The 139,110-nt window shown below is 35.7% G+C and overlaps 20 protein-coding genes, 1 long non-coding RNA gene, 2 other non-coding genes and 2 pseudogenes across 28 annotated transcripts; 14 read left to right on the top strand and 11 right to left on the bottom strand.

Annotated features, from left to right (window-relative positions):
- Positions 1-1,476: 1,476 nt before the first annotated feature.
- Positions 1,477-4,942, top strand: LOC125219316 (Protein kinase superfamily protein). Its single transcript, XM_048121256.2, has 8 exons — positions 1,477-1,823; positions 2,250-2,801; positions 2,892-3,173; positions 3,271-3,532; positions 3,603-3,655; positions 3,746-3,813; positions 3,888-3,977; positions 4,063-4,942. Exons 1-8 carry the CDS (start codon positions 1,739-1,741, stop codon positions 4,675-4,677), a joined length of 2,007 nt encoding a protein of 668 aa, XP_047977213.1. The 5' UTR covers positions 1,477-1,738; the 3' UTR covers positions 4,678-4,942.
- Positions 4,943-5,516: 574 nt separating this feature from the next.
- LOC125219317 (uncharacterized) lies at positions 5,517-8,050 on the bottom strand. The gene is made up of 2 exons (XM_048121259.2): positions 7,823-8,050; positions 5,517-7,409 (listed from the first exon to the last, which is right to left on the bottom strand). Exon 2 carries the CDS (start codon positions 7,357-7,359, stop codon positions 5,773-5,775), a length of 1,587 nt encoding a protein of 528 aa, XP_047977216.1. The 5' UTR covers positions 7,360-7,409; positions 7,823-8,050; the 3' UTR covers positions 5,517-5,772.
- Positions 8,051-8,524: 474 nt separating this feature from the next.
- Positions 8,525-11,106, bottom strand: ATHM3 (Thioredoxin superfamily protein). Its single transcript, XM_048121838.2, has 2 exons — positions 10,790-11,106; positions 8,525-9,138 (listed from the first exon to the last, which is right to left on the bottom strand). Exons 1-2 carry the CDS (start codon positions 10,956-10,958, stop codon positions 8,819-8,821), a joined length of 489 nt encoding a protein of 162 aa, XP_047977795.1. The 5' UTR covers positions 10,959-11,106; the 3' UTR covers positions 8,525-8,818.
- Positions 11,107-12,018: 912 nt separating this feature from the next.
- On the bottom strand, positions 12,019-12,091 carry TRNAR-UCU (transfer RNA arginine (anticodon UCU)). Its single transcript has one exon. It is a non-coding gene; the product is annotated as a tRNA-Arg (tRNA).
- A 5,455-nt stretch (positions 12,092-17,546) lies between these two features.
- LOC125190963 (uncharacterized) lies at positions 17,547-19,093 on the bottom strand (annotated as a pseudogene).
- Positions 19,094-23,680: 4,587 nt separating this feature from the next.
- Positions 23,681-25,685, top strand: LOC125199466 (replication protein A 70 kDa DNA-binding subunit D-like). The gene is made up of 9 exons (XM_089062023.1): positions 23,681-23,804; positions 23,884-23,968; positions 24,055-24,179; positions 24,256-24,340; positions 24,421-24,538; positions 24,655-24,842; positions 24,943-25,063; positions 25,147-25,371; positions 25,449-25,685. Exons 1-9 carry the CDS (start codon positions 23,681-23,683, stop codon positions 25,683-25,685), a joined length of 1,308 nt encoding a protein of 435 aa, XP_088918149.1.
- Positions 25,686-28,873: 3,188 nt separating this feature from the next.
- On the top strand, positions 28,874-30,460 carry LOC148933905 (uncharacterized). The gene is made up of 2 exons (XM_089062025.1): positions 28,874-28,917; positions 29,191-30,460. Exons 1-2 carry the CDS (start codon positions 28,874-28,876, stop codon positions 30,458-30,460), a joined length of 1,314 nt encoding a protein of 437 aa, XP_088918151.1.
- A 3,305-nt stretch (positions 30,461-33,765) lies between these two features.
- On the bottom strand, positions 33,766-38,015 carry MCCB (3-methylcrotonyl-CoA carboxylase). The gene is made up of 10 exons (XM_089063734.1): positions 37,699-38,015; positions 37,497-37,616; positions 36,668-37,102; positions 36,361-36,451; positions 36,009-36,241; positions 35,745-35,909; positions 34,934-35,008; positions 34,589-34,720; positions 34,176-34,232; positions 33,766-34,111 (listed from the first exon to the last, which is right to left on the bottom strand). Exons 1-10 carry the CDS (start codon positions 37,906-37,908, stop codon positions 33,905-33,907), a joined length of 1,725 nt encoding a protein of 574 aa, XP_088919860.1. The 5' UTR covers positions 37,909-38,015; the 3' UTR covers positions 33,766-33,904.
- Positions 38,016-38,945: 930 nt separating this feature from the next.
- Positions 38,946-42,667, bottom strand: LOC148933907 (ABSCISIC ACID-INSENSITIVE 5-like protein 7). 2 transcript variants are annotated; one of them, XM_089063762.1, is made up of 5 exons: positions 42,521-42,667; positions 40,326-41,458; positions 39,597-39,668; positions 39,478-39,507; positions 38,946-39,340 (listed from the first exon to the last, which is right to left on the bottom strand). In XM_089063762.1, exons 2-5 carry the CDS (start codon positions 41,424-41,426, stop codon positions 39,266-39,268), a joined length of 1,278 nt encoding a protein of 425 aa, XP_088919888.1. In that variant the 5' UTR covers positions 41,427-41,458; positions 42,521-42,667; the 3' UTR covers positions 38,946-39,265. The 2 variants fall into 2 exon arrangements, with proteins under 2 accessions (XP_088919888.1, XP_088919918.1); XM_089063792.1 differs by lacking the exon at positions 42,521-42,667 and adding an exon at positions 41,955-42,446.
- Positions 42,668-46,771: 4,104 nt separating this feature from the next.
- Positions 46,772-49,526, bottom strand: LOC148933908 (frataxin, mitochondrial-like). Its single transcript, XM_089063892.1, has 5 exons — positions 49,158-49,526; positions 48,799-48,871; positions 48,460-48,507; positions 48,277-48,371; positions 46,772-47,350 (listed from the first exon to the last, which is right to left on the bottom strand). The coding sequence occupies exons 1-5, from the start codon at positions 49,394-49,396 to the stop codon at positions 47,221-47,223; spliced, it is 585 nt and encodes a 194-aa protein (XP_088920018.1). The 5' UTR covers positions 49,397-49,526; the 3' UTR covers positions 46,772-47,220.
- A 163-nt stretch (positions 49,527-49,689) lies between these two features.
- On the bottom strand, positions 49,690-51,729 carry LOC148933909 (Pentatricopeptide repeat (PPR) superfamily protein). Its single transcript, XM_089063861.1, has 2 exons — positions 51,614-51,729; positions 49,690-51,427 (listed from the first exon to the last, which is right to left on the bottom strand). Exon 2 carries the CDS (start codon positions 51,413-51,415, stop codon positions 49,856-49,858), a length of 1,560 nt encoding a protein of 519 aa, XP_088919987.1. The 5' UTR covers positions 51,416-51,427; positions 51,614-51,729; the 3' UTR covers positions 49,690-49,855.
- A 5,634-nt stretch (positions 51,730-57,363) lies between these two features.
- LOC148933910 (uncharacterized) lies at positions 57,364-58,337 on the top strand. The gene is made up of 2 exons (XM_089059049.1): positions 57,364-57,855; positions 58,042-58,337. Exons 1-2 carry the CDS (start codon positions 57,480-57,482, stop codon positions 58,128-58,130), a joined length of 465 nt encoding a protein of 154 aa, XP_088915175.1. The 5' UTR covers positions 57,364-57,479; the 3' UTR covers positions 58,131-58,337.
- A 7,961-nt stretch (positions 58,338-66,298) lies between these two features.
- LOC125218958 (cold-regulated protein 27) lies at positions 66,299-71,034 on the top strand. Of its 3 annotated transcripts, none has more exons than XM_089056706.1 (5): positions 66,299-66,547; positions 68,139-68,309; positions 68,401-68,623; positions 69,681-69,765; positions 70,212-70,303. In XM_089056706.1, the coding sequence occupies exons 1-4, from the start codon at positions 66,404-66,406 to the stop codon at positions 69,728-69,730; spliced, it is 588 nt and encodes a 195-aa protein (XP_088912832.1). In that variant the 5' UTR covers positions 66,299-66,403; the 3' UTR covers positions 69,731-69,765; positions 70,212-70,303. The 3 variants fall into 3 exon arrangements, with proteins under 3 accessions (XP_088912832.1, XP_088912833.1, XP_047976741.1); XM_089056707.1 differs by having other exon boundaries at positions 69,681-69,733; positions 70,212-70,288; XM_048120784.2 differs by lacking the exon at positions 69,681-69,765 and adding an exon at positions 70,412-71,034 and having other exon boundaries at positions 66,306-66,547; positions 70,212-70,321.
- Positions 71,035-71,958: 924 nt separating this feature from the next.
- FUT11 (fucosyltransferase 11) lies at positions 71,959-75,977 on the top strand. The gene is made up of 7 exons (XM_048119191.2): positions 71,959-72,627; positions 73,020-73,180; positions 73,485-73,726; positions 74,289-74,393; positions 74,886-75,042; positions 75,239-75,466; positions 75,596-75,977. The coding sequence occupies exons 1-7, from the start codon at positions 72,214-72,216 to the stop codon at positions 75,849-75,851; spliced, it is 1,563 nt and encodes a 520-aa protein (XP_047975148.1). The 5' UTR covers positions 71,959-72,213; the 3' UTR covers positions 75,852-75,977.
- Positions 75,978-79,128: 3,151 nt separating this feature from the next.
- On the top strand, positions 79,129-81,747 carry NIR1 (nitrite reductase 1). Its single transcript, XM_048125389.2, has 4 exons — positions 79,129-79,604; positions 79,853-80,207; positions 80,359-80,647; positions 80,820-81,747. Exons 1-4 carry the CDS (start codon positions 79,217-79,219, stop codon positions 81,558-81,560), a joined length of 1,773 nt encoding a protein of 590 aa, XP_047981346.2. The 5' UTR covers positions 79,129-79,216; the 3' UTR covers positions 81,561-81,747.
- A 12,144-nt stretch (positions 81,748-93,891) lies between these two features.
- Positions 93,892-96,761, top strand: CYP707A4 (cytochrome P450, family 707, subfamily A, polypeptide 4). Its single transcript, XM_048121778.2, has 9 exons — positions 93,892-94,227; positions 94,307-94,631; positions 94,840-94,989; positions 95,079-95,327; positions 95,415-95,504; positions 95,714-95,792; positions 95,919-96,025; positions 96,197-96,315; positions 96,438-96,761. Exons 1-9 carry the CDS (start codon positions 94,019-94,021, stop codon positions 96,544-96,546), a joined length of 1,437 nt encoding a protein of 478 aa, XP_047977735.1. The 5' UTR covers positions 93,892-94,018; the 3' UTR covers positions 96,547-96,761.
- An 11,452-nt stretch (positions 96,762-108,213) lies between these two features.
- On the top strand, positions 108,214-109,133 carry LOC125223685 (ethylene-responsive transcription factor ERF109 pseudogene; annotated as a pseudogene).
- Positions 109,134-111,058: 1,925 nt separating this feature from the next.
- Positions 111,059-111,802, bottom strand: LOC125217982 (uncharacterized). The gene is made up of 3 exons (XR_016136815.1): positions 111,728-111,802; positions 111,561-111,617; positions 111,059-111,451 (listed from the first exon to the last, which is right to left on the bottom strand). It is a non-coding gene; the product is annotated as an uncharacterized LOC125217982 (long non-coding RNA).
- Positions 111,803-113,893: 2,091 nt separating this feature from the next.
- On the top strand, positions 113,894-116,915 carry LOC125221847 (Vacuolar import/degradation, Vid27-related protein). Its single transcript, XM_048124140.2, has 2 exons — positions 113,894-115,789; positions 116,393-116,915. Exons 1-2 carry the CDS (start codon positions 114,161-114,163, stop codon positions 116,675-116,677), a joined length of 1,914 nt encoding a protein of 637 aa, XP_047980097.1. The 5' UTR covers positions 113,894-114,160; the 3' UTR covers positions 116,678-116,915.
- Positions 116,916-117,099: 184 nt separating this feature from the next.
- TRNAR-CCU (transfer RNA arginine (anticodon CCU)) lies at positions 117,100-117,172 on the bottom strand. The gene has a single exon. It is a non-coding gene; the product is annotated as a tRNA-Arg (tRNA).
- A 528-nt stretch (positions 117,173-117,700) lies between these two features.
- On the top strand, positions 117,701-120,690 carry LOC125218260 (Leucine-rich repeat (LRR) family protein). The gene is made up of 9 exons (XM_048119896.2): positions 117,701-117,850; positions 118,022-118,571; positions 118,845-119,308; positions 119,374-119,509; positions 119,584-119,655; positions 120,026-120,094; positions 120,182-120,253; positions 120,339-120,410; positions 120,494-120,690. Exons 1-9 carry the CDS (start codon positions 117,778-117,780, stop codon positions 120,501-120,503), a joined length of 1,518 nt encoding a protein of 505 aa, XP_047975853.1. The 5' UTR covers positions 117,701-117,777; the 3' UTR covers positions 120,504-120,690.
- A 95-nt stretch (positions 120,691-120,785) lies between these two features.
- On the top strand, positions 120,786-123,256 carry SCO2 (protein disulfide isomerase). Of its 2 annotated transcripts, none has more exons than XM_048122733.2 (3): positions 120,786-121,266; positions 121,906-122,032; positions 122,919-123,256. In XM_048122733.2, the coding sequence occupies exons 1-3, from the start codon at positions 120,871-120,873 to the stop codon at positions 122,993-122,995; spliced, it is 600 nt and encodes a 199-aa protein (XP_047978690.2). In that variant the 5' UTR covers positions 120,786-120,870; the 3' UTR covers positions 122,996-123,256. The 2 variants fall into 2 exon arrangements, with proteins under 2 accessions (XP_047978690.2, XP_088920542.1); XM_089064416.1 differs by having other exon boundaries at positions 120,788-121,266; positions 122,922-123,256.
- A 168-nt stretch (positions 123,257-123,424) lies between these two features.
- CML30 (Calcium-binding EF-hand family protein) lies at positions 123,425-124,156 on the top strand. Its single transcript, XM_089064442.1, has one exon. The coding sequence runs from the start codon at positions 123,486-123,488 to the stop codon at positions 124,041-124,043; it is 558 nt and encodes a 185-aa protein (XP_088920568.1). The 5' UTR covers positions 123,425-123,485; the 3' UTR covers positions 124,044-124,156.
- A 209-nt stretch (positions 124,157-124,365) lies between these two features.
- On the bottom strand, positions 124,366-126,695 carry LOC125185479 (Tetratricopeptide repeat (TPR)-like superfamily protein). Its single transcript, XM_048082008.2, has one exon. It carries the CDS (start codon positions 126,633-126,635, stop codon positions 124,626-124,628), a length of 2,010 nt encoding a protein of 669 aa, XP_047937965.1. The 5' UTR covers positions 126,636-126,695; the 3' UTR covers positions 124,366-124,625.
- A 1,061-nt stretch (positions 126,696-127,756) lies between these two features.
- Positions 127,757-135,865, top strand: RAD54 (DNA repair/recombination protein). Of its 2 annotated transcripts, none has more exons than XM_048121897.2 (21): positions 127,757-127,994; positions 128,281-128,655; positions 128,979-129,065; positions 129,168-129,408; positions 129,477-129,602; positions 129,702-129,758; positions 129,835-129,921; positions 130,054-130,149; positions 130,344-130,394; positions 130,695-130,769; positions 130,877-130,963; positions 131,392-131,483; positions 131,572-131,704; positions 132,616-132,735; positions 132,999-133,112; positions 133,218-133,301; positions 133,383-133,454; positions 133,532-133,590; positions 134,140-134,314; positions 134,382-134,480; positions 135,286-135,865. In XM_048121897.2, exons 1-21 carry the CDS (start codon positions 127,810-127,812, stop codon positions 135,634-135,636), a joined length of 2,766 nt encoding a protein of 921 aa, XP_047977854.1. In that variant the 5' UTR covers positions 127,757-127,809; the 3' UTR covers positions 135,637-135,865. The 2 variants fall into 2 exon arrangements, with proteins under 2 accessions (XP_047977854.1, XP_088924278.1); XM_089068152.1 differs by having other exon boundaries at positions 131,413-131,483.
- Positions 135,866-139,110: the final 3,245 nt, after the last annotated feature.

The following is a 139,110-nucleotide window of genomic DNA, read 5'->3' on the forward strand; positions in this document are numbered from 1 at the left end:
CACAACGCTTCCCTGACTTAAATTGCTAAACCGAGCACGTTGACCGCGCTCGGTATTGCTTGCAAGTTAACTCCCCCGTTCATGGTATTGCCGAGCACCTTCAATTGTGCTTGGAATGTTGCCGAGCACAGTTTAAAGTGCTCACCATTTTTCGAGCACTATTAGATGTGCTCGCTAGTGGTGCTCAGTAACATCCTTTTTTTTGTAGTGTACCTTGAAATTACTTAACATGCTATAACTGTTGCAAGGTCATATTATCATGCTAGTTAAACTTGTATTATATCATTATTCTATCATCTTTATAGTCTTGTTTAAAAAACTGACATTCTATAACGCTTCATTGCCACTTTTTGTATGTCAAAGTGATATTTGGCATTTCTCAGAGAAGTAATTTAATTTTCTACTCCCTCCGTTCCATAGTAATAGAAACATTCCATTTTGAACACTCGTTTTGAAAAAATAATTATAAATAGTTAAAGTGGAGAAAAAGTAAAGTAAGAGAAAGAATAATGCAGAGAAGAGTCTTATCTATAATATTCTTTCCCTTATTTTACTTTCTCTCCACTTTTACTATTTATAATTATTTTTTCAAAACGAGTGCGCAAAATAAAATGTCTCTATTACTATGGAACGGAGGGAGTATTTTGTTGAGTGAATCAATCATGATATCTTGTGTGGTCTAAAAACAATCTACTCCCTCCGTCCCCGATTAAGAATCACACTTTGATCAGACACAAGTTTTAAGAAATATAAAGAAAAGTTGGTTGAAAAAGGTAGTGGAATGTGAGACCCATTTTTTTATACTGGTTTTATAATAAAATGTGAGTGAATTGAGTTAGTGGAATGTAGGACCTACTTACTAAGTATGGTAAAAATGAAGTGTGATTTTTAGTTGGGGACAGACCAAAATAGAAAAGTGTGACTCTTAACCGGGGACGGAGGGAGGAGTAGTATATAACTGCTCTAGGCCTTATATGTACATATGAATATTATTTAAAATCTCTCATTATCATTACCAAAAAAATACAAAACACAAATGGAGTAAACTACAGTGTATATTTGGGGAAAATACACTGGTTATTAATTGATAGTTACAATACATAATTGCATGAGAAGAATACAAAGTAGCAAAGGGAACACGAGAGAGCACAGTGGGGGGGAATATAACATGGTTTGGGGATAAAAGACAACAGAAAAAGCAAATTTGGTGTCCAAACAAATCTCTAAAGTTCTTATTAATTTCAATTACTCTTTGAATAAAGAAAGAGGTGCAAACACAGCCCGTGCCCTACACGGTTACAAAGGCATGTTGCACTATACCCGACGACGGATACAGGTGGGGTCGAGGCGAGGCTCAACCAACTTAGAAATAGTTGCGATAATTTCACCCTAATCCTTGGAGCCCACTTACGTGCTTAGTTTGCTATTCATAAGCTGTTGTGAGACCTCTATTTTCCGACGCCACGAGTTCTGTTTTCAGAGTTATTCATTTTATAATAAATGAATAAATAAATATTTATATTTTACTACTATCTTAATTTGTGGGGAATGAACGAATGTTAAAGAAGCAAGGAAAGCTCAGCCATGGCCCCCACCTAAAGAGGTCCTGAAATTGATACCGAGATTCGTGAAAATGAGCTAACAATGAACAGTTTGAGGAATTTAATGAAGATGAGAAACTGACGCAATGCCATTTCGCCAGCACCTTTGCTAAAATACGCCTCTCTTCCTCCATTCCATGGCGCAGTGCTGGCCGCCGCCGCTGCTTCTTCTTCTTTCTCTGCTTCTTCAATTGGGGCTTTCTCTGTCAATGGCTGCTACTGGTAACTCACTCATTACTTCTATTTCATCTAATTACTTTCTGGATTTGGGGGTTTATGGTTTATAGGTTTAAGTTGTGTTTGAATCTGCATTTCACATTTTAATTTGAGGTTTTGGATTTGAAGTGGAAAGGATTTGTGTAAATATCTTTAATTTGGTGATAGCTTTGGTTTCACTTGGAGATTTTGGGATTTAATGTGATTATTCTACAAATTTTTGAGTTTATAGGATCCAATTGAACACTAGTAACTAAGCAATGGCAATGGCAAAACTTAGCAAACCTCAGAGAAATGGATGAATTCATCATTATAGAATTGCAGCTTGACTGATAGATAGTGTTCTTTCTGCTATGGATGAACCAGAAAGAGAGAGCTCTGAATGATGTTTGGCATTTGGTAATTGGTATGTTTGTGCTTCTGTTTATGTAGATTGCCCGTTGGACTTGAGCGGGTCTAATTTCACGCGAGTCGCCTCCCTGTGCTCCAATCCGGCCGACAGAGGGAGGTGCTGTCGCTACATCAATGCCATGGTTGCTATCTCCGTCTCCCAATATGCAAACGCCACGAGCGAATTGGGGGTAGCTGCTGATATGTCAGAAAGATGTATTCACACCATATCTAAAACATTTGAGCTCTACGGGGTGACGAGCAACGCGACAGTTTTCTGTGGGTTTGGCCCGAAAATACATGTAACCTACAGGTGCCAAGGCCGTTCAACTGTCACACAGATGCTTCAGTCACCGAAGTTTGATGATGTCGCTGAGAATTGCAGGGCACCTCTCTCGGAGGATAAAGCTTGTCGGAGGTGCTTGAACTCGGGCGTTCTGTATCTTAGGAATCTATTAGGGCCTATCGATAATGTGACTTTGAGCACTTGTAGGGATGCAACTTTTGCTGCTCTTGCTAGCCAGGTTGATTATTCGTCAAGGCTCGACATTGCCAGCTGTTTCTTTGGTGTTCAAGGCCTCATCATTCCTGCAGGTAGGCTTCAACTTCTTCTTCTCTTAATTTAGCCGGCTTCTTTTGATGTGAAAACGAATAATTTGTTACAATCTTAACTGCCAATTTTAGGGTCTCCCCCTCCTGTACCTCCACCTGAGACATCTCCTCGTTCACCCGGTGCTGCTAGTCCAACTCAGCTTTCGCTGAGCGCATCTCTGAAGGGAAATCATCATATCAACCGGCTAGCGGTGGTTCTAGGCATTGGTGTAGCAGTTATAGCACTTGCTTCGATCTTGCTTGCAGTATTGGTTGTCCTGATCCGCAGGAAACATCGAGAGCTGGAGGATAGTGATGCAAACGACGATGCACCCCCAAAAGCTCTTGCTCTTTCCGCGAAAAAATTTCAGGATGGTATGTTCTTGTTTCCAGTCAAGGCTCCCCAGTTTAGGCTTATATGTATCCAATAATCCAAATCTCATTTTTCGTGTAATCTACGTACACTGTGAAGGTCCGCCAGGTACGTTCAGGAAATACAGCTACAGAGAGACAAAGAAAGCCACGAACAATTTCAACACTGTCATCGGACAAGGGGGGTTTGGAATTGTTTACAAAGCAGAGTTTCAGGGTGGTTTAGTCGCAGCAGTGAAGCGGATGAGCAAAGTGTCGGAGCAGGCGGAAGGCGACTTTTGCAGGGAGCTGGAGCTCCTTGCCCGACTGCACCATCGCCATCTTGTTGCTTTGAGAGGCTTCTGCATAGAGAGGCGCGAGAGGTATGCGCATCATGTATTTCCACATGCTTCTTAAGCTGAAAAAGGATAACCTACACTTAGTTCGTCGCAGGTTTCTGATGTATGAATTCATGGCAAATGGAAGCTTAAAGGATCATCTTCATGGTATGTTATCATACAAATATTCAAGACACATATCTATGTCGTAGACTTGAATGGACTCATTCACTAAGTGCGTGTTTGTTCGTTTTTCAGCGGAGGGTAGAACTCCCCTAAGCTGGCGGGCTAGGATTCAGATTGCCATCGACGTGGCGAATGCACTCGTAAGTCCATCAAAATTCCTCATAAGATAGATTTGAAAGTAACATTAACCCCAAAATTGATTTTCCCTTTGAAGGAGTACCTCCATTATTACTGTGATCCTCCTTTGTGCCATAGAGATGTGAAGTCCAGCAATATATTAATAGATGAGAACTTTGTGGCTAAGGTAACTATGACAAGTGAATTTCTATTTTTGATCTATAACAACATAGTTCAAGCATATTGATGGATATGCACATTGCTATCTCCAGCTTGCTGATTTCGGCCTCGCACACGCTTCGAAAAACGGCTCGATTTTCTTCGAACCCATAAACACCGACATACGAGGAACTCCGGGTTATTTGGACCCCGAGTACGTGATCAGTCGGGAGCTAACGGAGAAGAGCGATGTGTACAGTTACGGCATCGTCTTGCTAGAGCTGATCACCGGAAGACGAGCTATACAGGACAACAAGAACATCATCGAGTGGGCGCAGGTCATTTTGGACTCTGAGGGGTCGAGGATTGACGAGCTCGTTGATCCATATTTAGGCGATACTTACGACTTTGATCAGCTCCGGACGGCCATTGCCATTGTGAGATGGTGCACCCAGAGGGAGAGTAGGGCGAGGCCTTCGATTAAGCAGGTTCTGAGGCTTTTGTATGAGAGTTCGGAGCCTATGCACAGTGGGTTTGTTGAAGCTGTCGAGGACGACGAGGGTGAAGGCACGGAAAACAGGGGAAGGAAGAGCAGAGGGAAGAATGTGTTTTCCAGTGGAGACAGGAATCTTGCTTCTTCTTCGAGCACATCGAGATCATACTGCAGCCGGAGCTTCCTGCTGGAGATGGGCTCACCGCAGTCGCCTAACAATACACCGTCCATCTAAGGACGAGTAAGCATCATACACGAAACCGGGAGGAAGCTCCGTCACACGCAAGAGAATGATGTTTTATTGGGAAGCTTCATGTCTTGAAGAAGATGGTTTGAGACTTGAAGGGACAACATACATCAGCAGGAAAATGTAGTTTTGTTGGGAACATATTCTTTTTTACAAGTCTGAACTCTTAGTATTTCTTTTGCATTTATTTGTTTGTGAAAGAAGTGATTATGTTTTTGCAATCAAAATATTACAATCTCATTACTTTCTGCAACTGGGTGTCCCACCTCTGGATACAGACACAACTAAAATTACCAATATGCCACTGAGATATGAGCATGGTCTCGGAACAGAAACCCGGGCAAACAGCTCTGCATCTCGAGCACAACTAAACGCTTCCACAGCGCGTAGCAGGTTCCGTCTCTCATTTCTCTGGCACGAGACAGCAGACGTCTTAAATGAACCATAATCTAAAGACCTCACAAGACTTATGGTTGACATCTTAACAAGCAAAATCAGAGAATAATGAATAGCTTTATTTCCCTCAACACTAAACTCCTTTTAACCACACAGCATGTGTTTAGTTAACTAACAAGAGCTTTAAAGGCCAACACTAAATTTCTTGAAAAAGTAGCAAAGTTGAGTAGTAAGTGTACCCGGTGTCAATATGCCGCCACTATTCACTTGTATGCACTTCTCCGATAGCAGCCGGAGGGAAACTAGGTGTGACCCTAATAGATTAGTAATCTTGCAAGAAACAGCTTACAGTGATGATGGTATTGCTTCAAAGTAGTCAAAATCAGGAAATTGCAAAGGTTTGATCTTTATCAAGAACAAGAGAGTTTAAGTGAAGAGAATTTCTGGTCATGTATTGCAAGTCAATAATCGAAGATATACAGAAAGATCTCCAATTGGGCTGATCAGATTCAGTGTTTGAGTAGTAACCGCTCCATATAAAATACAACAATACTGCGCTACACAGAACAGGTAATGCAGACTCTGCGTTCTCCACTTCAAAAAAAACATAAAGGTAACAGAGAACAACCACTGTGATGAGGAAGAAGAGACCCCACCTAGGCCCGGCCGTGTAACAAAATGTTTCAACTATGCACCATTAGCAATCATAAATTCCCTTTTACTTACCGGATCCACCTGCACCACCACGATATCTCTCACCTTATCAAGAAGCTCTCCTAGATGGCTCACTCCAAAGTTCGTATAATCGAGTTGTCTTTTGTATCGTTGATGATATATTGTCTCAAAGCTTTGAAGAAAAATTTGACAAGAGTAGCTTACCAAGATGTCTTGAAGCTCGTATCTAAACCTTTTAAGGTTATCAATAGCCTGTGACTCATTTGTAGTCTCAAAGCTAAATTTCTCTCCTCCTCCCCTCTTACCACCGTTTTCCTCAATAGCCGTCCTTTCCTCATCTGACAACTCATCTGAAGAACAAGTTCCAGCCATTATGTTAAGGTTATCTTCCATGGACGATTTTCCTTTCTTATCCCGCCTAGCTAAAATCACTGTGGGCGTAGGACCAACTGATTCGGGCTTTGGGTTACGGAGGCAGACAGTCTTCCTCTGTCCCTTCCCCTCGACACTGATTGAACCAACCATCTTTTTCAGGAGATTTACGAGTTTAACAGCACCATATTCAGAAACATACAGAGGCCGGCCGTACATCTTCTGGTACTCTGCTGGAAGACGAGTTAAGGGCAAATAGCCACCGAACAATTCAAGTAACTTTACCAATTGTAACTTCAAACCAACGAGATCTCCCGGCTGCACCCACATCACGTCTTGTTGCTCACAATTAACAGGTGTTCCCGCTGAAGCTTCGTTAAATCCACATGGAGGACTGTGTGATCTTCCACTCATGGGATTTTGGAGCTTTACTACTGAACTACTACTATATTCAGATAGAGACTGTGACACGACTGGAACTTCTTTCGTATTACTATAACAGCCTCCTGAAGCTCCCTGATACACTATTGATTCTTCTTCATTATGGCCTTCAACACCATCATTGACCTGACATCCCTTTAGAAGCCCGGTAACTTCTGCAGTACCTACACAAGGCGGTTTCAACCCCTTGGCGGGTGGCACAAAGCCTTCCCCACGAGCAACACTAGGCCACTCCCAAACAAACCTCCCAGCATTACTCAGAGCAGACGAGACACCAACTCCAGAGGGTATAACTAGGATGACAGTGTATCCTCTCTGACCTAGAATGTGAAGAGCCGGAGCAAAATCAACATCTCCTGATATAAGCATGATGGGAGACGGTGGAGGGTTATCGAGAGCAAAAAGGAACATATCAACTAAGATAGCCTTATCAGCAGCGTCCTTTCGACCGTTTGGAACATCAATGAGCCTGACACCAGTTCTCTGGCAGCCTTCTCGTAGCCGCCTGGGGAAAGCATTGAAATCCCCATAGGCAGAAAACATAGTGACCACTCCATCAATAAGAGGATGAGCCCGCAGAGCCATCCTGATGTTACCAGCCACGTCCTCGGGCCTTACATCACTTGGCACGGGACAGTTCTCAATGTCCCAAAGGATTGCCACAGGCACGTGCAGGGAACCCCGACTCTGATGCTGAGTAGGCATGGATGGATTTGCAATCGAGTTCTTTGATTGATCGGCTCCTTGGGTTGGCGATGCCAGCAAAGACGAATTCGAGCTCGACATCAGTAATCGAATTGGCAGAATTATAGCTTCCTGATGTTAAGGGTTTGTCACTGATCAAAGGAAGAAAGAAGGAAAGAATCAAACAAAGCATATGGAAAAAAGGATTGGAACCTATAATCAACTACAAAACCCCAAGCAATAATCATACATATTCGAATAAAACACACACACACACCTCAGCAAAATTCAGAAGTTTCAAAATATACTCAAAATTCAAGCAATCAAGTAAAGAATGGGGAAATCACTGTCAAACCTAATAAGAAAAAGCAATCCTAGTGATGAAACAGAAATCAATCATGAAAAGTTCAAGAATTTCTGTTGATGAATCGATAATTAAGGAGCAAAAAAGAGAAAATTCAGGAAACAACTAAAGATCCAATCTTCCAACTAAAATCATCTCGAAACAGAAAACCACAACGAAATTCAACCGATATCAACTGAATTGTAGAGAGAGAAGACTAACCCGAAAGAAAAATCAAGCTGGATTGAGTAAAGATTGAATGCTTCCAATAAATACTACTCCGTACTAGAGTAAAAACATGGTGAGGAGTGTTTTTATATGAGAAAGAATTGGAGGATTATTGGGCAGCGACGGCGAGAGATTGGAGAAATCGGCAAAGAAAAGGTAAACCGACGTTGAATGATGTAGACGTATCTTGCAAGCCTCGCTTACTAGATTGTACCGCCTGCTCTAATTATTGTACAGTATTTTTTTCTTAGTTAATACGTACTTACATAATACACTCGAAAAATCTTCCTAATTTAAATAGAAGGAATATCAGTTAATTTATATGTAAGGTAAATAAATTTATAATTTATTTGCATTAAGTATAAATTTTACAAATATAGGTTTCTAATATGTGGTCTAACAAAAGACATTGAATATATTGAAATACTTAGCAACAAGAATATAGTAATTGATCATTTGACTCTCTAATGTCACAAACTTTTGATTTCAATTTGGGAAAAAATCAATTCATGGGAAACTCACTATGTTCATACTATTTTTTATGATCAAATTTCAAGTTTAAAGACCAAATTTCAGCAAAATTTATGATTTTAGAGAAAAAAAATGTCTTGTCACTGAGATCTTCATCTTTTATTTTGACATCAATCTACCAAATCCATATTAAAACAAAAGCCATAAAACAAGAACAGAAGAAAGTGAAAAAAGCCATCTAAAATGGATCTTCACATTCTTGAATACCAGAAACAGTTAGGTACACCAATACCTGTACATACAAAAGTGGCAAAACTAGAGAGCTTCGCTTGAAAGATCACAGACGGGTGGCGTTAACGGTCGTATGCCTCACGAACGAGTGTTTTTCTACAGTAGTAACTCTCGGCGTGCGCAGAGAAGAAGGCAATGTATTGTACCGTACAAAATTATAAGGAAATTCATTTGACAGACGAAGCATAAAATTCTCAATCTTCCTATTCTGATAGCCAATTCACAGATCTATGAAGACAGAACCCTTTCAATGGCAGCCACATAGAAATCCTTTGGCATGGTGCCAACAACAGTGTCGCGTTTCTCACCATTCTTGAACAGCAAGACCACCGGCACAGCCTTGATGTCGTAGTCTGCAGCAATTTGTGATTCAGTGTCCGCATCAAGAACAAAGCATTTCAGCCTCCCTGAGTACTCAGTGGATATCTCATCAATTACTCGATGAACCATGCGGCAGGGTCCACACCAACTCGCGTAGAACTCCACAAGCACAGGTAATTCACTGTCTATGATCAGTTTGTCCCAGGACTTTCCAGTGACAACTGCAGCTGAAAAGGGGATAACAAGCACTTAGTTGAAAGCGATAATTTATCTCTGTGCCTATATTGAGATATAAAGAGCAATATCTGTTAGTTTGCTTTCTTCATTTTCATCCCAACTTTACCACCAGTAACACAGATGCATTTTTACCATGTTAGCTTCATTTCAATTTCCATGATTCACATTGAAGTCGGCCCCATTTAGTATTAAACAGAGTAAAAAGCAAGAACAGTAAACTTACAAAGCAGACAAAGGCAATGAGAATGATGTAACACTTGGCCAGATTTCTAAGTATAGTCAGCCCTAATAAGCACTAAATCCAATCAAATCAAATCCTCTAAGAAAAGAGAGTTCATAACTGCAATGTCCAAAAGTGAAAAGATATAAAGAATCATGAATCGGATGACCATAATAAGCTCTAATTTCACCCCAAAGAAGCTATCTCCAAGCATCTCAAAAATGTCTGATCAACAACTCATCAAGGATATAACGCCACGATTGGTAGATCCGTAGATGCAGATCATAACATAATTTCAGATGACAACACAGTTGCTTATTACCTCCAAACCGGTTTAAGCAGAGATAGGACCACAATTTGGGCTTCTCCCTAATTCTTACTTTTGTATTCATTCCTTTACAATTTTACCATCCTTGGACTTATCTTAAATTTAAAAATCATGATGAAGCCAAACACAGAAGCAGAAATGCCTCATTTCGCAACACTATGACCATCATAACTCATCTTAATCATATAGTTATACTCCACAAGCTCAGAACTAAAGTCTGTAGACTCTGTACTACCTATGCGGCTACGCCTAATAATACACTCAACAAACTAAAATCGTCCCAACAGAGTGGAGGAGTTTCAGAAAAACAAAGACCACCAGCCAAGAAAAAATGAAATGCACCAACCGCAGCAAAGATCGCATACATTATACATTGAACGTTTGTGATACAAAGTTATACTAATAGATAATCAAGATTCTATGATTCCCTATTATAATTTCTCCCTATTCTTACTTTTGGTATTCCTTTACAATTCTACCATCCTTGGACTTATCTTAAATTTAATAATCATGATTAATCCAAACACAGAATCAGAAATGCTTCATTTAGAAACACTATGATCTACACTACTCATCTTAATCATAGGGTTATACAAGTCCACAACTAAGGTGACTGCACAACCTATGCGTCCACGCCTAATAATACACTCAACAAATTAAAAACATCACAACAGAAGCAAACCATTCCCACCAGCCAAGAAAAACAATGCACCAATCACAGCAAAGATCACATACATTATACACGGAACTTATGTGATACTACAAGGTTATAATAGCTAATCAAGATTCAAGACTCCATCTCAGTTTCATACTTAACAAAAAATTGCAATGTTAGTTCATTCCTTTGTAGATATATTTACTGTATAAATCAGATTCTTTCCTAGATCAGAAATTGCAACGACTAACCTAGAATCACACAATCATATAGATCAAGGCATCACATAATCAATCACAACAAATATACCATTATTAAATGCCATACTAACCACGATCAAGAATAATAATCATCAGATCAGTAACAAATGCAAATGTAAAACACATCGATTGAACTAAATTTAAGAAGAAAAAGATGATTAAAATTCGAAGAAGTTACTTCTGCTATCCCCATGGCTGGACACTCGCAGTGATTTTCGGGTCCTCTGAGCCCGAAACGAGAGCCCGGGCAGGTTCATCTGCGGCAATTGAGTCGCTGCCACAACTTGGCAGCGAGTTTGGGAGCGGGAGATCGAGAAGACGGCAGTGGAGCAACAAGAGGCGGCCATTTTTCCGATTGAAACGCGAAATCGAGTTCGAATTTGAGAAATTGATTGGAAAAAAATGAATTAGCAGAGAAGAAAGCGTAATGGCGATGGATCACTCAACAATGTTTCACGTGGGATTTTGATTTTCGGGTGGAGATGGCGACTCATATTCAACTACTTTCTGTTTTTCAGTTTAAATTATTTAATTGTTTTTGTTTACTAATTATTCTTAATTTGATATTTATTTCATTTCAGCAAAAACAAAATTCCAAAATACTCATCAAATAAGTTTTTTTTTTTTTTTTTTTTTAAAAAAAAAAAAAAACTCTTATATGAAGGAGGAAATTACAACTGATGTTAAGAGGGCTCGAACTCGGCACCTCATACGTGTCTAAGCTCCTTGCCGCTAAGACAAAGGCACCTCATCAAATAAGTTTGGATCATTGTTATCAACGCAACAGCTCACTCACACTGACAGTCTGTAACTATTAACTTAATGATTAAAATCAAAATTCGATTCGAAATTACTCTATTTTGTGATTCATAATTAGGGCTGGGGAAAAATACCAAAAAAATGATATATCGCTCGTATCGTATTGAAAAATATCGAAAAATTATCGAATTTTCGATATATCGTATTTTTCGATACGATACAATATCATATCATAAGTTTTCGATACGATACACGATACAACGTTTTCGATACGATATATCGTATCGACCCACCCATATTCATAATCATTTTATGCAACTTTATTTACGGTTGTAAGTATATTAAAAAGTCTCCATTTAACTTGTTTTCTAATTAATTTAATTTGACCAAATTAAATTCGACGATTCAATATCAAAATAATTAAATATATTTTTCGCTTAAATTTAGTATCTTTTCCAATCATATTCAAAACTGGTTTTCTCTACTTGTTTTCTCTACATATGACTGGTATATAACATACTGCTATATTTTTGTTTAACACGAAAAATAAAGATTTGGAAGATGAGGAGTACATTCATAGGTGGGGGATATTTTTCTTGGCATATGTATTATTTTCCTAATAAAAAATTAGGAATAAAAAAAGGAAAACACGCCCGGTGGGACTCGAACCCACAATCGCCTGATTAGAAGTCAGACGCCTTATCCATTAGGCCACGGGCGCTTTTGTCCTTTTTTAACTCTTTATTAAAACTTTATACTCGTAAAACGTTCAATGCTAAAGAATTAAAAACACAATAATCTAGTCACATATGAAAAAATATAAAAAAAACACGAAGATTCTATATATTTTTTTATAGTATAATTTAGTCGGTCTTTTTATTAATATTATCGATATAGTTAATTTTTAAAAATTTATTTTAATATCTTGTTTAAATCCGGCACGGTTTCGGTTCCGGAATTTTGGAACCTGAACCGAACCACGGTTCCAAAAGTGACGGGTTTGGTCCGATTTAAATTTCACGGTTCCGGTTCGGAACCGGAACCGCCGGTTACGATTCCACGGTTAATCGTTTGAACCGAAAACTTTGGGCATCTTTAGACTACACACTACAATGCCTAAACTGATAAGACTATAGAAAACTATAGTAAGTTAGTAATATTAGTATATGTTTTAAAATCATATCACCTCAGTACCATATTTTATTGGTTTCATAACAATAGACTATAGTGTATAAGATCATAAAAATACAATCAAAAGAAGCTATGAGATAAGTCTACGTTTTCTATAAATCATAACATGTCTTATATTCGAATCGAACTGTAAAATCATAAGGAGCATCTCATTATATTAAGTCTACCTTTTCTATTTTAACTTTGGAGGCGGGGAAGCTATGAGATTTGAATCTAGACGCTTCTCTGTCACTCCCTCCGTCCCACAAAGATTGTCCTATTTTTCTATTTTCGTCCGTCCCACAAAGTTTGTCTCATTTCACTTTTACTATTTTTGGTAGTGGACCTCATATTCCACTAACTCATTCCTATTCACATTTTATTATAAAACTAATACTTTAAAAGTAGGACCCACATCCCACCAACTTTTTCTAACTCACTTTTCATTATATTTCTTAAAATCTGTGTCGGGTCAAAGTGAGACTATCTTTGTGGGACGGAGGGAGTATGAGACAAGAGATTAATTTTGAAATAAAAAGCATCACTGTAACAAATGATAATTTGAAAAAAAAAAATTAAGGTGTATCTAAAAAATATCAAATAAACAGTATTAAAATTAGAAACAAATTTTTATTCACCCTTCCCAGTTCCCATACACCATCTCTATTCCTTAACAAACTCATACAAGTGTTATTCACTCATAGTCAGAAATAATAAGACGTTGAATAAATAAAATTAAACCATTGGGTGTTAAACATCCTTAGTTATCACACGTTGGAAAATCCAATAGAGCATCCGTTTGGGTAGAGGATCGGTGGTAAGAGCATCCGCAGCGGTGCTCGTCCATCACCTTGTCCGTCCGTGCCGCTGGACAGAGCTCGTCCGTCCGCCGCTGGAGCTCGTCCGTCCGTGCCAGCGGCACGGCGCTGCTCTTAGAGCATCACCATCCGTGCTCTTAGAGCACGGAAGTGGGCCCGGACCCACTTTTACTGCTTGTCCTTAGCTAAGAGCACAACACCCACATCCGTGCTCTTAGCTAAGGACAAGCTCAAGGGTCCCACCATTCTATTATTCAATTTAAATAAAAACATTTTCACAATATTAAAATGCATTAAAATATCCGAAATACTATTACAAATTACAAAATAATTAAAAATTACATAATTAAAATCCTAAAAATTAAAAATTACACAAATAAAATCCTAAAAATTAAAAATTACACTACTCGTTGCCGAATTTCGCCCAAATGTGATTGATTAGATCTTTTTGTAGCTCAGTGTTACAGACGTGCTCCGTAACGAGGCCGGTTAACTAACTTCTCGGAGGGATAAGGTGATCGAACCTTCGACGTTCTCGAAAGATGGACCACGAATTGCTGATTTTCGGACGTTCTCCGACGAACAACAACTAGGGACGAAAGATAATATTCTTGTTGCTCAAAACAAGTTTAGGAAAAGTATTTCATTGATAATTGATTCATTCCCCATACAATGATATAATCTCTCCTATTTATAATAATAAGATACTACTACCCTAACTTAATGAGCAAGAAACAAATATCTAACAAATATAGGAAAGATATGGTAAATCAAAATATAACTAAATAATTTGTAGATCCTAAACTATATGATTCGTATCAACTCCCCCACGGTTGAAATCCACCTTGTCCTCAAGGTGGGAACGACACGACGAAGAAACCCTCCGGGATCAAACGCACAGGACTGCCCTCTCTTTTTCAATATTTTCATAGTATTGCTGATTGTGGTCTTCTTCGTAACCAATTTTTCAGTCGCGACTCTAATCTCATTCTCAAATAACCCTTTCCTATCTTTCATTTTCACTTCATGGTCGTGCTTTTGACTCTCAAATGCAGGCTTGCCATCTTCAACAAGGCATAGAATCTCTATCTTCTCGATTTTTCTCTGCTTCCTCTCAGGTCTTAAATCTTTTTCTTTTGTCTCTAATCTGGATCCAAGAGCTTCAGGTCTTATCTCTTTCTCGATCAGCTTGTGAAAAGTGTTGTTGACCTCTTCTTCTCTTTTGGCCATATAGTCATTCTCTTTATCTTTCTCTGTTTGATTCCCCAAACTAGTAAATACGATCAACTTCTCCTCCCTCTTCTCTTCACAATTATGCGAATCAATTTCCCACTCATTTTTCCTTGAGCTTGAGACACCCGCTTGCAGTTGATGAGGAGAGGCGCATAATGGAGCTTTCACGGACAACGATAGCAAGGGCTGGCAAGGACTCAATGCGGCGTAGGGCGGAAGCTCAATAGTCGATGTTGTACTTGGCTGTTTTAGCGGATGATCTGACTGCAGCGGTGGCTTCTGGTCGAGCACGAGCTGCGGTCGTGTGGGGGTACGGGAGCTTGGGAACGTGGGTCGCTGGTTCTGGTTTTGGGGCTGCTGGCACAGCAGGTCTGGTGGAGTCGGCTGTGGCGGAGGTTCTGGCAGCGGGGAAGTGCGAATATCTTCAATACGGCGACCGGACGTTTGGGAGGGTGGACACCAGCAAGTCTGCCTTTTCGCATCCAGAAATTGCTGCTGATGCGATTCTGGAGAAAACCAACCCGAGTTCGGGCTTTGGCGTGCGCAATGCGGCTGTCGGAGTGGCCGTTCCTGCTCCACAAACTGATCCCTAGAGGGGAAGGCATTGCGCGGCGGCTGATAGGCATTCTGTCGGGTGGAATACCGGCGAGCAGGTAGCGGCTCATATGCGGCCCGACCGAACTGTTGCCGATAGCCCGGAGGGTCCCAGCAAGGCAGCGAATAGTACCGCAGATCTTGAGCCGGCTGTGGCTGTGGCTCCGGCAGCGGACGAGGGCAAAGCTTTCTGCGGGAATCGGAGCACGCATAGGGCTGTTGTGTATATGTTGCCTTTGACGTATGCAAGTTTGTCACACGTTGTTCGATTTTGTCGCAACGTGATTCCAACCTGGAGATAGCGGCATCAAATTGATCGAACAGATGTTCATAACGCCCCAACCCGGTGTAGTTGCATGACATGATGACTTTGAACGGCGGCGGTGAAACTCGGGCAGGTGCTATGACTGATTTTTTTTTTTTTGTTTGATATCGGTGAAAGCACCAGTTGTTACAGACGTGCTCCGTAACGAGGCCGGTTAACTAACTTCTCGGAGGGATAAGGTGATCGAACCTTCGACGTTCTCGAAAGATGGACCACGAATTGCTGATTTTCGGACGTTCTCCGACGAACAACAACTAGGGACGAAAGATAATATTCTTGTTGCTCAAAACAAGTTTAGGAAAAGTATTTCATTGATAATTGATTCATTCCCCATACAATGATATAATCTCTCCTATTTATAATAATAAGATACTACTACCCTAACTTAATGAGCAAGAAACAAATATCTAACAAATATAGGAAAGATATGGTAAATCAAAATATAACTAAATAATTTGTAGATCCTAAACTATATGATTCGTATCACTCAGTGTGGGCTCTTGTATCGCGCATTGTGTGTCTTCTTTCCATCCTCTCGTTCACCGTCGTATGCACACCTCGACGTGGGGGAGACCTTGCGGTTGAGCTTCCGGCTTCATCCTCGTCGTAAAAGTTACCCGCCATCGGTCCTTCGTCAGCTATAATCATGTTGTGCAAGATAATGCACGTGTACATGATGTCGGCGATATTCTTAACGTACCAAAGCCGAGAAGGGGACTTCACAATGTTGAATCGGCCTTGAAGGACACCAAAAGCTCTTTCGACGTCTTTCCGAGCAGACTCTTGACGCTGTGCAAAAAGAATCCGTCTCGGCTCTTGTGGATTGCTGAACGACTTCACGAAAGTCGACCACCTTGGGTAGATACCATCGGCGAGATAGTAACCCATGTGGTATGCATTTCCGTTGACGGTGAAGTCGATCGCCGGTGCTACACCATTCAAAACATCATCGAAGAGTGGTGAAGAATATAGCACGTTCAAGTCGTTGTTGGATCCGGCAACACCGAAATATGCATGCCAAATCCATAGGCGGTAGTCGGCGACCGCTTCAAGGATAAGCGTTGGGCCGCCACCTTTGTGGCCGCTTAAGTGTTGCCCCCTCCAAGCAGTCGGGCAATTCTTCCACTTCCAATGCATGCAGTCAATGCTGCCTAGCATACCGGGAAAACCGTGGACTGTTTCGTGAAGACGAAGCAACCGTTGACAATCGTCGGTGGTGGGTGCCCGAAGGAATTCCTCGCCGAAAGCAGAACGAACGCCGTCGCAAAAACTCTTGAGGCATAGGATTCCAGTTGACTCACCGACATGCAAATACTCGTCGAAGAGGTCAGCCGTTTGCCCAGTAGCAAGTTGTCGGATGGCACAAGTACACTTTTGCAACGCCGTGAGACTTTGCCGACCGGTTGCGTCTGCACCTTCTTGAAAGTATTCAACGCGGGTGGACAATGTGGTGACAATACGCATAAACAACCGTTTTGACATGCGAAAACGGCGCCGAAAGTAATCTTGTGGATACCGCGGCTGGTCGGAAAAATAGTCGGCAAAGAGCCTTTCATGGGCTCCCTCTCGATCACGAGGGATGTAGCGACGTTTTGCTCTAGTTGGTTGAGGAGGAGGGGCGTTGGCGGCGACATAGGCTTCATAGGCTACAAAAAGATCTAATCAATCACATTTGGGCGAAATTCGGCAACGAGTAGTGTAATTTTTAATTTTTAGGATTTTATTTGTGTAATTTTTAATTTTTAGGATTTTAATTATGTAATTTTTAATTATTTTGTAATTTGTAATAGTATTTCAGATATTTTAATGCATTTTAATATTGTGAAAATGTTTTTATTTAAATTGAATAATAGAATGGTGGGACCCTTGAGCTTGTCCTTAGCTAAGAGCAAGGATGTGGGTGTTGTACTCTTAGCTAAAGACAAGCAGTAAAAGTGGGTCCGGGCCCACTTCCGTGCTCTTAACTAAGAGCACGGATGGGAATGCTCTAAGATCTTCGTGACTCCGTATTTTGGCCTTCCAGTTGAGGTATAACGTGTCTAGATAAAAATATAGGACTATGACTAAAAAGGTGATAAGGCACAGAGCGATGAGTACGACAACAATAATGTCGACTGATTTATTTGTGGTATTGGGAGCAGTCAACATTGCATACAAGGCCGTCCTCAAAAACCAAATGTTTGTTGATGAGTAAGATTGTGAGCATGGATGAAATGAATGCTACGTACCATATATTTGTATATGTGTGGATGAGTATATGCGATCACAGCATGACCGGCCGTATCGTCCTGCCATATTCCACCGGGTGGGTTGATGGAGTTCTGAAATGCCATCGTTGCTATTAGGATCACCACCACCATTGTCGTGTTGCTCATCTCAAGCAAGAATTCGTCAAGTGGTGGCGGTAACAATTTTAACATGATTCTTCTCATTACTGAATACCTAGTACCTGTGCACCCAGGACTCTCATTCAAGATTTGCAGTGGGGTTTTGCCTGTGGAATTGCGTGTCCGCCTCTTTATTTTCTTGCTTTCCACCAAGTATTGTATAGTCTGATTTTTTTTTTTATAAAATTAATACCATCATCAATATTTGTACTTTGGGGGCAAGATCTATTAATATATGAATGACAAATCAAAATAATTTAAAGAGTAATGGTCAATTTTGATCATAAACATATGATCAAAATACGAATTTGTCCAAAACATTTAGCTTTTGAAAAACAAGTCCATAACAAATGAGAATATCGACGAAGTAATCCTTTTTTTACGATTCCATCAAAAGTCAATGTCAATTGCACAGTGACATGACCGTTAGTATTTTTACGAAACCATCAAAAAAGGACCACTCCGAATAGGATTCCATTTGTTATGGACCTGTTTTTCGAAAAATGAATGTTTTTGACCAAATTTGTATTTTAGTAATATGTTTAGGACCAAAATTGAGGCTGAATTAAATATGAAAAGATAATAGAGATGGAAGTGGTGATTACCTCAAGTTGATTGGACCTTATGGCCAAATGCAATATTGTCTCTTCATCCTCATCAACTGCTTCCACAAACTCATCTCCCAGCCTATCTATCAGCACCTTCAACGCCCTAAGTTGACCGTGTTTCACGCACAGGTGCAACACGGTCTCTCTGCGATGCAGCCTCTCCATAGCAAGCAAAGGCTCTCTTCAAGGAGATGTTCCATGATCTCAACATGTCCTTTCATTGCAGCAATATGAAGTGGATTCATATCATGACAGTCTCGCCACCAGCAAGCCTCGAGGGCTACTACTAACAACTTTTGGCAGATCTCGGCTTGCCCTTCTTCTACTGCAATGTGGAGAGGGGATGATTTTTGGGAGTCTGAAATCCGCGCTAGCCTCGGGTTAAGCTTAAGCACCTCTTCAACGATGGCAGTGTGTCCATGCATTGCTGCTATGTGCAAAAGATTTCTTGAACATGGAAATGGGACTTCATGAACAAGATATGGATCTTGGTGGATGAGTGTCTGGAGTGATGTTACACAAAATTGAAAACCTTTTCAATTTTGATGCAGCATCATAGAGTTCCTTTTCTACTTCTTCTCTAACCATTCTTAATTCTCCACTACTAGAAAATGGCTCTCTGTATAACTCTAGTTCCTTTCCTTCTTATTCACAAATTATCGATGTTTATATGGACTTCCAACACGCACTATCAAACAAAAGTAGTCTCTACCCAAGAGAGAGCTAGATAGAATAAACATAGAGAAAGTTTCCGCGTAGCTAATATGTACATATGATATTATCTTATGACCTCTATTAAGGATTGACTTTAGGGAAGTTTTCATGTACGAAGTACTAGTTAATATCCTACATTTCTCACACACGATGCAAGAGTAGTTTTGTTTTTATTGACATACCTGCAATAAGTCTATCATGTTTGTAGTTATATAGGATAATAGGATCTCACGTTCCACAAATTTATTCCACTCACATTTCATTTAAAATTAATACTAGTATACAACAGATTTATTCCACTATTTTTTTAACGTTTTTCTTAAAATTTCTTAAAACCCGTGTCGAAAAAAAATGAGACTTCTAATGACGACATATGAAGTAACAACCATATTATTGTATAGTACTCCCCCGGTCCCACAATAAGAGTCATATTTTGTCATTTTGGTTCATCTCACAATAAGAGTCTTATTTTGTCATTTTAGTTCGTCTCACAATAAGAGTCCTATTTCATTTTTATTATAAATGGTGAGTAGGCCTCATATTCCACCAACTTATTCCACTCATATTTAATTACTCCCTCCGTCCCATAAAAATATGTGCACTTTTCATTTTTGTCCGTCCCACGAAAATATGTGCATTCTATTTTTGGAAAGTTATATCAATTTAATAATGTAGGTCTCACTAACACTACTTTAACTACCATTCTCTTCCTCTCTCTTACTTTACCATAACATTCTCATCATCTCTCTTACTTTACTAATTTTGTCTTAATTCCCGTGGCATACTCATTGCCCATATATTTATAGGACGGAGAACTAATACATATAAGTGAGACTCATATTCCACTAATTTATCCAATCTGTTTTTCTTTATATTTCTTAAAACTCGTGTCATACTCCCTCCGTTCCATAGCAATAGAGTCATTTTGTCATTTTGGTACGTTCCATATTAATAGAGTCATTTCATTTTTTTAGTAAAAGTCAACACATTTTTCTATACATACTTTACTCTCTCTTACTTTTTTCTCTTTTCATCTCTCTACCTTTTTCATTTTTAATTTTATTCTCCCTTTACTTAACCCACCTAACACAACTTTTCTTAATCTTCGTGTCGAAAAGAAACGCCTTCATTACTATGGAACGGAGGAAGTATTAAATAAGACTCATATTGCAGGAGAGAGGGAGTATTGCATAATATTCTAGTACATGCCTTCTCGTTTCTGTATTAAACTTCTTTTAAGGGTCCGTTCAGTACACAAAATTGAAATAAAATTGGAAATAGAATTTTACAGAATTCCAATTCAATTCTAAATTCTTTGTATGATAAAATTGAACTATACTACTAATTGACATTAAGTATATATTCAGTGTGTTTAATACACGTGTGTTGCACGTCCTGATGAACTTACAGTAAATTATTTTATAACATGATAAAAACGCGGATGTTCAAAGACTGAAAAATCAGTGGCTAGTCAACTACTCCCTCCGTCCCATAAAAGATGGCACACTTTCCTTTTGAGTTTGTCCCACAAAAGATGTCACATTTCCCTTTTTGGAAAAAGTCTCTCACATGAATATAAAAATTATATTTTCTCTCTCCATTTAACACACAAAACAAAACTTCCTAAAATCCCGTGCCATTTTCAAAGTATGCCAACTTCTCTGGGACGGAGGGAGTAATCTATAAATATATAAAGTGCCAGTTTTTTTGACTGCCACCTGGCAGCATTTTGGCGGGAAAATGAGTTTCTGCAGTTTTGCTATTTTGTATTTTTCTTGGTTTTTTTTATGAATATTTTTACCATCATTTATGGTTCCAATGCTGCTGTGTTTTTAGGCTTAATTACATATTTTTAGCTTTATTTTGATTGGTTTTGTGCAATTCACTATATTTTGCTTTTTTACATCATGTATTAAACAAATAAATCCCACTTTTCTAAGATGATTGAGATTCAGTTCTTCTGTAATTTCCAAAGCTTTATTTACCTGAAAAGTATAAAAATACATTAGAATAAGTATATTCTCAAATTTTCTAATATTAACGATTGGAAACTAAACTTATTAATTTAATAGCACCTCATTAATAAATCACAGAATGTTAGTATTATATTTTTCATAAGCTCCTGTCCAAAATATACCATAATATTTTCGAATCTGACAACAATATAACCTAATTTGTTGGAATCTGTCCAAAATGTAACATACACATTAGATGCACACATAAAACATAATTAAAAGTCATGAGTGGTATATTGTTTCAAAGTCACACACAATATTGAATAGCATCTGTATATCTTCTATGGAATCATTTATTCATAATTAGATAGGCTGATTTATTCATTATCTATGTGCTATATAAATTATGTTAAGCTCAATTTCTAAAGATCATTCATTTAATGTTATTTATAATAGATATGCATTGTATTAAAATCAGGTAATTGAAGAATGTTACCTGTTTTGTTGTTCTTATCTCTCTTCCATTAAAATTCACACATCCTGCAGTAGTAATCATTTGTTGATTAAAATCTTAATATAGAACTAAAATAGGTATTACAGTCACTGTCATTAATGCACATACCAATAATTGGAAATTATTCTTCATCTTCTTCTTCTCTTAATGTATATTGCAATATGCAATCTGCAATCAAAATAAAGCTTTGGTTATATTCATTATATGTGCAAAATGTATTTATTTAAGTTAATAAATGGAATAAGTTACCTGTTTATAAGTTGTTTCTTCTTCTTCTTCTCTCTTGGTTCTCTCTGTAATCATTGCCTATGTTTTTCTCTCTCCTTCTCCTTCACAAAGCCACCTATTTGCAGAGATGAAGAGGCTTATAGGCGTGGCTCCTCTGTCTGGATCCTATTCTTATTGGTTCTAGCATTGGCTCTCTCTCTCTTCCTTCTTAGAAAGTAGGGCGGCTCCTCTCAGATTAGGGTTAATATATTTGTTTTGGTATCCCTGCAATATAGGTTCATTATTAATAGGGGAACATTAACTAATAGACATTAATTATGGCTGTCATTAGACCCAATAAATGCTCCTAATAAATAATATAGAAAGCATGAAATCCACATTTATTGAATATATGTATATACGTATATGTATATGGATATTTAGTATTTCTATAGACTAACATATATTATATTTTCAGCATTTATTGGTAATTGAAATGAAACAGGTTATTCCATTTATGTTATTACTTGATTACTTGATTACTTGAAAGGTCTCAGCTATCATTATTTCTGTTTCCCAAGTAATTTATTTTTATTATTATTTATTTGCTAAATAACATCACCAAATCACTATAAATACTCTCTTCTACCTCTCTTTAACTCATCCTGCAATAGCTCCTTCTCTATCATACAGTTCCATTGTTCTTTTGGTATGGTGTAGTTCCATTGTTTATTTCTCTCACCTATGTACATCTGAATTCTGAACTTCTGAAACTACTCAAAAAATTGTAACTTATTAAGTTCTTCTTCCTAATCTTACATGCAGTTTCTATAGTTCTTTTTGGTATTTCTTTTATTCCAACAAAACTCTTTTCTTCTATATTACTATTTCAGTTGTAGCTACTATATTGAAGTTTCTGAACTTCTTTTGTATATATTTTACCTGTGTTTTGTCTCTGTCATTTCTTTATTTCTTCTTTTCTGTTTTTTGATCACCACCTTTTTTCTGTTCATCTTCACTGTCAGCAACTTTTTATAGTTTCCTTCCTCTCTTCTTCATCCTATGCAATGTTTATGCTTAGCACCTGCAAAGAATAAGCATATGTATTAGTCTATATGTTTATGATTCTGAACTTTATCTATTTATCTTACAGTGATATATCAGTGTACACCATGGCCCCCTATGTTACCTTGCTCAAGAATCTCCATACAGCCATTACTAACTCTGTCATCAAGGTCTATTGTGTTCGTGTGTTTGGAGGTCTTCCTGATGACAATAGAGATATCAACACAGAATCTGTCTTTCATGATGCTAAGGTATGCCTGAAATTTACCATGTCTCTGTCATTTAGTAGTTTTCCTTTTCATCCTTCATGTCATTACCCTTTATCATATATGGAATATGAAATTTGGAATATGCAGTTTAGAATCTGGAATGTAATAATCATCACCTACAAAAGAATGCACAGTTAAGTTAGTTGAAGTGTTATGTTTCTGACATAAATCTAATAAGTCTAATTAAGTGTAATAATTTTAATAATTCTAATAGTAGTAATATCTATTATCTATTATATTCTTCCATTTCCATTGTCTTATATCTTTCTTATATCTAAGAGCTTATTCCTCTTATTTTCAGGGTACCTACATCCAAGCCACATTCCCAAAAATGGTTCTACAGAACCTTCAACACAAGCCTAGAGAAGGAGGGATCTATTATATCAAAAACTTCTTTGTTAGGAAAAACACACTTAGAAACAGAGCCACTAATCATCTTTTTAGACTTTTTATGAACTACAAGACTGAGATGTATGAAGTCAGAGACAATGATTTTCCACCTATGGTGTATTCATTTAAACCATTTGGGGATATATCAAACATCAATGAGATTGATGAGCAGGCACCCTTTTTTGGTATAACTCTTTGTTTATATTTATTGTTTCTGAACTTATTTTTCACTTTATTGATCATGTATTTCATTTTACTTTGCAGACATCATTGGTGTCATCACTTCCCCAGGTAGTGTAGTGAAGCAAAGTAGATACAGACTAATTGAAGTTCAAATCAGTGATGAGAAGTATGTTTTATACTTACTGCTCATTTTTTTTGTTTGCTGTTTTTTTTTTTTTCATATTGAAACTAAATTTGCTACTTTTTTGACAGCCACAACAAGATATTCTGTACAATTTGGGATGCCAATGTGGAATCTTATATGTCTCAATTGTCTAAGGCTGAAGGGACTGTTCCTATAATCATTGTACAGTTTTGTAAGCCTAATATATTCAGAGGTCTGTTTCTATCTTTTTTATCTGTAGTTTTGTAAAAGTGATGTATTGGTTTAATGTTTCCTTATTATATTTTTAGGTGAGGTTGGTGTGTCTACTCATTATCAAGCTTCCAAGGTTTTGATTAATGCTGATCTTGATGTTGTGAAGGAATTTAGGAGCAGGTACTGTTACCTAATACCCAATGCTATATTAATAGTTTGTTTAGTGATTGACTATAACAAATTTTAAATGTAATCTATAGGATAAAGCATGATGATAGATTTGTTGCACAAGGAATGGTTGATCAATCTGGAGTAAAACTTAGTAGAGAGTTTGATGATCTTGATGTGAAGTCCCTTGGTGATATTGTCTGTTTGGAGGTATTTTAATTTCCTGTTTGTAAATAGTTTTGTAGTGTCAATGCAAATCTTATTAAAGGTCAGATAGTCATTTTATATCCAGAATTTTTATTTTTGAAGTACTAAATTTGGAATAGTATATTTCTTATTTTGGTCATCAGGATGGATCATATTGGGTTTTTGGAAAAGTGGAATCAATTGAGCCTTATTTTGGTGAATGGTATTATTTAGCATGCAAGACCTGTGTTAAGAAACTTAGAGTGTTGGATGACAAGAAGTATAGATGTGACTTTTGTATTAAGAACTTTGATGTTGCTGTGAAAAGGTATTATTTATCTTCTCATTTCTAATTCTGAAGATTTTTGTTTCTTTACAGTTTATTTGAATTTTAATGAAGTTATTAAGTTCAATTCCTTCTTTCTCAGGTTTAGGTTTGTGGTGAACATTGTTGATAACCCAAGTAATGCATCACTTCTATTATGGGACAGAGAAGTGGTTCAACTTATTGGAAAAAGGGTCTGTGACATGATAGGGAGTAATATGGAGGTAATTAAAAATTAGTGACGTATCTTAAATTCATTAGTGTTATCCAAAAATATTTTACCCAGTCTTTCTTTTTTCTGTTCCAGAATTATGTTATGGAGTATCTTCCTAAGAAAATTGAGGAGCTTTTGTTGGGGAAAGAAATTTTGTTTAAGATTCAAAACTTTTACCGTAGATATCCATATACGGTTAACAAGATTTGTAATATTCCAGAAATTGTTGAGAAATATGTTCCTAAGAATATTGCTTCACAAGTTCTCAATACTGATGTCAAGCTTGCTGATTTACTCTTTGGAGCTGATATTGTTGAGGTATTTTTTTGAGAAATTAAGCTAAGCTTTGTTATTTATCTTCTTAGTCATCTGTTCTTATTATCTTATTATTTTAGGTATGTAGCAAAGAATTTGTCACTCCTGATTTCTCAATTGTTACTAAGCAAAGTGGTTATGAAAACATCGGTGAAGGAAGTGTAAAGCGATGTTTGTTAGATGAATTTGATGCAGAGGAAGTAATCTGTTTTGATAAGATCAAGAAGAAAATGAAGAAGGTGAATGTCATTGAAGATGATGATGATGATGAGGAAGCAATTAGCTACACTCAGGAGGATTTATCTGGTGCTGATTAATTGAAGACATGCTTTAAGTTCTTAACTGTTTTAAGTTAGTTGAAGTGTTTTTTGAACTTATCTGAACTTCTATTTTGGTTAGTTGGTTTAGTTGGTGGATTGTTAGTGGACTATCTTACAACTCTTATCAGTTCTGTTTTCTTTTGGTCGTTCTTTGTAATGATGGTTTATGTCTTTTTCATCACTATTGTATCTTTTTGTTGCATTCCAGTGGGGATGTAGGATAAGGCATTCTGATTTTTGTTCAATTCAAGAGAAAGATTTTGCACTCTTTCTCTTTAATCTTTATTTTTGCAATCCCATATTCTGTGTTGGTTTTTCCCTATCTCTTTTTCTGTTATATTAATAGACATCGTAAAGAAAGGGTTTTTAAAGTAAATATACAGAATTATAAAATGGTTTAGCATATTCAGACAAGGACATACTTAAATCCTAAGTATCTTAAAAATTATGCCTTCAAATTAGTAAGTTTTTTAAAGGCTCAATCAGAAATGACATACTTTCTCTTTCTAACTCAGCCTAAAGACGTCAGAAACTATTTTTCTAATATATATTCATGTTTTATGTCAGTCAAGTATAAGCCAACCTAAAACCTTATTAGAGGACAACATTAGTAACTCTTTGCAGCAAAAGGAGGCAGTCTCTGATATATCTATATACCATACTAAAAATAAGTATTATTTGAAACCAAATAATACTTCCTTTAAATCATGTAAATCTCATGAAAATTAAGAATTATAACTGCTGTAGGTTCAAATTAATAATTTATTTGTGTCAAATCTACTTAGATGGAGCCAAAATTCTTGATTTATATTTAATACTATCACATTGCATGCATCTGTTTTTACAATAGTATAGAATAAAAAAAAATTTAAACAGTATTCTCTTAAAAATATTTCTGAAACTATCTTTCACTAACATTAGTATACATAGTATTTAAATTTTCATATCATTCATATAAACAGATCTTAGCTATCAGCATGTGTTACAAATTCTGCAATATTTTTTTTAAATATTCATATCCAGAAATTTATAACACCTAAAAAGAACCATCAATCCTTTTTTTTTTTAAACTCAAAGGTCATGTTGAAATTTGTGTTGCTTTTGGAATGAACACCTTTTAAGAACACAATTTCTTTAAATATATCATTCAACTTTGAAGAGAGAAAGTTAAACAGATTTTGGTGCTATTTGTAATGAAAAAGTTGAAGAGTTCTACAATCATAAAGGGTTGCTCATCTCAGGGTGTATCATCTGATGCTTCAAGTGAGTACTATACCTCTGAGTTTCTTGCTGAACTGCCTTTTAATCCCTTTTATCTTCCTTCTTCTTGCATATTTCACTTTCTTTCAATTTCTTTCCTGTCAATGAACAATGTAAGTACTTTTTTAAGATTCCAGAAATGCATAACAGTTTAATAGGCATATAACTTTCATTTTGAAGTATAATGTTATGTAGTCTCCATTTCGCAGCAGAATAATCAAACACAAGTGCTATATCACTTCTGAATTTTATCAAAATCTTCATATTTTCAATAACTTGCTAAATTTTGAAACCTAATAGTGATATCCCTTTTTTTTCTATTTTCCGAATGAAAACTATGCTTGAATATAGTCTACTAACAACATTGCTGAATGAAATTGACAACAATCTGAAAAAAATGAACTTTGTTAGAGGTAACTTATCTTAGTCTGGTAGATTTGAACATCAATCTCGAAATATTTGTTGTCTGACTTTGCAATACTTTGGATCTATGATTTGAATCTTCGAAAGGCATCCAATCCTTCTCCGATTCTGTGAAAAAACCAATTGATAAAGTTAGAATAGACCTAATCTTCGACTATTTTGGTATATTCGCGAAATTTTGTTGGAATATACCTGTAATAGATTCCGATTTCGATCTGTGGTCTGCCGTTCTGTCGCAATTCTTGAACCGATGACGGAGGAAGACGCTTAGCAGTCGGCGAAGAAATTGTTGGCGATTTTTTTTCGTTGTCGATTTTGTAGATTTTGGGGTTGTTTTGGTAGATTTTAGTTGCAAATCTGGAGATTAGTTGTGGTATGTAGTCGATAAGGTATTGTGGTGTCCGGTCAATGCCGATTGAGAGGAGAAGACGCCGTCTTCCGCCGGAGGAGATGGTTGTGAACTAGGGTTTTCTCTAAGGCGCCGACATTTTCATTCTCGAAAATGTGTATATATATATATATATATATATATATATATATATATATAATATAAGGTATTGTTTTAATCCTTAAGTGTGTTAATTAATATTAATCTATAGTTTAGAAATCTTAATTAATTCCCCAATAATGTATTTTATATAAGAATTGGGCTTCGGTTCAAAATTATTGGGCCTAAGTTAAAAATCGTTTTGGGTTTTAATAATTTTTGTTTTTGGGTATTGTTTTCAATTTGTTGGGCCAATATAACATTTTCTAATTATTATCTAATATTTTTGTTTAATATTTATATATAAATATATATAAATATTAAATTTTATTTTATTTGATAATTTTTAATTTTTTTAGTTTATAGGTTAATTATAAAGTTTATGGTATGTATTTTTCTTATAATTTCATGTAATTAGTAATATTATGAACAATTATTTTTAAATAATGTTTGAAATTTTTTGTATAAGTATGAAATTCTATTTAATGTGTTGGGTTATTTAGGTGTGTATTATGAATATGTAATAAGTATGAATTTTTTTAATTGTGTTTGGCCATCTAACTGTGTATAAGGTGTATTTAATTTGTTTTATTTATTTCAGCCATAATATTATGTAATTTGGTTTATTATGTACAATGAAGTTTAAAGTATTAATTTTTTTTTCATTATTTAATATTTTTGTGTGGGGATTTGTTTTAAGTTAGATATTAAACATTCGCTCCAAACCAAACCAAAATCCCCATTGAATTAGAAAAATATGAACGCAATCTAATTCGATTCCACCATCTCGACTATTTCCAAGGCTTAAATATAAATAGTTTCTATTCTTTATTTTCAATAATTTTTACATATTTCCTATATATTCCTTATTTTTATTTAATTTGTTTTAAATATATTTTCTTATTTTTTGAAAATTACTTGGCCCGTGCATAGCACGGGTGGTAAAACTAGTTCAGTAAAAACAAAAAGAAATGAACTGCATTCAGAGCATTAGAGTATTCACAATGGATGGCCGATGGAAGGGCCTTCCCCATCGGCCCTCATCGCCCCATCATTGTGGTAAAGGGGCCGCTGTGCGCTCCCTCCCTCTCCCCCCCATATGGCTGATGGCCCTAGCCGTTGAGAAGGGCCTTCCGATCAACCCTCCATTGTGGAGGAAGGGCCGCCGGTCGGCCCTCTCACCTAATTTTTTATTTTTTTATTTTTTTTTATTCCATTTCTTCCACTATAAATACAACCTCTCATTCTTCACTTCTCCACACCAACATCTATATTCTCTCTATTTGAATACATTTTCTCTCTCTATTACATTTAATCAACGTCTTCCGGTAGCGATTCCGACGACGAAGTCATAAACCGAGTGGGGCGGCGCGTGCTTGCAAGGGCAGCCCAACGTCAGGAAGAAGTGAACCAAGAGGCGATTCCAAGGCCAATCCATCGCCGTCAATCGGTCGACCGTGACCACACTGAGGCTCACAACCGACTCTACGCGGATTACTTTGTCGAGGACCCACGGTGGGGCCCAGCGGTTTTCCGTCGGCGTTTCAGAATGCGGCGCGAGCTATTCCTGCGCATCGTTAACGGGTTGTCGGCGCGTTACCGGGACTTCCAACAGCGTTGGGACGCCGCCGGAAAGCCTGGATTGTCACCTCTGCAGAAGTGCAGGGCTGCAATTAGGCAGATGGCATACGGAGGATGCGCCGACATGTTCGATGAATATCTTCACGTCGCCGACATAACTGGTCGCGATTGTCTGAAGATGTTTTGTAAAGGCGTGATTGAGACTTTCGGCCCCACCTATCTGCGGAAGCCGACCACACAAGATTGTCAATTCCCGCTTGATTTGCACTGGAGGGTGCACGGCTTCCCGGGTATGTGGGGAAGTATAGATTGTATGCATTGGCAGTGGAAGAACTGTCCGACCGCTTGCAGAGGCCAATTTACGAGCGGGTTCAAGGGCACACACCCAACCATCATTCTGGAAGCCGTTGCTGATCAGCGCCTATGGATTTGGCATGCCTACTTTGGTGTGGCCGGGTCGAACAACGACCTAAATATCCAGCAGTCCTCGCCTCTGTTCAACGACCAGTGCCAAGGAATAGGCCCCTTGGTTGACTTCACCGCGAACGGCAACCAGCATCAGATGGGGTATTACTTGGCGGACGGCATATACCCAAGTTGGCCCGTTTTCGTGAAGACGATTAGTTGTCCAACTGAGGAGAAAAGGAGTTATTTTGCCCAACGGCAAGAGGCGGCGCGAAAGGATGTGGAGCAGGCTTTCGGTGTGCTCCAATCGCGTTTTGCATTGATCAAATGTCCGACGCGATTCTTCTACAAGGGTGATATCACCGATATCATCTACGCAGCTATCGTATTGCATAACATGATAGTGGAGAGTGAAGATGAAGATGTCGCCGACGTCCCCGTCGAACACATTGCAGGCTCCAGCCACGGTGTCGCTAGAGAGTCCCACCGGCAGGGTGTCCCTCACGGATACGCCGAGCGTCTTCGGGCATTTGTTGATATATGCCAAAAAGAGGCCCACAATCGTCTACAACACGATATGATTGAAGAAATTTGGGGACAGAGGGGTGGGCACTGATGCTTTATTTTTATTTTTAGTTTTATGTAAAATTTGCTTCTCGTTGTATTCTATTTTTCAATTTTGAAATACAACGAAGATTTGCGTATTAATATTTTTTGTTCTTATATATTTAATTTGATAACATATTAAATGTAGAAGCTAAAAAAATTAAATAAAATGGTGATGATGTGAAAATAAAATGGAATGGGAGGACCCTATGGGAGGGTCCTTCTATTGCAGGGAGATAGGCCCTTTGGACAAATGTTGATTTGGAATGGGAGGGCCCTGTGGGAGGGCCCTTCCATTGTGAATGCTCTTGTGCACGTAGTATTAAAATTAGGTTACGTCACAACCAATGTAAACATAACTTTGAAATTATGTTACGTCACAACCAATGTAAACTTGACTATATATGAATTCTTCTTGATTTATTTATTTATTCGACTAATATTATTGCATATATCTAAATTATGGTACTACTAAATACTCTTTGTTAAATGGTTTTGTAAACATGACAAATCACAGCTAGATGTATGTACTATAAAAAGTTCAATAGGCGGTGCTTATTCGGTTATTCGATTCAACTACGAACTGGATCAATTTTCTGTTATGTGATGTATCGAGTGTTGGAATCTATGTCCGGTCAATGAATTTTGACCAATTATAATTTCAACGAGACATTTAATTTTGTAAAATTAAATGAGATAGCGTCGATCTACATTCGGAGTAGATGACCGTGGTATATTCTTTTTCTCAAATCCGATTCCCGGTGAGTGAGAAATAAGGGATTAAAGTTGTGCAAAATTGCAAACTTAATGAGCTATGAGAGAAGTTTAGGAAATAATTAAGAGAGTTAATTATCCCACATTGGAAGTTACAACCTTATTAAACTAGTATTTAATAAGAAGGATTATTACATGGAATAATTGTAGATGGACTAAGATGGTCTTTGGGTGGTATTTGAGCTTGGTGCTTAGGCCTAGTTGCGGGCTTGGCCCAAGTCTAGTGGGTCTAGTTCTTTTTAGACCACCACCGTTTCCACGTCAGCGAGCCAAGCGGGATGCCGTTGATTCAGACACTCAGCTCTGTAACGTTTTGTGACGCTTCGTAACCGACGACCGTTACGGTCTAGCATTGATGACGGCCATTATGGCCGTTGACCCCCTGCAGTGGACCGAGCCTATAAATAGGCTAGTCATTCTAGCATTCTAAACACACAGAAACTAGAATCCACTCTGCATCATACACTCTCTCCTCCCTCTGCATTGTTCTTCTGTCGAAGCTCTGCCCTCTCCTCCATCCAGTTCGTCGGAGCTCTGTTGATAGCGGTGTTGCTTCACCAGAGACGCAGCCGTTTTATCTTTGGGGACGAAATGCCAATCCGAAGAACACTACCGGGGCGTATCTCGTCTTGCGGAAAGAAGCCTCCTCGACTCGGCTACTTCCTTTTTCAGTTTATTTGTTTCGAATCTTCTTTTGTAATTTCGATTCAGTTAGCTCTTAGTATTCCTTCTTGTAAATCCAGAAACCAACATCGAGAACCAGAGGATGAATGTTTGGTCAGATACTAGTTATGAGATTTTGTCTTAATTGGTTCTCGGTTCTAACCTGAACCGGTCGATGCTGGGAACCGTATTAAGTTTCAATTTTATTTTATAATCTATTATTCCCTTCGTTTGGACTATTAGATTATATTCCTCTTTGAATCATTCCATTAGAATTGGGTCATTTGTTTTTGCAAAATACAACAACTTTATTTCTCTTATTTTATTCTTTCACAATTCTTCTACTTTATTCCACCTACTTAACTTATTTAATGGTATTTATTTCTTAATCATCGTGTCTAAAAGAAATTATCCTAACTCTAATTTGTATTCCCCTAATTGGAAAAGTATACAAATGTCCCTTCGTTCAATAATGCCAAAAGGGCAAAAAATCAAGAAATAGTGAAAAATGACTTCCAGTGATAACACATCAAAAATTAAAAATTAGATCTGTCCAAAGATATTTTTAAAGAATAAGAATTGTGTTTAATAATACTATATAGTTTAAAGACCAAATTTGTAGCTCACTCTATTCTTAAAAGCTTGGCGTGCATGGGGCAAAGTGGCAAACATTATTTTTTTTAACCGCAATGTTTGATACTCCTTCCGTTCAGTTGTAGTAGAGGCATTTCTTTCTGACACAAGATTTAAGAAAAATTATTTTAAATGAGTTAAGTAAAATGAGAATAAAGTAGAAAGGAAAAAGTTGGAAAGATAAAGAGAGAGTAAAGTACTTTTTACCAAAAAATAATGACTCGTCTATAGTGGGACAGTCCAAAAAGTAATATGACTCAGCTACAGAGGAACGGATGGAGTATTATAATTGAGTATTTTATTTATTAAATTCTACCAAAACTTGTTCGAATTCATAAACTAATTAATACTTATACTATCATTTTTGTTAATAATTCCATTATGTAATAAAAAATTGAAATAAAAGTATAAAACATAATCATACATATTTTTTTAGACTATATGCATAAAAAATAATATTCCTTCCGGCTACAAAAAATGGTCTTATTTGTGGACGACGCGAGTTTTAATGAGAAATTGATAAAGTAAGAGAGATTAGAAAAAAAAAAGTTGATAAAGTAAAAGAGATATGAAGAAAAATGGGAATAGTATGAGAGAAACCTTCATTTTAAAAAATGAGACTATTTTTAATGGATATCCCAAAATGACAAAATGAGACTATCCATTAGATCACAAGCGCTTTTGGTCATTACATTTCTACCTATTCTATTTGGGAAAACTATCATTTGAATCACAACATTTAGTTAACTTATGGTTCATCTCATAGCTTATAAGTGTTTAATTTAATCATTACTTATGCACATTTCTCAATTGTTTCTTACAATTGGAATTTTGATAAATATGTCATTTAAATTATAACTTTTAGTTAACTTCTGAATATATTTAGCATGTGTTCTATATTACGATGGTCGATTTTTAGATGATTATTTTGTAATTGGAGATATAATAATAAAATGTACAAAAGTCACAATGAATTTCGTCAAAATTTTAGTTACATGAGACAATTGAGAAATGTAAAAAAGTAGTAATTTAATTAGCTCTTTTAATAAGTTATTGGATGGACCATAAATCAACCAAAAATTATAATTTCAATGACAAATTTTTCTTTCGATTTTTACTTTACTGGGAAGCTATGATATTTGAATCTAGACTTCTCTGTTATGAGACGAGAGATTAATTTTGATATAAAAAGCTTCACTGTAGTAAATGATAGATTTGGTAAAAAAAAAAAAAAAGAGTACATACTAAAATTTGAAACAAATTTTTATTCACCCTTCTCACTCACCATCTCCAAACAACATTTATAGTTTCTTTTCCATTCCTTAACCTCTAAAATCAACCCCAACTAATTGGTTGCCACTTTTGATCTTATCGGAGAACAACATTACATTCTGAAGACGCCATATTTGGTGCTCTCAGGCTTGTGGTTTGTCGTTGCAGCAGCGAGGCAGAGACCCAACACTTTCCTCGTATCAGCTGGGTCGATGATGCCGTCATCCCAAAGCCTTGCTGTCGAGTAATAAGCACTACCTTCTCGTTCGTATGCCTCCACCACTCCTGCCTTGAACTTCTCCTCCTCTTCCTTGCTCCACTGTGAAATACTTTCGCGTTAGTTGGGTACTATAAGGTTCAGTCAATGGCTAAACTAGCCTTACCGGGTTTCCAGTCTTTTTCCGGCTGGCCCCTTCTATCTGAGCCAGCACGCCTGCAGCCTGCAGAAATTGATAAGAGAGAAAACACTCAAGAAACACCTCAGATACTCTATATATCACATACTGTTGATGCTAAGGAGTTATACCAAACCTTAGAGCTAGATTCAAATTGCTACTGCTTAATAGGGAAATCACGTTTAGCAGAAATATTTACGTTTCCTCTCAAGTGCGTGCGTGTGCATACGCATGTGTGTTTGTATATATAATACTTATGTATCAGTTTTAGATTAGCAACAACCCAATTAAATCAGACAAAGTTTCCAATTTACACATGGGAATAGGTGACTACCGGCCCTCCACCAATTAACAATATTCCAGCATTTGGCCAAATTAACGTAAATTCAGTGATGTGATACCTGAGGTCCACCCATTACTGATATTCTAGCATTTGGCCAAAAGAACATAAAATCAGGGCTGTATGCTCGCCCACACATTGCATAGTTTCCAGCTCCGAAGCTTCCACCAACAACCACTGTTATCTTTGGAACCTAAATTCGTTGAAAATAAGAGAAAAAACAATACTTCTATTAAGTTTCTATCATCACTCCATACAAACAGTTAGAATGGATAGATACAGATAAAAAGAGCATGACAGCGAGTTTCTCAAATTCTATAGGAAAGAAAAGACAACGAGTGGAATGGGATGGACATATTTTTGGGGTGGGGCGGAAAGATGCACGATGTTCATAAGAAATCTTAACCTTTGCACATGAAACTGCCATCACCATTTTAGCTCCAGATTTTGCTATGCCATTAGCCTCGGATTTAGAGCCAACCTGAAATATATCAATTTACTAAGAGTTTCATGAATCATAACAAGTAGTCACATCCATGATTTCAGCAAAACATAAAACCACTTCAATGAGCATAGAAGGTTAATTCCCAAACAGATTTGGATAAAAGATTCATATTTCAAATTTACCAAACGTGCACAGTTAATATTATGTACCTAATTTCCTCAATTTATTAGAACTGGCATCTGAATATTGTGATTGTTCCTATTTCGTCTATTAGATGTATGTATTTCATCTTAAATTGCTCCAAATGGTATGAGTTCAGTATTCTTCATACAGCTAGCATTCATTACAACACCATTTTCAATGGATAAAGATTGAATATGCTAATTATACTATTCATGACTACCGGATTGGTGCTCAGGCATGACCGCATGATAAAAGAATCATAAGAATGGCTGTGGAATTTCAACCCAACAAGCATTGAAAGGTTTGTCATATTACTGAAAGCTTTAAAGTGACAGCAGGTAATCGGTAGGTTGAGAACTTGTTGCCTCAGAGTTAGTTTTACTTGGTCAATATGTCTCACATACACAAATGGTCCTCACTCCTCAAAACTGTAATGATAAATATGATACTATCAAATGAGGAAGCAGTGTTATATCACGTACAGATGGAACATATAAGCATTCAGTAAACAAAAATCTACAATTTCTACTTGCTGAGTATCATCAAGTAGTATCATAAAAGTAGTAACTGAGGTCAATAGGAATATTACCATAAATCCAGTAATATTCTGAAGAAAGATCAATGGGATGTTTCGTTGAGTACACAATTCAATAAAATGAGCTCCTTTCACCGCAGATTCATTGAACAGAATTCCATTATTCCCAATAATGCCAACAGGTTGGCCACATATTCTTGCAAAGCCTGTCACAAGTGTCTGCCATAAGGGGAGGTGGTGAATAACCCGATTAAAAGATCATATTTGAGGATGAAAATAAAACCAATCAAAAGTCTGAAGGGAATCATCAGGGCTTACAGTTCCATACAATTTCTTGAATTCATCAAATTCACTACCATCAACAATACGTGAAATAACTGATCGGATGTCAAATGACTGCTTAAGATCGGTCGGTGCAATGGCACGGAGTTCAGCTTCATCATAGAGAGGCTCCTTGAAATCAGATATTCTTTGGTGCTGTGTACCCATATTGCCAGCCATATGCAGATTTTTAACTATATTTCTGCCAATAGCCAGTGCATGCTGTTCGTCTACAAGATTGCACAGTGTGATTCAATCAAGATGTCTAAGAGAAATATGTTTGTAGAAGAAATCAGTCTGAAATAGAAACCAACATACTCAATTAAAACGAGTACAAAGATAGAGATACCTTGAGCAAAATAGTCTGAAACACCCGATGTCCTGCAATGCAATGATGCACCCCCCAAATCTTCAGCAGAAACTTCCTCCCCAGTAGCAGCCTACTAAAAGTTCAAATAAGTCTCCTTTAGAAGGCAGGCAGGCAAGGAACACTCTGAACAATATACTACATCAAAGGCCTTACCACAGAAGAACCCAATGCACTGCATATGCATAAGTAGTTAAGTACAATAATTTCAAAAACACATGCTACACTTTCTTAACACGATTTAAAAGGTTCAGATAAAAGCACAACTTTACCCAAAGTTTTAACTCACCTTTACAAGTGGAGGTCCAGCAAGAAATATTGTTCCATTCCCTTTCACCATCACACTTTCATCAGCCATAGCAGGAATGTAAGCCCCACCAGCTGTGCAAGAGCCAAGAACTAATGCAATCTGAGGGATGCCATCAGCCGACATGAGAGATTGATTATAGAAGATTCGACCAAAATTTTCTTTGTCAGGAAAGATCTCAGCCTGCTTTGGAAGGAAAGCACCTCCACTATCCACAAGATACATACAGGGTAATCTGCACTGAGCAGCAATCTCTTGTGCCCTAAGATGTTTCTTCACAGTGATGGGAAAGTAAGTCCCACCTTTTACAGTGGGGTCGTTGGCAACAAACATACAGAGCCTCCCATGCACCGGACCAAAACCAGTAATTATTCCACCGGATGGTAATGGATCATCATACAACTCATGGCCAGCAAGCTAAACTTAAGAAAACATGGAATCAGGTGCAATACAAATATACAAACCATATCAAAGTGAATATACAATAGTGAAACCAAGAGTAACCATCTGGTGTTCATTGTTGATTGCTCAAACTAAACATGCTAATCTATCATTGTCACACTCACTAGCAATCAAAATGCCAAACAGACTCAGCAATCTTCAAATGGAAAACAAACGGACTCAATTACACAATGACATCCATATTATCCGCATTTGTGGATTAAACATTCCCCCAATTTCCTAAAGAGCTCCGAAGATTTAACAGCTAACATGATTAACCATTCGAATGAAGCATGAATTTCACACTTTCTCAAATAAGTAAATGAATACACATAATACATCAAATTAAATCAGGCAAGGCAAAAAAAACCTGAGAAAGCTCAAGGAACGAAGAACCAGGATCAATCAAACTATCGATTCTATCTCTAGGAAGAAGCTTATTCCTACTTCTGTTCCGCTTCACAGCCTCCGATCCTCCGCCATTCATCACCTATTTCATAAAATACCACAAATTTCAGGCGCAGAAATTCATGCAGCACTTCACACACACACGAGAGAGAGAGAGGCGATACCTTCTGAATATGAGAGTGTAGTTGAGAAATTAGGCCTTCCATGGCTTCAGAGTTGCGGGCATAGGAGTCGGAAGTCCGGTCAAGCGTATCGGGCAGTACACTAGAGCACAAGTATCGGGACGGGCAGATGGGTAAATTCTGCCGGCGCCGCCATGAAATTGATCGGCTCGAAGCCGGTAACTGAATCCTTTTAGCTAAGTTTCGTAGCATTTCTGATCTCTCTCTCTCTCTCTCTACACTTGTTGCTGAGCGCGCTCTTTCTCTCTCTACACTTGTAGCTTTGCAGCGTCGTCGTTTTGTTAGCCAATTTTAAAAAGTTACGCCAATATTAGAAGTTGCTAATCATTTATACAAATCAGAATGTCCGACCTGTAATTCATATCCATCCATGTCTGCGTTACATTATCTTCATTTATTTAATTCTTCTATTTTTTTATTTTTTATTTTTCAGAGATGCCGCAATGGATCTCGCTATTGTCTCGATTTATCGGGACAAGACAAAGAGACCATGTATTGTAAGTAGGTTCTGACGAGCAATTCGTTGTGGAAGAAAAGCTAGCTAGTTAGCTCGTCAAACACTCACACGTTAGTAAAACAATAGTACTACTACTTATAAATTAAAATTATAATTTGTAGAGTATCATATACTATGAGTAATTTCTCATTGAATGTAACTTGTTACAAACTAACAATATTACACACAATTGGACATAATCACAATGAAATGGAATTTTTTAATAATAACAATTATAAATTGGGACACAATCACAACAGAATGGAATATTTTTAATGATAACAATTATAACTTAATACATAATCACAATAGAATGGAATATTTTTTATGATAACAATTATAACTTGGTAAAAAAAGACCTTAGAAAGCAATAAAGAACATCTTAATGTAGTAGTATTTAATATTATTAAGAAATTTGGTTATATAATCAATAAAAATTACAACTGTGCTATAATCATGCGCATTTGCACTCATGTCTTAATATTACTCCTACAGATTTACAATAATCATTACTTCCTCGGGAGTGTTTATAATTTAGAGGGGAGGGAAATAAAAATTATGAACACTACTAAAAACAAGTAGAGAAAAATAAGATTATGATGTTTAAAATTTTGCAGGTGTCCCTCTAAACTCTAACATAATCAAAACCGGACATTTTTACGAATTATACTAATCCTCATCCAATATTCAGATGCATTCTAGTGATTAAATAACCCATAATTAGACAGATGACTACAGCTCAAACATGATTATAAACATATATTGATACAGAACATTATATAAATATCATTCTGTTCGTGTCAAATTCTATATTCTGCTAGAACTAAACCCTAACAAAAGTAGCAGTTGAGATACACAACAAGATGAAGAGAGCAGAGAAGCAAGAAATAGTCATTCGTAATTAATAGTAGTAGCACCACAACATATAGCATGGACTCTTTTGCTTCTGTACATGAGAGTGTATCACTCGTTGAATGAGATCCAGATCCGACAAGGATCGCCATAAGCTGTCCAAACTCTATGTACATATAAGAGTTACTGCTGCTCTACTCTCTACCAAGGTCCGGTGAGTGTCCTCCTCAAGCATTTATTTTTTCTGCCCCACGACTTATCCATCGTCTCCAAGATCTGATGGGAGAAGAAAAACAAGGTCAGAAAGATATAACTTAGATATGTACAAGAGGAGCATGTGATTGTTTGCATTATTCAAACATTATCATTGCCACACTTGGATTACTGTGAAAATAATTGATGAGAAGTAATACCTGATTTTTCTGCATCTCCATAAACTCTTCCTGCATTGGCATTGAGAAAGATCGTTCGTCAACATCATCAAATTTTACTTCGATGTGTATATAGTTATTGACCAAGTACAGATATTTACCTGACTTCTCCGCAGCTCACTGTTTAATTCTCTTAGGTTTGCAACTTCTGCTTCCAGTTCCAGAGTATAGGCCTGCATATTTTCGGTAGCATTATCACATGTATGCTCGGGAAAACAGAAAAGGACGATGAGTTGACTAAAAGTTCTCTCCTTTAATTGAAAGATATATTTCACAGAGAGGAATGAAAACAATACAGAATCCCAACTAGTATCACACAATCACTTGAATATTATGCACTTGAGAATGATACATGAGCATACTTCTCAAGCATTCCATAAGCAAATACTGTTCATTTCATTGTCATATCACTGCAGCATGCCCACAATCAGTAACGGAACAATGAAGAAATAAATCCAGCAGTCCTAGGATTTCATTGGAACTTATATAAATAATCTAACATGTTAACAATATCCATCCACAGTTTATTCATGCATATTATAAAACAAGAAAATACTGTACGGGCTTCATTAAAATAAAACAGGGAAGTTGACTTTAAGATTCGACTTTGGCCTACATGGTCCAGAGACAATTTTGAGAGGCGGAATCACTTTCTTCTCAACCTTCAGCCATTTAAATATACATTTACCAGAACAGGTGTCAACAAAATAAGTTCAAATCAGACCAAAAGTACCCAATTAGTACAACTTCACCACAATGATAAGTAGAGAACACACAGGGTCATAATAGTGCAGATAAATACAAGATTCATATCCGTAATAATGAATCACCTGCTTTCTAGCTCGGGACCTCGCAGCAGACTCTCTGTTTTTTATCATTCTCCTCCTCCTCCTTTCGACCACTTTCTCCAAAGAGGCAGAGGATCTCCTGCCTGCCCTAGCTTCCCCAAAGTTATAAGGTGAAGGTGAAGGTGATGCAGATGATGGTGTGCCTGAACTATTCTTAACAATACCATCTGCATATAAATTATTCCCAGGAGACCCTGTTCCAACAACTGCCCCATTGCTTAATCCACCCAAGACGAGTGCTCCACCAGGAATACGTGTGTTACTCAAACCATTCTTCATGTCCACCACCGCACCTTTTGCTCCTGAGCTAGGCAGCTGAGCATTGGCTCTCAGTTGTGTAGGCGAGGAGAAGGCTAAGGTTGTTTGCTTCGGAAATAGAGGCTGTAACTGTGGCTGGGCTTGCTGCTGCGAAGATGTTACAACGCTCATATTGATTCCTAAAGTCGGTGAACTAAGAACGATATTGTTCTGCTCTGCGAGTTGGTTGCCCAGCAAACCCTGACTCAAGGGTTGCTGTTGAAACCCTATATTTAGAGTAGAATTATTGCCACTTGATGGAGGTAAACCACCATAGAAACCAGTGCCGTTTACCTTCCCAGGAGGTTGGACATCTTCTCTAACCACACCAGCTAGAGCCAGAAACTCTTCCAGCGTCATCTCACCCAAGGTGGGCTGCCTCTGCCCCATATTCGGACCACCACTACCACTTGCAGATTTCGGAGCAACAGATTCCTTTAAACAATCCTTCCACACTTCATCAACAGTTTTCTGGCTAAGCGTCCTCGGCAATGTCAAAGAGCCCTGCCTCTGCAAATTGCCACCAGGCACACTTCCATTTCCTCCATCTGTGCAAGATGCCACGGCCTGAGTCTCTTCAGCTGTCCAAATGCTCTTTAGAAGGTCCTCCATATTCATGGATCCAAACTCCTTTCCAGATCCACCCAAAGTATTCTGAAACTCTTCAAATGTAAGAGAGTAAACAGAAGACTGCCGAGCCAATGGATAACTCCCAGCCGATTTCCCACCACTGCCATCTTGTTGCACACTGTCTCCGAAGTTATTGAAGTTCATGTAGGACCCCATCGCTCCAAGTATGCAAGCAGTGGAGCCAGCAGCTGTGATCAAGTTCATCATCATTAGTATTTCACCAATAATAACTAAGAATTTAGTAATAAAGCATTGTATCCACTCTCTGTGTGATAGCTAAGTACCACCGGTTACATAATGAATTCAGAAAATATCATTTAAACCTCGGACGGACAATTAACCTACACATCATTTGATTGGAAGAACTTGGAAAGAGTGTAGGCCAGCGAATGAAATCGGGTGAAATATTAAAAACCAAGGCAAATCGCATTCACTACATATTAAAATACTAAAAAGAGATATATGATGGTTTGATACTTAGCTTTAAAGTATTGACAAAACTATAGTGACCCAGCTTTTAATTGAATACTTACATCATAATTATGGCGTAAAACCCCTTCTTTAATCCTAAAACCACGCATCATTATATGTACAAGGATCTTACTAAATCATATCTTTAATTTCAGATCTAAAAGCAAAAACTTCAATCCACACTAAACTTCACATTCTCAAGCAGTGACATACTCAATTATGATTTCCCTCAGGAAGAACTCCCCAGAAATCCAGTACAGCATCTGCATAAGTATTATATTTCTCCATAATCATAAGCACTATTCATCCTTCTTATTCGCTTTTTTCTTTTCCAGAACTCATTTTGCAGCTCGAAAATCAAAACGCACATAATCACTCTGAAATTCAAGCTCTGAGATGATCTATCTTCACTTTTACCATTCATCACTAGCAATAGAGTGAAGAAGCCGATGATTATAAAAGGAAATCAAAACATTTTCCATAGGTTCTCGAGATCACTCAAAACACTCTCGATAACCATAAATAGACGAAGATTTGTTGAAGATAAAATGTACGGACTCTTAAACCTAAAAGGTAAGCTCGATTCAGTTGTCCTTGACTAAACGCACAATTTATTTTTTTCCAAAATTAAATCTCAACATCAGTTACAGATCACACTCATACGGATTCAATACCTACTTCCTAAACTGAAATTAATCAGAAAAAAAAGAAAAAGAAGAATTGGAATTTGTACGAAGAGAGAGGGGAAAAAAAAGAAGAAAAGGAAACAGAGGATTTACCCTTATAGAGAGAGAGATGGCGATCGTGTCGTTTCCTTCTTCTCCGCCGCTTGGATGATTGGTGGAGTCGACAAGTGTCTAGCGCTCCATCGCCACGACTCCTCCCCTTAATTTAAACCCATTTTCCGTCATTTCATTTTTCCATTTTCCGCAATATTTTAATCCCTCCGCCCTCTCTTATCGCGAAACCTGGACCAATCAGATTTCGGCTACGGGGAGGTGCCCGATGTGACAAGCCAGCCAATCGCGTCGCGTAACGTGGCGGAATCTGGAACGTCTGGGTGCCCGACAGGTTGAGTGGTGGCGGCATCTCATTGGCGCGGTCAGTGGAGCTGTGATTGTGCGCGTCGCGCGTGTGTGTCAGGCGTCAGAGTGGCCCCACTATTTATGGGGTTGTGCAGTGCGCGCACTAAATTTTGGGATTTTTTCTCGAAAAGCGTGAGTGCGCCTACGTGCGCACTGTAGAAACTTGTGTGCTAGATCTTGATATTTCATTGGTTGATTGAAGAGAGCTAGCTCCAATAATGTTGAAATTGGGTAAGCATTTAATTTTTTATCTTTTTTTTGTGAGTATAAGTTTTTAATTGGTTAAGTTTCAAGTTAACAGGTCTATTAAGGATTTCTAATTTTATAATACGACAATTAATTACTCCTTTGGTCCTGGCTAGACATGTCCAAGGTTTTAGAACTGTTGACTATGATTCGACACGAAATTTTAGGAATTGTTGGTTAATTAAAGAAAGAAAAATTAGGTGTAAATATTAAATAAAGAGAGAAAGAGAATTGAATATTTAATTAGTGATAAAAAAATTATCAAAAATAGAAATGTGTCATCTTGATTGGTACAAACTAAAAGGAAAAATATTTTATCTTAGTTGAGATGGAGGGAGTACCTGAAGACATGGAAGTGGAGCCATTGGCGGCGTCTGGGCAGTTGACATGGTGTCGCATCAAGTAGCTTGCGTGAAGCAACAGAGACAAAGTGACACAACTTCGATTTCTTTTGTAACTTCTTTCTGGCTAATTTCCTCTTGTTTCTTTTCCTCTAGTTTTTATTATAGATATGGATAAATAAGCTATGGAATATGAATATTATTATGATAAATAGTTAATAAATTTTTCCTACGTCCCATAAAAATAGTCTTCTTTTTCATTTTGGTTCGTCAATAAAATTAGTCTATTTTTATTTTTGGAAAATTTTTGAGATGAGTCATATTCTTCATTAATAGTACACCAATTATGTTTTTTATATTTCTCTTTTTGTTAAACAGTTTTACATTAAAACTTGTATCATTTAAAAAAATTTATTTTTATTGGGCGAAAGAAAATAATTACTAATACTGCACACAACTAATAGTGGGCACAATTGAGAATCTGTGATTCATTATTCTCATGTGTATAGTTTGTCATGTAGAACGGCCAACTAATTTTGATAACATCAATTAAACACATTTTCTATATAACCGCATAGTCTTATAATTCGCACACAAATAAATACATGAGTCGAAACTTCTTGATTTCTATTAATTGAGTTTTCTTGAATTATAGTAATTAGTTAGCATAAACTACTAATCAAAAAATTGTACTAGAAAATACTAATTATAATGGTTTTATAAGTGTAATTTACTAGTGTTTGTACTGTGTGGGCTATTGAATAATACTAAAATAAATGCAATTATATAGGAGTACAAATATGATAAGGGACTTCTTAAGAAAACAATTGAGTATTGAAAGCTAAGTGCTTGGTTCAACAATGCAGATTCTCAGTCAACTCACTGCTAACTACCTTTATACTACCAAACTGTCTAATGATAAAAAAAAGTGATAAATCACCCTATTTTGGCTTAAATTTGTAGCTTATTTGACAAAATGTGATAAATGACCCTATTAATTTGTAGTTTGCCCAATAAAAACTGATGAAGGATACCAAGAGTATATATCAATTTTCTGAAGAATAATGTATGATAAGAGTTGGAACACGTGCCATACTAATGGCCTTGTATTCTCCCACTAAACTATAAAAAAAAATCAAATATTCTTGTACGTGCATCTAAACTTTATTTTATTTCAAATGATTAGTTCCATAAATTTTAGTCATAATTACTGATTGGACATCAAATTAAGAACGTAGAGCCCATTGGTTTCCTGTAAAGAACTTGAATTTCTTCTATAAATAGTTATTTCATATGTAATTCTAAAAAAAAAATCATGAATCTTGATGGATCAATTTAGCATGAAGCCGCTTTTATAATTAGTGATTAATTAATTTTATAGGATATGGATTTTAAATCATGTCACGAATTGAAATATAAATTTAAAAATATTTAGTGGAAATATCTTTATGACGTGGTTTGATAATGTTATATTGGATTTAATCCGAAGAAAGCCAAATATGTTGGTTCTTTTTTAACCAAGAACGTTATCTATGTTGACCTTTTTACACCACTCCTTTAGGAAATAAATTGAGGAATATTTTTAAAGAAATGTAAAATATATAGCATGATCACGCAACATGGAGAAAACTAGTATTTCTAAGTCACATAAAATTATATATGTACTCAATTACTCAACATGGAGAAAACTAGTATTAGATATGTAAGATTCGCATAAAAATTATCCTAAATCTAAAATTAGAACCAATCTTGTCTCGTAATATAAAATAGATAATGAACTCAATTGTTATTATACTATTTTGAAAGAAATATTATTGTAATATATAACAAAATATGTACATAACTATCTCTGTCCTGGATGTTACATGGAATATATCGTGGATAAATATTTATTTTAAAATAACTGACTCTGAAAAATTAAATACTACTACTCCAAATAAATAGACCAGTTTATGATTCATTTATTGCATTGTTATCCTTTCAAGGCTTGGTAGATCACCTACTCAGCTACCCTTTTTATTTTCTTTATCTCAATCTACATTGATTACGTTTTATTTGATTTTTTTTTTAATTTTAATTTTTTTTCCAGTAAAAGCATGAACTATGATTCCTTTCCCAATGTGAGGATAAAGTTAATCTAGTAAGAAAGTGGGTAACGAATTTTTTACCCTAAGGTATTTTTAGTTGTTGGAAGTCTGTGTTATCCTAAGTTGAATCAGTACACACATATGCTATGCTGTGGTATTTAAGTGAAAAGTTTTTCCAGTTTTCAACAATTTTCTTAAGATAAAGAGGTCAATGCACAATATATAATTATAGGATAATAGGAAGGTGATCAAATGCAAACGGTAAATATACTCCAAACTTCAAACTATCATCTGAACCGTTAGAAAATGTCAACCGATGACAAAATAACAACAACAAAAAATGTCAACACAGTGTCAACGATTGATGCTATGTTGACATATTTTGTTGTTATTATTTTATCATCTTTTGACATTTTTTAACGGTCTAGATCCTAATTTGGAGTTTGTACAATATATATATATATAGTTTGTATTTTATCCCTACCCTATGATAGTATTAATAAATGATTAAATTACAATTTATAACTAGAGTCCAATTTCCAACTATGAGAGAGAAAAAATAGAATCTGATCTGAAACGGCTCCTAAATTGCCTAATTATACTCATGTAATAGCATTATTATCGTTAATTACATTACACATAATTAATAAAATGACTACGTTACCTCTCGTATAAATTAAAAACGATCTAAAAATAACTTCTATATTTTCAAACTTTATAAAACTGCCACAATTTAACCAAACTTTATGATTTAATTGGTTATTGCAACTTGAAAAAATAGCTAATATTATCCCTTTCAATTCATACTACTTCAAATAATTCAGAAAAAAACAAGTGATGCGTTTTTCTACTGACTGGGCTGTTAAATGCAAGTTCACTAAATACGAAGCCCGATTTTATTAACCAAGTTTTTCACTTGATTGGGATATATATATTGTTTTCTTTTTAAATTGTAAAAACAGAAACTTCGTCACATTGTTAATATTGGTGATTAAAATTGTAAAATAAATAATACTACAAAATTTTATAGCTTAGTGATACTAATATGCCTCAAATCAACTAAGCTGTAGTTCCAATTCAAATATAATCATCAGTAATTATGAGTGATTCAAAAGTAGGAATTAGGATGAGCGGATAAGAGATGACATATTATTTCTAACGCGTTATAATCATTTTTTGTCATTGGAAGCAATCCTAATTCCACTAACAGATGCATTTCAGAAAAACTCAATAGAAACAGCAGCAATTTTTACTACATCAAGAGATCAAAATTGTAAAAGTGAGAAGCAATGACCGTATGATTTTTATTTCAAAGTAGTGATACGAAATAGGTGAATCAGATTATGTTGCAAAGATCTTTTGTGGGCTTCAAACATGCCACACTTTGACGGGCTGGGTCAGGCAGTTGACTCATTTGCGAAAACCCCGTAGAATTGAAGTTTTCTAACACATCATATTATCTCCATGGTAGGACCCTACTCATAGTAAAAAAAACACTTACCATGTTCATGTATCGTGCTGGTGTAGCTGGCCTTTGAATTAGCCAACATAGATAACTTCCGTACTACATACGAGATAACGACCGCTATGAGGATGTGGGGCTGCCATATGTAATATGAAACGGGGTGAGGAGATAAGAGTTGGATGGGAGTTGTTGGAGTAGCATAACGGGTTCATGAAAGAAAAAGTTTCACGTAGGGGATGTATCGTTTTAGGAAGCTCAAGAAAGGCTGATGGGGTTCTTGCACAGCTTTTCTAACTCGGTTTCCAGAACTTTAAAAAGGTTTTGCTTCGTTCGCTTATAAATCCAAGCTTTGTCTGTCTGATCCCAGTCAAAACGAGACGGGCCACTGCAGATGCAATTGAGACAGCAACAATTGAACTATGGATGTGAAGAAAACATTGTGCAAGTGGAAAAAGAATTTTTAAGCATGCATTGAGCAAGGAGATTACTCTCATCGTCATCATCATAATCAAGACAGAACTCATTCATTTTGTCAAACGGAGCAGAATGTCACATCTTTGACCAAGCAAAAACATAATTCATTTATTCATACTACCAATTCAATTTAATTGCAATGCTATATGATTTCTCGACCTGAATGCTTTGCAATGAAAAAGTCAACCTGGACACCTCTTCTCACCTTAGGCATTGACATCATATATTTAGAATATTATATACAGTAGTAGCTAAATATTTATTTATAATAACCTTAAGCCGTTGCTCTAAAATTAGGTGTATTTTTCTTATTCAATTTTTCATTTTTCAAATTGCAGCTGCTTCCCATGTTATTCTTCCTATCAGCAAGCAAGATTAAAGTACCTTATGTCAAGTTCATGTACCTATTTAACAAATAAATGAGCTAAACAGTCAATATAAACCTTTTTTTTATTATTAAAATTGGCATTCTTATGGCAACATAGGGTATACCCTTTGTATTGCACGAGTCCAAAGCCCATGAGACGTAACAATTAACACGACCGAAATCAAACTTGATCTTCACTGTGATCATCTTACTCCAAAAGTAGATTGAAAGAATGCACATGAATTCTTTTAACTATATGGTGTTCAATTTTTAGCAAATGCATGACAGACCACTACAATCACACACCGCAAACCATCATATTCTTCTCACGGCATGGTCCACAATAACACAAGATTCCAAACTCAAATCATAAGCCAAAGCAACATCTTATTGGGAACCAAGATCACAAATCAAGACAGCATTCTAAAACCAGAAGCCTGTAACTCTGATTAATTCAGAAACATAATTACCTGACTGGAGACGACATCCAAATCTGTCTATTTGGCGTTTGCTTGTTTATGACATAAGTCCCCAAATCCCCAAGCTTTAAAGTCAGGACCTCATTCTGAAAAATGAACACATAGTAGCATCATAAACTGATAGAAAAACGTTTCAAAAATCTTAACACATCCATGCAAGTTAGTCCGTCTCACCCCGTAGTCAACGTCAAATCCATCAATATCCACAGCGTCACCATACTCCTACAGCAGCCAACAGAACCATCAAAACATTCAATAAACTGGTATAGAATAATTAACATAGGACACAGTACAAACACTCGCTCTGCATTTGGTTTCTGAGCAGAAAATCCATTTCCAAATAGCATTCGATTAGTTGATACATTAATCGACATCCGCTTGATTCAATTTGAAAATACCATGTCGTTTTATGTTGTTTCTAGCACTAATATCACCTTAACGCTATCATTTTCATTCTATTTTTACCAGGGAAATTCACATTAACATTTGATCCAGATTACGAAAAATATATACCTCGAGCTTCTCAAGCAGATCATGGATGGTGGAATTAGCCAGCTTGTGATACTCTTCCTCTGTCAACAAAGAGCTGCAAAAAATACAGATAATCCAAATCACGCAGTTTAACACCAAAAATAAAATATCAGTCATTTCTCAACCTATTCGAGCTTCCATTTCCTCAATCCATTCAACTAAACAAACAGATTTTCAAAATCAAACGTTTCCACTTGAGCTATAACAACAAAATACCAATTCAATAAGTAATTGATTCATTTCCTAATCAAATAAAAGGATAACAGAGAGAGGAATTAAAAAATCGTCCTGATCAAATTTTTCCCCAATCACCAACAACGAACTAAGGATTTCACACTCACGCATAGTTAACCGCGGCAGGTACATGCGATTCCTCCTCCGTGAGAGAGGAGAAGCGGCGGCGGGAGATGATATTGCACGAGAAATTTGGGCGAGAATAGCTGGCAGAAGTTGATGATTCAGCTGAGTAGTTAGAGAGAGAAAACAGTGACAAATTTTGCGTCGCTTCGATTGAATTAGACGACGATTGTAGAGAGCTCAGAGCTCTGAACACCGTTCGTCTCAGTGATCGAGTCGCCATATTTTCTCGATATCTCAGTAACCGGGAAAAAGAAGAATCGAAGCTAAAATATGATGCTATTATTATCTTGGTTTTCTATTTTTTTCCCCCCCTTTTTCGTTTTTGGGCCTAATTATTTACGTGTGAACCTAGCGAGGTTGATTTATAGTTGTACTTTCCATTTTTTCCAATAATATTCATAAAATATTTATTTATTTTTGGTTTGAATTTTCATTATATATTCATTGTTATTATAATTATGAGAATAGTTTATGATTTGGGAATTATGAAGCTTCGAATGTGGAAATTAGGAATAATGAAACTTGAGAGTTGAGACAAACTAGACTCCAATCCTTAGCCATTACACATTCTTGACCCCTTGTGAGAAATCGGGCTTTTTTCCCTAGGGTTGGGTTGAGACGGTATATCGTATCAAGGGTATATATGAGGCTCGTAATCATGGTAGCAAATGAGAAGATGCTAACGGCCAACCAACGCCTCATAAACGTTTGGAGTAGGAACGAGCGAGTGAGCCTCCATTACTCTGAGATACTTCTCCGCTTCCTCCAATCTCCCACACTCACAGAGGCTGATAATGGCTGAACTGAGAGGTTTGGTGCGAGGGATCGATCTGTATCCCATCTCACACAGCACCTTCGTAAGCCCTTCCTCATCATCGTCTCTACAATAACCCAAAACAAGATAAGAATACGTCTTCTCATCTGGAGAAAACCCTCTGTCCAACAACACAGTCAGCATCTCATCAGCTGCCTTCGTCTTCCCATTCCCACATAACCCCCCAAACATCACACCAATAGCTCCCAAACTAGGAACAAATCCGAGCTTCATCATACGTTTGCAATACTCCAAGCTCTCGTCCAACCTTCCATCTGAACAACAACCTTCAATCATCCGATTCAAGGCCTCCTCTGAAGGCTTGAACCCAGCTTGTTCCATCTCTTCCAACACCTCAATCGCCCTATCAACTCTCCCCACATCACAATATGCCCCAACAAACAAACTACACACAAAAGCATTATCCTCAAATCCTCTCTTGAGCATTTCCTCATATATCTCTCGAGCAGCATCCAAATCACCCATCTTAATCTTGGCAAAGACAACCAACGAGTACGACACTGTATCCAAGATCATGTTCTTCTGTAACATGTGTTTCAACACCACCAAACCATCTTCAACCCTACCCCCCTCAATCATCTCATACACCAGACACGTATGCACTATTAATCGAGGAATCGAACACCTTTTCCCCTGTATACTATCTACAGTCCCGAGAAATTTCTCCAATTTCCCCTCTTTACACAATGTGCTAACCATGATCCTCACAGTAACCTCATTAGGGACTTTTCTTCTCTTAATCATGAGCTCATAAACACCCCAAACTAATCCCACATTCCCACTTTTTTGCAAGACATGAAGCAGAGTATTGAAGCTAATCACGCTCAGCACAAACCCATTATCAAACAACAATTCACAAGCATCAATAATACCATCAAAGATTCTCAATTTAGCACATGCCTGCACAAACAAATCGAAGACCAGCGGAACCGAATCAACAACCCCATAAGTCTCCATCAACGAATCAAGAATAGGAAATATCTGATAATTACCTTCCAAATCGCTTTTCTCCAAAATTGACTCAAACATTGCTTTTGCATCCTTGATTAGCCCCCCTTTCACTAAAATGTGGATAATCAGGCAATAATTCGAAAGCTCGTGCTCCAAGTTAACTTCTTTCGCTGTCCAATGGAAGAATTTTAGGGCTTTTCTCGAATTAATCGGCTCCTTGAGCTGCAACAGGACATTTGCAACTAAAGGGTTTGTGAAATTGACTGAACCGAATTTTTGTGAGAGGGTTTTCCAGCTTTCGCCTGTGTGTAAGGAGTCGATTATGGATGCGATCCCATTGTTGCTATCATTGGTTTTGGGTTCCGATAATGTATGGACTGAAGAAGGAAATGAAAGCGAGATGCCGAAATGAATTGATTTTTTGCGGGAAAATGTTGGAATCATTTTAGCCATTTGATGAGGAACCTGCAAATAGTCAAATAGAAAGAAAAAAAATCGCTTAGAATGAAATTGTCTAGAATTGCTTGATTTCCCCCAAATATATGTATAAGGAAATAGCAGAAACATGAAACCCACTTCACATTGAATTTCCAATGAGTCCAATCCAACATAAGATTCATGACAAAACAACACAAGATTTATCAGGCGTACCGTGGCCTCAACGGGCGGAGGAGCGTATCACCGGGTAGACGCAGTGGAAGCTTCTAAAATTGATTACAACAGAAAGAAAGAGAGGGATAGGGAGAGAGAGAGAACTTGACGCCTAATTAGACATTAGCAGCTGTAATTGTGATTTCTGAGTGGGTTGGGCTTCATTTTTATTTGGTTTGGGCTGCTGGCTTTGTTTGGAATAGAGGGTCCATTTCCAATAACACTAATTGATTTTTTTAAGGCCTAACTACTCTCAAACTCACACTTTTTTTCATTTTTCAGTTTATTTCACGGACGAAAAAATTAGCGTATAAAGTCATGAATCGAAATATGACAAAAAAAATTATGGCTTTTAAGACAGTTTGCCATTTTTTAAATAATTATTTGATGGTGCACAACACTTATAACTCATTGATAGCGTATAATACATACGAAGTATAATACAATCAGTTAAAATACGATCCATAAATGGGAAGATGTTATGAGCCCAACCATTGAAATTCTGGAGTCTTCTAGCTTTGGGCGTACTTATGCTAGTATGTTATGTCATGGGGTAGACTATGGTGACATTATAGTTAAAATGACAACCTAGACAAATAATCTGCAATACATAGACAATCAACTTGGCATTCCAAGTAATCTGGAATACGAAATCAGAGCACTATGGTGACACCATAGTTAAAATGACAACCTAGGTAATCAATATGCAATACATAGGCAAGCAACTCGTCATATGGTTCCAAGTTATCTACGATACAAAATCAGAGATAATCTAGCAATATGTGATACATAGACAAGCAAGCATGTCACATGGCAGACTAAGATTAAATCTGCTCCTGAATCTAAAGGTCCTCGTTGGTGATAAGTTGTCATTTTAATTTGGATTGTCAATTTAGTATAATCCGATAAGGGCGTATTTATATAAATAGAATGTTGTAATGGTTCACTTAAAAAATTTATACTCCACTATCTAGAACACTAATTTTATACTATTAGTTTATAAATATATTAATATCAATTTTATATCAGCTCTTCACTCAACGTCAATTTACTAATTCATTTAACATCAGTTCTTAAAATTCACATTTTAACAAAAGAAAAATATTTTAGAGACATAATGTCTTCAAGCCATAATGTGATAAAGAGGTTAAAATAGTAATTTTAAATAGAATTTCATTTCTTATTAAATTAATATTTTGTAAATATACATTCTTGTCCCTATAAGTCTATAACCGTTATATCTCTTCTAATTAAGATGAATGAGATTTGCTAGTCCTATAATTATGGAATTCTTCTAATACTTTCTAAATTAACTAATTAGTTACAACAAATCTCTATTTAACAATTTTATTGGTTAAAAGTTGATTGTGATTCATTTAAAATTCGAAAATGTTAGATAAGTTAAAGTGATTAATTTTGGTTTAGTATAATTAATAAAACCAATACTAATATTAAAAAATATAAATACAAAATAAATAACAAACATTTAGTAATAAGTTAATTGAAGATATACCGTGCAAAATATAATAAATTAATAAATTCATACACGAATTTTTTAAAATCAAAATTATTGTATTATTTAGTCCAGGATATTTCAAACTAACTCTATCATAATTAAATTTTATAAGTAGTTTATTTTCTCCTTTTCTTTATAGAGGAGTATTAGAGTTTTAAGCTCAATTACTATGAAATAAATTAAAATTTGATTAAGGACTTTAGTTATATTAATTGAGTTTACAATTTTGATTCGAATTCTTTACTTTTTAAAAGTTTAATTTCTGTAAAGTCTTTTTAGAGTGTTACAGTCGAACTTTGATAAAAAAAAAAAATCACATATTTTTAACTTATTTATTTAACATTTTAAGCCATATAGTTAGTATTTTGTCTTTCATGCTATTAAAATATTATAGTTTTTAAGTCATTTTTTAATAATATGAAACAAAAATTTGATAAATGATATATTAATACTGACTATGTTTATGTGTTATTTTTCAAACATTTCATAATTTTTATTTAACTATTTACTTTTTTAATTTCTAATTTCATTTAATTCTTATTTTTTAGTATAACATTGCAAATGAATGTATCTATTAATCAAAGAACAAAAATATTAAATTTTGGATTAATTTTTATACGATGATGAAGTGCAACTTAATTGATAACATGCTTCCTTCCAATTGGTCGAATTAAGTGTTTGAGTCATCACATGATAAATGCAAAATGACTATTGATCTTTTAAAAGCAATACCTTTCATTGATCATAACAATAATTTTTATTCACAAAAATAATACTAGTATAGAGTAATTTTTATTCAAAATAATGATATTTTATAGTATTACAATAATAATTTTTATTAGTAAGAAGAATAACTTTTATTAGTTAAAAACATTAACTTTTACTTAGAAGAATTATAATTTTAGTCCTATATAATATATTTATAATATTAAAGTAATAGAGTAACTTTTATAAATAAAATAGTACTCCGTAAATTAAATTTTTAAGAGCAATAATTTTTAGTTTTATATTTTAAAAATCATATGAGCTCTTTCTCGTAAAAAATATGTATGTTTTAAAAATTATTATTTAATTGATAAAGTTTATACCGTTAAAGTAAGTATGCAAAGAAAACAAAATCAAATTGTCGCACCATTCCATAAAATTATAATTAAGATTAAAATACTCTAATTAAAACTATAGATCAATAAAGTAGCTAATTTAATTTTCATAATCTAAGCTATCTTTCTAAAATAACATTAGGGTATATAAGTCAAAATATAAATTACACTTATGGCAAAGTGACATAGGGGTATTATGGCATAGAGACATTATGTCTCTAAATCACTACCCTTAACAAAATTCTAGGGAACCACTTCTAAACATTTCATATCTATCCGAGCACATTTAGAATTAGAACTAAATGATTTACTCGAATTACAACGCACACCAAATGCGATTGCCGTATCATATTAGCAATCTGATATGTTATAAGTTATAACCTTCTAAATACTAGTACCACTATATAACGTTGCTTAAAATATAATTGAGTTTTTTTGTTTCTATTTTTGTACAGATGACTCAATAATTAGACGTATTGAGCTGTCCATGACAGCTGATGGCCAAGCTTATATCTTAAATAAAATGGTGTTAGGCTATTTTTAATTATGCATCAAATTTTGTTTTTGGTGCTGAAAACTTCTCTAATTATATTAAAATCCTAATTTTATTTTTGCGTGTTTTCATGAAACAAAATCAAAATATGGAAATTTTGTGAGACATATAATAAAAAAAATGGTGTAAAATTTTGAGTAAAAAATGAGTTTAAGTTTAGTGTTAATGGTTGGAGATGGTTTTAGACTTATTAGTACATCTTATTTTAGTTCAAATAAAATTTATTTTTATTTGTAAATTGTCTATTTGAATACTACTCCGTATTATCTTAATAGAAGAATGAAACGGGAACAAGTTAATTTATGAATTTTTTCGAATCAAAGTAATTTTATAACCGATTACGAAGACATGTCTCAAATTGTGTGAACACAAAATTTGTTTTAAAAAAAAATTATCTCCAGAATATTAATATGGCTTCCCAAAAGAATTAAAAAGAAGAAAATAGTGGATTTGGGATATTATTTATTAATATGTTCTTATCCAATTTAAATTTTTGCATTTAATTATTTCTTAATATGCTATTATCCAATTTACTAATATGCATTTATAAAGGCATTAATTCATTAACATGCTCTTGTCCAATTTTCATTTTATTCTTGATTAAATTACTGTAGCTATTTGTTAAATCTATAAATTTCAAAAGAGCGTGTGACTCGATTTAATAATTACTGTCTCAAAAAAATGTTGAAAACTATAGCAAGTAAAGAAATAAGATACGTTAACATACATTCAATCGTAATTGAGAATCTGAGATAAAAGTAATCAACTTAATCAGTTCATGTTCAAGCTATTTTTTACCCTTTTTGTAATTCGATGTTTAATTGTATACTTTTTTGCGTTTTAATGAGAGATAAGATTGTGGGAAAAAATTACGGTAACATAATTGTAACTATTCTCCCACGCGTTTAATCAATTGATCGAATAATTAAATAAGGCGGATGGATCATTGATATAACTTTAAAAATATTTATCTTATTTCAATAATTATTGAAAAACACTTACGTTAATTGGTAGCGTGAAGTCAAACATGATCATAATCTGACACTCTTAATTATCGTTAACACGGTAACTCCAAATAAAATTATAGACTAGTATTCACTGTATATAATGCTTCAAAGCAAAATTCTATATATCTCACTACATATTTTAATATCCCCAATGGAAATATATTTCATATTTTTTTAAAAATTTATAGTAGGAAAACTTGAAACTTTTAAAGCTTCATGTTATTCTCTTCGTATCTGAAGATTTAGAGCTCTTAACTCTTCAAAATTAAATCCAAACACTCCACCCGAAAATTGACATCGAAAAGTTATTACTAAAGTCTTAAAAGATTTAGTGTAGAAATTATACATTGTAATCATAAAAATTTTGTCCTTTGAATTATAATGTTTTTCAAATTTATTGGAGTTTCAAAACAAAAATTAGGTTGTGTGTGGGTTAATATTATAACCATTTTTCTCCAAATTGCCCCAACCCCAATAAGTTTAAAGTTGAAACATGAAATTATATTGTTTATAAAATTACCCTTCTACGCAACTACATAACCTAAGTTATGTTGAGATATTATCACCTCTTGTGGACTATGTGGCTGCAAATATGTTATTGCTTATGAAAATGAAGCTTTCGTAAACATAAATGGTGAATACCAAAATAATATAATCGAATAGAGAATATGATACCTCCAAATTTTTCAATAATACCAATAACAGTTTTTCCTAGAAATATCAAAAAATTTCTTAAAGATCAACGTTCAATCCGAAAACCAAGCAAACTCATTCCACACGCAATTTCCAAAAGCTCATACAAATCAAGTTAAACCCATAATTCAAACCTGAAACAAGAAAGATACAATACTCTCGGGTCAATATCTAGCGCCCAAAGCTCTCAAAACTCAAGTCAATCCCAAGGATCATTTATTTTCTAATTGAAAAGATTTACTATGTCCGCAATTTTATAAAAAAATGTGTTTACATTTTCATAAGTAGATTTTAAAATTTACAATAAAGCTATGCAACCAAATTTTGTACAACCAAAAATTGATTTATTTGAGAAAAATGTAATTTATTTATACAATTAATTAAAAAGTTAGACATATTTATAGTATAGGGAACATGCATAATATTATGGTATTTATGTATAATTTTTTAAATTTTTTTGAATCATAAAATATAATTAATGCATATTTTAATTTAAATTTGAAAAATAATAGAGAAATAATGCAAATATAAAAATAAAAATTGAAAATGAGACCAAAAACTAATAAAGTGTTTTTAATTTGTTAACTATTTATATTTATTATTTTAATATTTAATTAACACATTAAAGTTACTAATATAATCTTGTTTTAGTCGTACAAAATTTGGTTATTTATCATTACGCATTAAAATTTATTGGTAGATCTTAAAATTTATTGGTGGACGATTATAGGATGAAACAGCTCGAGAATATTCCCGCACTCCTACTAAAAATTGAGGCGGCGACAGGTCGCGTGGACCCCACATGGCCCCACAGTCCTTGTCAGACTCCTTTGACAACTCGCTCCACCTCACCCCTATATATACATCCTCCAGATTCCCAATCCCACTATTCCCGCTCCCCTCAAATAAACCACTCAAAAATAAGGGGAAAATAATAATAATAATAAATCATTTCCCCTCTGCCCGCCCCCACACGGCGGCGCAACCGCAATCCTCCATGTCGGCACCAGAGCAGCGCGGCCTCCTCCGCCGCAGCGGCAACCAGCCGCCTCTCTGCAAGCAGAACTCGTGGTCGCCGGACATCCTCCGCGACGAGGCCTGGACCAACCGCCGCCGCAGCCACCGCCTCCGCCGCGGCCGCAGCGTCACCGACGAAGACCTCGAGGAGCTGCGCGCCTGCTTCGAGCTAGGCTTCAATTTCGACTCCCCCGATCTGGATCCGAAGCTCTCCTCTGCTTTCCCCGCGCTCGAGCTCTACTGCGCCGTCAACAAGCGCTACACCAATAGCCTCTCCCGATCTTCCTCCGCCTCCTTCTCCGATTCCGATTCCGCCTCCTCCGCTCTCGAGAGCTTCGGATCGTTCATCGATCCAGGTAATTTTTTTAAAATCTGCCTTTTGTGTTCAATCTGCTTTTGTTTGAATTTCGATTTTGATTTTGATTGATTGCGTGTAGAAGGGGAAAGTGTTTGTGAACGTTTTTCGGTTATGTGTGATGTCGATCGAAATCGATGATTGATTTGGATGGATTAATTGATTTCGAATATTTCTGTTTGAATAGGCGAGAATCCGGAGATGGTGAAAACGAGATTGAAGCAATGGGCGCAAGTGGTGGCGTGTTCTGTGCGCCAATCTCCGCCTAACTTATGATTGGGTTGTTGTTTGTTGCAGAATTGCAATTTTAGCTGATTAATTAATGACAGATAATCAAACTTTTTGCCCTATTTAATGGGGTTTGCTGTAAATACATTTTTCTTTAATTGCTGTTTGAATTTTCTTTCCTATTTTTGGAACCTATCATTGATGTATTGAATGAAAGGAAAGAGCAAATAAAAGAAAAAGGAACTTTGTGTAAAATTTCATTATATTCCGCCATTAAATTTGATATTTTTAGTCGTTGCCGCATTGTTAAATATTTTTAGTCGTTGCCGCATTGTTTGGAGTTGCGGCGCATCTTATATCCAACAATTCGTAAAAATCTATTATATTCGGTTGTTGGATTATCGCATTAAATTTGATATTTGAAGTTGTTGCCGTATTTTTTGGAGTTGCGGCACATCTTAGATCCAGCCGTTCGTATTATATTTGGTCATTGGATTATTATCGCATTAAATTTGATCTTTGGTGTTGCGACATATCTTACGATTTAGCAGTTACGCCCCTATCTTTTAGGTCCAGGCTTGTTTTTAGTCCATTGTTCATTGTCCTAGTCTAACTATGTCAATGCTGATCTTTTTAATACATTCAATCCTATAAGTTTTGTTTACTGAATTTTTCATTGCAAGATAATAGAGTCACTACTCACTAGGAATCAAGCATACCAGGAGCTACATAGAGAAACTCTGGTTGGATTTGATTAAATTTTAAATAGGTCGTAAATTCACGGCATACTGTAGAATTATATAAAAATGAATTGTTAATGTTGATTAGTTTTAATTTAAATTAATTTATAACACGAATCTTGGATCAAGACTATTGATAACCATAAACTAGTTCTATTTGATACCTAATTAGGTAAATTTTAGGCGTACAATAAACTGAATGAAATTAATAATTGATGAATAGAGTTGAAGTTTGGAAATGCTTATGTTGATTGAGATGTTTTGGACCAGTACTATTTTTAGTATAATTTGTTGGAGGTTTAAGGAAAAACATGAACCAACTTGCTTTTCTAGATAGTTTTTTACTTCACATGTATGATTGAGCAATGTAGATCTTAGGCGATAATGGTTCGCGCTAGTGTGATCAAGTTTGCCAAACTGAGGCGTTTGAGCATATATACAGGGTAATTACAATTTACATAACAAAATGTTTCACCAATATTTCAATTGAATACAAAATGTTTTAAGTTAACAAATATCATACAAAAAGTTTGATTAGCGTTACGAATTAGTACATTCCGTCTAAAATCACTAACAATATTACTTTTTCTTATTTTTCTCCAAAATTATGCCCTAAAAACATAATATTATTTCTCTAAATAATACCTTATACTTTGCCATATAGGCATTTTATCAAGCAATGAATTCACATTTAATTTTTAGCTAATATTTGTAGCTAATTTTAGAGTCGAAAGGATGAAAAATAAGAAAAAGTAACGATGTTAGTGATTTTTAGACGAAATGTACTAGTTCGTAACACTAATCAAACTTTTTGTATGATATTTGTTAACTTAAAACATTTTGTACTCAATTGAAACATTGATGAAACGTTTTATATGTAAGGTGTAATTACCCCGCATATATAATAACATGATCCTACAGATCGTGGAAATTGAACTATGATGAAGTTGTTAGATACAAATATAAGAGCATCCACAATAGAAATAGGTCAGGCATAGGCCAACCACTCTCTCTCCCTGCCACGTCAGCAGCACTAAAAATCCACCTGCCACATCAGATTTAGGCCAGCCATAGGCCAGCCGCAATAAAAATAATTAAAAAACAACTACATTTACAGAATTAAATTTACGATTAAATTGCGGAATTAAATTTACGAGACATATACGGGAAAATTCATTAATTGCATTAAAAAAAAGTACATTCATTAAAAAAAAAATTACATAATAAAGAAAAAAAACTATCGCCGTGCAGTCTTCCGTGCCCACAACTCTTCAATTATATCCTTTTGGAGTTGAATATGAGCATCCACTTGGCGCATGTCGGCATATTCCTGGAGGCGGCCGACTTCATCGAGAGGTACCCCATGTCGTACGCTAGGGGTGGCCGTTCTGTGGCTTGGACCGGCTTCATCGTCATTGGCCCAACTAGTCAGTTGTAAGCCTTCGTCTTCAACGATCATGTTGTGCATGATAATGCAGACGTACATTATTTGGGAAACGCATTTGACATCCCACAAACGCGTTGGACCCTTAATTGTCGTCCATCGAGACTGGAGCACACCAAATGCGCGCTCCACGTCCTTGCGCGCCGACTCTTGTCGTTCCGCAAAGTAGGTCTTCTTGTCATCCGCCGCGTGCCTGATCGTCTTCACAAAGACGGGCCACCTAGGGTATATCCCATCCGCTGTGTAGTAGCTCATATCATGCCGGTTGCCGTTGGCCACAAATGAGACGGTTGGACCGATGCCCTGACACTTCTCGTTGAAGAGGGGCGACGAGTTGAGGACGTTGAGGTCGTTGTTCAACCCGGCTACCCCAAAATAAGGATGCCAGATCCACAACCGGTAATCAGCTACGGCCTCGAGGATCATCGTGGGATTCTTTGACTTGTAGCCGGTCGTGTAGGCCCCCTTCCAGGCAGTCGGACAGTTCTTCCACTCCCAATGCATACAATCTATGCTGCCTAACATCCCGGGAAACCCATGCTGCTCCCCGTGCATCTCCATCAGATTCTGACAATCTTGGGGGGTAGGGCTTCGAAGGTACTCCTCACCGAAAATTTGAATCACGCCCTGACAGAAAAACTTCAGACATTGCAGAGAAGTCGTCTCACCGATGTGGAGGTACTCATCCCACATGTCCGTCGCACCTCCGTAGGCCAACTACCTGATTGCCGCCGTGCACTTTTGGATAGGGGTGTGGCCGGCTCTGCCAGCCGCATCGTGCCTGAAGCGGAAATAAAGATATTGACGCTCAAAAGCATCAACGATACGCATAAACAACTCCCTGCGCATTCTAAAATGCCGTCTGAACATGGTTGCTGGAAACCGCGAGTCCGGAGCGAAGTAGTCGTCATATAGGCGCTGATGTGCAGCTACGTGATCCCGATCAATCACTGCTCGGTGGTGGACAACCGGTGGAGGACGAGGTACTGCCTGCTGTTCCACCCTTCGCATGTACCGCTCTATCTCGCGGTTCATGTAGGCCTCCATAGCCTCGTTCATCTGCCGTTCGTACTCCTCAGCATCCCAACCACTACCACCACTACCACCACCGCTACCACCCGCGTTATTCATCCCTCGATGTTTCTCTTGTACAAAAATTTAGAGAGCGAGAAAACTCTTTAAAACAAGTGGTGCAAATGAAAATGAAACTAAAATCGCATATGTATAGGTTTTTTTAAAAAAAAAATTTTTTTAAAAAATGAAAATTGGCGCTGGCCGATCGGCACGCCACAATGGCGGCCAACCCCCTCTAATCGGCTATACGCCGATTCTCGGCTGGCCGGTTGCAATGGTTCGGCTAGCCGATTGGCTAGCGACGTGAATCGGCTAGACAGCATTGTGGATGCTCTAAGCTTGTGAGTGAATAGTGAGTTAAACTAGGCCAGTAGAAAGACTCTCAGTGGTGCATACCAAAGCTTAAATTTGATGTGGCAACAAAGGTTTATGAACATCTTGGTGGAAAGTAATAGTATGACTACTTGTTCACATATTTAATGATAAAAAAGTTAATATTGTTATTTTAGAGCAACCACAGCGGTGCAAATTTTGTCATCCGTCCGTCCGTGCCAGCTGCAAGGACGATCTCGTCCGCCGCTGCGAACTGTTCGTCCGTGCCAGCGGCACGGCTGCTCTTAGCTAAGAGCACGTCCTTGCCGCTGAGCAGCCCTACATGGCGTCTTCTGATTGGCCATCGGCATAGCCGTTGACATATTCAATTTTTTTTTAAAAAAAATTTGAAATTTATTTAAAAAAATGTTTTTAGATAAAAAAATATTTTCCCACTTCCCAAAAAATTATATCCGTTTTTTAACCACTTTTAATTTATTTTTCTATTTTTTTCCCCCAAAATTCACATTTTCATCTATAAATACCCCCACTTCGACACAAAAAAAATCGCATTCTCATCTATTCTATCATCTACATTCTCTCATCTTTTTTCTCATATTCTCTCATCTAAATTCCCACCACACTACACAATGTCCGGCTTCGGCGATCACCCCTCCGGCAATCGCGGTTGGAACCACGATTGGTTCGACTCCGACTCATTCCCTAGTCCGGAAACGCAATTTACGGCCCCTCCTCAAACTTAAGGGTCGCAAGGTCCGGGTGGCTACCGTCCTTACCCGGTGCACGATCAAAATGCCTCCGGGTTCGGGTGGGTACCCAAACCCGGATCGGGAGGGAGCAGCAGCTCTACTCCTATTCCTACTCCTACTCATCCTGTTCGTGGCACCCGCACCCCGCACACTCCGGGTGAGATGATGGCGATGTTCAAAGCCTACTTGGCAGTCTCCGAAGATCCGGAGACTGACACGAACCAAACCGGGGAAATTTATTGGTGGCGCATCACTCGTCTTTACAATGAAACCCGGCCGGGGGAACCATCTATCGCAATGATAGTATGGTGCGCAATTGCCTCTTCAGATGCAACGAGACAATCGGTAAGTTACAGGGGTATTACCTCCAGGAAGAGCGGTCGGCGGGGAGCGACATGAGTGAGCTCGACATCATCACTGCCGCCTTGGCAACCTACCAACGCATGGAGTTCAAAGCGTTCAAGTACCTCGATTGTTGGCAGGAGGGGCGCCTACATCCGAAGTATAGGGGCGGCGTAGTAGCATCCTCCTCCAACAAACGGTCGGACGTCGGTAGCCCTATCTGACGGTGCCTCCGATGATGTGGCTACCCAGCTTGCCGGAACTAACTTGAGTAGCCCCGACGCTGGCCCAAGCAGTTCCCGCCGGCCGCAAGGAAAGAAGAAGGCGACGACCACCCGCCATCGCGCCTCGACTCCATCCGCCCCCGTTCCCTTTGTTCCTCCTCCACCCGCGAACAACACATTGTGGACCCTCTTGGGTCAACTCTATTTGAACGATACGTCTAAGATGACTCCGGAGCAACTTGCAACACATGAGCAAATGATCCGGGGTTTCAAGAGGCAATTGGGGATAGATGACTAGTCTTCTACGTGTTTAATTTTTAATTTGTAGGATTTTAATTATGTATTTTTTTATTTTCTAGGATTTTAATTATGTATTTTTATTTTTTAGGATTTTAATTATGTAATTTTTATTTTTTAGGATTTTAATTATGTAATTTTAAATTTTTAATGCATTTTCATATTGTGAAAATATTTTTATTTAAATTGAATAATAGAATGGTAGGACCCTTGAACTTGTCCTTAGCTAAGAGCACGAATGTGGGTGTTGTGCTCTTAGCTAAGGGACAAGGAGTAAAAGTGGGTCCGGGTCCACTTCCATGCTCTTAGCTAAGAGCACGGATGAGGATGCTCTTATTATTTGCTAGAAGTATTAAAATTATACAGCATTGTAGAATTACTGAAACATAAATGATGGAATGCAGAGGTAAATTTGTTTTGCAAAATTTTTATTAGTACTATTAAAATTTTTATTATTCACGTCATATACGTCCGTTACTATTTCCGTGAGTACAATTCGGTTAGAATTGAATCAAAGGCTGCTAGTTTTGATTGTTTTTCTCTGAATATTTATCAGACTTTAGAGCATCCGCAATGGGCGGCTAGCGACCGGCTAGCCGATTCGTCGCGCTGGCCGATCGGCTAGTCGAACCATTGGAGTCGGCCAGCGCGAAATCGGCGAGCCGATCGGCGTGGGCTGGCCGATCGCTCGGCGCTGGCCGATGCGCTGGCCGCCATTGTGGTGGCCCGATCGGCCAGCGCCGAATTTTGTTTTTTTTTTTAATTCTTTTTTTAATTTTTTTAATTCTTTTTAAAAAAAAAATTTAATTCTTTTTTTTTTTAATTTTTGAAAAACTATATAAACGCGATTTTCTCTATCTCTAAATTTCTGTACAAGAGCAACATCTAGCGATGGACAACAACAACTAGCCCAATACAAAATTAAGACCTAAAACAGAAACATGTCATACCGTCGGGCTCGTGTGTGGAAGCCCGGATTTTTTTTTATTATGTTATTTTTATGATTTTTAGTTAATGTACTTTTTTTTATTTAAATAAAATTAATGAATTTTCCCGTATATGTCTCGTAAATTTAATTTCGTATTTTAATCGTAATTTTAATTCCGTAAATGTAGTATATTTTGAATTATTTTTATTGCGGCTAGTCTATGGCTGGCCTAAATCTGATGTGGCAAGTAGATTTTTTAATATTGCTGACGTGGCAGGGGAGAGATGGCTGGCCTATTGCTGGTCTATTGCTGGCCTAAGCACCATTGCGGATGCTCTTATATATGAAGTCGATGGCATTTCTGAAGAGGGAAAAGCAAAGGAATGTCCTAATTTCGAAGACTAGACTGATTGAAGTTTGACATTTTCAGCAAATTGTCATATCTTAATTGAGGTTTAATTTAATATGGTGAATTAACAATACGGTAATTCATCTATGTATTTGTATAAAAGGAACAGTGTGAGGTCAATGATTCACACGATTCCCGCATCAAATAAAAGCATTTTGGTAATACTACTATAGTTTAATCTGACGTAGATTGGTACCTTTACGCCGTTTCAAAAGTACTGCGATAGACTATTGTATTTTATCGCCTCTCATCCAAAAGTGGGCTCTATTTTATGATAAAAAATTGTACTCCAATACTAACCCACTTCCGATTTTATTTGCCGTCAATTTATTCTGTGTCTACTTTTCTTCAACAAACTCTAGCTGAAAATTGTCAAAATTTGACTGATGAAGAATATCGTTTTCAAATGTGAAACACCATCATGTTGAGTTAATTATCACTTTCAATTGCAGCAATAATAAATATCTGTACGAGGGATCTTTCATTTTCCAAAAGTCGAATGGATGTCAATTTTGTATTTTAAAAATAGTATTAGCTACTTTAATATTCCTTGATCTTGTTTAATAGTATAATTTTTAGGAATTAAAAGTGCTATAGAATTCTTTTGAGGATCATTGATGCATTTTTCGATAAGACCAGAGACTATTAGGATAGTTTACTCTTAAAAATAATGGCTTAAATTAAGTATATAATCAAATTGTATTTAATTAGTAGCATAGCTAGCTATCAACTTAGAGAATGAAATATGTCAAAACTCATTCTTATATTAAAAATAAAACTAAGAGTAAAATATATAAGGTATCCGAATTTTTAAATTTAAGCAAAAATAATCTATAAATTTTAAAAATATCATGAATAGTTCATGAACTTAATAGGTAATCCAACCCACGGTACTTTTTCACTATTCGGCCTATTTTTTCACCAAAAATGTCCTCCGGTATGGAGGACATTTTTTACTTTTACAAAATTGGAGTAACTGGATACATGTACTTATAATATATATTTTTTTCTCTGTCTAGTATTGAATGTGATATTTTTCTATAGTTTAAGTACCTGAAATGATGGTAACATCGATTATCCTTAATTATGTGGCTTATAGATAAAATAACACAAATGAAAAAGGCAATTCCATATTTAAACGAGATTTTGATAACTATTTCAAAAATTAATATGAGAACGAAAGCAATTTCACCTATCACTAATTATGTGGATTTTAACATAAAATAACACAATTATGAAAAGGTATACCGTTAAATATTTATATATAAACGAGATTGGATGACTATTTAAAAAAATAATACTGTATGATATCAAAAGCAATATGATTTGTTGAAAGATTCTCAGCATTCAGCAGCGTATTTGTTTAAAGTTCTACAGCATAGTAACAGTGATATCAATAACATATCGAAATTTGTCTAAATGAACATCCCAATTTTTAAATCTGACTGTAAATAATGTACGAATTATTTTTATTTAATTCCTATTCTAAATTTCATAATTTTTGACACACCTGGAATTAAAAAAAAAGAAAAGAAAAGGACAGTGGCAAGTGAAGACAAAATGCAAGAAAATATCTGGCTGGCGCTGGTTGTTGCAGATATTTATCATCCTCGGTCTGACGTGGCACTCGACTGCTACCATTGACACGTGTGAAAAAAGCGTTTCCATGTGGAGCTTCACTTTCTCTCACACCGCCTCTCTCTTCCAAATTTGGCCAAGGGTTTCCATTTTCCTCTTATTTTCCAGATATTTTTCTTCTGTTTGATCACCACAATCTGCTAATGGAAGGAGATTTTGACTCGGAGTCTCAGCATCGGCCTCCTCCGCTCGATAGACTTTGCCACCGCCGCTCGACCTCGGATGCATCGTCCTTGACCGTTGAGAATTGCGAGGATCCCGTTCGCCGTTCGAGGAATGTGACGCCGGTAACTCCTCTTTCTCTTCTCTCGATTTCCGCAACTCTCCGTTTGATAGTGCGATTGCTATCTGTCTCTCGATGCTAAGGCTGTTTGATGCACTGTGTCTGAGGTTTAATTGCGGAGATCCTGAGCTCAGTAGTTTGTTAGGTAAATGTTGCATAAGTTAGGCTGTTACTAGCTAATCGTCTGTGATTTTTTTAGATTTTTGTTTGCGAGGCAAGCTCATTGGTGGATTTTAATTTTTAAAGGGAAAGGAAACAATATCCACTCTTGGTGATTATGATAAATTGATATTACAACAGATTGGAAGCTTAAAGATGATATGCATTAACGAAAGGCATTTGAATTCATTCCTTCGAGGACAAGCTCTGTCATATCAAATTAATAAAACAAGGAAGATCTGAAATCCATTACTGACTGAAGGAACATTTTTGTTTAACTATGTAATTTAAGACTTTTAGTTAAGTGAAGGTGTTAGCAAGGGCAAGGCTACGTCAGGGTCTTCTACGTGGAATACATGTGTAATTTTGGATGCATTGCAATACCATTTAAGTAATGTGGATTTTTTTGAGACTAATTGGATATGCTTAAAAGAACTGCATAGATAGGTTGTTGGAGAATGGCCAGTTGGACAAAATGAGATATACAAAATGGCCTAATTTATAAGTGCTATCAAATAGTAATGGGTTGAAACAACAATCAACTGGTAAAGTATGGTTTACTCTTTGAGTTATCTCTGCCTTCCCTTATATAACTTTCCTTTATCTTCTGAAACTGAACTATTATAAATTTTTAATTTGCAACAAAAGAATGAAATTGATAATATGATACATATGGATTTTGGTTTAACTCAGCTCTGCCCCACTGAATTTCTAGGAATATTATTAGCTTATTCCTCTTTGAATTTTAAAACCAACCCTTGAATCTTTAATTGTATTCTCAGTTTGTTGTGTAGGAGAGTGATGGTATCAGAATTTTTCATGAATGTACATGTTTTGTGTGTCGGTGTTGGCATAGTGTTACTATTTCTTTTGTGACTTAGTGATTCATCAATCGAACTACAATGTTATGTTTTAGTTAGCCGTCAATAAATCTTTCATCCTAATATGTCAATGGCCACAAGGTCTTATTGTTTGAATATATTCTGTATGCTATTCTTACTAAGGGAAATTAGGTGCTGAATTAGTCATTATCTACACTTTAGAATAAAAAAAAGTTGCTTGCTTAGGACTTCTAGACGTAGATTCTTATGGAAATTATTTATAATTCTGTCGAAGAATTAATGAGAACACATTTTAGTATCCATTCTGTGTAAGGGGCAAAAGATTTTCCAAATCTATAAATAACAAAAGGGCTCCCTTGTGTACATTTATATTTTATCCTCTGGTGGTATTGTATAAAGTTTTACTACCATTTATGATCTCTTATCTATTTTTGACGAAATATTTTATTTTAAAAGTTTCGGTATTATTAGCATGTGATAGGACAGCTGTTTTAATTTTTTTTAATTAGTACTCCTATGTAATATGGTCACAGCTGGTGTTCGTTTGAGTCCGTACATGTGCTTACATTGGCCTCTTGATTTCCCTGACTGCAGGACGAAAGCACAGCATGGACAAATGAGAAACACAATTCCTATCTGTATCATTTGGAAATGTCATTTGTTGAACAACTGTACCAATCAAAATCTGTGCTTGCACGATGCTCAGGGCACAACTTGAGAGACATAAATATATCTCGGAAGCATTTGACCAATGCTTCTGATCAGGTTCAAGAAACTTAATGCTGTTCACTTATAATCCGTGGGCTGGGTTAACTGTACAAAGCTAAATATATTTGTTACTTTTGTCTTATGCCAGTATAATGTTTCACGTAATGGATGTTGGCAAAAGAGTAAGCATGCAGCGGGTGGGCCTACTCACAACAGTACTCACCATTCGAAGCATGGAGATGTGCATTACCATCCATCACTAAGTAAAGTGCGCACATCCATGAAGCTCATTAGGACAAGGAATCAAGGGGAAAGGATGATATCTCATGGAACACAAGCATGTTCACAGGACATAATTGACTCAAATAGAGGTTATCCGGAACTATCATTGCCATAACTTTGCCTTTCTTAGTTGAGTTGAACTTTAAAATTCTTAACGAGTTTGCTCTGATTGTTATGCACGTGTTCTGTTATTTGTTAGTATTATTTTCCTTTTGTGTGCATATGGATATCTGTTATTGCATATCACAAGTGTAACTGATGATAGAAATCATATACATGGAAAAAAAGGCAGATTTTATGCTCTACTTGTGAGTTAGGTTTATGTTTTATCTGTTTTTGGGTCTACTTGAGCAAACAAAACTAAATTACTCAAAAGAGTATCCTTAGGTGTTTCTTCTCCCTGCTTTCCTTTTTTTGACTTTGTTCGTGATGTGTATGGTGGAACAGATGAACTTTCTTGAAAATAGATTTTGCAAAATTCTGAAAAAGGTGGCCAAATTTCTCTAGTATTAACTCTACTATAACAGAATCCTCTGACCCTTTTGTTTGGTGCGGAAAGTAATATAAACCTTACTTGATATAGCTTTTACCAGAACACATTAGTGAATGTTGTATTGGCCTTTTACCATTTTTATGCTATCAGGGTTCAGAAATTGCAGGTTCCGAAAATGCTGTACCTCTATCTTTGAAATGTTTAATGGAATGAGTGCTCGTTATTTCGTATACAATCTCCGAATTTTCTTGTAAATGTTAACACATTTAGGGTCAGTGGTAATGGAATTTTCTTGTAACTGTAACAGCATGATAATGGAATTTTAGCATTTGCTTTCTATGCTTTGACTTAACCACACACACTAGATTCTAAAGATTTTAATTTTTTATTTGTTCCTCACGGTTAGAGTAGAGAAAGGGCCATGACTGTTTTACAATGTTCGTGCTATTAGGCTCTAGCCAGCAAGTTCTTAAAATAGTGTTGCTTTTTTTGGAACTTTTAATTGAACGGGTGATAGTTATTTTATTTACAACTTAATTGTTCTATTGTATACGTTAAAAGTTATAGTTAATATTGTATGATCACATTTTCTGTAATTGCTTTTTATGCTTTATATAAACCATGTGTAGATTCCAATTTTTTTTTACTTGTAGTTGTTCTGTGTTCGGAAAAAAGAGAAGGGAGAGTGACCTGCTGCACTTAAACGGTTAAAAGTTGCATCTTATGCTTTGTACTTTGGTAAATCTTTGGAGTTGAACTTGTGCTTCATGCATCTGCATGTAAATGTTTCTGCTCTATAAGGAATGATAATGACTGCATGTTTTTTTTTCACTTCTTGTTTTCTTGAGTTGCTAAGATGGTTAAAACAGTGAGAGAATAGATTCGCACACAATGTACTTGCTTCCTATTCCCAAACAGAATTAGGTTTTGATTCTTGATCAAAAACAAATTCAGAAGTTGAATACAAAATTCATATTTGATCCACCTTAAAATAAGATTTAGTGCTCAACCTCCCCTCCCCTTCAGTTAATTGTTTGCCGTTTGTGTGCCTGCATGTTGAGATGCGAGTGAGTAAATGCTAGTAATAGATGGAAAGAGTTCATATCAGTATGTATAGATCATCCTTTTTCTTTATTATATCATCATTTATATTGACATTGTTAGGTTTTTGACTTTTTCTACAGAGGAGACGGGTCAAAACTTTTTGAATGAAAACAATCAAAATACACTAAATTCCGAGTCCCAAGCAAAAAGGTTGAAGATAGCTTTGGAGGATGGATCACATCAGGATCAAGTAATGTGTAGAGTTGAATTCTGTTTTGCAAGTGTATTTATGAATAGAAACTATTGGTTATCTTCTCAATCCTGGTGCCCGGTATTGCAGATTGTTCCTTCAATGTGATGCCCTCCAGCAGATGATGAACAGATCAAATTACTGCTCGCTGTGAAACTGTCTTGAAATTTTGATAGCCGTGTTTATTATCCAACTTGAAATGCATTTTCACATGGGAGGCCCTGTAGACATTATTACCATTAAAAGAGGGTGGTGAAGATTAATGAGGTGCAGGATTTAAAGTTTCCCCTAGCATTTCCAAATCGAGGTAACATATAAGTTGAGTCCATGGGAAGGATCAGTGAAGGATGTGATCCCATGGAATTTCAGTATCCTGAAACTAAGAACCACATCGTTTTGTCGTAGTAGATTCCTAGAAACAGAAGCTTTATCATGCCTGCATAAACTCATTTGCTTGACCTGTAGATAAGATGCAGAGATATAAAATGATTTATATAGTTGCCTGTGTAAAGAAAATCTACTTTCTTCCTCCTATGGATTGTAGGTTACGTGGCCGGGGATGTAAATGGTCTGTAGATGTCTAGGTGAACATCTGTCTCCTGCTTTCGATTTTGTGAGCTTAGTTCGCTCACTCCACAAATATCTATATATTGTTGTTTGATACTCTTCAAAATTTTTTTAGTAATATTGGTTATACATTTTTGTTGTATGAATGATTATTGTCTGTATTTTAATTGTTAGAGCCGTAAAGAATCTACAGGTTCAACTAATCTTGCTTTTGTGTGAATCTGACTTATACTATAGTAATGCATATCAATGTCCTCTATTGATTGGATTATTCCTAGAGGCATCATATGTTGGTTTTAGTCCTCACTTTTTTTTTTTTTTTTTTTTTCTTTTTTCATATTCTAAAGCTGAATTGCAGTAGTTGATGGTTTAACAAACCTTTTTATTGTAGTTGAGAATTCTTGCATCTAAAGTCAAGTCTATAGATAGAAAAAGGGTCGACTTTTTGCTGTCTTACCTCTGAATTATTTGGTCATTTAGTACTATATCGTGGAAATTGCCGAGTGGTTAATCAATTCTTCCACAAAATAATTGTCATAGACTCATAGTAGACTAATACTGGAGAGTTCAAAATATAAATATAACTTTTATGTTAAATATAATTTGATAATCACTTAAATCATAGGTATATATACTTCACTAACTTATTATTCCAAACTTCAAAAGTTCAAAAATTATCTTTTGTGAAAGGATTTTAGATGTTATAATTGGTAGATTAATTTGTTCATCTAGCATAATTTTGATTAAAAATAAATTTATATCGACTAGTATAATTTTTATTTTTTTTAATTTTTAGATCGCTACTTTCTAAATTTAACGAGCTCACTTAGCAAAAAATCTTTAACAAAAGGCTACTAGTGTCTAGTAGTAATAAAACAACAAACTACTATAATCTCCGATTTTTGCTATAAAAGCTTCAGTTTGCTTGGGGTAAAATTAACAGATAAAAATTTATTTGGAATCAAAATTTGAGTTTAAATTCATTTAATATCAAAAGCTTTTCTTCTTTTATATTTTCATTACTTCTTTTGAATAATTTTAGACACGAATGAGAATTAGAGTTAGTGTAATTTATAACAAAAGTTTTTCCATTAATGCTTTCAAAACTTCTGTTCGTGTATGCAGCTCCAAACACTGACGTTATAAAACTCAAAATAAAATCCCAGAAATAAATATTGAGAAAAGCGGTCAGGGCAAGTCCACCAACACCTTCCACAGTTCCATGGACGCCTCGAAATCGAAATATTGATTCACCACTCTGTCTTCCAACACCATATTCTCGTCAAAGATCCATTTTTTACCCCATTTCTCGACGATTCAAGCTCATGGCTGCTGCTAGCTTCAGACAGCATCCGAAGGCCGAAGAATTACCCGATCCAGACATCCCATCTACGTCGTATTCATCATCATCTTCATCTTTAAACAAGAGGAAATGGTCGAATTTTCTCCCCATTTTGGTGGGTCTGGTGGTGATAGGGGAGATTGCGTTTCTGGGCCGTCTCGATATGGTCAAGAACGTCGACATAGTCAACTCCTGGGCCGACTCCTTCTACCACTTCACCCAAACCACGTCTTCTTCATCCTCCTCCCCGTCCCGGACCCTCGAATACGCCGGGTCGGATCGCCACCCAGTCCCGGAGCTTGTCGACAGCTGCGAAGCTTGGTTGGAGAAGAAGGACTCTGTGCCTTATTCTAGGGATTTCGTTAAAGACCCAATTTTGGTAATTGGGGCTGATGAGGTTAAATTGTTATTCTTTATCTTTTTTGTTGTTGGAACTGTTGTATTCATTGATTGTTAAGTGGGAAAGTGTTGTGCATAATGTAGAATGCTATTTGTGTGTTTATTGTGCTTATGCTTGTTGATCATTTATTGTAAGGATCAAAGTTGAATTGCAGATAAGTTCTCAGATTATCAATTTCACCTGCTTTGGTAAGAGATCATAAATACAGTGCAGTGGATTATCTGGATTCTTAGGTTATGACAACAATGGCAGTCAGCTATGAGCAATTCTAAGTGGAAATATTTGATTGCTTATGTTGTTTGTAACTGTGTTTTTCAGTAGCTTTATGTAGATTTAGAGATTCTGGTGCAACAATTTGTGTTTTTTGACGTGAATTGTACGATGTGTAGGAGTTTAAGACCTGCAGTGTTGGATGTAAGTTTGGGTATGAAGTGAATAAGAAACCCGATGCTGGATTTGGACTTCCTCAGTCATCTGGAACTGCAGCTGTGCTTAGGTCAATGGAAGCAGCCTCATATTATGCTGAGAATAATATTGACATGGCACGACGGTGGGTAAGCACAAAAGTGGTTGCTTTTGCCTCTTATTCCATTCTTTCCCTGTCAACAGCCAATTCCTTGGATTTTCAGACATTAGATTTTCTTTTTGGTTGGCATAAATCAAGCTATTCTGTAAACATTTTTATGCACAAAAAACCAGTCAATTTTGTTGCTTCATTGATAATTCTGTCTAGTTATTAACATATGGTTCTTGTTTTCTTCATATATGGTTTCTGGATGGCCGCAACTAAATCAGCATCCATATTTTGTACTCCCTTGACTAATATGGTTGTGGTGTGTTTTTTTATGTTACAGTCGGGGGTATGACATTGTAATGACAACCAGTCTTTCATCAGATGTGCCTGTTGGATATTTTTCTTGGGCTGAATACGATATGATGGCTCCAGTTCAACCCAAAACTGGAAGTGCTATAGCTGCTGCTTTCATTTCTAACTGTGCTGCTAAGAACTTTCGGCTGCAAGCATTGGTTGGACTTGAGCAAGCAAACATCAAAATTGATTCTTATGGAGGTTGCCATCGGAATCGTGATGGAAAAGGTGATACCTCACCTTATTTCAGACCTATATGAAATTATAATTTTCTGTTTCAAGGCACCAAGTTTTATTATTTCTATACGCATCAACAAAAGAAATCAATTTTTCTTATAGAAACTAAGTTTCCCTTGGAAAATATCATAACTCCAATATCTGCTATAAATGAATGCAAAAATATCTGTATAAATGAATGTAAATATTTTGGTTGGTATATCAATATATGAACTCAATTTGTTGTGATAGATGCTTTTCTTATTCCCTTTTGTGCTACTCAATTTTAGTTGTAGCTCTGTAAGTCAGCTTTTCGGGAAACATTTCCTGTGATAACAGGCTTCAGTTGATGGGTAGCAAAACTGGAACCTATCATTTTTAAAAGATGTAACAATCTTTTTTATTTTGATTTTTGAGCACAATTTAACGATTCAAAATTCTGAAGATAAAATGTTGATGAAGGATATAAGTGGAAGGTTGTTGGTAATATTGTCGGTTAATGCTCTATATCATCCTATCTTTGGGCTAGGCTTAGTTGGATTTGTATGAACTCCATGTTTTCTCACATTTTCAGTGGATAAAGTGGAAACATTGAAGCGTTACAAGTTTAGCTTGGCTTTTGAGAACTCGAATGAGGAGGATTATGTTACTGAAAAGTTCTTCCAGTCTCTTGTTGCGGGTAAAGTACATTTCTTCTTGCTTACTCTTTTGTGTTGATGAATTTATGTTTGTAAATATGCCTATGCTGTCATTAATGTTTATGTATACTATCAACTCATAATCTCCTTCCCCTCCACATAATTAACACACATATTTATGTAAATTTGATACTTACAGTATGTTTATGTGTGATTCCAATATTCCATAAGTTAAGGCAGTTTAATGTGCCATGAAAGATACTCAATGGAGAAGTTGATACATGCGCGGTTTACACTACTATAAGGTTAACCCGTTTGATGCAAGTTATGATTTTCAAAAAGCACTCGTGGAATAGTCTTCTTTTCTTTCACGACAGTCCTGTCATTGCGTGGTCTTAAATCTTAATTCTTATGCTCTCGAATGTGCCTAAGATGCTCTATTGAATTGGCTTCTCAACTGTTAACTGGTGCAATTTTGGACTTCACGATACTATTTTCTGATTAAGGGAACTGATCATACATGGCACTGGCAGGCACTATTCCTGTGGTTATTGGCGCCCCTAATATCCAAGATTTCTCTCCTGGTCCTGGTTCATTGCTGCATATCAAGGAGCTCACAGATGTTGATTCTGTTGCCAAGAGGATGAAATACCTTGCTGACAATGACAGTGCATTTAATGAATCATTAAGGTCTGTATTTTAGTCCTAACATGTTCAATTTTGAGTCCTTTTCGTGTACTTCTTTTTCCTTTTCCTAATATCCTGATGTAATTTTGCCTCAAGTTTGAATGCACTTCATTGCTTATCCTCTATTATATGCTTTCTAATTGAACTACTTGAATAGATGTTGAGGGGCCTTTTTCTGGTGTTGGTTATTTTTGTTTAGGTGGAAATATGAGGGGCCATCCGATTCTTTTAAGGCCCTTGTTGATATGGCTGCAGTACACTCATCATGTCGACTATGCATTTACTTGGCAACCAAAAGCCAAGAGAAAGATGAAAAGCGACCAGAATTTCAAAACCGCCCCTGCAAGTGTACTCGTGGCTCAAAAACTACATACCACATATATGTCAGGGAAAGAGGAAGGTTTAAGATGGAATCCATTTTCCTAAGGTATGTGTATTGTTTGCGCCAATGAGAGTTTGCTCATGTTAATTTTTTTTTATTTCTGCATTTTCTGAATTTAGTAATTATACCATTCCACTTGATTCGTTGATACTGATGCCTAATATTTGAATGCAGGTCAGATAAATTGACCCTCAAAGCCCTATCCTCTGCTATTGTGCAAAAGTTTAGGTCGCTGAAACACGTTCCTATCTGGAAAAGTGAGAGGCCAGAGAGCATAAGAGGCGGGAATGAGCTAAAAGTCTACAAGATATACCCAGTCGGGCTAACACAGAGGCAAGGATTATACACCTTCAAACTCAATGGAGATTCGGGTTTGAGGGAGCACATAGAGAGCCACCAATGTGCCAAGTTTGAGGTGATATTCGTATAGGTTTTGACATGGAAAATCCAGGAATGGGGTCTCGGGTAGGTTGTCGCCTGACACTCTTCTCTTCCTCACCCTATTAACTTTTGTATGATGGCTGACTCTAGGATTTGTTGCTCCACTTTTCTTTAACACCGGGCTTCGTGTTCGTTAGTTTTAGGTCGAGTTTAGAGGAGGCGCGAAAGATGGGGATTATTACATGATTTTGGGGCTTAAAATGAGGTTTTGATAATTGGTGTACATAACTTCACTATGGGAAGCATTGAAAATGGTTAAAATTGAGGAAACTAAGATGGAATGATGTTTCGATCCCTATATTCCTTGCTTGATTCCGATTCTTGGTCAATTTTTAAAAGTTATTCCTTTGTTTTGTCAAGGTTCGAACATGCTAAAATCAAAACTTGTTTTTTTTTTTCTTTTTCTTTTTTTTCTGAATTTGATTCGGATGAAAATGATATAAATGCTGAATTTGAGCTCAAAAAAGTTAAAAGTTTGTATTTTTACAGTGGAAAATTGATTTTGTCCAACAAGATAATATAATTTTTACCACATACACCATGATAGTATGATTCAATTTTGTAAGCTCGCAAAAATGTTAGATTATGGAGTACATGTTTTTATTGAAATAGTCTTTTTCACATAATCTTTTCAGAGGTGGGGCTAGACTATTAAATGAGGCATAACGTTTGATGAATTAATAGTTTTCTTTGAAGATAATAGGAGTATTTGTTTTGAGATAAAGAGAAAGGCAGAGAATTAAATGTAAATTTCATTTGTAGTGCACATGCATTATATTCTGACACCTTTATTTTCAATTAATCTATAGATCGATGTGATTAACCAACTCCAAAAAATAACTTAGCTTTAGACACGTAGATCCCAAGAGACAAACTTCATTTATAAATATAGAAAGTGTCTATTGCATAACAAAAAAAACAATAACAAGGATAAAATACTCTGCATCTCACCCAACTATTTGAGCATCTAGATTATATTCATTAATCAATAGTAGTTATGATTTCGCTTATAGAAAATTGTAACACTTGACTTTCTTGATATTGTAAATAAAGCATATGATGAGTGGTAAAATATCTAAATTATAGGTATGGTATAAAAGAGACAAGGGCCACATGTTTTGTAGTTTGCAACTTGACTAATATGCACTTAGCATTTAATCTTCACTATAAATATTCATAAACTATATATGCAAAATGAGGCGGCTCGATCATAATATTGACCTTTCACTTTTTAATGAGGCCATCCCAACTCTTGTCTTTTACTTCATTTTTTTTTTCATATAAATGTTACTCCTATCATTCATTAGCCAACTTGAGTCCCAGTTGACTAGAAAGGTTGTATGTGACAGGGACTCCCAATTTAGGTTGAACTAATTTTAATAACTATAGTAAGTTAGATAAGATAATATTGAGAAATAATTGTATGTGACAGGGACTCCCAATTTAGGTAGAACAAATTTTAATAACTATATTAGATAAGATAATACTGAGAAATAATATGAGATAAACAAATATAGACTTTATTTTAGATTAAATTATTAATAAGGGTGAGAGTGAGATGAATAATCCCGAAACACAATATATCTTACTTTGGAGACGATATCAGTAAAATTAAGGGAAAAAGTAATCGAATAAGATGTACATGCATGAATTCTAGTTATAAGCAATAGTAGGAACCGAATGAATCCATATTTTACTTTGAAAATTAATACTCCAATGTACTACCAAGATAACAACCGAGTTATCAAATAATTTGTTGGTCATGTGAAATATAGCATATTTATGTAATAGGAGTACAAATAAGAACACCAACAAACATAGAGACATCAATTTTTCAAGACCTTTGGTTTTCTTGTAGGAGTATTTATTAATATCATAAGATATGTTTATATGAGTAAATAGTATTATCAGTATACTCATTTAGTTGATAATATTAGTATAAAAATTAGCCATTGGTCACAAAGATGCTTATTGAAAAAGAACACATAAGTGGATAATATAAAACAAATACGTATCATGGTTAAGTTATTCAAACTTAACATGGAAGACTCCTAATTCAAATTCCCTTCTATCAAGTATCAACATAGCGATAGCATGTGATGTAATTTAAATGATGATTTAATTCTATTGTGTTGTTATTTAAATTCTCATTTCTAATTTAAAATATCTTCTTCTGAATTATTGCTCGGTGCATATAATTGATTGTGCTGCACATGACAAGGAAAAAACGTATACCTTATTTACCCTTCAATAACAAGTATACATAAAAATTTACGATAATGTAAAATTTGTAATATTTTAAATCAATTTTAAAGCTCATGGAAAATAAAAAAATTTAACTAAAGTTAATAATTTTAGGAACCAATATCCCAATTTAAAAATAATAATAACTATAGATTTTTCAAAATTAGAGAGGGTCTTATTATGACAAATTTATAAACATGCTAAATGCTTAGGTATAGTTATTAGATATTATAGTGGATTGGTTAAGGGCACCCATATCACAATGAAAGCGATTTTTCATAGGTACAATTGTCACTATCTAAGAAGCCGAAGTGAGTTGATGTACCCATAATCATAGCGAAACTCGGGTGAAACTATGTGGAAGTTCGAAAGATGTTGTAGAATCAACAAATTTTCATCCTTGATGAGGATAAAATGCCATTCGAACTCATTATTTACCAACAAATTAATTAATTATAACACCAAAATATTCCCTCCGTCCATCTGTAGCTGAGTCGTATTCCTTTTTTAGTTGTCTTAATAGTTGAGTCATTTCCTATTTTGATAAAAAGTACAAACTTTTTCTCTCTTATTTTATTCTCTCTTCATCTCTTTACATCCTTTCCTATTTTATTTTTTCTTCACTTGACTCACTTTTAACACAATTTCTTAAATCTAGTGTCTAAAAGAAACGTCTCTATGACAAAAAGAGTATTTGTATACAAAATGAAGACAATCATATCCTAGTTCATGGTCCGACAATAAACTATGTGCGTTAAAACAAAACAACCCAAATATACTTCGAAAAGACCTCTATTTCCTATTTAACGGCTTACGTTAAACTCCCCTTAATTATTCCTTCTCCAACTCATCACACCAGTATTCCCAAAACACCCCTGCCCCCACTCGCCCCAAAAAATAACTAACCAAGGGCATTATCGTCAAAAACACACAAACCGTCACCAAATAACATATAAGCATAGAGAAATGACCTTTAGCAATATTCAAGAGACCAAACACACTCTTCTTAAAGTCCATTCCCCCCACCCTACAAATGGCCTCATTTCCACCTCCACCTCCACCACCACCACCACCAACCTCAGCCACCTCCGCCGCCGTAGAAAAGCCAAAATGTCATCACTTCATGCCAAGTTCTTGGCGCCATCAATAGTGCCAATTAGCAACAACAAATTCAAGAATATGAGGGCCCACGCCACCCCGCCGCAGACGGCGGCTCCGCTTCAGTCTGCGGCGGCGGCGGCGGTGGATGCGGAGAGACTGGAGCCGAGGGTGGAGGAGAAAGATGGCTTCTTTGTGCTCAAGGAGAAGTTCAGGCAAGGGATAAACCCTCACGAGAAAGCCAAGATCGAGAAAGAGCCCATGAAACTCTTCATGGAAAACGGAATCCAAGAGCTCTCCAAAATCCCCATTGAAGATCTCGACAAATCCAAGCTCACCAAAGACGACGTTGATGTCAGACTCAAATGGCTCGGCCTTTTCCACCGCAGGAAACACCACTGTAAGCCTCCCAATTTTTCAATTTTCCATTGATTCAACCATAAAGATTCAATTTTTATTAGAGAAGGATCAACAATGGTTGTTGTGTTAGCTCTTTTCCATTGATTCAACCATAAAGATTCAATTTTTATTAGAGAAGGATCACCAATGGTTGTTGTGTTAGCTTAGTAAGTTAGAACTGTAACTATGATTGCAAAAATGCGGTTCATTTTAGGATCTGATGTTGTGTGATTGGTGATGAAACATCAGATGGTAGGTTCATGATGAGGCTTAAGCTGCCGAATGGGGTGACAACGAGTGATCAGACGCGGTATTTGGCTAGTGTGATTAGGAAGTATGGGAAGGATGGTTGTGCTGATGTTACAACGAGGCAGAACTGGCAGATACGGGGCGTTGTGCTGGCCGATGTTCCCAAGATCTTGAAGGGGCTCGATGAAGTCGGGCTGACTAGCCTGCAGAGCGGGATGGACAACGTGAGGAATCCGGTCGGGAACCCTCTTGCTGGGATTGATCCTCATGAGATTGTTGACACTAGGCCTTACAATAACCTGCTGTCTCAATACATCACTGCTAATTCGCGCGGAAATCCCTCTTTCACCAACTTGTAAGTCATTTTCTCTTGCTGTTTTTGTGTAAAATTTAGGTAGAAAACAGAGGAATGTGTGTGTTTGTGTTTAGGTGCTTGTTTTGAGGCCAAAATGGAGGGATGTGTGTGTGTGTTTAGTTGCTTGTGGTTGATGAAATGGTGATTGCAGGCCGAGGAAGTGGAATGTGTGTGTGATAGGGTCACACGATCTCTACGAGCATCCGCACATTAACGATCTTGCGTACATGCCAGCGACAAAGGATGGGCGCTTCGGGTTCAATCTTCTTGTGGGAGGGTTCTTTAGCCCCAAGAGATGCGCTGAGGCCATCCCTCTTGATGCGTGGGTCCCCGGTGATGACATCCTCCCCGTTTGTGGGGCGATCCTCGAGACTTTTAGGGATCTCGGGACCAGAGGCAACAGGCAAAAAACAAGAATGATGTGGTTGATTGATGAACTTGTGAGTCATTCTCATTTTATCCCTCCTATATAATGCAAGTGTTGAAGGGTGGTGTTTGTTAAAATCTCTTAAATCTTGTCCCACATTGACTTGATGATGATTGTGTCTCATCTATATAAGTGTGGATAACCTTGCCCTGTTTGACTAACAATTTGTATGATGACTGATGCAGGGGATTGAGAAGTTCCGGGAGGAAGTGGCGAAGAGGATGCCGGGGGCGAATTTGGAGAGGGCATCGAGCGAAGATCTCGTTGATAGCCAATGGGAGAGACGGGACTACTTCGGGGCGCATCCTCAGAAGCAAGAAGGGTACAGCTTCGTAGGCATTCACATCCCTGTCGGGCGCGTTCAGGCGGACGACATGGACGAGCTCGCACGCTTGGCCGACACATACGGGTCGGGCGAGCTGAGGCTCACGGTCGAGCAAAACATCATAATACCAAACATCCCCGACTCGAAAGTGGAGGCCCTGCTCAAGGAGCCCCTCCTCACCGAGAAGTTCTCGCCCGAGCCACCGATCCTCATGAAGGGACTGGTGGCGTGCACGGGCAACCAGTTCTGCGGGCAGGCTATCATAGAGACGAAGGCGCGCTCGTTGAAGGTGACGGAGGAGGTGGGGAGGCTCGTCTCTGTCTCGAAGCCGGTGAGGATGCACTGGACCGGGTGCCCCAACACGTGCGGGCAGGTGCAGGTGGCCGATATCGGGTTCATGGGGTGCATGACGAGGGACGGGAGCGGGAAGGTGGTCGAGGGGGCTGACGTGTTCGTTGGCGGGCGAATCGGGAGCGACTCGCATTTGGGGGATGTGTACAAGAAAGCTGTGCCTTGTGATCAGCTGGTTCCGTTGGTTGTGGACTTGTTGGTGCAGAAATTTGGTGCTGTGTTGAGAGAGAGGGAAGAAACTGAGGATTGAATCATCATTCATCTCTATTTGTGTATGATTTTTACTGATTATTAATAATAATAATAGTAATATTACTAGGAAAAACAACCATTTCCTCTTAAGGGTTGTTGGATTTTCTTTGTGAATTTGAAAAAAACTTCCATTTGATTAAGTTGTTGGGACTGAAATCTAATACATGGACCATGGTACTTATCTATCTTGGCTTGTGGTTGTCACTGTTTATATAACTATGTTTTGTTTGTTTGAAGTATATTATTAGAGTAGCATCAATGTTGGAAAAAGGACACACCATACATCCTAAATCAAGATCCTTGCAGTAGATACTGCAATATCAATATCTTTTGTAGTTTTGTCTTAGCTCCATGGGCTTAGTGGACCTTAGGTAAGTATCATTCGTGAGCATCACTTTCATTTAATTTACGCTAGTGTTTTATTTTGCACGTGTATTGTATATAGACTCTATTAAGTATACAAATTACATAATAATCAAATACCTGTTTGTTTATTTATCCGTAACTTCAGTAAATTGATCCAATAACAATTTTTAAGATGATGAAATCAATTTAAACATAAAATAAAAAAAAATGTTAATACGGACCAAATGATTCTGTTTAGTTTTGTGCACATGACTAGTCCCAGAATTCAAATATTACGGCCCAGAATTCAAGCCCGTTTTAGAAAGTTAGGCCCATTAGCAATTATTTTATTTTGTCATACAATGTCAACAGTTAGGCCCATTAGTAATCATCTTAACACAATTCAAATTTTACGGCCCATAATTCATACCCATTAAAGTTAGGCCCATTTTTTAAATTTCACAGCCCAGATTATTAGCCAATTAACGAGTTAGGCCCATGAGTAATCATCTTAATTTTTCATAGTAATTCAAGATCTATTAGGCCCTGAGAATCTTATTAATTTATTAGAGCAAATCAATCTTTGGGTTGTTGGAACATCTCCAATGCAATTTTAAGACAGTGTTTCCTACATGGGGAAAACACATCTTATCAAGTTGCAATTCATGGTCATGTACAAAGTGAATTTGTCCTTAGGTATCAAGTTGCAATTCATGGTTCTCTACAAAGTGAATTTGTCCTTAGGTATCAAGTTGCAATGAATAAATTTCAACAAACTCAGGAGTCCAAGATTAGAAATAGTACTACTTACTAACTTATTATATGGATGTTTTTTCCACTTATTCTGAAAGCTGCTTCTTTTTCTTCCATCTGAAAACATTTAAGATTTTTTAAAGTTTGTCAACATGTAGCCCAACTGAACCACATAAATCCATACACATATTTTCTTTCATTTTCCTATTTGTGTGTACAATAACATGTCTAGCCAACTATCATATTTAAGAAAAACAGCTAAGAAATCAAGAATTTTATTCATTCATCGATTTTCAATATCTAACAATAAGAGACTGAGACATGACAAGAATTAAAATTAAATAAATAAGACATTTTTAGAAAATAAAATTAATAAGATAAGGACCCAAAACTGTACTCAAGTAAACAACACATAACTATAGGAATCCTACATGTATATAATAAGTATTCCATAACAATGCTTATTTTGTGATATAGTTTATCTATATTTACAATTTTATATTATTGTGTTGGACATATAAATAAGGTGGTTGAGGCTAATATAAATCTATATTTGTTGAGATATTGGAAGGATGAAAGTGAGAGTGGTGTATCCTCAGGTATCCAACGTTTTCGCACAGCCACATACGTTATTGTCTACTATTTGGCTTCACTAATCAATCCTCAATTGGACATTCATTTAATTTGTACTCTACTCTCACATACACATATTTATTGATTTTTTTTTTCACTTCTCAAGGATATGATGAGATATTATTCCTACTTTCCAATCCAAACATTAATTCAGTCTTAAATTTATTTAAAATCCTTGTTTGTGTCATCTCGTGTACAACATGTGAATCTGGACTTCGTATCCCGAGGGTTCGAAGAATCAAATATTGAGTGAGATCTAAGATTTTTTGTGTGAGATCGGTCGATTGTACTTCGTGTAGTTTAAACTTTTGTGTAATAACCTAGTCATCGTTTAGTAATTGGGTTAGGGTTTTGTGGCGGTTGTGAGGAAGATTTATATATCTCCTTGTTAATCTCACATGCGAATTTCGATAAAAGGTAGCTTTCGTTATTGATATGAGATTGTGTTAAAACTGAACCTTCAACATTGTTCTTTTACTTTTTCTAGTTGCATTTCTTAGATATGTTTTACTCCATAATTTTATATATTGTTCTTTATGTTTTAGATTGTAACTTTTATTTGTTGAGTTTTATATGTATATAACAAAAACACACATACAACATTCGTTCTATCTAAAATCATAAATAAACCGAACTCCCACACAATCCAAGAAACCATTCAACAATTAACCTACAAAGAGAAGAGTGGTTTCAAAGCAATTCCAAACTAAATAAAAAGTTAGAAACAACATGTACAAAACAACTAACAAAATACTATTATCAACCTAGCTAAATCAAAATAGTTCACTACTATAAAATGTTTTTGAAACCGAAACAACTTCTATTCACAACAAAGTCTTTATCATCAGTTCAATTTGCTTTGGGACACAACATTACACATATTCTCATTTCAGAAGTGATAGAAACTTCACTGATTTGTATTTTTTGTACGAATTGGTGTGCAATAATTAACCATGTGGCGATATTACACTTGGCATATTATACATGTATGCTTATGTATGTAACAGTAGCACTAAGTTTGATTGTTAGGAAGCCACGTCATCTTGTAATTCACAACCACTAAAGTTGGGAAAAAGTAATACGAGAAGAGATACGGAAAAGGAATTAAAACAAAAGGAACAGCTAACTTTTGGCCTTATTTCAGAAAAACAGCCAAAAAAGGGAACAACATGGGGACTCTGATATTATATCCCTTGTTTGGCAAAATTAGGCAGAAATTGGCATCATTCTAGGAATCTTAATGCATAGATTTGCTGTTCTTTTAGAGATAAATCCATTTCCACTTAAGTTTGATTCCATAACTAATTAAATCGCTATATCTATACATACTACTATTTGGAAAAGTATAAGTATAAAACTATAATGTTCATTAATTATTAGTACTACTATTTCTTTTTTATGTGTGGACACTTCAATAGTCACAATAATACAAGCGTGCTTATTAACAATTTAATTACAAAATGCAACTATACTGTAAACAGATTAGTCTTAATAAACAACAACTACTAACTAGTAAGTAATTATCATAAAACAATGAAACTAATCTAATAAATTACTAACAATTGTTGAAGCTTTTCTTAGTAGAACAAGGATCCAAAATCTTTGCTTTATTACATGGATGGATATGCCGTTCAAGAGATTGGATAAGAAATTTTGGAGCTCTCTCTTCTACGTGATCACTTGGTTAATTAGGTGACTCAAGAATACAGTAATTATCGAAAAGATGAAATCAAACTAGGATGCATAGAAAAAACTCATTCTTTGGTGGCTTAGATTGTGGATTAAAGGATGGTTCCGAATTTTCCCTACTCACCTGGGTATGCAGAGACTTATTTATAATTAGAAGGTGTTTCGGACACAATTGGAGTGACAATTCTCCTCCTGTTGGTTAATACGAAGATGATCTTCTGGCTCAATCCTTTTGTACCTGGTGAGTCGTGGCTATTCAACTTTGTTGTGGATGTTTGTTCCTTTGTTGGTGGCCTTTCAGTTTGTTGAGTGTTCCTCTTGGACTTGCTATTCTTAATGTACATGGTAAGCTAAGTTGCGTTTGATGTGCATGTTTCTTTGCTTTTTTGAAAAGTTTTTTTTATTTGTTCTAGCTTTTGTACTTCTTTGCTCACAGTTTTTTTAATGGCTGAGCCTTTCTTCTTACAAAAATGCGAAATAACTACTCATACTTTAGAATAAATGAACTATGCACCCAAATTTAACAAAAATACTAAAAGCCATCAGCCCAACTTTAACAAAATACTAAAAGCCATAACAATGCTTATGTGATGTTTAGGGGTTATCTACAAACACATTTTAAAAGTTTCTCAAAATGCATGTTTTTTAAAACGAGATAGTCTCATGTACATGCGACCATTATGGGGTAACATGTACATGAGACTATCTCATTTTATAAAACATGCATTTTCTCCAAACTAAGGTGTTTGCAGCTTATGATCAAGCTTCTGAAATAAGAAAGAAAACCTCCAACTTTCTCATTATAAGAATAATTCAAATAATTTCAACAAAACGCACCCATTTAATGAAATTACACGACTTTATAACAATAACAACAATAATAATAATAATAATAATAATAATAATAATAATAATAATAATAATAATAATAATAATAATAATAATAATAATAATAATAAATAAATAAATAATCCAAACACTCACTCTCAATGACTACGCTAGTGAAGGAAATAAAAACATCCACCACTTCTGTGAAAGCATTTCATCATCGAATATTTTAGGGAAAATGTGAGGCTTGTAGCTTCAACCATTTGTGCTACGCCCATTTGTTGCTACAAAAGAAAATGGATAATGCATCAATCATCATAACGACTTTTCGTCGCTTATCATGATTAATTTTCTTCATCATTAAAATCAATCAAGTTAGGATATAAGCATTCTTGAATTTCACAATTAATATACTCATTCTTCTCTTAATTAAATATATCATTATAAAATATAGTATAAAAATTAAAAATGGAAGCAGATAATTTTATTCTTTCTATCCAACATTATCACATTGAAAACCATAAAGTAGCACTCTCTATATACTGCGTAAAATTTTGACCAGAGATAAATGGGAATTTTGTGGTCATTTTTCAATGTTGGAATATGACATTTATTATGAGATAGAGAAAGTGATATTATTAGATTTAATTAGTAATATTAACATTATTTGTGATTGAAATATGTATATAAAAATCTATTTATTAATTAGAAAATATATACTATAAATTTCAAAATAAATAAGTCGAACTAAACTAGGAATTACACACATGCATAATACTCCATAATAGATAGAACACACTATCCTTTTCTTTAATTTTTTATTTCTCTTCAACTACCAAAATATGTTATAAAATAACAAAAATTAGATGACGAGGCAAATCTTGAAAATCCACTACCCTTTATTTCTCATCAGTGGTAATAACCCATGTGTCGACGTATAATGTTGCAATAATTTTGAATAGATAAGAAAAATATAAAATGTGCTTATTGAATGAATCGTGCTGCTCTTATATTTGCTACAACATTGTTGCTTGCTGCTTTTGGAGCTGTCATTATATGAATTTGAAATTTTTTTTGCATTAAAACTAATATTATGTGGCTTTAATTAGTTGGTAAACATTTGAAAATTGAGCATGCATATCGATATGTCGTTATTTGTGGATAGAAATAATATTCTTTGGGACCAAATTGAATCTTATACTATTATAAAACTAAAAGTAAATGTGATTAATTAAATTCATACACCTCTGTTTGAATAATGTCTTTATACTTCAATCATATGCAGAATGCACATTGAATTTGAACCACATAAATTTACACTTATCACATAGAGACACTTTCCGCCCTTCACGTGGTGTTAGAAATTTATGTTCATTTAATCATAAAAAAATGCAATTAACAATGTCTGTTTATGTGAGTCTAGTTGTAGTGTGGTTAATATTTAATTTTAAGGGTCTTGAGTTTGAGTTCATGCCATTACGACGCAACCTGTTAATTAATTTCAAATCACTGTACATTTATAAAGTCATCGAATCATTGATTTCCTTGCGTATTTTGTGTAGAACTTCCTACTAAACGAAATCATAGAAAAGTGTCTTATAAATTTCTCGAATTAATAATTATTTGAGTCCAACCTTGGTCAATATTGTTATCCATGACTGAATTTTCAAAATCCTTATGCTTTAAGTTACATGAAAACGATACACATCTCCACCTCATGTATAAGGGAATAATGAATTTGACTGAGAGGAAAATAAAAAAAGAAAATGTGAGCTAAAGAGCAAAAAAAAAACGAGTGAGAAGAATAAAAAGACAATGTGATCTATAAAACAAAGAATCGTAACGAAATTTGTAACAGCTTAGGTGATGATGCTTTGGGATCTTATGTCACACTCCTCCTATCTTAACAGAATCATATCCAAGAAAATAAAAAAGCGCCGTGCCGTACTAATTCAGTTACCACCGTTCCCCACCTACTTGTCTCAATATATGGACTATTAATCTTCCAAAAACATTTAATATTAATATTACACTAAAAATGGGACACACATGTACAAATACGAACTTATATATAGTTTGTACGGAATATTTCTTTAATAGTAGCATTTGTTAATGCAAACACAATCAAATCTAAGCAAAATAATCCCACCATCACTTACATGTTTATAAGATTATTTATTTTGTTGTGAGTGTTCGAGTAGGAGAGTCTCTCCATTCAAAGGAAGATAGACATTTTTCTTGAACTGGCATAAGATTTCATGTATTAAGTAGAGAGATGATAAATTAAAATAGTGAATAAGTGTTTCTTCTTTTAGTAATAAATTATTTTGATAGAGACAAACAAGAAATGAAAGTGAATCATGTTGATTAGAAGAAAGGGAATACTAAGAAAAATCATAAGATGGAATGGAAAAAATTATTGGTAGGGGTTGTATATCTAATATTCTGGTATACTAATATTTCTAGGAGGAGCCGTGGAGGCGGGAGGTAATGTGGCAGGATGCACCCAGGTGCGCCTTGTCAGGCTCTCATCCCTAACTTTTTCACTATTTTTCTTACATGCCCTACCAAAAATGCACTACTAAATCACGATTGGTTTTTCATAATTGATCAAATTATCAGTCTAATGAATCGTGGTGTTGGTAATTTAAATGATTTATTTCTTATTTTTTGGAATTGGCGAAGAAGATATGGTTGGAATATTACACCTTACACCTATTGATAAAAAGGTGATATCATTATCAACTCGTCATGGAGTCAAGCATAAATCTTTATTGCTATTAATTTATCGCATCTTCTATTGTATAAATGATGATTCCATAGATACGGGATCAGATTTTACAATGATTGATCTTAATAAAAAACAATAGAGGAACCAATCTGGCATTTTTTATCGCTTTCTGATAAAATTATGGGGGCAAGATCAAGTAGAAAATTTATATCCCTTAATATAGTACTATACTCCATTATTTCATTGAAGACTGATCTTTGTATGAATTTGTGATTATTATCATCAAAACATGTAGCATTTCACGTGATAGATTAGGGATTTTTTTTTTTTTTTTTTATCTTAGTTGGTTTGCTCTGTCGACTGTCATTAGAATAGAGATAGATATAGGTATGTAGAGGTAGAGCTAGGGAGCACTGGTGTCCTTCCACCACTTACAAGGTATTTCACGTATTTTTTTACCTTGTGTTTTCATATGACATGTATAATATAAATAACAAGGTGATAATGCAAAAAATATTAGTGAATGATGTAGATAAATTTCAGCGGAGCATTATGCACTATTTATTTTGCACTAATATAGACAAAGACCGTCCATAATGCAAAATAAACTATCTATAATGTAAACCGTCTATGTTATTTTGTGTATAATGCAATCCCTGAAAATTTATCTACAATAATTGTCTATATTAGTGTAAAATAAACTGTGTATAATGTAAACTTCCATGTTATTTTATGCATAATGCAATTCGTAAAAATTTATCTACAATGTCCACTAATGTTTTTTTTCATTATAGCATTGTTATTTTTTGTACTTAATACGTGTCACATGACGGTACGAGGTTGAAAGTATATTATGAATTTAAGATTAGTTACTAGTACTTATTTTAAGCACCGTCCTATGATCAAATGAGTGTGTTGGATCCGTATTATTTATGATAATGGTTCTCTCACAAATCATATCCATATAAAAATAGCAAACACAAGTTTATAAAAAGTTTATGAATTTGTTGATGTTAAATTTAGTTTTCAAAGAAATAAAATAAAAGTAATATTACTAGGTCAGCATTGAATGTGGTTTTGATATTTCGAAGGGGTTAGAATCACACATAGTGACTAACGTTTGAGTTAAATAAAAATTCCATTTAGTTTCGACCAATAAAATGAAAGGATTGATGAGAATACACAAATGAGGTAAAGAGGAGGCGCCGACATGTTGCGAAATCAGGAAAACTGTGCTCGCTACTGTGCTCCCGCCCATACACAATGACGTCCTACTCGGGGACCAAGACACGTGTCGTATGCGTATACGCTAATTGCAAGTACATGGTGGGCCCTCAGTCGCGAAACTTCACAATCCGGCCATCACCGACTGTTGAGCCGCGATGTGACATTTGTGGCCGTTGGATCTAGAAAGTGGGAGCTGATCCCCTGTGTGAGTGAGCTGGCATGCTTTTCCACGGCGCCGGCTTTCAAAGATTCGTAAAGATTTACACTCTATTGCCCATTCTCTTTTCTATTTACCGGTTTAGGTATTGTTATTTAGTTTTTGTGTAACAAAAAATAACATTATATGTACTAGCTACAATTTATTAAATACAATTATCTCTTAATTTACTTATTTTTAGGAACATGCTAATTACAGCTCTTTATAACGAGATAGTTAAAAATAATTTTAATTTCTAGTGTACAATTGTCATTCCCACCCAAATTTTTTACTTATACATTAAATCTACGAGATAAAATAAAAAAATTATAAAAATTTACTCATATATCTGGATCGATTTGAACTTAACCATCCATATAGCATCCCTGTGAGTTATGATCAGATTTATAAATTGTGATGAATCAAATCTATGCAAGATATGGAGTATCAACGTAGGTGAACCGTCATTGAAAACTGATATTGAAAAAGATAATGTGGAGTATCATATGATACAAATAAGATCATCTAGAATAATATATTTCATGTTTTTAAAATTAAATTGTATATCTCCTTAGATTTTGTTTTATAAAAATATTAATAACAAAAACGAAAATAAAGGGATGGTGTGAAATAACACTAATTAACTAACTACAAACTGCATTAATTAACATAGCTAGGTACTACAACATTTAAATCGCACATCAAATATAGTTTGTGTTTGTGTAAATGCATTCAGAGCGAAGCCATAATTTTTACAATGAAATCCAAATTTAAATTGTGGAGTGTTTTTTTTTTTATTTCGTCGGCAGAAGTAGTTGTGGCATTAGCGGTAAAAGTAGTGTCAGTGTCAAAAAGAACAAATGTTGCACTGTCATTATTGCTATTAATATCAAATTTCCTTCTGATTAAGTAGTATTAAAACTCCATATATATAATGCATTTCTTTTTTCTATCCATATGTTATTAATCATTCAAAATTTACATATTATTTCGATATATTTTCCTAGCATCCTTGATCAGATAATTTTTCGAAAATATTCACGGTAAATGATAAGGAAATGGATTTAAAATATATTTTAGAATAAAGAACCATATTTTAAAATTAAACTCATTATTAGTATATGATATATTTATGCATGTAATATAAAATAAAATAAGGTAAAACAAGACAAATAATTAGTAAATCATTATGGACTAAAAAACAAATGACTAAATGAATAACAAGTGAAATATAAATTAATATTTTGAACAATGTGACATAAATTATAGGGTAAAATGAGATACGTAATAAGAAAAATAAAATTTATAATGTAAAACAATAAAGAACATGAAAATAAATAATGGGATTCCAGAGCATCAATCTATGGATGATGCTATCGGTGCAGTAATTTGTCTCTATACAATAGACAGATATATTGTAACATCTTCAAATATTATAACTAAACATTAAAAATGTAGTAGTTAAAAGAAATTCTATAACGACCTTCTATAAACTAGAGTTTTCTAAGATACAATAAGTGTAAAAAGGAAATTAATAGTAACAAATATTCTATGACATTCGATTCATCGTTTAGTAAATGAAATTTGTGTAAAGTCAATCCACCTGTAAATCGCAGAGGAGAAAAGATTGGATTTTTGCTAGGAGTTTCAAGAAATTGGTGCCCTAGAAAATTCAGTGACAATGATATTATATTACAGCATTTAGTTATTACAAAAATAAAATAAAATCAGTGATTAATTAAAACCTTGAGAATGGATTTTGTATTTCATGTTATTATAACATCTAAATCAAAATGCAAAGATACTATCAATATATTGCTAAAATGTACTACTATTAATTAGCCATACTGAAGTTTGATGGTTTCACATTTTCCATCTCATATTTTTGTTTCAAAATTGCTATTTACAAAAAAATTGTATGGCAACGTCATTGATTATATAATGTTCATACATACGATATTATTGAGAAATCGACATCTAAAATATTAAACTAGATAAATATAAACTCGTTGAGTGAACTATAAAGATAGTCCATGGACTATGCGTTTATCTCGCCAATGAACCCTGGACTTTAAAAATATCCTCAGACAACCCTGAACTAAGCGTTTATCTCGAAAATGGTCTTTTTTCACTGTTTCGTGACGAAAATACCCTTTTAGGGGGGTTTGGAGGGTTTGAGTAATTTGGTCTTTTTACATTTTAAATCTGATATTATTTCAGTTATATACTAAATCAGATATTATTTCAAAATTATCGTTCTTCTTCCCTTTTGTCATCCTTCACTTTGTTTCTTTATTTCAATATTAGATTTAATTTTATAAAATTAAATTTCAAATTTTAATTTTTAAATATCAATAATTTTTTTAATTATTAAAAATACTATTAAAAACAAATTAATAGTTTTAATCAATATTTGATAGTGTCTAATATTTAATCAATAAGGTACGACGACACCTTAGATTTAATCAATATTTAATAATTTTAATCATAAATAGATCATATAACACGATTTATTCCGAAATAAATATGCATCTAATGTATAGGAGAATTTGACTAAAAATATTATGAAGTTGACTAAATCGTGTTATATGATCTATTTATGATTAAAACTACTAAATATTGATTAAAACTAAGGTGGCGTCGTACCATATTGATTAAATATTAGACACTATCAAATATTGATTAAAACTATTAATTTATTATTTAATAGTAATTTTAATAATTAAAAATATTTATTGATATTTAAAAATTAAATTTTAAAATTAAATTTTATAAAATTAAATCTAATATTGAAATAAAGAAACAAAGTGAAGGATGCCAAAAGGGAAGAAGAATGATAATTTTGAAATAATATCAGATTTAGTACATAACTGAAATAATATCAGATTTAAAATGTAAAAAGACCAAATTGCCCAAACCCCCCAAAATCCCTAAAAGGGTATTTTCATCACGAAAAAGTGAAAAATGACCATTTTCGGGATAAACGCTTAATCTAGGGTTATCTGGGAATATTTTTAAAGTCCAGAGTTTATTAGCGAGATAAACACATAGTCCGGGAACTATTTTTGTAGTTCACTAAAACTCTTTTGACATGAATCGACATATTGAATTCTAAGAAGAAACCGGAAAACTTTTTGAATGAGGCGACTATAGTAACCGTCATTTAATTTAATAGTACTATTAAAAGTCAAACTCCACCATGCATATATAGACACACACGATGAAATTCAAAATTATGACTCTAGATTATTCAAGACTAGATACAAAATTATCAAATTAATCCCTCTTCTATAATTAAATTTATTACTCACACTATATATTTGATTGACCTCCCGTCACCATCCCATGGATTTCATTTATCTTCAATTGATTCAATTCCACTCTCGTATATATCTAGTTTTACAATCATATAAATATTTGATGGAGATAATATCAAATTATACATTCAACCAAAGATTTATAATCAAAGACTTGTAAAAAATAAATATTTATTTTACCACTGTGTGAAACGTCAAAACTCACGAGTTAAGACTAATTATACATACATAATATCATTCCGAGATTAACTAACTAACATATCTATGTGATTAAACTACATTAATAAAGCTCAATTATATCTAATACGTAAAATTAAACACTACCTATCTCTTCTATATAATGTATGAGTCATCGAATAAAAGTTACTATCTCAATGAGACACGACTCTATAAAAAACGAAACTCCGACCTTATAAAGTAAAAGTGGTCCACATCAACATTGATATGCATGAATCCTACCACAAAAATGGTGGGTGAAAGACCTCCCCTAAGGTTTGGGTAATTAAACTCCCTAACTCAAGAAGATGATCAATCACTATCAACCCCCTCCCCCTCATTGTGCCTATAAAAACAAACCAAACTCCCCACTCATTCCCAAGGTTGCATTTAGAGAGTAGAGAGAGAAAGCCCCGCCCCACGCGCACACAAAACAATTTAACTTCTCCCGTCCATCGTCAAAATCCTAGCTCCGTCCCCCTTAACAAGTGATTTATTAAGAAAGAAGCCTCATAATCTTGATGCAAATGGACAAATCCCCTCCCACAATCATCTACATCCTACTCTTTCTAGCCACTCTATTGTATTACATCTTCTCCAAAAAACACACCAAGAAGCACAAATTGACACCAAAACTACCTCCAGGCTCAATGGGATGGCCTTACCTCGGAGAAACACTTCAATTATACTACAAAGACCCCAACATCTTCTTCTCCGACAAGCAAAAAAGGTACAACTATATATAGAAATATACATATCTCTCTTTCTATTTTTCCTCTTTCTTTCTATAACATGATAATTAACTATAGGTATGGGGAGATATTCAAAACACACATATTGGGGTGCCCGTGCGTGATGCTTGGTGGGCCGGAAGCAGCACGATTCGTGTTGGTGACGAGCGCTGATTTGTTCAAGCCTACCTACCCGAAGAGCAAGGAGAAGATGATCGGCCCCTCCGCCCTCTTCTTCCACCAAGGCCAATACCATTCCCAAATTAGAAGGCTTGTTGTCAACTCTCTTTCCCCTCAATCCATCAAGAGATTCATTCCTGGGATTCAAGCCTTAGCCATCTCCACAATCGATTCTTGGGCTTCTACTCCACACCCCATCAACACCTTCCAACAAATGAAAAAGGTACATATATATATACTCTTTCCTTTTTCTTTTTTTCTTTCTTTCTTTTTTCCATGCACGCGTCTTAATTATATCTGAAGAGTAAGTTTTCAAGAAACTACTGGAGTTATTTTTTTTTTATTTCCCCTTATACATATTTTTGTTGTGCTAATTAAAATAATTTTCTGGCTCCGCCACTGCTGACAGTAACAAACAACCCTTTTTGTAGTTCTCATTTGAAGTGGGGATTTTAGCGATCTTCGGGGAGTTGGAGAGAGAGAAGAAAGAAGAGTTGAAGAAGAACTATTGCATAGTGGACAAAGGCTACAACTCCTTCCCCACAAACCTACCTGGAACAGCCTATCACAAGGCTTTGATGGTAAGAAAAAACACACTTTAAAACAACACAAAAATATGCAATATTACTTCCATAAATGGTTCAACTAACTAAGAAAATGATGAGCAAAGGCAAGAAGGAGACTGAGCCAAATACTAGAGGAGATAATAAGCGAGAGGAAGGAGAAGAAGTTGTTAGACAATGACTTGTTGGGACATCTTCTCAACTTCAAGAACGAGGATGGGGAGACGCTAAGCGACGACCAGATCGCAGACAACATCATCGGAATACTGTTTGCAGCTCAGGACACAACCGCAAGTGCATTAACATGGATTGTCAAATACCTAACCGACCATCCCAAACTATTACAAGCTGTTAAGGTGTATTACTATTTCTGTAATTAATTAAGGTTCCTAACTTCTAGTATCTTCTAGTTACTAATGTTGTCTTAATATCTCTATGCACAGTCTGAACAGAAAGAAATCTATCTGGCAAATGAAAAGGGCAACAAGGGCTTGACATGGACTCAAACAAGAAGTATGCCACTTACATATAAGGTATAATTATATTATATATATAATGTATAGTGCCTCTCCGTACATATACGATACTCCCTAGTGAGATGATTTAGTAGAATCTGGGGCCCACTTACCAAAAAAAATGAAATGAGAATTTATTCTGATGCATGATCAGACATGCATGTATGTTTAGTGAATGATAATGATTGATTTGATGATACAGATTTATCTAATATTTACTTTTATAGGTGATATTGGAGAGCTTAAGGATGGCAAGCATTGTGTCTTTTACTTTTAGGGAGGCTGTGGTTGATGTAGTGTATAATGGTAAGATTTTATTGGAATATTTTTTTTTTCTTGTTTTTTTGTATTTTGTTTTTGTATAATTAATTTTTGTGGGGTTACAAATATGAGGATGTTTCGAAGAATAATAGTGACGATTTGTTTTGGCAGGTTATCTAATTCCAAAAGGGTGGAAGGTGATGCCATTATTCAGAAATATTCATCACAATCCTGAATTTTTCGATGAACCACAAAATTTTGACCCTTGTAGATTTGAGGTATGAAAATTGATACTCCATTTAAAATAGCAAAATAATTTTTATATATATGTTTGTCGACAAAAATTCCATACGGTTCTAGATGAGTGACATAAATGTGGAAGTCCTTTTCTTTTAATTATTTGAGGTGGAATTTTATTAAAACTTTCTTGTGGTGGACATGGGATGCAGGTTGCTCCGAAACCCAATACATTTCTGCCATTTGGCACCGGGGCCCACTCCTGTCCGGGAAATGAGCTGGCAAAGCTTGAAATCTTGATTTTGATTCATCATCTGGTCAACGAATTGAGGTAAGATAAATTTCAATTCAATTTGTTTTATACCATGTTTAACTTTTCTACTATAATTCAAAGAATATTACAAAAGTAAAATGTGTATAAATTATCTAATTTAACTTATTTTTTGAGTGCAGGTGGGAAGTGGTGGGCCCACAAGATATGGTGGAATATAGCCCGTTTCCGGTTCCTCATAACGGGCTTCGGGCCAGATTTTGGAGGGAGCCCAATACTCAAGAAAATTAAGATTTAGAAGTTAGAATTTAGGCAAGTACAAAAGATAGCACCTAACAAATTAAATGTGTTACCCATCTATGTACCCCAGAACCCTGTTTATTTTTTTAGAATTCACTAAGGGTTCAATATTAATGTATTATTATGATAATGGGGTCTTGTACTTATTATTTTTACGCGATATTAATGTGAAAATAATTAGAATATCATAAGGATTAATTTTTTTAGCACAAGTCGAGTTATGTCATGGATTATATTGAATTTTGTACGAAGCTCGTGAGTTCGCGTTACTTATGCAATAAAACAACATGTACATACATCCAAACAAAATTCGAATTAAACTCCTTCAAGTCGTGTGACAGCATGGTCTATTTGGTGGCTTAGGAACAAAATTGTTTTTGAGAAGATTGTCTGTTGGTAAACTGAGAATTAAGAGACTCTTACTGTGGACGCTAGGTTCATGGGCTAGAGGATGGTGTCCAGAGTTTCCCTTTGTATCGGAGCAAATATATGAGGAGTTGAGTCGGGTTAGAAGATGGACTGACATCAAGCATAAGGCTAAGGTTGCAATCAAAGACCTCTAAAGAGGTTTGTCTGGCCCTTGGTTTGTTGTAAAGCTTTGTTAACCTTGCTTGCTTGGTGGTTAGTTGCTTGTGGTGTGAGTCTTGGGCGTGGTTGTATGCCTGTTTTTGCTTTTGGTTTAATTTTGGTACTTGGTTTTTTTCATGGTTTTGGTTGGTTTGTACTTTTGTTAGGGTGTTGTTATTGAACTCTTGCTCAACATTTTCTGGTTTGAGCCTTTTATTTATATATAAAAAAAAAAGTTGCGTCATAGGTATATGATATATTTATCGTCAAACGCCCAAAAGTATATATCTATGTGGGTGATCCAAATTAATATTATGTGATCCAAACTCACCTTTAAATATAATCGATATGAAAAACACAAAACACAATTTCACAACCTATATTTTCAACGAAATTCAAAGTAGTATTGTTAAATTGTTAATTCATGAGCTTGATCCAGATTGACGAAATTAAGGGGGGTATATTTTTAGGCCTAGATGGATACTAATGGGTTTAGGAGTAGGGTTTGACAGCTGTTTGTTTAAATATTACTAGTATGTTGTGTAATGAAAATTATAGTTTAACATTGCCTTAAACATAGATAAGATGAGTGTTCTCTACAATACGAAATTACTGTTGTTAATTATGTGAGCATGGAGAAATCACAGTTTACGTTATTAATTATTCAAGCAATGAATAAATCATATTGTACCGATTATAATAATTTACTTCACATCACATGCACGTCACCAAAAAATCATCATCAATCATAAAATAGAAAAATATGTAGTACTACCAATTTGAACATTCAATAGTTTTATCCGATTTATCTGATTTTGCCTCGAATTTATGATTTTCTGCGGTTTTACTATGGGTTCACAACACAAAAATAAAAGTTGAAACTAAAATCGAACTGTATAACCTATTATAATGGTTCCAATTCAAACCGTGAATGTTGGTTTCGATTCAAAAGCCATAACAAACCGGTTCACGGTTAACCAAGAAACCATAGCAATCATTGAGTTGGTTAAAAATTGGGTTGATGTGAAAAAAAAAAGAGAGAAGTGCCTTGGGTCCAAGGGAAGTTTATTTTGAGTAAATGCAGAAAGTATAGGTGAGTCCCACAAAATAGGTATTGCAAATTGTGACCACCATTTTCGTGTTGATTTTTAGGAGCCTATGTACATCCACCGCCACCACGTGATGTTTCGAACCCACATTAAATCATTTCACTTCGTTTTATTTTGAAAACTATATAACAGTGCCAGTATCATTAATGGCAATAAAAATATAAAGTGATAGATTAGATAAAAACGAGCTAGTATCTATGGCTCCATGAAAATATCTCCTGATTTCTTTCCCAATTTGAATGGCCATGCATCATGCCTACTTTTATATGAATTTTAAATTAGTTCAATTAAAAATTGTTTTTAAAAATTCATACATGGCCGGTTTTTGTTCAAAATCATAGGTCAGAAGGTGTGATAATTAGTACTCCTATGAGGATTTAAAGTAATCATACCCAAAGTCAAGATCAACCCCCTATAATATATATTGGTGGATGAATCTATATCACTCAACCACGCCTCATAGGTTAATTAGAATGATCGTTTTTGCAAATGTTTGATACTTAATTACATAATTAAATTTGAAAATTTTGGGTATCTAAAATTTCTAAAAGATTACGTATATGTTAAATATTAGTACTATCTACTTATATGAACGAATTCCGAACATATGAAAGAATTATTTTAGATCATTCAAACTTTAAAATCATTATTACTAAATGATCACTGTTTTCAGTACAATTAAAAAATGTAAATAGAACTATTGAGAATTTGAGGGTGTCCAAATCAAGGGCAGACATCATAGATTGATGTAGTGTAAGATTGGACATTTTGTACAAATATGATACATTCTCTCGAATTAACGATCAATCTTCACCAATATACAAAAAGTACATTAAAAAGAAGTTAAGATGCATTAGTTACGCATGACATGTGTTCAAATAGCATGTTATATATTTAGACATGAAATCTAAGTAAATCCTTTTTATGGTTCTAAAATTCCTATAAAAATATGTAAAAACATTATCTATTTATATAAAAGAATTCCGAACCTATTTTTCTTTAACGGCTTCGAAAGAATTATTTGAGATCATTCAAATTTTCAAATCATGATCACTGAAATATCATTGAATTAAAGATGAGATTATATCTCTATGACTAGTTAAAAAAATTAAATAGTACTGTAGTTTACTACTCAGCTCCGTCCCATCATAAATTAAACACTCATTTTGAAAAAAAAAATTTACTTAGTTTAAGTGAAAAGAGACTTTAATTATTAAACACAAATACACAATATAATTTTCCCAAACGAGTGCTTAAGAAAAGCGTCTCCTCTCGCTTATAGACTTAGTGGAACGGATGGAGCATATTACTGAGAATTTCAAGGTGTCCAAATCAAGTCAAACATCATAAAACATTAGAGATGTCAATCGGGCTAACCCGTCCGGATTCGGGCCAGCCCACTCGGGTCGCCAGGCTATTTGGGTGCGGGCCATTCGGGTTATGGATTTTTCGGGTCATAATTTTAAATCCTAACCCTAACCCGTCGGGTTTTGGGCTAACCCATCGGGCTATTCGGGCCTAAAAGCTTTCGAAAATAATCTCTTGTATCAAAATTTTCTTCTATAAAATAATTTTAAATTTTAGATATTTTTTTCTTTTTAGTTTAGTATCATATAAAATCTTCAAATTTTCATAGTTTTGTCCAATAATACTTGAAAAGAAGCCTTTCATCTCGATCAACTACAATATAAATTAAAGCTTGTGTTCGTGTATTTATTATGGCATTGTTCGTAACTAATTCTTTATGAAAATTAAAAGTCATATCTTACATGAATCATTATTAAAATTTTCTTAATTTTGTCTTGATTGACTTTGGTAGCGGTAAGACACTAGTGGCAGATGATGGGACGATGCAATAATGAGTTGAGATGGAACTTGAAAGTTGATATTGTGGGATCGAGTGGAAAAGTGTAGAATGAAGATTGAATAAGACTAATGATTGTGTAGAATGAAGATTGAGAATTCAAAAATATAAAAAATCCCTAAAACTTAATATTTTATAAAAAACTCACAACCCATCGGGCCAACCTGTTTAACCCGTCAACCCATTCCGGCCAACCCGTTTAGCCCGTTTTGTATTCGGGTAATAAAATTACAGCCCTAACCCGCTCATATTACCGGGTTGTTCGAGCCGGCCCACGAGTTTCGGGTTGAATTGACATCCCTATAAAACAATGCAATTCGAAATGATGTGGTGGTGTAAGATTGGATATTTGATTAATTTTCTAAATTTTGATAATTCATCTCGAATTAACGATTCGAATTAACGATTGATCTTCACAAATATACAAAAAGTACATTTAAAAGAAGTTAGGATGCATGGGTTACGCATGACATGTGTCACATATAACATGTAATGTCGTTATATATTTGGACATGAAATCATAGTGAATCCTTTATATAGTTGAGAAATTCCCATTAGAAAAATTAAACTATGATAAATTTATTAAATATTATATGTGTGTATATATAGTTGACGTTTGAAGAATTAATAGTTACTCATTTTGAATTAACTAATATGTATCAAATATTATTTCACTCTAATTAATTATTCTATCAGCTATATATATCACCTAAGCATTAACATCTATGTTGTTAGGCAAACAAAGACAATCACAAAAAGGTGCAGAATTTATGTAACAAATGATATGTGCCCACGTTTCGAGCAAGTACAAGTTTATGATATTTTGCAAAATGTAACTAAATTGTACTATAACGTCCAGAAAGCACTAGAATATTTGTCACTACAAAAAAAGAATCGGAGGACACTTTTTAATGCTATTAAGGACGTTAATTTGTGTTTCTAATACTACCAACGCTGTATAAAATGTCTTTATTGTTAGTGTCTGAACTAAAATTAAGGAACACAAATAAAGGCATTCTAAAAAAGCAAAGATTAAGATTATTTTCTCTCAACTTAGGAACTCTTTTTTTTTCACTATATTGTACTATGATATAGTAGTACTTTAATTTCAATTATTCCATTTCATTTAACTAATTATAGGACTAATTCCTATAACATGTATGGTACGTACATCAACACAAATTACTAACAATTTTTTTAATTCTCGATCTTTTTCCTTTTCGTAATTAAGTTCTAAACTACTGATTAAACATGAAATATTATACCTGGAGAAAAAGAAATCATTTAATCGCCTTGCAGCTAGACCAATTATATTGCTTAGCGTCTTTTTTTTTTTAATTTGATTTAGTTAACACAGCAACCATCAAAATCAAGTCGGTTTAGCTATAGTGACATGAAAATAACAAAACCTAACATACCAGCCAAGTGACAATGACAAAGGCAAGTACTAAACTGTCCACATTTAATAAAATCAAGATAAGTCGAACAAACTAAGATTTTACTCAAACAAATTGACTAATTTCTAAAGAAATAATTAGTGATTAGCATTATATATGTTTAAGACAAATTAAATAATAGTAGCATAATAAGGCCACTTACAGTGATTTGATGAGAGAGGGAGGTGATCACTAAATTGGGCAATGAACACGATTAAGATTTACAAGAATTTTAGGAATAATTCTGTACTAATCTGGTTTCTATATAAGGAAATTATACCCCTATTATTTTCTAGAACTGTCTACATGTTTCGTGCCATGGATGATGTTTTGTCTTAATCTTCATTTACCACCCTCAAATCTCTCGATTATACTTGAATTTAGCATTTATAAAAAATGCTAAATTGATATATTTATTTTTAAAAAGAGTTGTTCAGAGTAAAAGTAATAAGTTTAGTTATTAAAAATGAAAGTTTTGGGTGTGCTTGCGAAGGAGAGGACTATAGTAGTGTTTCTCGATGCGCTTCAAAAGTCAAATTTTGGAATTATAAAGAAAATCAAAAGTCGTGATAATTAGTGAATTAGATGACATTATGGGGCTAGAAAGTCATGATCAGATATGTAACGTTTTCATTGAGCGTCACTTAATTACGAGTATATGATATTAAAATATTATGAAATACATATTAATATATAAAAAAAAACTAATCGAAATAAAAATAAAGACACAGTTACTATGACATTTTTTAAAATAACCACAATTTAGGAAGGCAAAAGAAATCATCCCAACATTGAGTAAAATTAAACGGAGTCTATGACATTTCCATTTGTGTCCCATAACCGAACATAAAAATAAAAACACAATATTATTCTTTTGTTTTAATAAGAGTCTAAGACATTTCTATTTGCGTCCTCTAATTTTAGTTGGAAATCGATTATGATGATGTGTTTAAAGGTTTGGTTGGACATGGTATATTTAATTATAAACAAAAATTAGAATTTTCTTAATTGTGTTAATTAAAAAATATCCTCAACCATTTTTAGTGTATTTTGGACAATTATTTTATTTAAAAAAATACAAATATATCAAAATTCATGAATTTTCTTCCTCTATACATGTCTCATTTTGCTATATTCTTTTACTACGCTAAATAATTTATACTGTCCCAGGATATGTAGAATCTGAAATATGAGCTGGTCGGACACTATACTTGATATTTTTATAAAGTACGTTAAATTATGTAACAATGCCAATTATTTTGCGAAAAATACATGATTTTGAGTGACTGAAAAACTAGTGTGGCAAAATTTCATTTGATTACATAATTTACATGATTAATCATTATTAAAGTCAGCATATAACGACTTTTCTGTTGACTAAATTTCATTTGATTACATAAAATATCAATGTCATGTAACCCTCTCTTATTAATTACCACTGCAAAACAACAATATGATTTGTTTCTTCCTTGTTGAAGGAGCATAAATGAGATCGATCTTGTGTTTTGCCTTTTCTGATTTTTTTTTTCCTTAATTTTAATTTGTTTGGTTGAGGAGTGTTTTGGCGTGCGTTTTGCTTGAAATTTCTCGTTCAACTTAGAGCTGTTGTGAGACCACTTATTTATGGTTGATGAGGTTGATAGATAACGACAGACACAGTGTGGTGCTCTATTAGCTTCTGTTTTTTTGTGTTTGCCTGCTATTCTTTTCTATAATAATTTTGGATGGAATATGTATTTGTTAATAGACTGATTCATTTTTATTTGCTATTATTTATGAATTATTTTTATAATATTGGTCACTAATTTTGGTTCTAAATGTTTTTTTATTGGAAATATGTAAATATATTCAAAGAGAGTTACTCATATTCGGACTCGAATCATCAAGCTGGGCTGGTTTGTCAATATAGGCCCAAACAATTATCGGGCTGGTCTAGACCAAAGAAACACACTGTACTTTATTTTATGGGCCAGAATAAGGTTGGAAAAAGTTAAGCCTCCTAAAATGAGATTTTGAGTTTTGAATTTAATGTTCCTACTAAAGCAAATTATAGTAATGTTTTGGTGTGTATACATTACAAAACTTGCGTCACTTTTTGATTTTGTATATCAACTTTGAGAGCATTCAATAAATTATTTAATAATTAATTACATCTGATCTTTTGAACATAATGGATTCTGGTAAATGATTGTGCTCAAATGGATATGCAAGAAATCGGTGATAAATAAAATGATGTCATTGCGTCGAATTCCTTTTCCACATAAATCTTCTAGTATAAGACTATAACTGCAAAATAGGATAAAATACAAATAACTACTTAAAATTTACTACTACTATAATTAATGCTGAGAATTTGAATAAGTTGCGCTTGATTGAAAAAAATGACGTGATATCCAGTAGTTCGTACCCAAATTGGTTATCCAAATGGGTTAGAGTCGTACCCAATTGCAAAAATTATATGGGTCTGAAACAAGATTTTTCATTTTGGCCCAATGAAACTCTCCTTATATTGATGAGTTTACAATTATACTCCTAGTAAGGGAGGTTTTACATGGAATTGTATTATACTCCTTGTCCCACAGTAACAGCCATATTTCGTCATTTTGATTTATTCCATAATAAAAATCATATTTTACTTTTTACCATAAATAGTAAGTAGGTCTCACACTCCACTAACTTACTTCACTCACATTTTATTATAAAAAAGTGGCCTCATATTTCACTAACTTTTCTAATCCACTATTCTTTACTTTGCTTAAAACCGTGGCCACAACAAGAGTGACACCTATTATGGGACGAAGGGAGTACTCTGTATCTCCAGTTTTAGAAATTTCTATTGAATTTGGTCTTTCGTGCAATCATGGACCTCACATTTGGTAGCACAAATCCTACAAATTACGTCTTCATGGATTTGTAATTGTGCGTATCCAAAGCTTCCTTCGCTAACACTTATATGTTCTTGCATTGATCCAGAATTTGACGACTAGATATAAGAACGTGTCTAGGGGGTGTACGGGGCTCCGCCAAAATCACCTCGGGCGAACGACACTTAAGGGTGGCTTGGGCCGCAAAGTAAATATTTTACTTTGTCGTTTTAATCTTACTTAATTAAAAGGCTTTTGATATTTTAATACTTCTTTCGATTCTTAAAAATATAAAATTTTGAAGAACATGTGTTTGAATGCACAATTGGTAAAGTAAGAGAGAAATAAAAATAAAAAATACAGTAATTAAAGTATAGTTAGTGAAGAATGAGTCTCACTTGATTATGGAGAGAAAAAATTAAAATAGTTAATTAATAATTTACTTACAATTTTAAACCAAAAGTTCTTCATTGTATTTTATAAATTAATGGGAAATGAAATGTTGGAATTATCACTTCGAAAATATCTTGCTGCTAATTAGCTTCCTTGAAGTACGACGTTGATGTTGAAATGTAGGGCGAACCTACATACTCCTTCATAACTTAAGACAATCTGAGTATCATGTAATGGTACGTGTATTTTCCGTGTGGTTTATGTATTGGACTAATTGTGGGTCAATAGCATGTCTAATTTTACCTTACCACTATTTCCGGCAAGTGTTGTGTACCAATTCAAGATATGTTTTTGTTATTGGGTGTGTAAACACATTTATTTCATTCCAATTTGTAACTCAAAATGGGGGACCTACACCCATTATATAACATTGATTTTATCCAAATATATGGTCTTGAAAGACTAATTCAATGTCCAAATATAGTTACTACTTTAGCGGTATTGTATTTCGAGATGACTAACGACAAGAAAATGTGGGTCGGGCGGGTCCACTTGTTCCTATCGGGTGTGTCAATAGTAAAAATAAAGTAGAAAGGTTTCTTTGTTGAAGCCAATAATTTCATTATGAGGATTTCCTATAATTCAAAAGAGAGAAAATACTCAATTACAAGCAAAAGTTTTGAGTTTCATTAACAATTATTGGAAAGGTGAAACAATTATGGTAAAAGTTTTAGTGTCTCACTATCTACTATTGTAAAAGTGGATATCATTTCTTAAACTTTTCCATATTCATTCTAGTTTTTTAATAAGAAAGGATATTGACACTTAAATTCAGAAACTCTGGCTTTAATTCTGATATTTCACATAATTTTTAATCATAAACATTATATTTTGTTTTGTTGGATTACAAACGCATCTCATATCGGATGAAGTGAGAGAAGTTGGAAGCTATGTTATCCAACTCCAATTAATTTGAGGCTTTTTGGAGTGATTCTAAAATAAATCCATGCGGAATTCCGCTCCACCTAAAAGTCTAAAACAAGCAATAAAGTTCGTAGGATCAACCAGATTTAGACTAAAGTTTGTGATTTTATGGATCAATATCCCTTTTGAAAAATACTTCATCCGTCCCACAATAAAGTCACATGGTGCTATGTCGGTCTGGCCCACAATAAGAGTCACATTTCACTTTTACCATAAATGGTAAGTAGGTCACACAATCCATTAACTCGCACTCACATTCTATTATAAAACTAATATAAATAATGAACCCTATATTCCTTTAACTTTTCCAACCCACTATTCTTACATTTCTTTAAACCCTTGCTCACATAAAATGTGACTTATATTATGGGACAGAGGGAGTACAATGAAGATTCCAATGAGAAATAATACTATAAAAGAAAGTGGTAGAAAATGAGAGTGGATTAGTGGGATCCATTTTAATATAGTTCTCCCTCAGTCTCTGCTTAAGTGAAAAGTTTCTATTTTGGCACAAGAATTAGGTAGTTGTGTTTAGTGAATTAAATTATTAATTGTAAAGTAAGAGAGTAAAGTAAGAAAGAGGAAGAGAGAATAAAATAGATAAAGTAAAAAAGAGAAAAAAAAAGAGAAAAGAATAAAGTAAGAGAAATGATAAAGTAGGAGAGATAAAATGATAAAGTAGGAGAGATGAGTGAGTTGCCAAAAAAAGAAACGGCATACTTATGTTGAGACGCATAAAAAAGGAATAAGTCTCACTTAGGTTTGGACGGAGGGAGTTATAATTTTATAATAAAATAATGTATGTGGAATGAGCTAGTGGAATATAAAGTTTATCCACCATTTATAGTCAAATTGAGAGGTTCCTTATCATTGAAATGACTAAAAATAAATCGGAACTTCTAATAGTGGACAAAGGGAATATACCAATTCATGCATGATTCATGTTGAGTATCGATGTTGACCAAAGTGAACTTTATAAAGTCATTGATGGCTTTTCGTGAACTTTTACGATATTTTCAGTAATACAACCATTTGTGAAATATGACATGATTCAAAGCATACGCGCCGGTATTTACATAACTTAAATTAAAGCAAAATCAATCACCACAAACTTTCTCGAACAGCCACATAAATTGGACGGTGGTCCCATTGATTAGATCTATAGTTTATGTTAATTAAATATTCACAATTCATAACCAAATTATCGTATTACTCCTATTAAACTCTAACCATTGCCGAACTCTATATTGCCCATTTACACCATTGCTGAACTCAAATAGTCTTAAATTTCAGGTACTTATAATATTAATTTGAAAAGTCCATTCTATTAACCTGAGTATATATTTTCTTTCCTTTTTGCAAAGGTTACGATGCCACAATATTAAATTTATAACCGACTTCTCAGTTACAATTAAACAAATTGCAAGGGATTTATCGTATGGATACAAATTAACTAGTACAAATATATATTTTGCAATTTCGATCGAAAACACTTGAAGGAGCTTTAGTAAACGTTGTTTTCAAAAATATTTTTCACTAATATTTATCATCTTATAATATTTAATGTACTCTTACTTCTAATAAATTTTATTCTGAAAATAATTGTGAAATTATAAAATCATGAATCAAAAGCACGTTCTATTTTATAAATGAGTTATCACTTTTTCAATAGATACCGTTTCGAAAATATGAAGATAGTACAGTTGTTTATTAAAGACAAAATTTTAATAGATCTTCATGGTATAATACCTGGATGTGCGTACCAAAATGCTTCAAATAATCAGAAACCACCTGGGATTTTAATTGGGCAAATTTAATAGTAACATTAGTAATGCTACAAGTCAAAAACTAAAACATTTGAATTCACATTAACAATATACTTATTTTATATACTCCCTCCGTTTTCATAGTAATAGAGTCATTTTCTTTTTTAGTAAAAGTCAACATATTTTTCCACATCTATTTTACTCTCTCTTATTTTTTCCTATATTAATCTCTCCACCTTTTTTCATTTTCCAATTTATTCTCCCTTTACTTAACTCACCTAACACAATTTTTTTTAATCTTCGGGTCAAAAAGAAACGTGTCCATTACTATGGAACGGAGGGAGTAGTAGTTTTAAATATAAAGTCAACCAGTATTAAAAAAAATTATAAAAAAACAAAAACACTTAAAAAAGAAAATGAGTCTGGGTGAAAAGAAGAAAGCAGTGTTATCCTAAGTTAGTTAAACGTAATTGATGAGGTCAGGTGTTGGTCCACATAGAGAGTCAATATTAGCGTGTTCACACTCTAGAAGGAAGCCAAGTGAGCACACGTGCCAACAAAAAAACAATACTCTATCTGAAGTTTCATTCCAGTCCGTGTAAAACTAGCGTAGTAGAGTGTGAGCTGGCAAAACTATCAACCACATACATATATATACTCATCTCCCCCTTTGACTTGTTTTCCTCATTCAAAACCATTCCCACAATTCTCACACATACATGCAGATTTCAAACAAGCAAAACAGGTCTGCGCCGCCACAGCGCCTCTCTTATGAGGAAGAAGCCTCGGTAATGGTGGCGGCGTTGAAGAATGTTATCACAGGAGAGGCGAATCTCTCAAACGCGGCTAATGACTTGTATTCCGGCGATGGGGTCTTCTCTGTTCCGGGCGATATGGAGACGTGCGGATTCTGCGGGATTAAAGGGTGCTTGGGGTGTAATTTGTTTAATGAGGAGAAGAAGGCGCCGGCGGGGAAGAAGAGGAAGAAGAAGAACTACCGGGGAGTGCGGCAGCGGCCGTGGGGGAAATGGGCGGCGGAGATACGGGACCCGCGGAGGGCGGTGCGCGTCTGGCTGGGGACGTTCGAGACGGCCGAGGACGCGGCGCGGGCGTATGATAGGAAGGCCATTGAGTTCCGCGGGCCGCGGGCCAAGGTCAATTTCCCCTTCTCGGACTACACCGCGGCTGCGGGGCCCTCTGCTTCTACTGCTGCTGAGAGCTCGATGAGCTCTCAGCACAAGCGGAAAGCGGAGAGGGCGGTTGACGCCCCTCCCAACAAAATTAGTAGTAAACAGGGGATTTGGGAAACGGGATCGAGCAGTAAAAATCAGAGTGATAATATTTGGGATTTGACGATTGGGGAAGAAGAGATGGAGCAGTGGCTGGTGATGATGGATTTCCACAATGCCGATTCCTCTGATTCTGCTAATGGCGGGAATGTCCAGTGCGTGTAGTCATATTCAATATACAGAATTCAGTTTTAAATAGATAGCTGGTTTGAAGATTTTTTTATTCAAACGCTTCCTATATTTTTTTTTCTTTCTAACGAATAAATTTATATTGTTTAATTAATGAATACATATATATTGATTTAATTAGTTTGTCACCGCCAAATATTTCCTATAAACCATGCAAAACACAACAAATAAAAACTATCAAGGACGCATCTCTCTTCACGAATATGGTTATTAACATAAATAAAAGCTAAAAAAGGTAGTAAATATGTCAACTTGAAACCGTAAACAACATTTCATCAACATGTTTCAAATAACGCAATTTTTAAAGTTTCAAATAGAAGTTAAAAATATGAACTTTTCCAAATGCTTATTCTGTTCCAAGTTCAACCGCACAGCATTATCTTGAAACTAGGATATTAAAAGTGTGAAATTAAGTTGAAAAGTTGAAAACGAGTAGGACAAGCAGTAGCAATCGAACAACGATGGATACATATTCCATCTGACATGTCAGCCTTAATTAGACTTGTTCTTCCTAGGAATAAGATATTCGGAATTTCACACGTTTTCCCAAAAAGGCAATACTTTAACTTACTTAATCGAATCATGTGCTTAATTAGAGTGAGCTGAAATGCTGATCTCAATAGAAAAAGGTAACCACATTTAACACGTGATCAAAAAGCAGGTGGATTTCCCAAGCACTATTGTTGTAACTTGTAAGCCAATCCAAAACGGTAAAATTTGCTGTCATGTCATCTAATGAAAAATTAGAAGAATAACTCCCTCAATCAAGACATGTGGAGCAAACAATTTCTTGTGTCCAGATTGAACATTGGCTATATCAAACCAACCAAAAATAATTTGGGGAACACCGCAGTTGATTGAGGGAGAAGGAGCAAGGAAGAAGAAGTCGAACGGGTGTGCACGAACCCAAGTGTGTCACGAGTTTTAAGAAATGTTAAGAAAAGTAGGTGAAAAATAGTTCCCACTTGTATACTATTAGTTTTAAATGAAATGTGAGTGAAATGAGTTTGTGGAAGGTGGGACCCCATTACCATTTATGGTAAAAGTGAACCGAGACTCTTATTCACGGACGGACTAAAATATTGAAAAACGAGACTCCTATTCACGGACGGAGGGAGTACTATTTAATTTATGATTCTTCCTTAAACGAACAACAAAGATAAGTAAGAGCTATGTTTGTGGAGTAATATTTATTCGAACTAGCAAACCAAATTTCAGAAAATTTTAATCTATTCATTTTAATTAGTTGGTACTATAGCCTGACTTTTAATATAAAAAAAAATCAATTATAGTACTACAACAAAAATAACATCTAAAGACACTTTTTTTATTAAGTTAGGGACGCTAATTTATGTTGTTAAATATATCACCGACGCTTTAAAAAGCGTCCTTAGTGGTGGTGTGCCAAAACAAGATAAGGACGCAAAATGTAAGGGTCGGTGAAATAATTTTGAGACGCTTTTTAAAAAGCGTCCTTAAAAAATCAACTTAGAGACACTATTAAAAAGTGTCCCTAAATACAAATTAGAGACACTTTTAAGAAAAGCGTCCCTAAATTCTAATTTTAACAATACTCTAAGATGATATTCCAATCTAAGGTGATATCCCTAAATTAGTACTCCCTAACGCGACCCTAGTTGTCGACAAATGTATAGGTTTTTGCTAACACGAGGGAGAAAAACAGTTGGGAAAAAATATTGAACAAATTATCTCAGTCACATTTTTGTTCTAGTTGGTAGTGAAAGCTAAAATAATGAATTACAATTTCTTACATGTAAATATGTAATCAATGTCATGTACTTAGTCGTAGCAGTTCAAATAAGATTACAACAATCTATTTGTCTTATGATTCAATATAACCAGCAACTCCACTGCAAAACAAAAACAGAGGATGATCAATTAGCACAATATAGAAAAGCAAAGGGTTTAAAGTGTAAAGGTGCTTCTGATCTATGTTAAATCCTTAACATGGCTAAATGAATGACTATAATTGATCCTATAGTTTTTGAAGAAAAATAGAAGCCATTGGAAATTACATGAAATCCAGAGGTCACAAGATCGCCATGCAGCAAATAGAAGCATACCAAGTATAGCTGAAAAAAAAACAACACTCCAATACTTTTGCCAATGCAAAGCATCCATCCAACAACCGACTTTTCTTCCGTGCTTCCAAAAACTCAGCCAACATATAATTTTTCAAATCACAAGGCAATTTCAGATAAAACATATAGTAGTACTATATCAGGAACTTTTATTTCAATAAACTATTTAAACTGGAAAAAAAAATGCTCACCTGATTGGTAGAAAATTCAACAATGTGTTGAGCTGAAGGTTTCACAATAATCTCATTCACACTATCAGATGCTTCAAAGTCTCCTTTGCTTAGTCCACCATATTGTGATGGAGTTTCCTCAACAAAAATATATCTGTTCCCACTTCCCACAAAGCTCTCATATTCAATTTTTAATAATAACTACTCATATATATGCAAAAAAAAAAATTAACAGTTCATGAAAAATCAATGTAATGTCAAATAATTCATACCTCTCAACGATCTCCATCACCATCATTGCCATATTGTGTTGTGAGCTAGCACATCATCTGCACGTGCGAAGATGTGATCCCAATTACTAAATAATCAACCTATAAAATGCAGGTTGTTTTAGCCTAAATAAATATCCAAACATGTATAATCATGATCTAAAATGTACCTCAAGAATGAAACCATTGGGTATTTTCCAGAAATGAAGAAGATCTGAAGTGGTATGTTTTTCTTGTACCACTAGCACTTGTATGGAACGAGACAGTAAATTTCTTCACATTGATCAAAGGGTTAGTATGAAGTACTTAACACACAGATACTAGTAGACATATTCAAACATGTGTAATCAAGAGCACTAAAAATGTACCTCAAGAATTAAACCAGTGGGTATTTTCCAAAGATGAAGAAGATCTGGAGTAGTATGTTTTTCTTGTACCACTGAGGCAGTAAATTTTGCATCAAGAGAATAGCAGGGGAAACTCATAACAGGAAAATAAAAATTGCATATGAAAATGATAAGGAATAGATCAAGTTTCCCATGGGAAAAAGATGGTGCAACTGAAATATTTTTTTGCAGAACTGAGGCATGTGCACATAATAGAGAACTAATGTAAGAATTGTGACCTATTTAGTTCAAATATAAGATGATTGTAGCAAATATATATTTACCTCATCTTTATGATTGATTACAAAGGAGCCAACTTCAACATAATGACTAGCATTAGAAGAAAGCAAGAAAGGTCCATCCGGAATCCAGTATGTCATTATCAGATAACCTTTCTTCGCTTGATGAGATGGATACCTAGTCAAAGTACAATCTCACACATGATCAAAATAATAGCAACAACACATAAAAAATTCTTACTTTTTGATCCTGCATCATTTGAATATCAATCAAAATATGTAAAGTACTATCTGTAAATGCTAATCCATAACAATATAGTCCATCTATTTATAATTCAGCTAACCATGATAGCCAATAATTACAAAATATATTTAACTAACTAGGATAGACTGTGTATGAACTTCATCAACTATGACATGAACTGTTACCATTTCAATAGAGAATAGTATAGAAAAGACAAAGGAAGATGAGGATTTGATACATACATGCCAATTTTATATTGCATTTCACGAAAGGAACATAACGATCTACTATACAACATAAGCATTTTAGGTCAGTCATTTACACAAACAATTGATGTGCAATCAATTTAACTACTCCACAAAAGAATAATTTCAAAATGCAGAATGCAATAAATTCAAAATATACAATTTTAAAATGAAAAGTGTTAACATTGCAATCAACAACAACAATTTAGCAATCAAAATTTACCTGAAGAATGTGGACAGGATGAAATAGAGAAGTTGGAAGTGCATACGTAGTGAAGCGATGATGTGAAATCGCGGATGTACGTCTTCGATTTGATTAGGGGATGTGCAATGAGCAATTGCTTGGAGAACGAGCGGTCCGATCACCGTGATGTTTGATTCCAGAGCTTCTCCGGCGATCATCATCAGATTTACGCTCAGCTTGAGCGATCGTTAACGGCAGCGGCGGAACGGCGGCGACATGCGGCTGAAATGCGACGGCAAAGCTAGGGCTGCGACATTGAGGTTGTGTGGAGGAAGGGAGAGAAGTGATGGTTAATTAGAGAGGGTTAATTAGATCGTAGAGGGAGTGGGAGAACTTTAATGTGCCTCTAATCAATCTAATTAAGGACACTTCTATAATGTGTCTCCAATGCTTTCTTGAGTGAAGGACGCTTTTATCTGCGTCTCAAATTTTAGCAATTCTTGGAAAAATTACAACGCAAGGAATTGCGTCCTAAAATCTGCGTCCTTATTGATTGCATTTATTGTAGTGAGTCAATAGTGACAATATTACACCCAATATTCGGTCGGTTTATAACAAGATTCGGTTAATTGATGCATAAACTTGTTAGTTACGATAAAGTAAAGATTTAGATGAATTAATTGACTTATTTTGATTGACTAATGAAGAAAGAGATTTCAACAAAAGCGAAGAATGATAGTATTCACCAAAGTTTGTACTCAATACTCGATTACATCTAAATCATCTTTAAAAAAAAGTAAAGAGCTTCTTAAGTTTAAACTTTGAATTATAATAATAAAAAAACACATGCTATAAAATTAGTAATAAAAATTAATAAGAGAAAATTTCAAACTTAGTAGGGAGTATAACGAAACACGATTTATCCGCGGCCTAAACACTGACGGTTACAGTTGCTTCGCAACTACGCAATGCTAACACGTGTCGCCGACTTTGTTATTTAAAAGCCACCGTGTCCCACACATGACCACTTTCCCAATTCATTCCAAAATCTCCTCAAAATCACCGCTAAATTCTCAATCATCACTCAATTTCAAATTAAAATTTTCAGCTCCTCATTCAGATTGTTTAGTCGAATTCGAAATAAAACTTTTAGCGCTCTTGATTCAGATTGTATACTCAAATTCGAAATAAAATCTCAGCTCCTAGTTGAGATTTATTTTTGGGGGAAAAAGGTTGTGAATTCTCCAAAAATTGAACTGATTTTTTTGTTTGACTGTAATTTTCCGGAGGCGGAGCGCCACCACCATGGGCGGTTCACAGAGTCGCGAAGGGCTCGAACTTTCCGATTCGGAATATTCCGATCAGGAGGAGGAAGAGGAAATCCAGGAGCACGCAGAGGATCGCTCCCCACAGGTCAGTGCAAAAACCCTAGATGAAGTCGATTCAAGGCTGCAGGCTTTAAAGCTCAAGTACCCGAGTAATGCGTCTCCGTCGCCTCGGAAGCCTAAAGTTGACTTAAGGAACGCCGTTAAGCTTTACCTTCACATCGGCGGCAACACGCCCAAGGCGAAGTGGGTGGTCTCTGAGAAGCTTTGTTACTATAAATTTGTTAACAAGTTGAAAATCGACGACGAGGACGAGTATGATGAAGACGAATTGCGTCGTGGGGAAGGATTTTGGGTTTTGAAAATTGGGGAGAAGATCGGTGTTAGGGTTTCCACGGATTTGCAGATGAAGTTCTTCGGGGACCAGAGGAGGGTTGATTTTGTGGATAGAGGCGTTTGGGCGTTGAAATTTTTCGTGGATGAGGAGTATAGGGGTTTTGTGACTAAATTTCAGGATTGTTTGTTTGAGAATGTTTATGGATTGAGAGCTACGGAAGAGAACAAATTGAAGATATATGGGAAGGAGTTTATAGGTTGGGTGAAGCCAGAGGAGTCGGATGATGCAATGTGGGAGGATGCAGATGATGGTGAATGGAAGACTCCAGATAAGAGGCCGGTGGATTTCCCGGAGAGGGAGAGCCAGGATTTGTTGGAGGAGTTTGAGGAGGCGGCAACGGGTGGAGGGATTCAGAGCTTGGCTTTGGGGGCATTGGATAACAGTTTCTTGGTTAGTGATTCAGGAGTTCAGGTTGTCAAGAACTTTAGTCATGGGATTCATGGGAAAGGGGTTTATGTCAAGTTTGATGACAATAACTTGGGATCGAGTTCTGGAAACTCCGCAACTCCAAAGAAGGGGCTTTTAATGAGGGGAGAGACGAATATGATGCTGATGAGTCCATTGAAGGGAGGGAAGTCACCTACAACTGGGCTTCGCCAGTTGGATATTGAGACAGGGAAGATTGTCACAGAGTGGAAGTTTGCAAAAGATGGGGTTGATATCACTATGAAAGATATCACTAGTGATTCAAAGGGTTCACAATTGGACCCTTCGGAATCGACTTTCTTGGGTCTGGATAACAACAATCTGTGTCAGTGGGATATGCGGGACAGGAAGGGAGTGGTTCAGAAGATCACAGATACCAATCCGCCAGTGCTGCATTGGACCCAAGGTCACATGTTCTCGAGAGGGACCAACTTTCAATGTTTTGCAACGGCTGGGGATGGTTCCATTGTTGTTGGGTCGCTTGATGGGAAGATTAGACTGTACTCAAGGACCTCGATGAGGCAGGCGAAAACTGCATTCCCTGGCCTTGGTTCGCCCATAACATCGGTTGATGTTACTTATGATGGGAAGTGGGTGTTGGGTACCACAGATACGTATTTGATCTTGATATGCACTTTGTTCACGGATAAGGATGGTAAGACGAAAACTGGCTTTTCTGGTCGGATGGGAAACAAGATTCCAGCTCCGAGGTTACTGAAGCTCACTCCTGTTGATGCACATCTGGCTGGAGATGGTAATAAATTCCATGCTGGTCATTTCTCTTGGGTAAGTTACTCTTGCAGATATAATGCCTTTTAACCCTTTTGATTATAAATGCATTTGTATGACTTACATGCTTGAGTATGCATCTGCTTGCAAATAGGCATAGCCCTTCAATCCTTATATATATGCTATTTTTGTCTGTTATGTTAATGTGCTGTGTATTCCCATATAATCCTTTTGTGTTATCACATTTAAAGTAGTTGATCTGTTGGACTTGAATCTTCTTTATGATTAGTTGTTTGCTTGTTACGATTTATATTGATATTGCACACGGATGCCCTGTTTGATAGACCTCGTCCATACTGCTTAATCGTGATCACAGAATCTCCCTTCCAAGGGAAGCCTTTGGTCAAATTCTCAATAAGCATGTGGTTTCTTCGTTTGTGAATTTTGATATTAAAGCCATAGATAATCAAGTTAACCATATCAACCACTTGGTACATATATGTATGTGCGTGTATTCTACCCTGCAGTTTGGTTCCTTTAGAGATTGCAAACTAAGTAATGCTTAAATTTCTTCATTTTATTATGTGATTGAATGCAGTGTTTGAGTTTTGGTTTTGATTATGTCCTTTGAATTGAATGCGTACTTGTCGAATTTGTCAGGTTACGGAGAGTGGTAAGCAAGAAAAGCATCTGGTTGCTACGGTGGGGAAGTTCAGCGTGATATGGAACTTTCAGCAGGTGAAGAACAGCGCGCATCACTGCTACGAGAAGCAGCAAGGGCTCAAGAGCTGCTACTGCTACAAGATAGTATTGAAGGACGAATCCATAATTGAGAGCCGGTTCATGCACGACAAATTTGCAGTGGGGAGTTCCCCTGAAGCTCCGCTGGTTGTGGCGACTCCGATGAAAGTAACTTCCTTCAGCATGTCTGGGAAACGAAGATGAGGATGTTGTTTGGCTTAGTTGGTTGTTTAATTTACCTGCTCCATAATATGGTTTGGTGTGTAGAGATGGAGATGTGGTTTTATTTTCATTTCATTGTTGGGGTATTTAGAGTATTTTTTTTTTCTTGTAAAGGGGATTGATTTGATTCTTCACTATTTGTTTCTGTGTATTTCCCAAGTCCAAACTGTCCAAATTGAAGTATTAGGAGAAGTATGATTTGGATGTTTTGAGTTGCAAAGCTGTTGCCTCATTTGGCAAGAAACATGTGTATCTCAACAGACCAAACAAGAATTTGAAATGATAGTGAAAATTTCAAATATGTAACCAAAATAAATAAATAAAATATAGAAATGAGGATGATGAAATAAATAAATATTTCTAGAAATTTAAAAAAAGAAGTCAAATAAAATTAAAACATTATTCGCGCCAGGTAGGGGTCGAACCTACGACTTTCTACTTAGGAAACAGACGCTCTATCCACTGAGCTACAGGCGCTTGATGTTTGTCATAATAACATTTTATTTGTTTAATCCACATTAAAGATAATTCTACTTTCATTTTAATGAACCATACAATACTCGTAGCATTTATCTGAAGAGCACTCTTCTTCTTGGAAGGAATTATTTTGAGCTGGAGGGTTTAATAGAAATGGAAAAAGAAAGAAAAGAAAATGAAAATATGGAAAAATAAGATCATTTTGATTGTGGCTCATAAATATGACTAAAAATAAGAGAATTTTAATATGTTTTGACGGCTATCTTATTTATATGCCAAACTCATTATGCATTTGCACAATGAAAAATTACACTAGACTAGCATACAAATTATCACATAAATCAACTAGTTATTTCTCCATTATACTTCACCACGACGCAACATTAATATTAAATTGGGGAATTTAAGGTGGAGAAAAATGGGATTTAACTAAAGCTCAAGGCTTAGTCAATTGTTATAGCAATCTATCTTCAAGCATAGCCCCTCATGCACACCATCCCCCCTAAATCCATGTCCAACTTCCCCATTCCATATTCCACCATTTCTCTCTCTCCAACCTCCCTCTCTCCCCTCCCTCGCCGGAAACTTCCTCCATCTCCGCTGCCATGTCTGCCGGCGTCTTCCTCCTATGGCTCGTCAGCATCCCCCTCTTAATCCAGGCTGCACGACAACCTAGAGGTTCGTTCTTTACACGTTGTATAAATAGTTGTGCAAAAACATCCGTCATCAAAATAAATCATAAAATAATTTCCTTTCAACATTTCGAATACGAATTTTAGAGAACATAGCCTACATAAAAAAAATTCGTATGTAGAATTTGATCCAAATCTTGTTCAATTCTACACATAGATTACCTCATAAGTTGCGGCGCTACAACCGAAATTAAAGAAGGGGCTCTAACATACATTCCCGACAACGATTTCATCTCTAGTGGCAACACGACAACCATACAACGGACCGACATCTTCCCTCGGCTGCAAACCCTTCGATTCTTCCCAAACGCCCATGCCACAAAGCATTGCTACAGTTTCCCAGTGATCAGGGGCTCCAGGTATCTCATCAAGACCGTATACTTCTATGGGGGTTTCGACGGAGGAAGCGCGCCGCCAGTGTTCGACCAGATCATTGACGGCACCAAGTGGAGCACTGTCAACACGACGGAGGATTTTGCTAGCGGGGGATCGTCGTTCTACGAGGCCGTCGTCGCCGCCCAGAACAAGATCCTGAGCGTATGCCTGGCTAGGAACCAGCACACCCCTGCTGGTTCCAGCCCTTTTATCTCGTCTCTCGAGGTGCATTACCTCGAGAGCTCTGTCTACAACTCCACCAACTTCGACAAAGCGATGTTGATGACAGTTGCCAGAAGTAGGTTTGGCTCGCATGACGATGCCATCATTAGGTACTTTTAATTTAAATGATAAATTACTTCCTCCGTCCCAAGATATTAGAGCACAGGAATTTAGGAGATGTTGTTTAGTGGTGTAAGTGGAGTTGGTAGTAAAGTAAATTTTTACCATAAATAGAAATGACTCAAATATGTTGAGACACCTCAAAAAGAAATAAGGGTCTAATATTTTGGGACGGAAGGAGTATATCAAATCAAACATCACAACTGTCATGTCAACATCTTTCCCCTTTGACTAATAGATTAAAGTCTCTGAGGACTTTGCAGTTACCCAGACGATATTTTTAACCGGTTCTGGGAGCCATACAAGGACGAGAGCCCGTTCGTGACGAGCAACTCGAACGTGACAACGACGTTGTTTTGGAACATCCCACCACAAAAGGCGTTTGCGTCGGCCCTGACAACGAGCCGGGGAAAGACACTAACGCTGAACTGGCCGGCTTTTCCGCTAACAAGCGGGCTCTACTACATCGCGCTCTACTTCCAAGACAGCCGAAGCCCGAGCCCGTACAGCTGGAGAGTTTTCGACGTTCAAATCAACGGCCACTTCTTCTTCCAACAAATGAACGTCACAGAGACCGGGCAGGGCGTGGTTGGAACCAACTGGCCTCTCTCCGGAAAAGTCGTGATCACCCTGTCTCCGTCTCCGAGTGCTCCGGTGGGGCCACTCATCAACGCCGCCGAGATCCTCCAGCTCCTGCCCTATGGAAACAAGACTCTCACTAGAGATGGTATGTTTTTTAGTGAAACTTTTTGTGTTTGGTGAAATGTGATGATTTGGAAGTATGAATGTCAGCGGCGGCGATGGAGGAGTTGAGGAAGGAGTTGGTGAATCCGCCGGAGGATTGGGCGGCGGATCCTTGCATGCCGGTGGGGCATTCATGGGGCGGCGTTCATTGCACCAGCACCGAACCCTTTCGTGTTGTGTCTTTGTGAGTTTGAGTTTCAATTCACAATGTTGAATGAATGTTGAATTGTAAAGGATTTTGACCAAGTGTGGATGTAGGAATCTAACCGGTTATGGATTATCTGGGAAGTTGTCTCCGAGTATATCTAGATTGACTGCAATCCGGCACATGTAAGTTTTATCGCAAAATCATGAAGTTTGATCAAGTTCTGACTAGTTCCGTAACTTTAAAATTTGGTCGAGAAAACTACGAAGTTTAACATTGTTTGTCATTATTGCATGGCGAAATATTCAGGAGGCCTACGTATATGACATATTTGTCTCAAATTGATGATGTTGGATTAGTAGGTGATAAGTGTGTTGTCAAATTGAAAAAGATTCTGAATATGAACATTCGTGTGGAGATATAAACCCAAATTTTGTGATTTTTTTAATTGATTTTGAAAGTTGCTTGACGGACCATAAGTTAACCAAATTTCATGATTTTTTTTTCCTATTTAATGACCTTTTATGTGATTGGGAGGTGATGGTGAGTGTGCAGTTGGCTTGGAGACAACAAGTTTCATGGTGTGATACCTGATATGAGCCCCTTGAAAGCTCTAGAAACTCTGTGAGTTGTGGAAATTCATTCATGAAATGGTGATTAGTGTTTTATTTGCGTTTATGCAAATTGTGACAAAATTTATTGTGGAAAAAGGCATTTGGAGAATAATCAGTTTGAAGGACCGGTTCCTCCTTCCTTGGGACAGCTGCCGAATCTTCACGAAGTGTAATCTTCTCATCTTCATTTGTTACTCTAAGTGGAACATATCTTATTCGACATGAAATTTTATGCAATGTTGTTTTGTATATAGGTTTCTCCAGCACAACAAGCTGAATAGTAGCGTTCCAGAGCCTCTCACCAAAAGAGACGGTCTCAGTGTCCGGTAATTCTCTCTTTATCTCTCTAGATTTGGTGATTAATCTGCAGAGATGTAATGCATATATGGTCTCATGATTTGATGATCAGACTAGCCTAGGAAAATGCAGCACTTCAAGGAGATGTGATGATGAGCTGAGGTGAAATCAAGAGGGGGAGATTCTTGCTTTAACTCTATTGGAATGGAGATATGTACAGTGTGTGAATATATATTTGCTTGCTATTTTTTACAATTTCTTCAATTATTGACAACATATTTATACAAAATCGCACTTAATTGCTTCAAAGTCAACGTTGAGCAGAAAAAATGCAAAAAATAAAAATGAAGAATGTCGTGTAAAACGCCACGGCATAATTAATTAAAATTTTACATTTCCTTTATTATTTCAACACTTTTCTCTCTCTCTACAAAATCTGTTATGTTATCTTCCTCTAACTGTCAAAAAAATTGAGGATACTTATATGGAATGTTGCCGATAAACCCTACCTCAATTCTCCCCCTTTCCAACCCTCCGATTTTCTCATTTCCGCAATTTCTCTCTCCATCCTTCCCTACCTTCCGCTGCCGAGCCGCCGCCGACAGCGGTTTCCCGCGCTCCTGGTTCAGTTCCGCTGCAGCTTCGGACGCCGCCGCAGTCGGAATCGGGAATAGTTTTCCGGATAACCTAGGCTCCGGCGCTGCTAGTGGGAGCAGTAATAGCAAGAGCGCCAAGGCTAATTCGAAAGAGAGATGGGCGCGAGATCGGGAGAGCTACATGACCGACGCCGACGATGCGCTGCCGCTCCCCATGACTCATCCTGATTCCTCCCCCGTGTCGCCGGAGGAAATCGATAAGAGGCTCAGTTGCGATCCTGAGATAGAGGTAATTTTTTTTTTTAAATTCCTGGCCGTGGGGAATTACTGCTTCAAACGGTGTTTAATGTCGTAATGTTTGTTTCTATTGAGTGCGAATTATGATTTGGATTAGGTTTTACGATTTCGAGTATGGCATTGTTTCTGAGGATGGGATGTTTGAAAGTGAAAGCACCGCTAATTTGATGAAATTGATGCCAATTTGAGTATGAATTTTATCACATTGATATTTACTGAAGCAGAAGCTGTATTTATCAATAGCATCATGTGGAGGGTTCAATGTTCAGTGTCAAATTTGGCGGAGTAGAATTTATTGAAATCTGTTCGTTGTGATTTAATTTCACCCTGTATTTCGAATAAATACGATAAAAAAAAGTTTTTCATAGTTCAGGAAAAAGGGGGATTTCCTCTCCAGCTTTGCTCTCACTTGCTGCTTCCAAATAATTACGTTATATGAAACGTTGCGAATTTGATTTCTTGCAACTACTTATGGCGAGCAGTTTACTTTTACCTTCATATTTTCCTTGTATCTTTCAGTTTCTGATGTCTTGACAAGGAAAGTTGCTTTATTACTTTTTCATTTTTACTATAGTTGATAAACCAAGCTTCTGCTTGCTAGAATTGTTTAACATGTCTTCTGGAATTACAGGATTGCAAGCCAATGGTCTACGAATGGACTGGAAAGTGTCGTAGTTGCCAGGGATCTGGATTCGTGAGCTACTATAACAGAAGAGGAAAGGAAACTATCTGCAAATGCATACCTTGTCTTGGGATCGGTACTATTTGATTGTTTCTCAATCCCTCCTTCCAGTTAGCTTTTTTTTGTTTGTTCTTCTGTGTGCGAAACTTGGATTATTAGAGATTGAGGTAGCATAGAATCATTCTTAGAGGAAAATGTGAAGCATTGAATCTCTATGCCTTGCTGTCCATTTTACTGTAACCAGAAATTGGTTAGGATTTTTTACATACCAGCTATGAGAATACCGTTATACACACTTTTGTACTCCATTTCCTTGTACTTGAATTTAAGCAAATATAGGTTTAGCAAATGCCAATAGACACATTTGGTAAGAAAATTAGACAAAAGTTTATTTAGAACACAAGGTATTGATTTAATTCTGAAATGAGTATGGTGGTAAAACTATTAAAAGTGCACAGATGCTTCATTGTCACCTATCCAAAATGTTTTCCTTTCTCACGTGCAATGGATACAATTTTTTACTATGAGATTACTCGTTTCATCAGCTACCTTAGGTTACCCCTCAATGCTATGATTGCCATATCCTATAGTACTATATTTATTATGCTGTCAATTTTCATAGGATACGCATTACATCACTTCCTAGATTGGGAAGTCATATCATGTTTTGCTTGTGTTATTTTGTTTAGATCTTTTACAAGTTAGTTTTCCGTCCACATTTTTCTTTCACGCTAATTATAATGCTTCCACAAATAAAAGTCATAATGCACTACTTAATTGATATTATGCACGTTTGATGTGTCTATCTGCTTTAGGTGCTATCTAATGCAGATCTTCTGTCAGCATGAGGAAATTTTTGAATGTAAATCGCACTGGTTTCTCATCAACTTTTCATATGCAGAGCGAACATGTCTTTTAACTCATTTGAAGGATCAGAAACCTGATCTTTTCTTTCTTCTTAGCAGGATATGTGCAGAAGATAACGGGGCGGGATGATATTGATGTGATGGAGGACTTGGACAACGGAAGGCCATCTTGATTGATATGACCACATACACCACTTTTGCCTAATCCCAGAGTTGCCTACCAGAGATTCTTAAAGATGCACCATTATTGCAGTTTTTCGAATCATTGTAGGTCATTGTATTCTACCTATTTTTTCACAACTTTTTGAAAAGTCAGAGAATTGTATTGTATTTAGAAGGATAAACTTGCAAGAAAAGGGATATTGTAGAAAGATGGAATCAAGTAAACACATATAGCCACCGAATAAGATTATATTCTTCTCCTTTTGAAATTACCCACTTTCTGCGTCTTATTTGTAATTTTGTAGTACATAAGCATCTTGATTGTGTGTTTTCTAAGTAATCCATGAATAAAGTTATTCTTTGTTATCATTCAAGCATCAGAATAACTCCTACCATATGCTTACATAGATTTTGCTTATATATAGTTATACCGATGAGTCTCTTGGATTATCTCATATCTCATCCCTATCTCAAGAGCGTTTCTTGACCCAATCGAGAACGATGTCCAGTTTCAGTTTCCTCGACATGCAGTACAATCTGTCGAAGAAGAAGTTCCTGAAGAAGCCTTCGAGGTTGTTCTCTCGTGACAGGCAGACATCCAGCCTAGCACCCATTTACATGCCGAATGCAGAAGAGCTGAAGCAAGTTTTCAACAAGTTTGATTCCAACCGAGATGGGAAGATATCTCCGGAGGAGTATCAGGCTATATTGAAGGCATTGGGAAAGAAGAATCTGGTGAGGAACGAAGTGCAGAAGATATTTGAGGTTGCGGATTTGGATGGTGACGGTTTCATCGACTTCAATGAGTTTGTGGAGATGCAGAAGAAGGAAGGTGGGGTGAAGACGGTGGATCTGCATCGGGCCTTCGAGGCCTTTGACAAGGATAACGACGGGAAGATCACGGTGCAGGAGGTGTACGAGCTGCTGCGGAGGCTGGGAGAGCGATGCAGCCTGCAAGACTGCCAGAAAATGGTGCGAGCTGTCGATGCCAATGGTGATGGTGTGATCGACTCGGATGAGTTTGTCACTATGATGACTCGCACCATGATTAGATACTAGATTTGTTATTCCCCTCTCGTGATATGATTTCGAGCATTTGTGTTTTATTTCATCGATTAGGAAACACCCTTATGTGTATTCGAAATATGTTATGCTCAAGCTTGGTTCATTTAGTATCGAATTAATTCATTTAACGAACCAATTACTACCATACTCGAGCTTGGTTCATTTAGCTAACGAGTTTGAACGCCTCGAGCTGCTCGATTGATTTACAAACTCAACCCGGAATAAGTTCATCCGAAGTAGAACTATCGAAAATATTGATTACGATTTAAACATAACCACCAAAACGATTTCAGCTGTGGCATAACTTGCACAAAAATAACGAAGAGAAACAACTTCAAATTTAAGCTTAAATATATGCAGGGATAGTAACTAAAAACCCTTCCTACAGCATACCAGTTATCAATTCATCTCACTACTCAAGATACCTATTGACTGCAGTGACATTTGAATTTCATTGTGAATTGAACATAGATAAATGAAACTACATTCGACGAGCCAAAGAGATTCATTGCTCTATGTAAATCTAAGCATGATCATCAAGCCAAACTCCACCAGCAATGATCAGTGGGAAACTACTTACCAGTAGTCATTGCAAGAGCATTTGCCATCCTTGAAATGATGGAACCGCTTGTTGTCTCTCACAATCAACTCCCTCCCGACAACTCTGGACATAATCTTAATAGCATTGTGACAGTCACCACAGACACGAAGGTTCTTGATGATCCGAAGAGTTTGCCTTGCTGGAGTGCTGATCAGACCATATGCAATTGCTAGGCGCTCACTATGGTAGAGCAATGCCTGCTCCTTGGCTTCCTGATCAATGTCGTGAAGAACGTATCTTGTGTCAGGCACGTATGCTTGAGGTTTGTTCGCAGCCATTATCTTCTCCTCGTCCTTGTAGAGAGTGAGATTACGGAACTCAAGTATCCTGTTTCTCCCCACGAGCATGTTGAGGCGGGAGTGCTTCTTTGGGGGAGGAGTCGGGATCTTGTTTTTGACGGCCTTTGAAGGGTCGAGACTAATCAACAACTCCTCAGCATGATCTTCAAGCTCAATGTCTCCATGTATACGGGCATAGTTCATCAATGCCTCCCAAAACACAGCTGTAGGTTCAAATGGAAGAGACTCTATATACCCCTGAGCCTCAGCAAGATGTCCCAACTTACCAAGAACACCTAAAAGTCCCACATAATGTTCAATTCCAGGAGAAATCCCATAATCACTCTTCATTGAATCAAAATATATGAATCCCTCTTCAATAGCATCAGCATTAGCACAAGCTTCTAAAACAGCAAGAAAAGTCTCCCCATTCGGTGTCAAACCAGTTGTCTTCATCTGCTCAAACAATGCCAAACCATCATCACCAAGGCCATTCACTGCAAACCCATTAATCATCAAGTGCCAAGAATCCATATTTCTATCAACCATATGATCAAAAACTCTTTGTGCATCTGTCATACTTCCACACTTTGAGTACATATCAAGCACCTTATTAATTAATTCAAGATCACCCCTATGCACCGACCTCAAGAAGTAGTCGTGCACTTTCTTCGCCTCCTCAAACTTCTTCGAGTTCCCACACGCCTGGAAAAGCAAGCTAAAACACTCGGCATCTGCAAGCACTCCTTGATCCATGTGTTCAATTGCTTCCTTAACCTTACCCTCTCTGCTCAAACTAAGCAAGTCGACAACTAGCGTCACAACCGCGGTGGCTGCCTGATCTCTAATTGCTGGAACTCGGTTATCATTTGCCGCAGCTTGTCCATGTGATCCCCACTGGTTCTGGTGTTGCTGTTGAGGTTGAGCGTTATACCTATTTCCCCCTTGATTAACACCACCACCACTGGGGTAATTGTGTACCCGATTCGAGTTTTGTGGATAACCCTGGTTCTGAAATCCTCCTTGCTGAGGATAACCCCTCTCCAAATTCGGGGTTGGATTCGCTGCATATCCTTGATTCTGACTGTTGCTCCCGTGGTGCTGGTTAACGTTATCTCTCACCAAATTAGGGTTAGAATTCGGCGCATATCCTAGATTCTGACCATTCGAATTCGGCCTAAGTCCTTGATTCTGGTTATTTCCCCACTGATTTACATTATCCCTCACCGAATTCGTTCCCGAGTTCGGAGCATATCCTTGATTCGGCGGATACCTCTGGTTCTGCTGAAACCCCTGATCTGGAAAGTTAGGTCTAGGGTTTCCTCCTTGACTAGGACTGAAACTCCCTTGATTTGGATAACCTCGGCTCACTCCTCCATTCCTATTGCCGTAACCAGGGTCATAACCCTGATTATTCTGAAAATTATTGTTCCTCTGACCACCAGGGTGGTTACCGAAATCATTATTCTGTGGCGAGCTCTGATTGCCGGGATTCTGATTGTAATTGAACGAGGGAGCAGAGGAGGGAGCGTCTGGATGATGGAAATCACTGGGATAGGCGGAGGTGGAGAGAGGTTTGATTGCCGGGTGCCGGATTAGGGTTTTGGAAATTGAAATGAAGGGCGGAGAAGGGCGCACCATGTAGATAGAATAAGTGGCAGTAAAGGAGAATCGAGCTCGGATAATGGACGATAACGGCGACGCCATTTCCTAGTACAGATTTTTGTGAGAGAGAGAGAGAGGGATAGAGGGATAAACCCTACTGATAAATCATGGATGAAGAACTGTTTCGGTGTAATTCGGACTTTTAATTCGGGTCAGGGTTATTCACCCAATGGGCCGTTGCTAATCGGGCTGGCTTAGTAAATCTGCAGGCCCTAAATTTAGATTGGTTTGTTGGGTCCGAATTTGGGGTTGAAAACTGACTTGGGACTTGGTGTTTATTTTGCAAAGTTGCAGCTTTGTATTTCATGATCAATACTACCTGCGTCCGTGAAACTGTAATTTTGTAATTTTCAGATTTCCACAAAAAATAATTTTATTTTTAAAAGTTGAAAATTTCTTCCTTATATTTTACCTTATCAATTTATCATTAAAATCTGTGCTGTCCACAAATTGAACTATTAATCAGACATGTGAATAGTTTAATACAAAAAGAGATGTAAATGTAAGTTATACTTTAAAAGCAAACATGGCACAGTTGGATTTCAGGCTACCGAAATTGTAGTTGAAACCACACGAGCACAATTATGCGCGGAAAGACGTCCCAAGGGGAATAAAGTGACCAATTAGAAGGTGAAGGGAGGCTACAAAATAGCCGATCCTTGAATTACCCAAACCCTCTTCTCGCCCAGTAAAACAAACAAAACTAGGAAAGCATTGTTGACCAAGATATTTTCCACCATGATTATGTGAGACAAGTTGACGATGAGAGACGAATATGAAGTGACACGAGTACTTGTTAAAACTACCATTTGTAATTTAAAATTATGTATTCTAAGTTTTTTATTCAGTAATTTCAAATTTTGTATTGATTAAAAGTGTGACTGTCTTGTAAATGATCGAAGGAAGTGATGAGGGTCAGTGGGTCACCTATAACATCTCCTACTATACCATAAATATGAGTAACGGACCTTACCATTTCCTATAACATGAATGATAGACCTTACCAATACCATCACTTATCATATTTGTGTGCGTAGTAGAAGATATATAGCAGGAGATGTACACGTAACCAAAAAAATTAAAGTTGCATAATTTTGGACATATTGAATAAAAAATGTTGCATTTATGCAACTTTACCGCCATAATTTTATGTATTCAAAATAGGGGCAGTGTGAGTCTGCTGCAAGGAACTGAGCCAATTTGAAATCTCGAGACGATGGAAGACGAAGACGAATCTATCTCCAATTCCGGAGACTCTGCAGGATCCGAACCCGATTACGACGTCTCCCCCGAATCAAATGGCTCCGATTGTGATACCGAAGATGAACAAATTCCGCCTCCCCGTTCGGCTCCGCCGCCGAACCTCCGGCGAAAGTCCCAAAACGTAGCGGCCCTCGTGAGGTTTGTATCCTGCTAGCTTAGTACATATGATAATTAGCTACTGCTCAGAGATTACATCGGCATTGGGTTGTGCTGGCTGTTAGTGTGTGAGGTGATTGGATATTTGGATTGCGTGGAGCTAGGGTTTTTGATCATTTCTATCACATTGCATTTCAAATTAATGCTATTTGGCTGTGTCGGTAATATTTCATTTAGGGTTTTAATTCCTAACTAGAAATGCAGTAATTTGCAATTGAGAGGAGATGCTTTTTATTGAAATCAGTTACATTACATGGTTTTGAACCAGGGGAAACCTGGAAGTGAATCGGCAGTCGCTATTTCCTCGAGTTTATTCTGTGGTGGGTTCAGAGGCCACCATAAGAAAGCCCTTTAAGCCTCCCTCCTCCTTTGGATACTCTGACAACAATGAGCAGTTGGCACGTCGGCTTTCTGCTCGCAAGCGGTTTGTGCCATGGGGGTCCACGAGGCCTGTTCTAGTCCACATCACAAACAGTTTTAGTACTCCCAAGACCATTGAGAACGATCCTGAGGAAAGTGAATCACTTCCCCCAGAAATTGAACCCTTGGTGTTGTGGCAGCCAGAAGAGGCCAAGGACCAAAACAACGAATCTTTTATAATTGTAGATGCCCTGCTTGTGAAGTTTCTCAGACCCCATCAAAGGTACATCTAGCTGGTTTTCTGGTTTTCAACATGTGAGAGTAAGATTTGTAAGTTCGTGAAACTAAAACACACAAAATGTTTCCGCTACTAAGATTTGTTAGATATGTCATATGTTGTGACTAGCATCTAAGTATGATTTTGCATTTATCATGAGGATAAACGTGTAGCTTCATGATACTTATTTGTTAATTCAATACTTACTGTTGGTTAGCGATTTATGTTAAAATTCAGTATCGAACAATAAGTTGCGAAACCCCATATGGATAAATACTCTTTTCATTATATACCACTCAAGTGAAGGCTCATTTGATTTTCATTTGCAGAGAAGGTGTGCAGTTCATGTTTGATTGTGTTTCGGGTATGCTCAGTGCTGAAAACATCAATGGATGCATTTTGGCTGATGATATGGGGTAAAAGTTCAGTAACCATTGATACTCTTATTTCTCTGCAAAAGATATTCTAATTCATATCTCTTCTCATTGATGTTTTAAATTTGGGGTTTTTATCTATAGGTTGGGAAAAACCTTGCAGTCGATCACACTTCTGTATACCCTTCTTCGTCAAGGATTTGATGGGAAACCAATGGTTAAAAAAGCAATAATTGTGACTCCTACGAGTCTTGTGAGCAACTGGGAGGCTGAAATCAAGAAATGGGTCGGGGAAAGAGTTAAGCTTGTTGCTCTTTGTGAGAGTACCCGGGAAGACGTTATCTCTGGAATTGATAGTTTTATTAGGTCCCCAAGCCCTTTACAGGTGCTTTTCTGGTGTTTTTAGTTTATCACCAAATGTTTTAAGCATTCACTCCAATCACGTTCTGACAGGTATTGATTATTTCTTATGAAACATTTCGGATGCATTCTTCAAAATTCAACCAAAATGGATCCTGTGACCTACTCATATGCGATGAGGCTCACAGGCTAAAGAATGACCAAACATTGACCAATCGAGTAAGATGCATTACCTTCTCTCCTTTCAGCTTATTTTTCCTGAATGATATCATTCTGAATTCATGATTACTTTCATAACGACATAACCACATGGAACAGGCACTAGCTTCTCTATCGTGCAAACGCCGCATTTTGCTCTCAGGCACTCCGATGCAAGTAAGAATTTCCTAAGCATCCTTGCAATCTCATAGTGTGTTCATTCTGTTTTCTTATCCATTTTATCTCAACGTAGAATGATCTGGAGGAGTTCTATGCCATGGTTAATTTCACAAATCCAGGAGTCCTTGGTGATGCTTCATATTTTCGGCGATATTATGAGGTACCCTAACTAACTCTGGACCAAGTTAGGCATCTTTATGTTTATCGAACCTAAGTAAGATTTGAAATTTGTTGGAATCGGATTGTTCCTGGGCTTTAGAAAACACTTTATTTATGTTCCGTATTTTGGTAGATGCCAATTGTTTGTAGTCGAGAGCCAACAGCTACTGAAGAAGAAAAGAGACTTGGCTCAGAGCGCTCTACAGAACTAAGTGCAAAAGTAAACCAGGTAACTATAATCTTCAATATTCCCTGCACCTGGAACTTGTGTAGCTTCGAATTGTTACTTTAGTTCTACAATTAAATCTCATAAGAATACAAATTTGCTCCTCTTTTGCAACTTTTTATGTTGGATACAGTTCATGGTTTAGTAAACAGAACCGAATTAAGATATTTCTTACAATGTTTTTGTTTGTGTTTCAGTTTATATTGCGAAGGACAAATGCATTACTATCTAACCACCTGCCACCCAAGGTACTTTTCTTTATATTTGTCTGTTATGCAGAATAACTCATGCAACACATCTGAACTAAGGACTTAAGATCCTTATGACTACGTGGAAATGTTAATCATCGCACATCATTGTTTGAGTTTTGGTTATCATAGATCTATTAATTGGTACGTGAAAGCTCCCAACTAAATTTGAGAGATAAATGTTCCGATCAAAAGTTATTCATGTTGTCCACTAGCTTATTTCCTTTTGATATCTAAATCACCTGATTCAGATGTGCTGATATGCCCTTGTTAACTAGAGTAGTCCCTGTGTTTCTACAGATAGTTGAAGTAGTGTGCTGCAAAATGTCGCCACTCCAATCTCAGCTCTACAGCCATTTTATCCAATCAAAAAATGTAATATCCATTCTTTGTATAATATGTGCACTCAACACAAGCTTATTCTTCTTAAATGCATGAGATATAGTAGAAAAGCATCTAAAATTCACAAGCTTTAAACTCAGGTCAAAAGAGCAATTTCAGAGGAAGCAAAACAAGCAAAGATCTTAGCATATATAACTGCTCTTAAGAAGCTCTGCAATCACCCAAAGGTAGGTTGCTTTCAGGAATAATGAATCTTGGATTTATTGTAAACTTTAGATTTAATTGTATCATTGGTCTCATAAAGTAACTATAATTTATGTGTTGGTATCAGGTTTTCACTAAAACCTAGTGATACCAAGATGTTTTACTGCAATTCATTTGATTAATGACTAGTAATTGTTTCCTATCACTTACATAGAACCAATATACTTGTTTACAGAGATTCTTGTTCTTCTCACAGACATGTCTCTTCACATTCCATGTGACACCATATAATGTCATTTTTCCCTGAAAACTTTTTCCAGGATTTATGAGTGCATCAATCTTAACCCCGTCATATGTTGGACATAAGTTTTGTCTTGAAGTTCAGTTTTTTGTTATTTCATCGTATGTTGTTGATATAGTAGTTCTAACCTGAGAAAATTCTTATTTGAAGTTAATATATGATACAATTAAGGGTGGTAGCCCAGGAACATCAGGATTTGATGATTGTTTGCGTTTCTTCCCACCGTCAATGTTCTCTGGAAGGTAAATTCTGTCTGATTATTTTTTTTTTATTTTTATGAACTTGATTTTACCTGGTCCTAATTTAAGTGATTTTTTAATTTTCTCTCAGATCTGGTTCCTGGACTGGTGGAGATGGGGCATGGGTTGAGCTATCAGGAAAAATGCATGTATTATCCCGGTTACTGGCTCAGCTTCGTCAAAAAACAGATGATAGGATTGTTCTAGTTTCAAATTACACTCAGGTGCCAAGTTTTAGCCTTAAGTGATCAAATACTATGATGGATAATGAGATGTGTTCTTCTTATTTTACTGATGTTCTAACTAGAGGATTTTCAATTGCGTACCACTTTCTGGATTAAAATGCCTTCTGGGATGAGCGTATGGATGCTGCAATTAAAATGAAGAAGTTGAACTTGAAAAGATTTATCAGTCTGGTCTTGATTACTCATTTCAACAAAAGACCATACTCATTCTTGAAATTATTCTGCCATTGGTGGACAGAGAAAACACATAGAGAAGCTAGATCCTATTTTCAGTTTTGTGCCAAACTTTTATCCATCTTCCTTAAGCATTCCACATTTAAAGCAATTAAGAGCAAAGAAACACTTGATCAACTGTTTGACATGATATTTGTTAGCAAAAGTTTGACATGGTTATAACTTTATACAATGGAAATGCTTACGCTCTCACCTAGAATAGTATAAAAGTATCTAGTGGCTTACTGAATCAGTTCCATATAGTAATTGATATAACTTAATTTTCCAAAGCATGGCTAGCACGTGATAAACTTATGGACTTGTAATTTCTTATATTTTCTAGATGTGCTTGATTTAGTAAGTATTTTGCTCCACATAAGCTTCACCTGTCTATACCTTAAGTTGTTGCACATCGGATTCCTTTTTGCTCTCTTGATTCTTGAATCCTTTTAAAATTCTTCATACCCTTGACATAAAAGATATTTGGACTTATGGCCTATGTTCAATTTAGCATGATCCTGTTGCTAGATAGACTTAAGTTCAGTGTAGAAGCAGTTTTGAAGCTTGCTGTCATATATGTTGCATGAATACTTCGACACTATATTTATTTATGTTTGTGTTTTTTTTTTTTTGTCTCATTGAAGTGTAGCCATTTAAATTCTATTTTACTTTTTCAGACATTGGAACTTTTTGCTCAATTATGTCGTGAAAGAAGATACCCATTCCTACGACTTGATGGGAGTACATCAATCAGCAAAAGACAGAAGTTGGTTAATCATTTTAATGATTCTTCAAAGGTAGTACATGGTTTTTTTTCCTTTGAGATATGTCCTCATGTTTTGGATAGCCTCGTGGATCCAAAGACATAATGATTAAGACACTATTTGTTCCTGACTTGTTTAGATTTTCATTAGCTCTCTAGTGGCTGTAGTCTTGTTTTTATTTTGGCGGTTCTATCATCTTTCTTTTAATCAAAATGAGTTCTTTTCTTTTTTCAGTAAACGTAAAATCTTTGTGTTGTTTCTGGTTTTCATCAGGGTGTATTAATGTATCTTTTCAGGATGAATTTGCATTTCTCTTGAGTAGCAAAGCTGGTGGCTGTGGCCTCAATTTAATTGGTGGAAATCGACTGGTTCTCTTTGATCCTGATTGGAATCCTGCCAATGATAAACAAGTAATTTGTCCTTTTATATGAAAGTTCATTACTTATTGGCTTCAAGGGTGTAATCAATAAAATTTTGAATGTTCAACAAGACATCTTGTGCTCTGATTCTTGCAGGCTGCTGCAAGGGTCTGGAGGGATGGCCAGAAGAAGAGAGTCTACATCTATAGGTTTTTGAGTACTGGCACCATTGAAGAAAAGGTGTGCAGTAAATTCTTGTTGCATTCATTTGCCTACATTTACATCTCCAAATCAATAGCATAACACTGTATATTTCTGCAGGTTTACCAGCGTCAGATGTCAAAAGAAGGTCTTCAAAAGGTTATTCAGCAGGAGCATGTAGATTCGGAGATGGTACTATACCCTATTTTCTGTCTCCTTTCCTTTTGTGTTCATAATCTTGTGTGCACATTATGAACTCCGCTTCACAGGGAAATCTACTTTCAACGGAAGATCTACGCGACCTGTTCACATTTCATGAGAACACAAGGTGTGTTATTGTTTAACTTCTCGTCCAATCACAAAAGGTTCACAAAAATCCCATATTCTGATCTACTTCTGCTACAGAGTTCTTGTCATGATCTTGAATTCCATGAAACAGGTTGAGGTGGGATTGACCCCCCCTCTCTTCAAATAAATAAATAAGATGACATCAATAAAATGAATTGCATTACCCTACACTGGATTTTTCTGCATTTGTGGATTTATATGCAGCATATTGATATTAAGGTTCAAATAATAAGCTTTACTGCGAACTTTATTATATAATTCTCACCTTTTTTTGTTGAATCTCTAGCAAGTTTGTGTTCATGAGATCACATCTATAACATTTGTTGTCAATGATGCAAATTCTTTTAGCCAGAAATTAAAATTGGATGCTGTTTCATTTGGCTTCTCATTCTACCATCTGGTGAGATGCTGATTTCTGAAAAGTGCCTTAATGTTCCTGCACTGCATTTTCTTGTGTGAAATGCACAGGCAACTGCAACTGAAATAACGTCAATAAGTAAATTACATTACTAATGATAACCTTTTATAGTTCGGAAGTTCATGAAAAGATGTGCTGCAACCGCTGTAGACAAGAAGAAATGATGTCTGATAGCAATCTCGCACCTGAGTGCACGAATGGGGGCTGCCAAATTGATGAAGAGGACATAGGGGGATTTGCAGGCATTGCCGGGTGCTCCGGAAGTTTGAAGATCCATGAAAAACAGGTAAGTTAGGTTCAAAATATTCTAGGGAGTTGACCACCTTCTTTTGCTCAAACTACGTTTTTTCAAGGTTGGGATTCCCAAGGAAGAGGATTTAGCTAGCTGGGGGCATCATCATTCTCCATCATCTGTACCTGATCTCATACTTCAGGCTTCTGCAGGAGATGAGGTGAGGATTTTTAGTGAAACAGTTTCTAGTTTTATTTGGTTAAAACTAAAATTACTTATCACATTTTTAGCACGACATGGTCAGAGAGTTTATAATATCTGAGACTAGAAAAAACAAATATTTAGAAGTGTCTTTATGTAGTTGATAAAGAAACTTAAATCGGATTGTAAATATTTTTTATTACTACAGATTTTCATTGTCTAGCTTCATTGCCAAGTTTATCTTCTTTGATTAGCTACTTTCATTCCAATCAAAACACTTTCACAAATAAGCATGAAATGATATGTTCTGCTGACTAGTTTTAGTCATAAACACGAGTTGAGGTGGAACTCAAAATAAGATAGTTTCAACCTCTTTATATGTTTATTTTCTAAAATTTGTATTGTTTGTGACGAAACTGTACCTATTGTAGTAGTCACTCAGATTGCTTTATATGCTTTCTTCGTTTATAAATGGTCTCTGCTTTATATGTTTTTATATCTTGTAATGGCTCTCTAGAATTTTTATCCTTTAAATATATGCCTCTTTTTCGCGAGGCAGAATTAATGTATTTTCTCAAATGCCAAAATTGCTTATCTGGCATTCACCTAAATCAGTTGATAGTTTCACAAAGTTATACTCCTATAGCATAAAAATTACGTTCACAAGTCAATACTTTTATGGATATTGGACCAAGGTAATCCCAGGATGGAATTGGTACTCAGCTCTACTTTAAAATTGAATTAATCATGCAATGAAGGCACAATTGATTACAGGTCTCCTGCATGATATTTGGACATTAACCTTTTTCTTTTCTTTGCATCAGATTTCATTTGTTTTTACAAATCAAGTAGAGGGAAAACTTACCCCTATTGAATCAAAAGAGAGAGCAAAGATAGAGGTAGTAGAACGCAAAGGCCTCTCTGTTTTAAAAAGAGGCCTCTCCTCACAAGCAGTGTTGCCATATAAGACCAAAGAAATGTCTCCAGCAATCTCTTTTAGTAAAGATGCAAGAAGCTCATTCAGTTTGAAGACTTTGCCTCAGCCACACACAAAACTAATGCGAACTTTAGAAGGTAAAACTAAAATCTCGCTGTCATGGAAAAGCTCAGCGAGTTTTCAAAAACCTTCAAAAGTGTTATCTCCTGCTTGCACCAGTGATGATGATTTTGTGTAGGTTTAAGTCATTTTGCTAGCTCTTGTTATTCTAGGCTTTTCCCTGATTTATCACAAAATAGTCACATAGTAATCATATTTAGGCTGGGATAAAAACACTATTTTTCCATTGGATACACAGAATTCTCATGAGCCTATACTTGTATGTAACAGAATGATGTCTTACTGAAGGAAACATGAATAAAGTAAATAAATTCTTTGTTCTTTGGATAAACTTTTGAAATTGTATAACTCCTTACTAACTTTTCTATTAAGTTAACTGCTGAAGTCAACTACCTATATGACTTTAGAGTTCTTGGGAGTCTGCCTAACATATTCAGTTACTGGTGTAATTCTAAACAGCCAGTTTTGTTGACATATACATAGAAGGCCCTCTTAAGTTTGAAATATATCGGTTGCGATCTCTATCGTATGATCGGATTCTCCTCTTCGACTTATTACCTATAACTCCAAAGATCATAAGAAACTTGAAAATAAGTACTCCCTCCGTTCCATAGTAATAGAGGCATTTCATTTTGCGCACTCGTTTTGAAAAAATCATTATAAATAATTAAAGTGGAGAAAAAGTAAAGTAAAAGAAAGAATAATGTAGAGAAGAGTCTTATCTATAATATTCTCTCTCTTATTTTACTTTTTCTCCACTTTAACTATTTATAATTATTTTTACAAAACGAGTGCGCAAAATAAAATGTCTTTATTACTATGTAACGGAGGGAGTACTTACTTACAACATGCTTGGCATGTGTCTATGATTTGAATCAATGCTATGATTTACACATGCTCAGGTTCCAATTTGTATCTGTATTGAATAATGAATATTGTTTAGTTCCTTGTCCAGTAACCAGGTCTGTTCATTGTGGCTGAATTTTGTAGTTATGCTGTTAAATCATTAGCATCAACTATCATTTTCTTTACTAGTGATATACAGTACATAACAGGATTTGATTAATTTTCCTCCCAAATCAAACCATTGTGAACTTTTACAGGCATATGGTGCTTTATTTGATTTTTTTTTCTTTTAACTTTTGCTACATATGTTTAGGAGTACTGAGGTAGAAAATAAGTAAACAATATAATGTGACATCTGTATTATTTTAATTTTTAGTCTCCCATGACCACGATAGTGGGCGGTGAATCTTGCTGAATTTATACAACACTAGTTTAAGATTTTAGACAGCTATATCCCATGTGGTAAAGCTTGTCATCTACGTTTACTGCACAAATTATTGCTAAATCTATTAGGATTAGTGATGTGAAATGCAATTGATAATTATCTTAGTACTCCCATTTCCATTAACAGCTGACTAAATCATTCATTCAACTATTAGGTCAATTTTGAATATCAAATTTCTTATCTCATTGCTTTTTTGCAGCAAACGAAATTCCTAGTGAACTTTTTATACAAAATTCTATTATCAATTATTCTAGTAAAATTTTAATTGTGAATCTTGTTGTCCAGGAAAGGTGGGAACCACAAATAGACAAAATCTATCATATAATTCGTACTGAACACAGTAAAATTTCATTTTCGTAGGAATATGACACAAATCGTGGCAAAGAACAAAAATAGTTAATTAAGGAACCAAATTTTGGTGTAAAAAAGACAAAAGTTGCTCACAAGATAGGAGACAGAGAGAAGAAATTTGCGAGTCTTCTCCACCTTTTGATGAATGGATTTGGCCACACTTTGATCTTTTCTTTTTTTTTACTAGTTGGAAGTATTGGGAATCAGCCACCTGTTTTATACTCCTTTGACTAACACCTTTTAACCATGTGTGGCCCTTTTATTTGGCCAAGATTGAGAATCTTCAAGTTTCACCTCACATTAATTAATTTATCATATTCCTTCTTATCTTATAAGAATCACAGTCTTTACGAGATAAGGATTAAATTCCATTGCTCTTTTTTCACCATGGGAAATGGAAGATTTTCATTGAAGTACTATTGAAGTACTATAGTATAACTAAATAGAAGTAGTATATAATGAGATTGCGTTATATTGCTAACTTATTAATTTGATAATTCTGTTAACTCATTAATATAGTGTAATAAAAACGTTAGCACATAATGTCAATACAGTTTATTGAAATGTCAACAAAATTATGCGTTGACATTTTAATATTATCATGTTAACATTTTTAATACATTGCGTTCGTGATTTAACAGAGTTAGCAACTTAAAAAAGTTAGCAATGATCACGCCTCGGTATATAAGTACTGAATGATAGATCGAAATATCTAAAATTATCTAGTTTATAATACTCCAAATAAAATAAAAATTGGAGCGTACACATTTTGTGTTAGTGGTCGTGGATTCATGTGTGAGTCAAAATAGAGCATATAGATATAGTAGTGTTTGTTGTGTATAAAATGTCGGTCGCACTCGCACATGTGCCCTTGGACTTGCCAGTTTGGCTCTTTTACTAACACATTTTAAATACTTAAAAAACTTCATAATTCAATCGACAGAAGAAAAAAAAAAAGTGAAAATGTAATGCAAGTTGGGATATAGCCGAATTATAGTGCTCCAATTATAATATTGTAGCTAGAATACTACACTCATTCAAAATTAAAAAGAACATGACATTAATTTCAGTACTTAAAAAGAAATTTCAGTACTTATATCGATAGTAAAACAGTAATCTAAGTGTAATTTTTTGAGATGAAGATCTAAACATTTATCAGAGTTTATACATTAATTTATGCTCTTCAAGTTCCCAGGTAAACCTAATGTGACCTGGAGTGTAATTATTTAATCTTTAAGCGATAAGGACTCTATTATAAAGTTATGACAATTAGGCATATATTAATAATTTGGAAATTTTTTTGAAGATATCAACTTTTTGCTGTCTTCCCTTCAGTCAAAAGTTTTGTCACTGTCAAAAACTGGATTACATCTTTCCAAGGGAAGACATATGCAAGGATCAAGAATCCAAGCATGCACATTACAAAAACTCTGTAGATTTGGCCAACAAGATTTGAGATAAACATAATAATAATATTGTTGAATAAATAAATCTATACAGCTTCAACCTCCCATGGCCATGCATGTGAGATCAATTTAATTTATTGCAACTTTGTTACCGAGTTTAATTTGTAGTATTTGAGGAAATTTCTCTAAGTAGTTCTAAACAATGTCTTAAAAATCAATCTAATAAAAGTGAATGATCCTGGGAAGGTCCTTCTACCTTTCGAAATACAGTGATTTCACAAGTACTATTAGTTATAGTTTATGATATGATTTCAAAACAAAAAATTGTTTTGATGTCCGGAAATATATTTTCCACTTGAATATCGGTCAAGGTGGAAAATATATATTTCTACATAATTTACAAAATAAATCAGAATATTCTCATTATATTCGGGGGTCTTCAACTTCAGAATTTTCAGGTGATACTGTAGACCCGGGCATACCTGCAACATGAATCCAAAGATGGTGCTGTGTTTGCATAATTTCAAAGGCCAATCTATTATTG

This window comes from Salvia hispanica, chromosome 1, assembly GCF_029641045.1.
Source record: "Salvia hispanica isolate PSC_SH4W2 chromosome 1, Shi_PSC_v1, whole genome shotgun sequence".
Lineage (NCBI taxonomy): Eukaryota > Viridiplantae > Streptophyta > Magnoliopsida > Lamiales > Lamiaceae > Salvia > Salvia hispanica.

Excerpts from the sequence above, each read along its gene's own strand:
- LOC125219316 (XM_048121256.2), top strand. The coding sequence starts at position 1,739 with ATGGCGCAGTGCTGGCCGCCGCCGCTGCTTCTTCTTCTTTCTCTGCTT. Across the intron at positions 2,802-2,891 it reads AGGCCTCATCATTCCTGCAG|GGTCTCCCCCTCCTGTACCT; the intron begins GTAGGCTTCAAC and ends TGCCAATTTTAG. Across the intron at positions 3,174-3,270 it reads CGCGAAAAAATTTCAGGATG|GTCCGCCAGGTACGTTCAGG; the intron begins GTATGTTCTTGT and ends TACACTGTGAAG.
- LOC125219317 (XM_048121259.2), bottom strand. The coding sequence starts at position 7,359 with ATGTCGAGCTCGAATTCGTCTTTGCTGGCATCGCCAACCCAAGGAGCC.
- ATHM3 (XM_048121838.2), bottom strand. The coding sequence starts at position 10,958 with ATGGCCGCCTCTTGTTGCTCCACTGCCGTCTTCTCGATCTCCCGCTCC. Across the intron at positions 9,139-10,789 it reads CAGCCATGGGGATAGCAGAA|CTGCAGTTGTCACTGGAAAG; the intron begins GTAACTTCTTCG and ends TCCCCTTTTCAG.
- LOC125199466 (XM_089062023.1), top strand. The coding sequence starts at position 23,681 with ATGAACTACAAGACTGAGATGTATGAAGTCAGAGACAATGATTTTCCA. Across the intron at positions 24,539-24,654 it reads GTGATATTGTCTGTTTGGAG|TATATTTCTTATTTTGGTCA; the intron begins GTATTTTAATTT and ends AATTTGGAATAG. Across the intron at positions 24,843-24,942 it reads TTTGATGTTGCTGTGAAAAG|GTTTAGGTTTGTGGTGAACA; the intron begins GTATTATTTATC and ends CTTCTTTCTCAG.
- LOC148933905 (XM_089062025.1), top strand. The coding sequence starts at position 28,874 with ATGGAAGGGCCTTCCCCATCGGCCCTCATCGCCCCATCATTGTG. Across the intron at positions 28,918-29,190 it reads CTCATCGCCCCATCATTGTG|CGATTCCGACGACGAAGTCA; the intron begins GTAAAGGGGCCG and ends GTCTTCCGGTAG.
- MCCB (XM_089063734.1), bottom strand. The coding sequence starts at position 37,908 with ATGCTACGAAACTTAGCTAAAAGGATTCAGTTACCGGCTTCGAGCCGA. Across the intron at positions 37,617-37,698 it reads TACACTCTCATATTCAGAAG|GTGATGAATGGCGGAGGATC; the intron begins GTATCGCCTCTC and ends TTTATGAAATAG. Across the intron at positions 34,721-34,933 it reads TGGCAGTTTCATGTGCAAAG|GTTCCAAAGATAACAGTGGT; the intron begins GTTAAGATTTCT and ends CAACGAATTTAG.
- LOC148933907 (XM_089063762.1), bottom strand. The coding sequence starts at position 41,426 with ATGGGGTCCTACATGAACTTCAATAACTTCGGAGACAGTGTGCAACAA. Across the intron at positions 39,669-40,325 it reads GGTCCCGAGCTAGAAAGCAG|GCCTATACTCTGGAACTGGA; the intron begins GTGATTCATTAT and ends GAAAATATGCAG. Across the intron at positions 39,341-39,477 it reads TGGAGATGCAGAAAAATCAG|ATCTTGGAGACGATGGATAA; the intron begins GTATTACTTCTC and ends TTCTCCCATCAG.
- LOC148933908 (XM_089063892.1), bottom strand. The coding sequence starts at position 49,396 with ATGGCGACTCGATCACTGAGACGAACGGTGTTCAGAGCTCTGAGCTCT. Across the intron at positions 48,508-48,798 it reads ATCTGCTTGAGAAGCTCGAG|GAGTATGGTGACGCTGTGGA; the intron begins GTATATATTTTT and ends TGGCTGCTGTAG. Across the intron at positions 47,351-48,276 it reads TGGATGTCGTCTCCAGTCAG|TGGCCCGTCTCGTTTTGACT; the intron begins GTAATTATGTTT and ends TTGCATCTGCAG.
- LOC148933909 (XM_089063861.1), bottom strand. The coding sequence starts at position 51,415 with ATGGCTAAAATGATTCCAACATTTTCCCGCAAAAAATCAATTCATTTC.
- LOC148933910 (XM_089059049.1), top strand. The coding sequence starts at position 57,480 with ATGTCGGCACCAGAGCAGCGCGGCCTCCTCCGCCGCAGCGGCAACCAG. Across the intron at positions 57,856-58,041 it reads CGGATCGTTCATCGATCCAG|GCGAGAATCCGGAGATGGTG; the intron begins GTAATTTTTTTA and ends CTGTTTGAATAG.
- LOC125218958 (XM_048120784.2), top strand. The coding sequence starts at position 66,404 with ATGGAAGGAGATTTTGACTCGGAGTCTCAGCATCGGCCTCCTCCGCTC. Across the intron at positions 66,548-68,138 it reads GTTCGAGGAATGTGACGCCG|GACGAAAGCACAGCATGGAC; the intron begins GTAACTCCTCTT and ends CCCTGACTGCAG. Across the intron at positions 68,624-70,211 it reads CATAATTGACTCAAATAGAG|AGGAGACGGGTCAAAACTTT; the intron begins GTTATCCGGAAC and ends CTTTTTCTACAG.
- FUT11 (XM_048119191.2), top strand. The coding sequence starts at position 72,214 with ATGGCTGCTGCTAGCTTCAGACAGCATCCGAAGGCCGAAGAATTACCC. Across the intron at positions 75,043-75,238 it reads GCATTTAATGAATCATTAAG|GTGGAAATATGAGGGGCCAT; the intron begins GTCTGTATTTTA and ends ATTTTTGTTTAG. Across the intron at positions 75,467-75,595 it reads ATGGAATCCATTTTCCTAAG|GTCAGATAAATTGACCCTCA; the intron begins GTATGTGTATTG and ends ATTTGAATGCAG.
- NIR1 (XM_048125389.2), top strand. The coding sequence starts at position 79,217 with ATGTCATCACTTCATGCCAAGTTCTTGGCGCCATCAATAGTGCCAATT. Across the intron at positions 80,208-80,358 it reads AATCCCTCTTTCACCAACTT|GCCGAGGAAGTGGAATGTGT; the intron begins GTAAGTCATTTT and ends TGGTGATTGCAG. Across the intron at positions 80,648-80,819 it reads TGTGGTTGATTGATGAACTT|GGGATTGAGAAGTTCCGGGA; the intron begins GTGAGTCATTCT and ends TGACTGATGCAG.
- CYP707A4 (XM_048121778.2), top strand. The coding sequence starts at position 94,019 with ATGCAAATGGACAAATCCCCTCCCACAATCATCTACATCCTACTCTTT. Across the intron at positions 94,990-95,078 it reads CCTATCACAAGGCTTTGATG|GCAAGAAGGAGACTGAGCCA; the intron begins GTAAGAAAAAAC and ends TGATGAGCAAAG. Across the intron at positions 96,316-96,437 it reads CATCTGGTCAACGAATTGAG|GTGGGAAGTGGTGGGCCCAC; the intron begins GTAAGATAAATT and ends TTTTGAGTGCAG.
- LOC125221847 (XM_048124140.2), top strand. The coding sequence starts at position 114,161 with ATGGGCGGTTCACAGAGTCGCGAAGGGCTCGAACTTTCCGATTCGGAA. Across the intron at positions 115,790-116,392 it reads ATGCTGGTCATTTCTCTTGG|GTTACGGAGAGTGGTAAGCA; the intron begins GTAAGTTACTCT and ends CGAATTTGTCAG.
- LOC125218260 (XM_048119896.2), top strand. The coding sequence starts at position 117,778 with ATGTCTGCCGGCGTCTTCCTCCTATGGCTCGTCAGCATCCCCCTCTTA. Across the intron at positions 118,572-118,844 it reads CATGACGATGCCATCATTAG|TTACCCAGACGATATTTTTA; the intron begins GTACTTTTAATT and ends AGGACTTTGCAG. Across the intron at positions 120,095-120,181 it reads TTGAAAGCTCTAGAAACTCT|GCATTTGGAGAATAATCAGT; the intron begins GTGAGTTGTGGA and ends TTGTGGAAAAAG.
- SCO2 (XM_048122733.2), top strand. The coding sequence starts at position 120,871 with ATGTTGCCGATAAACCCTACCTCAATTCTCCCCCTTTCCAACCCTCCG. Across the intron at positions 121,267-121,905 it reads GTTGCGATCCTGAGATAGAG|GATTGCAAGCCAATGGTCTA; the intron begins GTAATTTTTTTT and ends CTGGAATTACAG. Across the intron at positions 122,033-122,918 it reads CATACCTTGTCTTGGGATCG|CAGGATATGTGCAGAAGATA; the intron begins GTACTATTTGAT and ends CTTTCTTCTTAG.
- CML30 (XM_089064442.1), top strand. The coding sequence starts at position 123,486 with ATGTCCAGTTTCAGTTTCCTCGACATGCAGTACAATCTGTCGAAGAAG.
- LOC125185479 (XM_048082008.2), bottom strand. The coding sequence starts at position 126,635 with ATGGCGTCGCCGTTATCGTCCATTATCCGAGCTCGATTCTCCTTTACT.
- RAD54 (XM_048121897.2), top strand. The coding sequence starts at position 127,810 with ATGGAAGACGAAGACGAATCTATCTCCAATTCCGGAGACTCTGCAGGA. Across the intron at positions 131,484-131,571 it reads CCGTCAATGTTCTCTGGAAG|ATCTGGTTCCTGGACTGGTG; the intron begins GTAAATTCTGTC and ends ATTTTCTCTCAG. Across the intron at positions 134,315-134,381 it reads TGAAGATCCATGAAAAACAG|GTTGGGATTCCCAAGGAAGA; the intron begins GTAAGTTAGGTT and ends CGTTTTTTCAAG.